At 45.5% G+C, this 141,086-nt stretch overlaps 6 protein-coding genes across 10 annotated transcripts; 4 read left to right on the forward strand and 2 right to left on the reverse strand.

Moving 5' to 3' along the window:
- The first annotated feature begins 11,913 nt into the window (after positions 1-11,913).
- On the forward strand, positions 11,914-48,924 carry SYS1 (SYS1 golgi trafficking protein). Of its 2 annotated transcripts, none has more exons than XM_077873337.1 (4): positions 11,914-12,131; positions 12,347-12,586; positions 14,417-14,484; positions 48,785-48,924. In XM_077873337.1, exons 2-4 carry the CDS (start codon positions 12,425-12,427, stop codon positions 48,789-48,791), a joined length of 237 nt encoding a protein of 78 aa, XP_077729463.1. In that variant the 5' UTR covers positions 11,914-12,131; positions 12,347-12,424; the 3' UTR covers positions 48,792-48,924. The 2 variants fall into 2 exon arrangements, with proteins under 2 accessions (XP_077729463.1, XP_077729462.1); XM_077873336.1 differs by lacking the exon at positions 48,785-48,924 and adding an exon at positions 15,655-16,885 and having other exon boundaries at positions 11,925-12,131.
- On the reverse strand, positions 22,813-26,427 carry TP53TG5 (TP53 target 5). Its single transcript, XM_077873334.1, has 5 exons — positions 26,206-26,427; positions 25,872-25,946; positions 25,575-25,705; positions 23,609-24,128; positions 22,813-22,942 (listed from the first exon to the last, which is right to left on the reverse strand). Exons 1-4 carry the CDS (start codon positions 26,251-26,253, stop codon positions 23,630-23,632), a joined length of 753 nt encoding a protein of 250 aa, XP_077729460.1. The 5' UTR covers positions 26,254-26,427; the 3' UTR covers positions 22,813-22,942; positions 23,609-23,629.
- Positions 46,416-51,250, forward strand: DBNDD2 (dysbindin domain containing 2). Its single transcript, XM_077873335.1, has 5 exons — positions 46,416-46,533; positions 48,540-48,674; positions 48,785-48,931; positions 49,130-49,267; positions 50,587-51,250. The coding sequence occupies exons 2-5, from the start codon at positions 48,608-48,610 to the stop codon at positions 50,787-50,789; spliced, it is 555 nt and encodes a 184-aa protein (XP_077729461.1). The 5' UTR covers positions 46,416-46,533; positions 48,540-48,607; the 3' UTR covers positions 50,790-51,250.
- Positions 51,251-57,367: 6,117 nt separating this feature from the next.
- On the forward strand, positions 57,368-66,096 carry PIGT (phosphatidylinositol glycan anchor biosynthesis class T). The gene is made up of 12 exons (XM_077873332.1): positions 57,368-57,593; positions 57,793-57,970; positions 60,216-60,343; positions 60,674-60,774; positions 60,940-61,026; positions 61,571-61,658; positions 61,768-61,865; positions 61,956-62,121; positions 62,439-62,639; positions 64,327-64,492; positions 64,609-64,692; positions 65,433-66,096. Exons 1-12 carry the CDS (start codon positions 57,404-57,406, stop codon positions 65,683-65,685), a joined length of 1,740 nt encoding a protein of 579 aa, XP_077729458.1. The 5' UTR covers positions 57,368-57,403; the 3' UTR covers positions 65,686-66,096.
- A 6,617-nt stretch (positions 66,097-72,713) lies between these two features.
- Positions 72,714-75,685, reverse strand: SPINT3 (serine peptidase inhibitor, Kunitz type 3). 2 transcript variants are annotated; one of them, XM_077873339.1, is made up of 3 exons: positions 75,237-75,680; positions 73,341-73,556; positions 72,714-72,849 (listed from the first exon to the last, which is right to left on the reverse strand). In XM_077873339.1, exons 1-3 carry the CDS (start codon positions 75,310-75,312, stop codon positions 72,839-72,841), a joined length of 303 nt encoding a protein of 100 aa, XP_077729465.1. In that variant the 5' UTR covers positions 75,313-75,680; the 3' UTR covers positions 72,714-72,838. The 2 variants fall into 2 exon arrangements, with proteins under 2 accessions (XP_077729465.1, XP_077729464.1); XM_077873338.1 differs by having other exon boundaries at positions 72,714-73,556; positions 75,237-75,685.
- Positions 75,686-110,211: 34,526 nt separating this feature from the next.
- WFDC2 (WAP four-disulfide core domain 2) lies at positions 110,212-115,779 on the forward strand. Of its 3 annotated transcripts, none has more exons than XM_077873343.1 (4): positions 110,212-110,371; positions 110,939-111,082; positions 113,099-113,251; positions 115,609-115,779. In XM_077873343.1, exons 1-3 carry the CDS (start codon positions 110,293-110,295, stop codon positions 113,248-113,250), a joined length of 375 nt encoding a protein of 124 aa, XP_077729469.1. In that variant the 5' UTR covers positions 110,212-110,292; the 3' UTR covers position 113,251; positions 115,609-115,779. The 3 variants fall into 3 exon arrangements, with proteins under 3 accessions (XP_077729469.1, XP_077729467.1, XP_077729466.1); XM_077873341.1 differs by lacking the exon at positions 115,609-115,779 and adding an exon at positions 113,392-113,531 and having other exon boundaries at positions 110,239-110,371; positions 110,882-111,082; XM_077873340.1 differs by having other exon boundaries at positions 110,246-110,371; positions 110,882-111,082.
- Positions 115,780-141,086: the final 25,307 nt, after the last annotated feature.

The raw sequence follows: 141,086 nt of genomic DNA on the forward strand, positions 1-141,086 counted from the left end.
TCTCTCAGAACTAGTCTGCGAGTCTATCCCAGATCTGCTCCCACCCTTTGTAAAAGAAAGTTGAGTTGGCCTTACCACTACACCCCCCCCCCCTCCCAAGCTGTAGGGAAGGGTTGGAGGTGGAAATCCTCTGGGGGTCTCCAGGTACAGATACTGTTAGAATTACTAGGAGGAAGCATCATATCAAAATTAATCAAAGTACCAAAGGTGACTAGACTGGTTTCTCACCCTGATTGATTTCTGTGTGTATCCTTCTAAGGCAGAGGTACGGCTTCATAACCAGGGTATTTTGGCCTCTGTCGGCAAACTGAATTCATATACTTTGCAGAGTAGAGAGTTGGGAGTGATTTCTCCTCTTCCCTCAATTATTAGCAAAAGGATGGAAAACCTCACGCTGGAGAGATCCTTGACTGTAAAGCAAGCTTCAAATGTGGATCCTATTTTTCCCCAGGGATTTAAAGGTAAGCAATTTTTTCCCCAATTTTTTTCGCCATACCCTTCCCTCGGATTGAGAAATATACTGAGAAAATGAGTGGATTTCACGTCAGTAAGATATTCTTTCGCAAGTCAGATGGTTTTTGCAATCTTTGCTTTCCACACAGTCCCAGGAGGGCCTAATATAGTTGTTAGTACATAGATCATTAAAATAATTTTTGATGATAGGTCACTATGCGTTTTTGGTTATCTGTCAACACATCGCTATAACAAAACTCCTTTTATTCCCACCAACTTCTTACAGCCAGTGGTGTGCTGATAAATGTTTAACAATAGGTTGGGGGAAGCAGGAAGTGCTAATTTGTACCATTTGTCAATTTCTGTGGTATAAATACTCCCACCTGATTTCAAATTCCCAGTGTGATGTCATTGAACACAGAGTTGGTTAGAGATGAGCAGTATTTCTACCACACATAGTGCAAAATAATAGGCGCAAATAATATCAAGACCATGGATAACAATAAGATCTAATGAAATAACTAGGAAGTCATGAGTCTTGAGTACAAAGTGTTTCCTTTGTTTCTAATATAGTTTATTTAATTATAAGTTTATATAATTTAATTTTTAGTAATGGCCATGTTCCCTAAAGTGCCTAGCCTCTGTGGGTGCCTAAATCACCCACAACAATTGAACCAGTACAATCTGACTCTGGCACCCACTGCTTGACAGCTATAAAAATTAAAAGTAGAAATAAAATTATTGCTAAAGTCTGTCTCCTTCTTGCACAAGCAATATCCCTCCAGAGCCATGTGGACGAATGGAGAAGGAAACATTACTCAGTTTTACTTTTTTTGTTTAATAATTATTTATCAAAATTTGTAGAACTGGTTTCACCAGTGTATACATATGTCAAATTGCACACTTTAAATATATGTAGTTCATTTTATTTCAGTTTTATCTCCAAAACACCATTAAAAATGCTTTTAGGACTTCAAAAAACTGTAATATATTTAAACTGCTTTGATCAATTGTGTTTTTATGGGGATACCTGGGTGGCTCAGTGGTTGGGCGTTTGCCTTCGCCTCAGGGCGTGATCCCTGCTTCCTGGGATCCAGTCCCACATTGGGCTCCTTGCATGGAGCCTGCTTCTCCTTCCTCAGCCTGTGTCTCTGCCTCTCTCTCTGTGTCTCTCATGAATAAATAAAATCTTTTTAAAAAGATTGTGTTTTCATGATAATTGTAATGATAGAGAATTTGAATACCTAGTCGTAAGGTCGTGGAAGGTAAAATAATGATTCAATTTATGTAATTTTTTTAGGCAGAAAAGTATGATAGTGCTATCAATAAGCTATTTAAGCATTTAAGAATAATATTATTGGTTAGGTGCCTGGCTGGCTCAGTCTGTAGAACATTCAACTTTTAATCTCAGGATCATGAGTTCAAGCTCCCTATGCTAGAGGGGTGAAAAAAAAATTATGGTAAAATGTTTATGTGCTGAAACATGGAGTGGAAATTTGAGTTTGAATAGAAAAAAGAATTATGTGAAATTTCCATTAGAGAAGAGACTATTCATGATTGATTGATTGATTGATTGATTTTAGTAATCTCTACACCCAAAATAGGGCTCAGACTCAGGACCCAGAGATCAAGGGTTGCATGCTCTACCCACCAAGCCAGCCAGGCACCCCCATTCATGTATTTTTTAAATGGATGGTTGTAGGTATCAAATTGTAGGTATTTAATTCAACTGTATATAATGAAAAGAATGCTATAAACATCTATTTTTGAGTGTATGAATTTATAATACATCAGAAATTGCAACCTTTGCAACTATTTAAACTCTTTATGAAAAAGGATTAGCAGTCAACTAAAAAAAGTGCCAGAAATACATAGTTGTTCAATGATCATTTGGAAAGCAGACTGACAAAAAGATTAAATACTACCAGGTTAGACACGAGAAGCTCTTCTATAAGAGAGCTTTCTATAAAAAAGCTATCTTATAGATAAAGCTATCCCAAGCTCCTGAAATGAAGGAATTAATTTCCCCTTCTCTGTGTTCTGAGAATCTCTCCGAAGGCATGAAATACGTTTGAATGTGGTTATTTGTAGATTTGTAGGGTTTTTCCCTGTTCTTCTTGAACTGGGGACAAGGGGAAACATGGATGATCATTACTTCCATATCCTATGTATCTCTATGCAAATTTCTGGGGCAAGAAACCTCAGATTCTCTCTTCCTGACCCCCAAGAGGTTAAAAACTATTTGAACAGACTCTGAGGCCTTTTAAAACGTCTTAATGGGTTCTTCTGTGACTCCTACAAAACAAAATGCTGTAATCAAAGGTGAACTGAATTGAAGTCCTCAATTCCCCTACATGAGACTGAAGTAAAATACAACAAAACAAAACAAAAACCAAGCAAGCAAACAAAACCCACCCAGGTATTGGGGCCAGAAGTTCTTGATTAAAATCCTGTTTTCTGGCACTCACCAGTGAGAGGAAAGTTTAAAGATCACTTTGCTCCTCAGTGTGGGGATAAAAGACCTACCTCTTGGGGTAATTAGGAAGATGAAATAAAGTGAAGTTCTGGGTACTGAGTCCATGCCCCCTACATTCTGGCCCTTCCTTGGTTTTGCCCCTGAGATAGAGGGAGTCTGGAAGATGGCATGGGCCACGCACAGATCCTCCTGCCAGCTTCCTTTCGAGCACAGAAAAGTGATTCAGAGAGTCAGCAGGCAGCTCAAAAAGGAGCTGAGATCTGGCTTATAACTGGGGTAAAGCTGCCCCGTCCCTTTTCTCAGGCCTCCGAGGCCAAAGGTAATCAAGTCTGGGTGTACACCTGGCGCATCCAGAGACACCTAACCCAAGAAACTACAACTAATCCTTTCTGTAATGGCCCAGATCAAATGCCTCCGCTCCTGGAAGGCTTCTCAAAACCCTCTCACCTTTTCTTTCTAGCTTTCCTCTCTCCTTCTCCTGAGATCGCTGTCACTCCATCAGTCCCTCTCCTTGGACAAACATCCCTTTCTCTCTTATGTTGGAGATTAAGGGCACAGGCTTCAGGGTCAGAGAGATCTGGGGGCTATAACCCTCGACCCGAGACATTTTACCTCTCTGCATCTCAGTTTCTCTTTAGTAGCTTGGGAGCCACGTGTGTTGAGAGTATGGTACTTTGCACAACACCCGCCACATAAATGATATCCATTTTTATGATCACAGAGTTCTCCCTCTAGGAGTCTTGAGTTGGGAAGCTTTCTTGCCAAAAGTTCCTCACACAAAGTAAATAACAGGTAATCATGTCACTATTTTCAGAACAGCTGAGAGAGTGGGCGTGGGGCTCTCTCTCCCAGAACAGTGCCAATGCTCTTTGGTCATCCTCATTCCATGCAAATCTCTCTCCAGTTCCAGATACTGACAGCCTGGAGTTTCCAGAGGCTGTGTAATGTCCAGCCACTGCCTTGCATAACCACAGAACCTGGGAACCCTGGACAAGGAAGGACCCTCCCAGACTGTTCATCCCAACAGCACCCCCATTGTAAGACAGGCAAACCAAGGCCCATACAGTGAGTCAGCACCCACTGGAGGGATGGCAAAGAATTCTAAAGATAGCCCCACCCCCTCCAATCACTTTCTCCTTGCTTTGCTTTATTTTGTTTTGTCATAACACTTTCCTCACCTGACATCATGTCTTTATCCTTTTCCTTATTTATCGTGTTTCCCAACCAGACGTAAACTCTGTGAGAGCAGGGACATGTTCTTGTGCATGGATGTATCCCTAGCATCTTGCCCAAGATCTGCCACAAGTCAGTGTCCAGTAAATGTGTGTTGTATAGGTAAATGAATGAATGCCATTTGGTTTTTTGTCCTTACAGGTTCAGACATAGGCATTCACTCATTTGCTCATCTATCCAGTAAACGTTTGATGAACATCTTCTATGTGAGAGGTTTATTGAAAATCCTGGTGAGTGAGACACTGTCCTTGCTTTCAAGCAGCTCCCTGGTTAGGGAACAGTAGCCACCAGTGGCTAAGGACCTATTATATGCCAAGCTCTGGGCTGGCAACTCTATATGCATCTTCTCTGTGTATGTACAGCTTCTGCAGTTGCAAAAAAACATGCCTCACTTTAGACTCCTTAAGAAAAGAGGGCTTAGGTCTTTTGGAAGGATACAAGACAGCTAAAGACTAAAACAGAAAGGAAGATGTAAGAACTGAGATGATTCCAGGGGCTGGCCACCTTACCTCCAGCTCTTAAAACCTGAGTGGTCTTTGAGGGTGTCTCTTCTTCCTGGATGTGTGCCCCTCTCTCTTTGACTGACTTACTCTCTTTCTAGTTTGAGTTTGGGAGGCAGTCTGATTGGTGTAGCCAATGGCCTGCATTGTCTCCCAGAGTGAGAATTTTTAGGTCAAACTGCTTCTTGGATTACTAGTGTGCCTAGAGGGTGAACATCACCTACCTTGTAACGTACCCTGAACAGAGGGTATCTTTAGTTCAAAGGGAGTGTTGAACATCATCCTCACTCCAACTCCATGAAGTTGGTAATGTTACTTCTATTCTACAGATGGGAAAACAGGCTTAGAGAGGAGACAACAAAGCTGTAACAAAGCTGCCCCAGCTGACCTGCAAATCCATGATTGAAAAATACATGCCAATTCGATGGGGGGGGGGGGGGGGGGAGGGTGTTATGCAGCAACAGCTGATGAATACAGGATTAAAATCAGCTTTCTCTGATTCAGTTTCCCTATGTTGTCAACTAAGTTAATACCTCTGAATCCTGGTGTCCCCACAAAAACATTTCAAAGTGTCCCATCCCCAAAGGAGCAGAGAGGAAGATGCTGGAAAAGAGATTGAGAGATTTGTCCCTGAGAACCTCCTGTGTACTAAGCTTGTGCTTCCCCTGTAGTTCCCTACTCTGATGGCTGGAGAAAAGCACAGATGATAATGATAACAATCCTAACCATTCACAGAGTGCTAGACTGTTCTTCAAAGATATTTTGTCTAGGGATCCCTGGGTGGCGCAGCGGTTTAGCGCCTGCCTTTGGCCCAGGGCGCGATCCTGGAGACCCTGGATCGAATCCCACGTTGGGCTCCAGGTGCATGGAGCCTGCTTCTCTCTCTGCCTCTCTCTCTCTCTCTGTGACTATCATTAATAATTAAAAAAAAAAAAGATATTTTGTCTAAATTATTGTATTTACATACCTCAAAGTGTCCTAGAGGGTAGCCAGGGCTGGTGTTATTATGACCAGTTTATTATTGAGGAAATAAAGCTCAGAGAGGCAAAGTGAGCTGTCCAGGTTACAAAGCTTCATCTAAATCCCAGTCCCTTGATTTCTAGCCCTGAGCTCCTTCCAAACACCCTGTTTCCTCTGTGTCTCTGACAGAGACCATCATCTGAGCGCTTACCCATGGGACGCATAGCACCATGGGATTCACATGCTACAGCCCAAGGACCGCAGTGTAGAGATCAGAGTGCGATGCTTTGAACCCCAGTTTACCAACATCCAGTGTTTTCCTGCTCCTCCCAGCTTTCCCTGCCCTTTTGAGGTCCTTTCCTCCAGCTTCCATCCAACATAGCCAGTCAAGGTGGAGATAGTGCATTTTCTAGATGCCACAGAAATCATAATCTGCTCTTTGCAAACAGCAAAAGCTGCTGGTGTAGCAGAAATGGGGCAGTGAGGCAAAGAACCTCAGCTGAAGCCTCGTCAACCATTTGACTTATGGCACGGGCAATCCACCCACGCCATGGGTCTGTTTCCTCCTCCAATTAATAAGAATCCTCCTGTGATGACAGGGCTGTGATAAACACTGTCTCCTTCCCCTGGCACATCTTTGCCCTGGGTAACTCCACTCATCTTTACGGTCTACTACTTTTACCACTTCCTCAGAGAGACTTTCCCCTAAGGCCAAATTGTCTTCCTGCCCAACTTCTTTCACTTAGCTTCCTTCATAGCATACGCTACAACTTGTATTCCTACAATCACTATTTTGTTTTCTGGCTTTGTTGTGTATTTCCCCTGCTAGATCAGAAGCTCCCCAAGGGGAGGGACTAAGTCTGTTTTCTCTACCCAGAGGCTAGCACAGTACCTGCTACATAGTGAGCACACAATAATATACATTTGTTGGATAAGTGAATGAATGAATCTGCTTTCCTCTTCTCATCTCTCCTGCCTAACTGCACCCGTGCACCCCACACAGGTCCTAGCAGGTGTTGTAAGGTGAATGATGAACTGTAAGCTGGAAATTCATGGGCTAGGGCAGATGGCCATGGCCTCCACTGCTCCCTGTTCCTGCCACGCTGGCCTTGCTATTCGGAGAATATGCCAATCTCATTCCTGCCTCAGGGCTTTGCATTTGAGTTCTTTCTCTCTGGAATGTTCTTTCCTGATACCAGTTGGCTTCATCCTTCACTTCTATCACATCTCTACTTAAGTGCCACCTCTTCAGAGAGGTCTTTGCTGACTGCCATTTCTGAAGTAATCACTCTCACCCTCCCTCTTCTGTTGTTCTCATCCCCTGGCCTCCATTTTTCTTCATAGCTCTTCTCGAGACTTGATGAGAAGTTTTACACTGTTGATTGACTTGCTTATTGTCTTTCCCCTCCATGAGAACATATACTCAAGGGTTTTTCATCTTTATTTACTTTATTCAGTTTCTGGCACATAGTAAATGCTCAGTGAATATTTATCAAATGATTGATTGAATGATGAAAAGGGAGGTGAAGAGAATAGCTTTTCTTCTTAAAATGAAGTCCTGAATTCTTCAAGTCAGAGCAAGGAATCATTTCTAGGGAGAGGCAGAGAGTATAGTATGTGGCAGAGTCAAAAAGCCCAGGGAGTAGAGCAACTGTTTTCAGAAAATCTCACTTCTTTTCCTCCTGGGGGGTGTCTTGGACCTGGTAACCATTCCCTGGATCAGAGTTCTTTATTCAAGAGAAACAGTACCCTCGGAGGCCCAGCCACCTGCTGGAATCCCTGGCAGCATCCACCCTCCATAGAGAGACGACTTGCAGAAAAGCACTGACCATTGAATTTCCTCCTCTGAGCCTTGGTTTCCTGGGACTATTAATTGTATCTACAATTTACAATCTTGTTTTAGAAAGTAAATAAGAATCAAGCGAGATCAAATATCTAGCACACAGTATGTAACTCAGCAAATGTTCCTCAGAGGCACACACAGCCCTTAAAATACTCCAGGTGGCTCAGTTAAGTGTCTGAGTTCTTTTTTTTTTTTTTTTTTAAGATTTTATTTATTCATGAGAGACACAGAGAGAAAGAGAGGCAGAGACACAGGCGAGGGAGAAGCAGACTCCCTGCAAGGAGCCCGATGTGGGACTGGATCCCGGGACCCCCAGGATCATGCCCTGAGCTGAAGGTAGACGCTCAACCGCTGAGCCACCCAGGCGTCCCAAGTGTCCAACTTCTGATACAGTCTCATGTCATGATCTCAGAGTAGTGAGATTGAGCCCCACATCAGGCTCCACACTGGGCATGAAGGCTGTTTAAGATTCTCTCTCTCCCTCTCCCTCTCCCCCTACCCCTCCACCCCTGCCCTCAACGCTCTAGCTCTCTCTCTCTCTCTCTCAAAAAATACGCTGGGTAACAAAGGGTTCTTAGTCTGAAGGAGAAAACAGAAACAGACAACGGTGAGTTCTTTCTCTCCAGTTTCTCTTCTGAGAGAGGAAATCACTGGCCAGAGCCCATGCAGAGGACAGGCAGCCAAATACAACCTCCCACATGGAGTTTCCGAAGAAAAGTGTGAGCGCAGAGTTGCATAACCTGTTCCGGAGACACGTGTCTCTCCTGAAGTGTTTTCATCAAACATTCCCTGAAAGGGATCACGTGAGTGGGCAGCCTAGGGAAGGAAGAAGGGAGAAAGGGAGGGAGTTGGAGAACCCTGCAGGTGGGACGGGATTAAGAAAAGAAGATACTGCATTTACTGAGCTCCTACTGTGTGCCAGGCACTGGGCTCACTCTCTTTGACATCCACCCAGATCTTTCCCATAAATCTGAGAGATCAGGTGTTAACACTCCCACATTCCAGGGGAAGAAATAACAGTAATTAATATTGCTAACATTTCCATGATGCTGCCTATCAGGTAGCGTGGTGAGCACATATTTGATCCTCAGGACAACCCATAACATGGGCACTATTCTCATCGCCATTTTTATAGAGAAGGAAACAGAGACTCAGAAATGAAGTAGCTTCTCCAAGGTCACCCAGCAAGATAGTAGTAGGGCTTGGTTTCAAATATAACAGGGCTCAAAGCCCACAGACCTGTATGAGGACATCCTCCAAGGGATTTATGGGGGGTAGATCTGGAAAATGATCTCCACAAGAGTTGACCTTACAAACCCACAGTGGGAGTTCAGTGTGGAAGTGGCATAAGTGACCAAGCAACCAGAGTCACTCCTCTTCTCTGCACCCGGAGGACAGTTTGTCCCAGTTTGTGGCTGTTTGTCATTCAGTCTCTGACCTAAAGTTTAAAATTTCATTCATAAGTTTGGAATCACAAACCCAGCAGTGTGGGAAGGGCCCTTGGAGATCAGCTATTCCAGTCCAACCCCCTCAGATTACAGATGGAAAAAAACCCTGAGGCCTAAAGAGAGCCACGGACATGGCAAGGTCACAGAGCAATTTTCTCTTAGAAGGAGGATTTGGTTTGAGGTCAATTACAGATCATCTTGTTCTGTAATTACCAAATGTTGGCCATACCTCTGAATCACTTGGGGAGCTCTTTAAATATCCAGATTTCTGCATTCTCCTTTGGAGATTCAGACTTTGGTTTGCAACAAGGCCTGGGAATCTGACAATATAATACGTTCCTCAGCTGATTCAGATGGCACAAGGCCAGGGACTGCATTTGCAAGTTGGAGTCCAATGTTCCTCCTTCATTTTATTCTTTGGCATACTAAAACCTAGCGTAGGACTTTCCCAAAGTCACATGGCAGGCCATTGGGGCCCTAGTTCAGACTCTGTGATCTGAACCCAAAACTCATTTTTCTCCAGGCTTCCTGTGGTCAGATTCTCAAAATGGGCCAAGGAGGTTGGCTAAGGGAGTTACTGTGGTTTTCCCCAGCTCTTGGTTTCCTTGCTGTACCCAAATTAAGACAGAGGATGATGCCCCATTTCCCAAGCTAGGAAAGGTGGGAATTCAAGAGCTGAACTCCTACAGCAAACAGGAAACTGCAACAGACTGTCCTGCAGGTCCACAGAAGTTTCCCAGAGGTGAGCTCCAGGCTCTAGGAATGACATCACACCCCAGCTATTCAGTGCCCTAACGTCTCAGGCTACCTGAGTTTTCCATTCTCCATTTCCGGAGAATGGACAGGGAGGGCTTTCTGTCTGTGGGAGGTGACAGGTGGGGAGAGCCCAATGGGCCCAGCTGTGACTCAAGTAAGGGCCTGACTCAGGAGGAACCAAACATTCCAGCACCTGGAAAGAAGACCAAACTGCTCACGGAAACTAAGTCAAACCCTCAAGCACTTTTCCTGAGCTTCTCCTCACTACTCCACCACTTATTTTGCCTTTGCCCCCCCCCCCTTCAGGAATGGTTATCTGCATTTTGGAATGAGGGGTCTTGGGGTTGAATCCCTGATCAGCTTATGAGCTCCCTTACCTACATAGAGTCACACTCCCTTTCTGAGTCTCCATTTCCTCACTTTAAAAAAGACAGGGGCAGCCCCTGGGTGGCTCAGCAGTTTAGTGCCTCCTTCGGCCCAGGGCCTGATCCTGGAGGCCTGGGATAGAATCCCACATCGGGCTCCCTGTGTGGAGCCTGCTTCTCCCTTTGCCTGTGTCTCTGCCTCTCTCTCTCTGTGTCTCTCATGAATAAATAAGTAAAATCTTAAAAAAAAAAAAGATAATATCCACGTTCTCAGATTGTGAAGATGAAAGATCACGTGCGTATTTGATAAACAGAAGATGTTTTCTCAGAAACAGCAGATCATATGAATCATCAGTGGACCAGAGGGATTCGAACATATTTTTCTTGATCTGAATTGAGCCACTTAAAAGAATGGTTGAGCTGGAAACACCTCAGAAATCTTTGGGCCTTAATAACTTCTAAACTGGAGTCCCTGGGAACTGTTTACAAGATTTCTAAATGATAAGGGAAACCTCCTATTTACTCTTAATAAAGTCTCATGTTTCTTTACTCTTGTCTGGAATCATATCAACTCAAGGTGATAATACGATTACCACATGCCGTTCAGAGGTTCTGATTGGCAGTTACATGTGCCTTTGATAAGTGTTTAAACGGGAAACTAATTAGTGGAGGGTAGATCGAATGTTGGCAAACATTAGTCTTGTCTAACTCCGTATTTCATAATCTGGGAAGCTGGGTTTAAAGAAGGAAGTGGCTTGCTGGTCACGCAGCTAGTAGAATTGGCTCTACCTTCTTTTCCTGGAATGGGTTACTTCCTTTCTTTCCATTCTGGAGAAGGGGGACTAGGCTCAATGAAGTGGTGGGGTTTGGGTCGGCTGGGCAGGAATAAAGTGACTCATCAATTTGCTGTTACTCTTTCTGTTTTGACTCATTAAGCAAATATTTACTGACTGTGTACATACACTATGTGGACTCAGAGAAGGGGGAGAGAAAACAGTCATGGTGACAGGCAGTCAGAATCTGCTTCCAGGTATGACTTCAGCACCTGTCCTTTTTTCTATTTTAAATGTATATGTATATACAAATATAAATGGATACCCATGTGATGCATTTGGGCTCCAAGTCCCAAAGATCCACTAGGAGGATGTTTGCCTCCTAGTAATCAGGTTATGTCAGAGGGCAGGGACGATCCCATTCGTATGGGTCCAAACCTTCCAGGCACCCGGTAGCACGAAGTCAGTGCTGCGATGTTGGCACGTGAATTCTACTCCTGACTTCCACTAACTCTGTGTCTTTGGAGCAGTATGTTGCTTTCCTTCTCCAACCCTTAATTATCTGTAAGACGAAAACAGTGGCAAAGTCATGCGTGGAAGAGCTGGCAGGTTCATTTAAAGTTATCCTGGACTTTGTTATTTTTTTTTTTAAGATTTTAAAAAATTTATTTATTCATGAGAGACACAGAGAGAGAGAGACAGGCAGAGACACAGGCCGAGGGAGAAGCAGGCTCCCTGCAGGGAGCCCGACGTGGGACTCGATCCTGGGTCTCCAGGAACAGGCCCTGGGCTGAAGGCTGCACCAAACCACTGAGCCACCCGGGCTGCCCCTTATCCTGGACTTTAACGAGGAGAAAGGAAATAGAATCAACATCTATCGACTTGTTCATTGCTAAGCATCTTTTCCTGCTCTGGCCCACGCACCCCTCTCCCTACTCTCCCGGTTGCCGCCTTCTTCAAGATTCCCCTGTAGAGGGCACGCAAGTTCCACGGCTCCCGTGCCTCACTTCCGTTCGCCTTCACTTTTCATCTTGCGCATGTGCGGACTCCGCTTCCCGGCGGCCCCCTCCCCGCGGGGTCTAAGGAGGCTCAGCCGAAGGTTGCGCCCACCACGCCTGCGCGCTCTCTGCCCCGCCCCCTCCACCGCCATCCCCGGAAACGCTTCCTTCCTACGCCGTCGCTGCTGGAGCCGTGGTCGCTGGATCTTTGCCTCTCTAGGCCGCTAGGGCTTCTCCTCCATGGTCCCGTCTGTCGGCGCTGTCTGGGGGGCTAGCAGGTGAGGCTGGGCCGCACTCGGACGCTTCGACCCTCGAGTCCGTCACCGGTGAGTGAACCCCAAAGGAGCCTGTGGACGGGCGGGGCCCGAACAGCCGGAAGGGCAGGACTTCCCCTCGCTCTGGGAATGGGTCCGTCCGACCCCGCCTTCGCCCCCCACTCCCGGAATGGGCTCGCTCCCTCCGTCCGGGTCCCTCCTCCCGGGCCGGGCGGCGTTGCCATGGCGACGGCCGGCTGGCTGAGGCCCGGCTTGTGTTCTCGCAGGTGCCGGGGCGGCCCCGGCTCCATGGCGCGGCGGCGCTGACCCAGGCCCCTGGTGGCGGCCGGGCCCTGCGGGCCGGCATGGCGGGCCAGTTCCGCAGCTACGTCTGGGACCCGTTGTTGATCCTGTCGCAGATCGTCCTCATGCAGACCGTCTACTACGGCTCGCTCGGCCTGTGGTTGGCGCTGGTGGATGGGCTGGTGCGCAGCAGCCCCTCGCTGGACCAGATGTTCGACGCCGAGGTAGGGTCCCGTGGCCGGCGCGGGCGGCGTCTGGGCCTCGTGGGGGGGGGGGGGTTGTGGTCCGACCCTCCTGGGGGCTAGCCGTGGCTGGACCACCATCTCATATTGTGGCCCTGGGAAAGGGATCTCATCCTTCTGAGCCTTAGGTGCCCCATCCATGAGAGGAAACCATTGACACCGAGGCAGATTGTTAGTACAAAGGAAAGGACCTGGATATCATAAGGAACAGGCCTACGTTCCTTATGAACAACCTGGTGCATCTCCTTTCTGACACTCTGAGAAGGTGACTTCACTTCCCTGGGCCTCACCTTCTCAGGTGCCATATTGGAGAGGGGGGTGGATAAAACAGCATTCATGGAGGTGTAATGGAAACAGCCTAGACTTTGGAATCGGGCCTCTGTTTTTTTTTTTATTTTTTAAAGATTTTATTTATTTATTCATGAGAGACACACAGAGAGAGAGAGGCAGAGACACAGGCAGAGGGAGAAGCAGGCTCCATGCAGGCAGCCCGACGTGGGACTCGATCCCAGGTCTCCAGGATCATGCCCTAGGCTGAAGGCGGAGCTAAACCGCTGAGCCACCGGGGCTACCCCCGGCCTCTGTTTAAATTCCGTTTACTAGCCCTATGATGTGGGGCAAGTGTTGTCCTCCCTGAACTCTAGTTTTCCCCTCTGCAAAATCATGAGAGCAGTAGCAGAGAGGTCGTGGACTGTAACACAAAGAGCCTGTACTTTGGATTCAGAAAGGTGTAGCGTCCAATCTGGGTCCAGATGTACTAGCCATGGGACTTTGGGCAAGTTGCTTCACTTTTCTGAGCCTGTTTTCTCTCCTGGAAACTGGGCGGAATAATTCTCAGCAAAATGTTATGAGGCCCAGAGACCCCAGAGGTGCCTAGGAAGATGAAAAGTGCTTTCTGAAGTAATGGGTTATGAGATGGTTGGTTGCATCTGAGAAGCAGCTGTGGTGAATGGTAATGAGCACACTTCTCAGCCAGGAGGTCTAGAATGCTCCTGCTGCTTACTCTCTGTGTAGCCCTTGGCCCTTGGGCAAGGTATTATCTGAAAAGAGGTAACAGTAATGATAAAAATAGCTTTGCATGGCTATTTGCATGGCGGTTGTGAGGATAACAGGAGTTGATTAGAGTCAGAGGCCTTCGTAAGCTGACAATGCTGGGCAGATGTTTGGTATTCAGTAGCATTGTATCAAGAGTGGTGGAAGTTGCACACACATCAGGTGCCCAGAAGTAGCCTCTTAGGAGCCTCTGTCCTCCTGGGAAGAGCCTGTGGAAATCCTGGGCTCTGTTGAAGAGTCATCTCATGCATACCACCTGGATTATAGACCGGGGGTTGGCAGACTTTTTCTTAAAGAGCAAGATAGTAAAGGTTTTAGGTCACAACTACTCAGTAACGCCACTGTGGTGCAAAAGCAGCCAGAGACAGTACTAAGCAAATAGGTGTGGTAGCGTTTCCATAAGACCTTACGTACAAAACTAGATGTCTGACTGGTAGGGGACCAGTTTGCTGAACCCTGTAATAGTCCTTACTCTTTCTTTAATTATGATATCACTTTTGGGCAAGTTACTTAATGTTCATCTCTGGACTTTGGCTTCTCCTTTGTAAGTCTCTTCCTGGCTGCTATTTGGAGTCATATAAGATACCATAGTGGAGGTCTGTGAAAGCACCTTGTTGGAAATAGGCTGCCACACTGATGGAGAGGCCTATTGTCTTCTGTGCTTTGGGATGAATGCTTTTTCCTTGGGAGGTCCTGGAGCCTGGAGCTCTACCAAGCCAAGTCACTTCCAGCATATTTCCATTTGTGATTCCCCCTCAGATCCTGGGCTTTTCCACCCCTCCAGGCCGGCTGTCCATGATGTCCTTCATCCTCAACGCCCTCACCTGGTGAGTATCACCAGTATTGCTCTCCAGCTTTTGGGGTCCAGCACTGGAAGTAACTTCCTAAATTTGGACATGGGACAGGCTGGCACTTGTTCCTGGGGAGTGGTAGACTAAAGTGGGTGGCAAAGGCCAGTTCTGGGACTGGCTCCATAATAAGGCTCCTTCTATCATGATTTCGACTTAGCTGAAAAGCTCTTACGTCACTCTGCATGCTGCCTGTGGGATAGCTTTCATCTCAGATCACTTCCCTGTTGTAGAATGAGATGAGGAAGGGATTGGACTGGGAGTCAGGAGAAGTCAGTTCTGTTGGTCCTTGTGCCATAGGCCAAATTAAGTCCCTTCTCTCTAGGCTTTGGGCTTCTTGTTGGTACACCTGAGGGGTTTGACTGGATAAAATTTAAGGCCACTCATGACCATTGCCTGCCCCTTGAGAGGTAGTTTAACATAGTGACTATGATCTCAGGCTCTAGATGGTTGACTCACTTGGCTTTGAATCTCAGCTTTCCCACTAGTCTAGTGACTTTGAACAAGTTTCCTCATCAGTAAAATGAGGCGAATAATATTACCTATCTCATAGTTGTAAGGATTAAATTAATTCATTCGTGGGAACTACTTAGACTAACACCTTGCACATTATTGTTCTCGACCTTACACTGGAGATTGAAAGTGGGTGGGCTGACCTGACCTGAATTTGTCTCCTAGATATGTTCTGTTTGGCATCCCACAAGTGGTGTTTGAAATTAAACATTTTTCCACTTAGTTGAAAGGATATTTTCTATTAAAAAAAAAAAATCCAGATTTCTGGCTTCTCTTGAAAACTGGGAAGATCAATTGATTCCAGGCCAACCTTCCAGCATGTGGATTTGTCCAGCTGCAAATAGCCTGTTGTCCTCACTTTCGATGGCCCATGTATGCTTCAGGGTCCCTAGGATTCCCCTGAGCGATGGTCACCATTTCTCATCAAGCTTATAGTTTTGTTTTTCTTCCACCCAACCTGATTCCCTCCCAGCATTACCTGCCAGCTTTCTTTAGGCATCTAATAATGTAACTCTTGCTTCACACTTCTCTTGCTTGCTTCTGATCACTATGCTGTTATCCTAATTGTCTCTACTCCCCAAATGATCCAAGGCCAGGACAACCCAGTGACAACTCACTGCTGTCCTCTCCCCACAGTGCCCTGGGCTTGCTGTACTTCATCCGGCGAGGGAAGCAGTGTCTGGATTTCACTGTCACTGTCCATTTCTTTCACCTCCTGGGCTGCTGGTTCTACAGCTCCCGTTTCCCCTCGGCGCTGACCTGGTGGCTGGTTCAAGCCGTGTGCATTGCACTCATGGCTGTCATCGGGGAGTACCTGTGCATGCGGACGGAGCTCAAGGAGATCCCCCTCAACTCAGCCCCTAAATCCAATGTCTAGAATCGGGTCCTTTGGACACCCGGCTGGGCACTTGGCCCCACACCCCCAACACCTTGGGCTGCTCAGACCTTCCAGATGAGGTCCAGCCCAGGTCTGAGAGGAACCCTGGAAATGTGAAGTCTCTGTTGGTGTGAGAGAGATAGTGAGGCCCTGTCAAGAAGGCAGGTAGCAGTCAGGACCACAGCTTCAAGAATGGCCTCTGTCTGCTGAAGCCTTGCTATTTGGGAGGTCATCAAGGGGACCTCTTTCAGGGTAATAACAGAATTGGAACCATGTCATTCTTGAGCCACCACACCTGTCACCAGCCTGTTATTTTTAAAAAGAACCAAATCAAGGATATCTGATTGGAGCAAACCACTCTTCTAGTCATCTGTCTTAACCTTCCTGGGACAGCTGTTACCTTTGCCATGTTGCTGAACCACAGCTATTCTGTTTGGAGAAACACTCGGTTTCTGGATCCATAGCCACAGAAAGAGACAGAGGTGCAAAGTATTAGGCTGCTGTCAGGGAGAGGAACGGCAGATGGAGGCATGAAGCACAAAGAAAATACACAACCTGTGTCCTGCTACACGCATGTGTGCGCACACCCATGAACCCATGACTAACTTTCTTCCAGTTCTACTGGGTCTACTGCTGCCAGCTTTCAACAGAGCAGGCCATAGGACCCAGAGAAGAGTCCCAGCATTGCTTCTGGTCCACCCTTCATGATAGAGTCACTGCCTCTTCTCTGGGAATGACTAGGCACCCCAGCTCCCACCGGACCTCACTTCTGGCAATAGTTCCTTTTTCCTGCCTTCCTGGGAATTCTACACTGGGAGGGGTGTGATGGGTGCCCAGAAACAGGAAGCCTAGCCTTCCAACTTGGGCTGCGCTGATAGTGCTGAGGGAGATAGGAATTTGCTGCTAAGATTTTTCTTTGGGGTGGCATGTCCTCTGTGGGGAGCTTGCAGCTGTCCCTCCTATGTACATAAATACAGTATTTTCCACGGTTCTGTGTGTGCTTACTTTGTACTGCCATGGTTGGGCCAGTGAGAGACCTGCACAGCCAGACAGGGAAGCTATACAGAATGATTAGGCCAACTTCCCCTCTTCCAGACCCCAGATTATTCGTCCATTTGGTTAAAATGCTAAGTGCAGGGAATTCCTGTGTCCTACCCTCTCCGTCTACGCCCTCCTCTGCTCTGCCTTGGATGAAGTGCCATGACTGAATTTTCTTTTTCTTGCCAGTGATTTATGAATGTGTCCAGTGGAATGCACTTGATCTAGACCCACTTCTAGAAACCATCCGTGTTCCTCTTTGGGTCCTCTGAGTCCAAGACCGTGGACAGCTTTCAGCTTGCAGTGTTAAGGCTTCACAGATGAGTTTTGCTCTCTGCCCAGGAAGCCTGTCTAGCTTCCTGGCTCCCAGCCCTGCAGAGTAGGGAGAGGAGGCTGACAGGATGAAGGTTGGAGAGTGAACATGCTTGGGGGATGACAGGGAAGGTGCCAGGGTGAGGCACTTCAGTAACTCCAGGCCCTGGCCAAGCTGGAAGAAAGCAGCTTGTTAGTGGGACTTGGATCCTGGCTGCAGGGTCCAGGAGATAAGACAAACTGAGGTGACTTCCCCTAAGTTGGTGGATTTCCCCCAGACACCACAAACCATAAAGGCATGTGGCTAACTTGTTACTTGGGGAAGGGAACCAGAGCATATATCATGTGGCTGCTGTCTCCCGTGGTCAGCTATGGGCTGGTTGCTCCATCTGTGTTGGCACACATCTCTGGGAGTTTCCATCAGAGACCTGTGCCTGTTCTGCATATCTTCTGTAATGACAAATTTTTGCCACAAGTCAGGGGAGCCAATATTTTTTTCTCACAACAATACAGTGACTGAGCTGGACGACAGTTGGGGTTGAGAAATGTATGACCTTAATGAAATTGTTAGGATTTCTGAAGTAACAATAAAAAGTGTCTAGAGACAAGTTCCAAAGAGAACTGGGCAGTGGCAGGGACATGTTTGTCATTTATTTTATTTTTTAATATGTATAGTTTTTAAAGACTTAAATATTTTTTTGGGGGGGAGACTTAAATATTTGGGGGGAGTCCCAATGTGGGGCTCAATCTCACAACCCTGAGATCACAACCCAAGCTGAAACCAAGAGTCTGACACCCAACCAGCTATGCCATCCAGGTGCCCCTGTTTATCATTTTAATAATAAATAGCTGTGCTTAATACATGTCCAGACGTAGGCTAAGTGCTTTACCTGTTATTAATCTTCACAACAACCCTCAGAAATAGGAAATATCATGAGGATGATGAGGAAACTAAGACATTTGCCCAAGGTTATGTGTTAGGAACCAGCAGACCCAGGATTTGGGCTCTGGTTCTGACAATAAACTCATTTTGAAGACATTAATAGTTAAAGGATGTGCATGTTCTTTAATTAGTTAAAACAATCTGTCACCTCTGCCTTCTATTGTTTTAAATACAAAGATGTGTAGTGCTTTGTAAACATGACAGCTTTCTAAGAATAACTGGTAGTATATTAAATATGGCCACAGATTCCCAAGTGAATGGATGAAAGGATAAGGGAAAGTTACCTCCGCCCCGCCACTGAGTTGGTGTGTCTCTTGGCTTTCTAAGGAGTCTGAAGCCTGGACCTCCTTCCATCCCACCCGCCCCCCCCACCCTCAACTATCTCAACTTCTATAGGGAGAGAAATGGAGACTACTGCTTAGCTGGTGCTCTCAGAATAGTTTATGACTTGGAAGATGGGAAAAGAAAAAGGGATGTCTAGCTCAGTGGGTTCCCCTAACTGCCAGTTCTAGGCAGCCCTGTCCAGATCAGAGCCAAATAGGAGCCAGGATGGCAGCCAGCAGATGCCAGGGGGTGGGGTGGGAAGCTCCAGGCCCATGAATCATGAGGTGCACAGCTCAAACAGGCTCCCCAGGAAACAGTTTCTTAGGCTGCTCAGTGACTTCCCAGATCAGAGTAGCTTCCTCTGGCAGTCCCAGGAGGGCAGTCAGTGCACAGACCTGGATCTCTTCCCTATATCTGTAGCCCAAGGAGCACAGAGTTTCAGGGGCAGGTGAGTGTGGGCAGATTCAGGGCACAAGAGAGGCCCTCTGTGGAAAGAGAAAGCCTTGCTTGAGGTTTTCTGTAGGAAAGTAGCAAGTGGTAGTGAAAATAGTGTTGAGACAGGGATGGGTATAGGTTGCTGAGAGTTTGGATCCCTATCTTGCCACTCCCTGGACAAGTCAGATTTGTAGGGGTCTGGGGCTCTGGGCAGCTCAGTTGGTTAAGCATCTGACTGGATCTCAGCTCAGGTCTTTTTTTTTTTTTTTAAGATTTCATTTATTTATTTATTCATGAGAGACAGAAGGAGAGGCAGAGACACAGGCAGAGGGAGAAGCAGTCTCCCTACAGGGAGCCTGATGCGGGACTCGATCCCAGGAGTCCGGGACCATGACCCGAGCCAAAGGCAGACTTTCAACCACTGAGCCACCCAGGTGCCCCTCAGCTCAGGTCTTTTTTTTTTTTTTTTATTGGAGTTCAATTTGCCAACATATAGCATAATACCCAGTGCTCATCCCATCAAGTGCCCCCCTCACCCAGTCACCCCCATCCCCGCCCTCCTCCCTTTCCACCACCCCTTGTTTGTTTCCCAGAGTTAGGAGTCTCTCATGTTCTGTCTCCCTCTCTGATACCTCCCACTCATTTTCTCTCCTTTCCCCTTTATTCCCTTTCACTATTTTTTATATTCCCCAAATGAATGAGACCATATAATGTTTGTCCTTCTCTGATTGACTGATTTCACTCAGCATAATACCCTCCAGTTCCATCCACGTCGAAGCAAATGGTGGGTATTTGTCATTTCTAATGGCTGAGTAATATTCTATTGTATACATAAACCACATCTTCTTTAGCCATTCATCTTTCGATGGACACCGAGGCTCCTTCCACAGTTTGGCTATTGTGGACATTACTGCCATAAACATCGGGGTGCAGGTGTCCCGGCGTGTCAGTGCATCTGTATCTTTGGGGTAAATCCCCAGCAGTGCAATTACTGGGTGGTAGGGCAGATCTATTTTTAACTCTTTGAGGAACCTCCACACAGTTTTCCAGAGTTCAGCTCAGGTCTTGATCTCAGGGTTATCAATTCAAGCCTTGTGTGGGCTCCATGCTGAGTGTGGAGCCTGCTTTAAAAAAAAAAAGAAAAGTGGGTCCCAAGGCTATTTGACTTGAGAGAGCTACGGTGGAGTGCAGGGTCAAGTCCTGGGACCCCTTACTAGTGGTGAGGCCTTGGTGATCTGCCCTTGTCTTGGTTTCCTTGTTTGTAAGATGAGGATAAGATAGCACTTTTCTGTGGTCTTGTGAGGATTCAACGAGGTATCTAGTGTAAAGCACTTATTAGCATGATGCCTGACCTATAGGAAGTGATCCAGAAATCTAAGCAGTTATAGTTACTGGGCCACTGCCCCATCTCTACTCCTTTTACAGAGGAGATCCTTTTCTTCCAAGCCTCAGTGTTTTCAACTGTTAGTTGGGGGACAGGCTTGCCCATGATTGGGGTACAGCTACCAACTACTGTGCTCCTATGTACCATCCATTGCAGAGTGACTTGTGTCTCTTCTCAATCCTGTGAGATAGGCACCATTATTTTCTCACTTTGCAGACAGAGAAACTGAAGGAGTAAACACCTTTCCCTAACATCACACAGGTGATAAGCTAGGCCTGTCTGCCTCAACAGCTTCATTCTCTGCACATTCCAATTATGTTTAGTGGTAGGTGATCCAGAGTTGGAGAGGGGCAGTCTCTGGAACCCAGATGTCATAGCAAAAGGCTGTGAATGTGAACAGAAGATTGGCTCTTTAACAAGCAGCTAATTCCCTTAAAGGTGAGCAGTTAGGGGCTTTATTGTGGCACAGGGCCAGGAAGGAGGCAGAAAAAAAGGATATTTGTTCAACACCCCACAAACTGGCTTCACCTGCATCAAGCCTGATTTTCTCCAGGCCCTGTGGAATGGATATTAGTATCCCAATTTTATAAACCGTTGAAATAGACTCAGAGAGGTCATGTGACTTCTTAAAAATCACTCTGCATCAAACACTTTAATTTTTGCCTGTTAACTGGTAGGGAGCCGTTTTCTGGAGTGGTCTCCTCTGATCCCTGAGATCTGTTGCCGCCTACTGCCCAAAGCAGGATCTAACTGAGCCCAGAAGAGGTGCCTCAGATTGAAGTAGTCAAGCATAGGGAAGATGGTAATGGGAGGACTCCAGCTGTGGGATTGTGGAAGGCAGGTTGCCTGAGGCCCAAGTGCCAGCTCAAGTCGGGGTAAGGCTGGAAAGAGTGCAGTGCTGGGAGTCATTCACACTGAGGCCTGCACCCTTGCACCCCTGCACCCCGGTGGTGCCCTGGACAGGAAGGATCCCATCCTTAGCACACAGGAACAGCCCATCCAACTGCTGTCCTTGGGCCCAACTCTGGCTCCCTTTGCAGCAAAGTGGAAGCTGCCAATCTTTCTCAGGCCCACACCTTTTGGGTTCTCATTTGGGACTTCTGGGCAGGCTCCCACGAAGGCTACTGCAGGAGGTCCCCAACGTGGTATGTTTTGGTTGAGAGCACGGCTGCCCTGATTACCTGCTGGTAGCACAGGGGGACAGACATTCGTTTGGGAGGTTGATGGAATGGAGAGTGCTGGGGGTGGGAGAGCCAGTGGGGTGATTTTCAAAGACGGATGGATGCTGTCCAGTAACGGAACGGAAATGGCGACTACCCAGGAGGTGGGCTGGAGTGCAAGCAAGGCAAGCAGGAAGACAGCTTGGGGTGGAGGTTGCAGGGTGGAGGCGGCGCGGGAAGTGGCGCGATGGGCGCGGGGCAGGCGGGAGTGGGGAGCGCGGCACCCAGGCAGGCGTAGGCTCGCAGGGGCCGAGCGGGGCAGCCCCAGAGCAGCCCCCGTGCCGGCGGGCTCAGGCTGGCAGCGCCGCCCAGGGCTAACGCGGTGCGGTGCGTATTGTGGTCGGGCAGGCCAGCCAGGCGCAGTCTCAGAGCAGAGCGGCGGGATGGAGGGGCGTGCAGGCGGGCAGATTCGGAGGAACCCCTCTCGTCTTCCTCTCTCCCGCTCCAGGCATCTCCGCTACCGCCTGGGTTCCTGCAGGAACTGCTCTGCGCCCCTTGAGCACTGCGCGCTCTCTTGAGGGCGCCAATCCGGGCAACCTGCCTCCCAGGGGAAGAACCCCAGAAAGCCCGGGTTCCCTGGGTTTTCCTCTCCCCAACTGCATGTTCAGGGCTGTGGCTCCTGCCGACAGAGGGCGACCCCGACTCGATGGGGTCACGCGGCTTGCAGGTAGGGGGGCTGGGCTTGTGTCCCGCCAGAGCTGTCTAGCCGGAGTACTGACCCTGGGCCCGACTGGCTGCTTTCCTTGACCCAGGTGGAACACATTTTGAGGCCCAGCTGACACCCATTTGTTGACACCCGATGCTGCAATATCCGGGGCGCAATGCCCATGAATGGCAGGCTGGATGCTTCCTTGTGCCTTTTTCCTTTCTTCAGAAAATGGAATGGGGAGCAGCCAGCAGTTCTAGATGAGAGTCTGCCCCTGCCACTTCCTAGTCCCTTGAGCCTGACCAAATCAACTTCTGTCTCAGAACCACGGCCTCTCATCCCCTTGTCTTGCAGGGCCATTTGAAGTACCTGGCACCCAGAAAGCATCTGACAACTGTCTCCCTTCCATGACTTCATAGAGTGCACTCTTCTGGAGGCCAACTCACTCGAGTGGGGAGGGGTGCAGTTTGCTGGTTTCTGTGTACCAGGTTCTAGACAGACTTTAGGGGCCTGGGAATGGGGTAGAAGAAATCTAAAATCAGATGTATACTACTCTCCCCACCTGGGTGGAGGGGCTCTTTCCGCCAGCCCCAAACAGGCAGAACCAGCGGTAGTATTCTTCAATTCACTATGGGAGATTTTATTTGTAGACTGGAGAATTTTCCCGCCCATCCCTCCCGCTCAGATGATGGCGCCATCTTCACCCTCACCTCACACTTCTGGCTCCCATCCCAGGTCACACCACCTGTGAGCAGAGACCTTGGTGTTAGGAGTGCAGATGGCCACCAGGGGGCTCTGCTGCCTGGGGAGAGGGACCAGGGTGCCCTGAAATCTAGCAGGTTGGGGTTCGGGGTTTTGTGCAGGGGAAGCCTCCCTTTCAGATGGACCCCCAAGGCTTTTACCCCTTCCTCTCTTGGGACCTCAGCTCTCTCATGGAAGGCTGGAGTATTTTGTTTTCTTTCTTTTTTTGCTAAGAAACTTTTTGTTCAGAGGAAATCTTCTTTGAAGCATGAATAAATGAAACAAATGAGGGGCAGTGATTTGGTCTAAGAAGGGATGGGATATGGCAAAGCTCTACTTGACCACTCCCCCTTCCCCTAACATTTGGAAATCCCTCAAGTCCCTTACTCAGACTCCTGACAGATTCTGAGCCATAGCTGCTGTTGTGGCTCCTGAGGCCTCCAGGCAGTGAGATAGATGACCCACCTCCGAACCCCCACTTCCAGTGCCCCTCCCCAGAACCCCTCTTTGGATCTTGAGAGGCCCCAGCCTGGCCACCACCCTGCTGTGTGGCCTCCATCAATGGTTTCCCCCTCTCTAGGCATGAGGGAGGGGTCCCCCAGCACTGCAAGCTAGCTACAGCCCCACTCTGGGGCCCAGCTCCAGGCCTGGCTTGGGGCCTGTGTCTCACCCTGGCCTGGCAGTGGTGCTGTCACACTTTGTATGGATGGCACATGGGTAGCTCAAGTGATGCAGAGCAGAAGCGAGTGCAGCAACGCTTGACCCAGCGCAGGGTGGATGATCTGCACATCACTCGAGGCCCTGGGAGGTGGATTCGTGTAGGCAACCCTTCAAACCAGATCCACTGGTCAGCTACAGTTTCCTGCTGTTTCTTGTCACCCATGGGAGTTCTGTGCTGGTAGGTCTTCAGGAAGATGATGCAGGGGTCCCTAGTGGATGATTGGCTCCCCTGGGCTCCGGGGGAAGTGGTCAGGTCATGGCCCTTCGATGTCCTTGGGAGCTCAGGCTCCATCTGTTTTTGGCTCTGGCGCACTGCTGCAGGTGACTGCTGCGCCTCATTCTTCTCCCGTAGTCCCACCTTGGGCTCCCCTGTGGACTCTAACTTCTTGGATTCCAGTATCTTCTTGGGGCACCCAGCCTCTTGGAACTCTTCATTATCTTGTTCCACTCTATCACAGACATTGCTGCTCCTGGCAGGGGGAGGGAAGGCAATCAGTAAGACTAAAGGTCCTGGTCCTCCAGCCTCACCCTGAGACCATTGCTATGCAGCCAGGTCAGGCGAGAAAGCTATGCAGAGGACCAGAAAAGAAACTTCGCAACCAGAGGCCTTGGGCCTGGAGGCAGAGGAGGTGATGAGGACCATTGAAGGGACAGGAGAGGTTGGGAATGTGAGAGGCAGTGACCAGGAGTTAGAACACCTAGGACTGTGAACTGTATGTTGTCTTCACGGGCTGCTGGCCATGGTTCTGCCTCTCTGAATTTCAGAGAGGTGGAGTGAACTAGTCCAGTGTTTTCAAATTATGCTCCAAGAAACCTTAAGTTTCTCAGGAGATATCTCAAATGCCTCTGCACCTAGGGGTGGGGCAGAGTGAGGGCAGGATACCTTTCTGCCTAACAGCACAGCTGGGGCTTGATGACAGATACTTGAAGAGAGGTTCTGCTTCTTCAAACAGGTTGGAAAACTATGGGATGAGAGAAGCCTGACCCCTCTAGCCCAGTGCTTCCTGATTGCTGGCGTCTAGGAGGCAAGCTCTGAGAGGAGCTCTGATAGGAGGCATTAGGTGGAGGTATTTGGTGCTAGAAGACCTGCCCCAAGAAGGTGTGTAATAGACTGAGTCCTCTGCACAGTGACAGCATTGTTCTAGCTGAATATGTGTGGAGTGGAGTGAGGACTGAGTCTCAACGTAATGCCAGTACCAATGCTAACTGCCACTACTGAGTGAGTGTCCACTGTGCATTGGGCCTGGGACCCTCACACCAGCCCCACAAAGGAGGAGGCAGTGGTGGAATGGCTTGGCCACCACAGGCTTTCAAGGCCAACAAATGGGGGTTCAAATTCGCTTGTGCCTCTTACCATCTGTGATTTGGGGCAAGAAATTTCACCTCTCAAAGCTTAGTTTCCTCAACTGTGAAACTGGGATAACTCTATCTAATAGGACTGCTGTGAAGAATTAACTCAATGGGAAATGTTTGTGAAGTACTTAGCAGATGCCTAATAAATGTCAACTTTCTTAATATTCTGACATGATTTATGAGGAAGCCAGGCCTTAGCCAGATGACTGGTGTGCAGGTGAATCTCTGAGTGGTATGGACTTGAGGGTGGGGAGGAGGAGGAGTGGTCCCTCTTGCTTGGGTAGTGCCCCAGTTGGTGGTTAGCCCCATAATTGGATGATTATGACACTAGCTAGGACCACAGCTCTGATATCACACAGGAATGGCTTCAAATCCTAGCTCTATCACTTACCAGTTTGAGTTAGTTGGGACAAGTCACTATCTTTTGAGCCTCGGTTCCCTATCCGTAAAATAGGGCTAATAAATACCTTTATCATAGAACCTTTGTGAAAATTAGGTTTTCTAAATTTGTCAGCATAGATAGTGCCCACTCCTAGTAAAGATAGCCAGGGGGCTGAGCTCACCCAGTGGAGATCCCAAGGATCTGTGGAACTCTGAGCAGTGAATTCCAACACCTTCTGGCCAAGTTATGCAGTTCTTGGATCCGGGGGTTCGAGCTCTTGAGCAGCTTCAAGAGCGACAAGTTTTTTAATACCTGCCAGGATCAACAAACCAGGAAAACAGAAGCCTCAGCTTTCCTGGGGTAGCCTCCCACATCCCACCTAGACTTTGGCTCAGCTCAACTCAGGGCTGCACCTGGTGACCCCTTCTGGGTCACAACAAGCCTGGCACCCAGGAGGGACCAATATGAGGGATCTCACCATCTTAAGTCGGTGCCGCCCAATTACTTTGTTGACAGATTGCGGTATCTTGTCCTTTGGTTCTTCATCTTGTATCTGACGGACAGAGGGAGAGAGTATGCTAACATAGGAAAAATACCCCTGAATGCCTCCATTATGCTGCTCCATTTGGCTGAACATGGTTTGACTAACCTTTGACCAGGGGTTTTGTCATCTTGGTTTGGGGACAGAAATGGGAAGACCACTCTAATTCTCCTGACCTCCCTTCACCCTCACCTCTCCCTTTCCCCCAAGGCTAGATGGCCCCTGTTCTGGGTGTGGTTGGATCCCCTCTGTGTCCACTCCCAAGTCCAACCTTAGAAACCATTCTATTTTTGGGCCTCTTCTTTGCTGATGGAGTCATACTGGGGCTGTGAGACCTCAAAGACAAATGGAGCAACACTGGTACCAGGCACCACCTGCGCCCTGCCCCTCTCAGTTCGGCCAGCACTCAGGCTGGCCGTCAGCATGGCTCTGCTGGAGCTTCCTGGGAGGGGAGCTGTGACATCACTGAAATTTGTGACAGCAGCAGGGCTGGGTCTCCACGGAGTATGTGTGTGGCAGGGGTGGAGGGTGAGGAGGAAACTCCCACCTGTGGAAAAACCTAGTAGGTGCCAGGCAGAGGCATATATTGTCAACACCTCCTTGTGAGGTAAGAGAATTATCTTCTCTTTTTAAATAAAGAAACCAGGGTTCAAAGAGGTTAAAGAATTTACTCAAGGCCACACAGTTGGATAATGGTGGAGCTGGAAATTGAAGGTCTGATAATCAACGCATGAAACCAGGTGTTCCCAGCAATGCTCCTGTTTATTCATGTCATATGTTGATGGTACACCTGCTACATTTGTTGTTCTAAGCACTGAAATAAAAGAAAATTCTTACCCTCAAGGAACATACATTCTAGTGGAGTTCAAAACAGTGTGTGTGCTTGTAAATGTTTAGCAATTGGCTCCCTGAAACAAAATGTATTTGTGTGTGTGAATTTATTATAAATTTTACTGATAGAAATCTAAAATAATAAAATTCTTCAATACTCTTTATTGTAAATTCCAAACAGCCAGTTCATCCTTAAAATAGGCTTTTCTTGGATTTTGCCTGACTCATATCTATAACCAGCCTATGGTCACAATGGATGAACAAGTGTAGCTCCAACATAAATGTTGACATTTTCACTTACACTAAAGGGAAAGAAGAAAGCAAAAAAGTGAAAGAATAAAAATGTTGGAATTTCACTCATTCATCAGTGACATATTGATTTATCTGCTGTATTGGATCAGAGTTTTCAAATACAGGAAGTATATTTTCTCAAAAAAACTTTTTTTGTGTGTTGTCTACAATGTATAGACAGGACATATGTGTTTACATTTAATTGCATTATTAATATCTCCATTAGTTTCTCTTTTTTAAAGATTTTATTTATTCGAGAGAGAAAGCACAAGCAGGGGGAGAGGGAGAGGGAAAGGGAGAAGCAAAGGCAGACTCCCCTGCTGAGGAGGGATCTCGACGCAGGGCTTGATCCCAGGGCCCTGGGATCATGACCTGAGCTGAAAGCAGATGCTTAACCAACTGAGCCACTCAGATGCCCCTCTTCCATTAGTTTCTTAAGGCTGGACCAGTGGTTGGCAAATTTCTTGTGTAAAGGGCAAGATAGTAAATATGTCAGGTTTTGTAGGCCACAGCATTACAGCTGCTCAGCTGTGCTATTGTAGTGTGAAAGCAGCCACAGATATTATGCAAATTAGTAAGCATGGCTATGTTGCAATAAAACTTTATTTACAAAAATAGGCTGGATTTGGCCCATGATAAACCTCTGGTCTAGACAATCAACAAAATAATAAATCAAAACCTTATTTATAACAAGTACCTATGTCTTTGGGGTAACAACTCCTACCAAGGCTGATTTCAAGGTACCAGTGTGATGTCACTGAATGCAGAGTTGAATAGAAATGCACAGTAGCATACCATTATATATTTCTACTGTATTTCTACAAATGTGAAGACTCTCGAGAGCATAGATAATAGCAAAAGGTAGCAAACAATTGGAAGTGATGAGTTTGAACATTTTTCACCTTGTTTTTAATATCATTAATTTAATTAAGTTTGTATAATTTTTAATGATGACTATGCTTAATGACCAGTCAGCAGAGTTCGTAGAAGCATAATAGACTTTTGCAAGCCCTTATGAGTCAGTTGCAGCCTATTATGCTTCTACAAACTCTGTTAAAAATAAAGGTGAAAAAGGGAGGAGGAGAGAGAATCTGAAGCAGACTCTGCACTGAGTGCAGAGACTGATGCAGGGCTTGATCTCTCAACTGCGAGATCATGACCTGAAACCAAGAGTCAGCGCTCAACTGACTGAGCCACCCAGGCAACCCAGATTGTGTTTTTTAAAAAGCCATTCTAGTAGGTATGTAGTGGTATCTCACAGTAGTGTTAATTGACATTTCCCTAATAACTAATAATATTGAGCATTTTTTCATGTGCTAATTTGCCATCTATTTATCTCCTCTGATGAAGTGTCTGTTCAGATCTTTTGCCCATTTTTAAAAATTGGGTTGTTTTTGAGGGACCTGGGTCATTGGGCGTCTGACTCTAAATCTTAGCTGGGGTGTTGATCTTGGAATCATGAGTTTGAATCTCATTTTGGGCTCCACACTGGGTGTTGATCCTACTTAAATAATAAAAATCGGATTGTTTTTCATACTGTTAAGCTTGAGAGCTCTTTGTAAATTCTGGATCCCTTTGTCAGTCATACGGTTTACAAGTATTTTCTGCTAGTCTCTGGTTTATGTTTTCATTTTCTTTTTTTTTTTGTTTTGTTTTGTTTTCATTTTCTTAACTGCCTTTTGAAGAGTAGATTCTTAATTTTGATGAAGTCCAATTTATGAGTTTTTAAAAAATGGATTATGCTTTTGGTGTCATATCTAAGAAATATTTGTCTAGCCCCAAATCACCAAGGCTTACTCCTCAACATTTTACAGTTTCAGGTTTTTAAATTTAGGTCAATGACTCATTTTGCATTAATTTTTATATATAGTATAAGGTATGGATCAGGATTTTTCTATATGCATATCCAGTTATTCCTACACAATTTTTTTTTTAAGATTTCATTTATTCATGAGAGACACAGAGAGAGAGAGAGGCAGAGACACAGGCAGAGGGAGAAGCAGACTCCCTGCAAGGGGCCTGATGTAGCACTCCATCCCAGATCCTGGGATCACGCCCTGAGCTGAAGGCAGATGCTCAACCGCTGAGCCACCCAGGTGTGCCCCTACACAGCATGACTCTTCTTTCCATTGAATTCCTTTGCACTTTTCTCAACAGTCAATTGACCATATAGGTATGGATTTATTTCTAGATTCTGTTCTGTTTCTTTGATCTATATGGTCTGTCCTTTTGCCAGTACCATACTGTCTTGATTCCTTTTAGTAAGCTTTATAATATGTTTTGATTACTATAGCACTTTATAGTAACACTTAAAATTAGTGAGTTTTCCAATTTTCCTTTTTTTTTTTTTTCAATTTTCCTTTTTTTAAAAGTTTAATCTCTATACCCAACCTGGGCCTCAAACTCATGACCCCGACTATAGCACTTTATAATAATACTTGAAATTAGTGAGTTTTCCAACTTTCTTGTTCTTTTTTTTTTTTTTTTTTTTTTTTTAAGTTTATTTATTTAGGTAATCTCTATGGGGCTCAGACTCATGACTCCAAGATCAAGAGTGGCATGCTCTTCAGACTGAGCCAGCCAGGCACTCCTTCTGTTCATTTCAAAAATTGTTTTGACTATCATCCTTCATTTGTCTTTCCTTGTGAATTTTAAAATCAGCTTGTTGATTTCTACACAAAATCCTACTAAAATTTTAACTCTGTTCCTTGGACTTTTTGTTCTGAGTTATTCTTTTTTATTTTATTTTTTTTTATTTAAAAAAAATTTTTTTTTTAATTTTTATTTATTCATGATAGGCACACAGTGAGAGAGAGAGAGGCAGAGACACAGGCAGAGGGAGAAGCAGGCTCCATGCACCGGGAGCCTGACGTGGGATTCGATCCGGGATCTCCAGGATCGCGCCCTGGGCCAAAGGCAGGCGCCAAACCGCTGCGCCACCCAGGGATCCCTGTTCTGAGTTATTCTTTCTTTTTTGTGCACATTTGCAGTTGTCATTTTCTTCACATGCTTCCTGCCAGTAAAATTTTGAGGTTCAAAGGCCTCTTTTAATTTTTCTCAAATATTTTTATAAATTTTGAAGTGGTTATAGATCATAGGGAGATGCAAAAGTAGTACAGTTTTCTCCAAGGGAGCACCTTACAATATGTACAATATGAAAACCAGGAAATTGATATTAGTACAATCTATAGACCAAATTCAGATTTTAGCAGTTTTACATGCATTCATTTGTGTGTGTATATTCCATCACCACTAAAATCTCTCTTGTGCTATCTGCCCCTCTCCCCACAATCCCATCCCTAATCTTAGAAATCACTAATTTGTTCTCCATCTCTATAATTTTGTCATTTCAAGGATGTTATGTGAATAGAATCACACATCGTGTGACCTTTCAAAATCGGCTTTTTTTTTTTCACTCAGCACAGTGCTCTTGAGATCCATTCAGTTTGTTGCTGTATCAGTAGTTCCTTCTATAAACTTAAAAAATCACTATAGATTCACAGAGAATTCCAAAAAAAATATATGCATGGAGGTCCTATCTACCTTTCACTCATTTTCCCCCACTGGTAACATCTTGTTTAACTACGTTATAATATCAAAACCACATGGTGACTCATGTAACCACCACCACAATCAAGACACAGTACTGTTATATCATCCCAAGGCTCCTTCATGCTCTTTATACCCACCCCACTTTCCTCCCATGCTATCCCCTCGCAACCCCTCTTCATTTCTATAATTTGTTGTAGAATATTCGAGAATGTTATATAAGGGGCACCCGGTGGCTCCATAGGTTAAGCATCTGCCTTCAGCTCAGGTCATGATCTCAGGGTCCTGAGATGGAGCCCTGTGTTGGGCTCCCTGTTTGGTGTGGAGTTTGCTTCTTCTTCTTCCTCTGCCCCTCCCTACCACTTGTGCTCTCTCTCTCTTTCCCTCTCCCTCTCCTTTTCAAATACATACATACATACATATATACATAAAGTTTTTTAAAAGAATGTTATATAAATGGAATCTTATAGTATGTAACATTACAAGTTTGGCTTTTTTTCACTCAGAATAATGCCCTCAATATCTATCCAATTGTTTGTATCAATCATTTGTTCCCTTTTTTGCTGAGTTTTATTTCACAGTATGGTATGTACCACAGTTTAACTATTCACTCATTGAAGAACATATGAATTGTTTTTAATTTAGAGCTATTACAAGTAAAGCTGCTATGAACATTCATATATAGGTTTTTGTATGGACATAGTTTTCATTTCTCCGTAATAAATGCTGAGGAGTGCAGTTGCTAGATCATATAAGTGTCTATTTAGTTTTCTAAGAAAACACAAACTATCTTCCAGAGTGACTATATTATTTTACATTCCCACCAGCAATGTATGAAAAACCTGTTTTCTCTGCATCTTTAAAACTATTCTAATAAGTGTGTAGTGATATCTCATCATGGTTTTAATTTGCATTTCCCTAATGGTATTGATGTTGAACATATTTTAATGTGTTATTTGCCACCACTTTATCCTCTCTGGTGAGATATCTGTCTTTTGCCTATTTTCTAATTGGATTATTTGTTTGCTGTTGAGTTTTGAGAGTTCCTTATGTATTGTATACATAAAATTCTTTGTAACATGTGATTTGAAGTATCTTCTCCCATCTGTATACCTTTAATTTCTTCTTCTCCTTCTACTCCTCCTTCTTCTCCTTCTTTTTCTTCTCCTTCTCCTCTCCCTCCTCCTCCTCCTCCTCCTTCATCTTCGTCTTCGTCTTATTTTGCCGGCTAGGACTTCTAACACCATGTTAAATAAAGGGGATGAGAGCAGACATCCTTGCCTTGTACTTGATATTATCTTTCACCAGTAAATATGATGTTAGCTGTAGGTTTTCTGTAGATGCTCTTTATCATTATCAAGTTCAAAGTTACCCCTTATTCCTAGTTTGCTGAGAGTTTTCATAAAAATGGACATTGGATTTTGTCTAATGATTTTTCTGCAGCAGTTGATATGATCATGTGATGTTTTTCTTTAGTTCATAACTGTGGTAGATTATATTGATTGATATTTGAATGTTGAACTATGTCTGAATAAATCCCACTTGGTAATCCTTTTTATATAATTTTGGATTGAATTTTTGCTAATATCTTGTTGAAGATTTTTGTGTCTATTTTTGTGAGGGCTATGGGTCTTTTATATGGTACCTGCACTATCCTAGAACTGGTATAGTGTTACTTGAGAGTAGATTTAAGACAGTTGTGAATATATATTACAGACTCTAGGGAAATGACCAAAAATTTTTTTTTAAAGATTTTATTTATTTATTCATGAGAGACAGAGAGACAGAGAGAGAGAGAGAGAGAGAGAGAGGCAGAGACACAGGCAGAGGAAGAAGCAGGCACCACACAGGGATCCTGATGCGAGACTCCATCTCGGGACTCCAGGCACCCAGGGATCCTCCCCAAATTTTTTAAAGTGATAATTGACAGACTGTAGGGAAATGACCAAAAAATTTTTTTTAAAGATTTTATTTATTTATTCATGAGAGACAGACAGAGAGAGAGAGAGAGAGAGGCAGAGACACAGGCAGAGGAAGAAGCAGGCACCACACAGGGATCCTGATGCGAGACTCCATCTCGGGACTCCAGCCACCCAGGGATCCTCCCCAAATTTTTTAAAGTGTAATTGATAGACTAAGAAAGGAGAGAAAAATAGAATCACCTAAAATGCTCAAAACAAAAGAAAGCAGAAAAGGAGAGTAAGAAAGAAAAAGAAATAAAGAACAAATGCAACAAATAGAAACTACTTATAAACATGACAGATATTATGCCAGTTATATCAATAATCACTTTAAATGTGAATGGCCTAAATATATTCCAGTTAAGAGACTGGAACTGTCAGTGGACAAAAACCAAGACCTAATTATATGTTGTCTAAAAGAACCTCAATTTAAATATAAAGGCAAAGGTAGTTTAAAAATGAAACGATAGTGGGGATCCCTGGGTGACTCAGCAGTTTAGCGCCTGCTTTCAGCCTAGGGCGTGATCCTGGTAGTCCTGGGATCGAGTCCCACATCTGGTTTCCTGCACGGAGCCTGCTTCTCCCTCTGCCTATGTCTCTGCCTCTCTCTCTCTCTGTGTCTCTCATGAATAAATAAATACAATCTTTAAAAAAAAAAAAAAGGGATAGAGAAAGACATATCATCCTAATGCTAATCAAAGGAAAGCTGAAGTAGCTATATTAATTTCAGATAAAGCAAACTTCAGAACAAGAGACATTATCGGGGATAAAGAGGATTGTTAAATAATAATAAAGGAGTCCATTATCCAGAAGACACAATATTTTTTAAGATTTATTCCCCCAACAATAGAATGTCAAAATATGTGAGGCAAAAACTGGTAGAACTCCAAGGAGAAACGGCAAATCCACAATTATAGTTGGAGACTTCAAAACCTCTCTTTCAATAATTATAAATCAAACACAGAGAAAATAAGTAAGGGTATAGTTGAATATCACCAGCAATGAACCTGATCTAATTGGCATTTATAGAATATTTCATCCACCAAACAGCAGAGTATGCATTCTTCTCTAGCTCTTATGGAACATCATGATAGACTGCACTGTGGGCCATAAAACACACCTGAACAGATTTAAAAGAATAGAAATCATACAAAGTATGTTCTCAAACCACAATGGAATTAAATTAGAGACCAGTAACACATAGCTGGGAAAGTCTAAGATATTTGGTAATGAAACAGTACACTACTAAAATAACACAAGGATTACAGAAAAAAATCTCAAGAGAAACTTAAAAATACTTTGAACTAGGGGCTCCTGGGTGGTTCAGTCGGTTAAGTGTCCAACTCTTGATCAGCTCAAGTCATGATCTCAGGGTCAGGAGATTGAGCCCCACATAGGGCTCTGGTGTCAGCAGGGAGTCTGCTTGAGATCTTTCTCTCCTGTCTCTGCCTCTCCACCTTCTAGGTGCCCCTAGAAGGAAATTATACCACTACTGTATATAGGAAAAGAAGAAAGATCAGAAAGCAATCCAAGCTTTCACTTTATAAAACTAGAGAAAGAAGGGCAATTTAGGGACACCTCGGTGGCTCAGTGGTTGAGCGCCTGCCTTAGGGTCAGGGCATGATCCTGGAGTTATGAGATCGAGTCCCGCATTGGGTTCCCTGTGAGGAGCCTGCTTCTCCCTCTGCCTGTGTCTCTGACTTCTTTCTGTGTCTCTCATGAATAAATAAATAAAATCTTTGAAAAAAAAAATGAAGGGCAATTTAAACCTAAAGTAAGCAAAGGAAAAGAAATTCCTAAACTAGAGCAGGAATTAATGAAATTGAAAACAGGAAAAACAATAGAGAAAATCAATGAACCCCACGAGTTGTTCTTTGAGAAAGTCAATAAAATCAACAGACCTGTAGCCAACTATCCAAGAAAAAAATGAAAGAAGACACAAATTACCAATATTAGAAATTTAAGAGAGGTCATCACTACTGATCCTAGGGGCATCAAAAGGATAATAAAGGAATATGTGTGTGTTTTGCATTGACTATGCATTCAATTTCTTTAATAGTGATGGAGCAAATTTATGATCTATTTCATGTTGGGTGAGTTTTGGCAGTTTGTACTTTTTTGGAGATTTAGTCCTTTTCATCTAAATTGCCAAATTTATGTGTGTAGAATTGTTTTTAGTAGTTCCTTATTATCTCTTTAATGTCTGGGAGTCCATAGGGGTATCCTGTGTTACACTCATGAAATTGATAGTTTAGGTCTTGTCTTTCTTTGTTTCCTTTGTCAATCTTGTTAGAGTTTTGTCCATTTTATAGATCTTTCCAAAAGAAAAAAAAAAAACACAGCTTTTTGTTTCTTTGATTTTCTCTATGTTTTTCTATTTTCATTTCTTTGGAGTTTTTGCTCTTCTGATTCTAGTTTAAGGCTGAAACTTAGATTGATAACTGGAGGTCTTTCTTCCTTTGAAAGTAGACATTTAGTGCTGTAAATTTCCCTTTCAGCATGGCCTTAGCTATGCCCTACATATTTTTTTTTATAAAGATTTTATTTGTTCATGAGAGACACACAGAGGCAGAGGAAGAAGCAGGCTCCATGCAGGGATCCCGATGCTGAACTCGATCCTGTGACTCCAGGATCATGCCCTGGGCCGAAGGCAGGTTCCAAACCACCAAGCCACTCAGGGATTCCCCTAAATATTTTAATACTTTGCTTCAGCTCAATTTTAAAAAATGTTGTTGAGATCTTCACTTTGAACCACAAATTATTTAGAAGTATGTTGTTTAATTTACACGTGTTTGGAGATTTTCTTGTCACCTTTCTGTTACTGATTTGGATCTGTTTGATTTCATTGTGGTCAAGGGAACATACACTGTATAATTTTGATTGTTTTAAGTCTCTTGAGGTTGTCTTTGGACTTAGGATATTGTCTGTTGGGGTGAATATTCCATGGGCACTTGAAAAGAATGTGTATCTTGCTATTGTTGGATAGAGTGTTCTTTAAATGTCTATTAGAGCCTTTTGGATATTTTGTTGAGTTCTTATGTATTCTAGGGGCACCAGAGTGGCTCAGTGGTAGAGTGGCTGCCTTCAGCTCAGGTCATGATCTTGGAGTCCGGGGATCTAGTCCTGCATCAGGCTCCCTGCAGGGAGCTTGCTTCTCCCTCTGCCTATATATCTGCCTCTCTCTGTGTCTCTCATGAATAAATAAATAAAATCTTAAAAAAAAAAAGTTCTTATGTATTCTGCTGCTTTTCTGCTTAGTATTTCTATCAGTATTTCAAGATGTGTTGAAGTCTCCAACTCTCCTTTTGGTTCTGAGTTTGGTGCCCATACATTTTAGGATTGCTTTGTTTTCCTCATGGTTTGATCCTGCTATCATTATGTAATGTACCCTTTCTTCCCTGGTGATTTTCTTTTATCTGATATTAAGATGGCAGATTCTGCTGTCTTTTGATTGTTTGTATGGCACATCTTTTTCCATCCTTTTACTTTCAACCTACCTATGTCATTATACTTGAAGTGAATTTCTTGTTGATGGCTTATAGTTGGGTTATTTATTCATATCCTGTTTTGCAGATCTCTCTCACTTTTATTTATTTTTTTAAAAGATTTAATTTATTTATTCATGAGAGACACAGGGAGAGAGAGAGAGAGAGAGAGAGAGAGGCCGAGTCATAGGCAGAAGGAGAAGTAGGCTCCATGCAGGGAGCCCAACGTGGGACTTGATCCCGGGACCCCAGGATCATGACCTGGGCCAAAGGCAGATGCTCAACCACTGAGCCACCCGGGTGCCCTGTCTCTCTCACTTTTAAATGATATATTTAGGCCATTTCCAGTTCATGTAATTATTTGTGTCTTAGTGCTTCTTCTATTTGTCATTTTATAGTTGTTTCCTCTGTTTTTCATTTGTCTGTTCCATTTTCCACCCTTCCTGTGTTACTTGAATATCTTTTAGGATTTAATTTTTTATTTAATCTATGATGTTTTCTTTTTTTTAAGATTTTTTTTTTTAAGATTTCATCCATTTATTCATGAGAGACACACACAGAGAGAGAGGCAGAGACTTAGAGAGAGAAGCGGGCTCCATGCAGGGAGCCGGATGTGGGACTCAATCCTGGGACTCCAGGATCATGCCCTGAGCCTAAGGCAGATGCTTAACCACTGAGCAACCCAGGCGTCTCTAAGATTTTTTATTTTGAAGTAATCTCTACATCCAATGTGAGGCTCAAACTCACAACCTCGAGATCAAGAGTTGTATGCTCCACCGATTGAGCCAGCCAGGTACCCTCTTTGGTCATTCTTTTAGGGTAGGTCTTCAGGCAACAAATTCTATTAGTATTTCTTTCATTTGAGAATGTCTTGATTTCTCATTCCTAAAAGATCTTCTTGCTGGGTACAGCATGTCAGAGATAAACAAATTATTTAAAGTAGAAAGAACAGATTTTTTAAAAAATATTTTATTTATTTATTCATGAGAATACACAGAGAAGAGAGAGAGGGAGAGAGGCAGAGATGCAGGCAGAGGGAGAAGCAGGCTCCACGCAGGGAGCCCAACGTGGGACTGGATCCCAGGACTCCAGGATCACGCCCTGGGCTGTAGGAGGCGCTAAACCACTGGGCTGCCCGAAAGAACAGATTTTGATCAGTAATATACTGTTGTAATAGGAAAAAGAATCCAGTGTGAACTGAGCTCAGCTTTTTTTTTTTAATAATAAATTTATTTTTTGTTGGTGTTCAATTTGCCAACATACAGAATAACACCCAGTGCTCATCCAGTCAAGTGCCCCACTCAGTGCCTGCCACCCAGTCACCCACACCCCCTACCCTCCTCCCCTTCCACCACCCCTAGTTCGTTTCCCAGAGTTAGGAGTCTCTCATGTTCTGTCTCCCTTTCTGATATTTCCCACCCATTTCTTCTCCTTTCCCCTCTATTCCCTTTCACTATTATTTATATTCCCCAAATGAATGAGACTCAGCTTTGATTTGTCCAGAGATGACTCAGCATCTTAAAGGAATTTGGGAATAGGGAGGTGCTGAGGGGGGCTGCTCTATAGATTTAAGGAAGTGAAAATTTACAGAAGACAGAAAGGGAGTATTGGTCCATGTGAAACTCATGTAGATTTGCTAACTGGCACTATTGATGTTAATCTCCTAGCCTCCCATAGAAGATGGGTATCTTGCTGTTGGGAGACAGGGGCCCTATCTTCAGAGGTTGGCTGGAACAAACAGTTAATTCATTTGGCAGCCTTGAGTTTTCTCAGGCAGGCACTTTAAGGGATCTGGGGTCATCCTAGGGATTCAGCCTTGAGCTATTAGAAACTATGTTAGTGTTTGTTCAAGTCTTTATAGATCAAGGTGAAGGCCTGTTCGAAAAGAGGGCTCAGAGGAGCCCAGGTAGAGTTTGATCAAGGGGAGAGTCTTTGTCAAGCACTCTCGATTAGAGAGAGGCAGAGACTTAGGCAGAGAGAGAAGCAGGCTCCATGCAGGGAGCCTGATGTGGGACTTGATCCTGGGACTCAGGATCATGCCCTGGGCCGAAGGCAGATGCTTAACCGCTGAGCCACCCAGGGATCCCTGTAATTGTTTGTTGAAGCACTTTTATAGTGACTGTCTTAAAATCATGGTTAGATAAATAGAGCAATGCTGTGATTTGTTGGCATCTGTTGTCTTTTCTTATCCAAATTGAGATTTTCCTGGTTCTAGGTATGATGAATTATTTTCAGTTATAACCTGGACATTATGGAAATTATGTTATGAGTCTCTGGATCTCATTTAAATTTTCTGTTTCAGTAGGCCTTGGATGACCTGGGCCAGTGAGATGGGGGGTGGGGCACCAACTCTACCACCAGATGAGAGTGACAATCCAGGCTACCTGCATGACCCCACTCAAAAGGGAAAGGTGAAGGTTGTCTCATTACTGCTGGGCAGAGTTGGACATCTAGGCTGTACACTTGGCCTCCTTTACATTGGAGGAAGGGAGTGGTGCCTCATTATTGCTTGATGGAGATGGCAGTGCAGCTCCCCATGTGGCCTCCTCTGACACCATGGAAATGGGGAGGGATTCTTGGGGAAGGGTATTGTTACTGCTGGTAGTGATGAAGCTCAGGCTCCCAGCCGGTTTCCTCTAACACCACCTGGAAGTGAAGCGACCTTTGTTACAAGGTGAACATTGAAGTCTGGCTTTCCCTCTGTCTTTGCTAGTAGAGGCTGGTAGTGGTTTTTTCTCTATTATTTTGCTGGAGGGGGACATTTAATGTCAAAAGATCTCTGTACTGCTAGGGTGCCTCTTTCTCAGTCAGAAAAAAGCCAGAAAACAGGCTTTTCATGGGGACAATTTTTATCTGTGCCTGTTTGGCATTTCCAGGTTACAGGCTTCTCCAGACCCTAGCAAAAAGAAAACCTACTGGAGTTCCTGGTTGGTCTGCCTTCTTATATTTGTTTGAGATATAAAACATTAAAAGCTATATTTAGTGGGAGGGATGGAGAGGAATGCATCTACTCCATTTTGTTCAGGACCAAAAATCCTCTTTTTATTTTATACTCTCTTTATCCCTATACATCCAAACTGGAGACTTTTCTGGATATATTGTCCTTTTAAGAACTTGTGGGTCACTCTGAATCTTACTCAGAGCACTCTATTAGACAAAGGCCATGCCTACAATTTCTTTGAGATAAGCCCTTCTTTGCATTAGGCTTATGCTGAAATGGCTAAGGGACAACATCCCTAAGCTTTCTAGAATACCTATTGTTTGATTCAGAGGATCTATGAGGCACACCTATGATTTCTTTGGAGATCTTTCATCTGAGTACTCTGAGGCATTGCCTTTAATCTTCCTGAGATATAAATTCAAGATTTTATAGTCATGTTCTCAGTTTCATTTTTTGAAAGATTTTATTTATTTATTTGAGAGAGAGAACACAAAGTAGGGGGGAGACAGAAGGAGAGGGAGAAGCAGACTCTCCTGCTGAGCAGGGAGCCCTGCTCAATCCCAGGACCCCAATCCCAGGACCTCAGGATCATATCTGAGGGGAAGGCAGATGCTTAACCCTCTGAGCCACCCAGACACCCCTCAGTTGCATTTTTGCACCATGTTGTTTTGGATGTTTTCAATGCCCTAGATTTAAGGTTTGCTAGGAAACTACTTCTTAATGTTACTATCATTTGCCATTTGGAGAGGCTGAGAAATTCTTACTGTGAAGTCCTGGTTTCTTCATACTTAACAGTGCTTCCTTTTAGCTCAGGGCTTCTCCATCTCGGCACTTACTGACACTCTGGGCTAGATAATTCTTTGTGTGCGTGTGTGTGGAGGGGGGGCAATGGTGAGAGGGATCTGTCTTGTGCACTAGGGGATATTTAGCAGTATCCCTGACCTCTATTAACTTGATGCCAATAGCAACCTCTCCAGTTTCAACAACCAAAAATATCTCCAGACATTGCCAAATGTCCCCCCAGGAGGCAGCCTCCCTGTCACTAGGGAACTGCTGCTTTAGCTCCTCTCTCCTCGCTTGCATTTTACTGTCAGCAGCTAGGAGAGACCAGGTGGCACCTTACCACCTTGCTTGCAAACGTCCTTAGCTAGATCACCCAATTAATTACTGGCATGCTCTCTCTGTTCCTCTTTTACTGGAGGCAAACAGGGCTGCTAACCTCTGTGTCATGACATAACGAGCTTCCTCTTACCCCAGTTTCCAATAGCATTTACCTACTTTCCCATTTGCCTTGGCTGGTGTCTTATCAAAGGACTGAGGCTTCTCTCAGCAGCTTTTCCAAGGCATTTCCACTACACTCCTCTGTTTGTTGCCAGTTCTAATGCCACTGCCATGCTTTAGAGCAGCACTCTATCCCAGTACCAAAACCTCTATACGAGGTTTGTATTGCTTTATTGCAATACAAACTTAGCAGTTTGATACAAGAAGTATTTAGTATCTCAAAGGTTTTGGGCATGAGGAATCCAGGAATGCTCTAGCTGAAATGGTTCTGCCTTGGTCTTTCACAAGGTTGCAGGCAAGCTGCTGGCCAGGACTGTAGTCCTCTCAAGGTGCTACCAGGGCCAGTGGATCTGTTTCTCTGCTCACTCATGTGGTTGCTGGCAGGCCCTCTGTTCTTCCTAGCTGTTGGCTGGAATCTTCTGTTGCTTGCCACGTGGGCCTCTCTGCATGGCTGTTGACAACATAGTAGATTGCTTCCACCAGAATGAGGACACACACCCAAGATCCCAAGATGGAAGCTGTGGTCTTTTGTTTTTTTAATCCTAATTTTGGACATGGTCCACCATCATTTCTTACTGGTCATATAGAGTAACCCTGATACAGGGTATAGCAGAGGACTACATAAAGGTATGAATAAAGGAAAGGCACGGAGCCCTGGGGGCGGAGCCCTGGGGCTATTTTGGTGGCTGGTGGCTGCATTTCAATATTATTCAATTTCTAATTTCCTTTTGGACTTTGTCTTTGACTCATGGGTTATTGTGAAGCGTTGTATTTTATTTCCAAGTATTGGGGGCATTTCCCAGGTATCTTTATTAGTTATATCTCAATTCTTGTATAGCCATATCAACATTTTATATGATTTAAATTCTTTTACATTTGTTGAGGTTTGTTTTGTGGCCCAGAGTACAATGTATCTTGGTGAATGTTTTATGTGCAGTTGAAAATGATGTTTACTCTGTTATTGTTGGTTAAAGTGTTAATAAAAGTGTCAGTTGGAACAAGTCAGTTGATAGTGTTCAGGATTTCTATATCCTTCCTTCTTTGTCCTACTTGTTTTATTGATTACTGGGGCAGCAGTATCAAATTCTCTAACTGAAATATAGATTTTTCTCTTTCTATTTTAGGTCTATTGGCTTTTACTTCATCTATTTTTTTAAACTCTGTTATTAGATGTATTCACATTTATAATAGTTGAGTCTTCCTAGTGAATTCAACCTTTGATTGTTATGAATATCACTGGCAACAGTCTTTTTAAAGTTTACATTTGTCGGGTATTAATTTTGCCACTCCAATTTGCTTTGACTGTATGGTGTATCACATACGTGCTTGCTTCTGCTCACTTCAGCAGTACATACATTATAATTGGTGTATCTCATTCCATTCACTTACTTTTTAATTTTTTTTTAAATTTTTATTTATTTATGATAGTCACAGAGAGAGAGAGAGAGAGGCAGAGACACAGGCAGAGGGAGAAGCAGGCTCCATGCACCGGCAGCCCGACGTGGGATTCGATCCCGGGTCTCCAGGATCGCGCCCTGGGCCAAAGGCAGGCGCCAAACCGCTGCGCCACCCAGGGATCCCTCATTCACTTACTTTTAACCCATATATTTTGTTATAGTTAAATTGGGTTTCTTGTAGACAGCACATTATTGCCTTTTGCTTTACTTCCTTTCCTGTTCTACTAGTCTTTTAATTGGTTGTCTTTTCATTGACAGTTGGATTAAAATCTTATATATTGCTATTTGTTTTATATTTTCCATCTTTTGAAAATCATTTTTTCCTTTTTCTTTCTTACTTTGGATTAAATTACATTTTTTTTTTCAGGGAAAAACATCAACCCATTGATCACCAAAAATAAGACAATAAGACTTTTTTTAAATTGGAGTTCAATTTGCCAACATATAGCATATCACCCAGTGCTCATCCCATCAAGTGCCCCCCTCAGTGCCCGTCACCCAGTCACCCCCACCCCCCGCCCACCTCCCTTTCCACCACCCCTTGTTCATTTCCCAAAGTTAGGAGTCTCTCATGTTCTGTCTCCCTCTCTGATATTTCCCACTCATTTTTTCTCCTTTCCCCTTTATTCCCTTTCACTATTTTTTATATTCCCTATTTGAATGAGACCATATAATGATTGTCCTCCAATTGACTTATTTCACTCAGCATAATACCCTCCAGTTCCATCCACCTCGAAGCAAATGGGTATTTGTCGTTTCTAATGGCTGAGTAATATCCCATTGTATACATAAACCACATCTTCTGTATCCATTCATCTTTCGATGGACACCGAGGCTCCTTCCACAGTTTGGCTATTGTGGACATTGCTACTAGAAACATCGGGGTGCAGGTGTCCCGGCTTTCACTGCATCTGTATCTTTGGGGTAAATCCCCAGCAGTGCAATTGCTGTGTGGTAGGGCAGATCTATTTTTAACTTTTTGAGGAACCTCCATACAGTTTTCCAGAGTGGCTGCACCAATTCACATTCTCACCAACAGTGCAAGAGGGTTCCCCTTTCTCCACATCCTCTCCAACATTTATTGTTTCCTGCGTTGTTAATTTTCCCCATTCTCACTGGTGTGAGGTGGTATCTCATTGTGGTTTTGATTTGTATTTCCCTGAAGGCAAGTGATGCGGAGCATTTTCTCATGTGCTTGTTGGCCAAGGACAATAAGACTTAATTGCATTTGATTGAAACAGTTTATTACTCATTGCACACCAAACAACATGAACATCAGCATTGATGTGTGTTTGTTGGTTCCTTTGGCCCCAAGTCCAACAACTGATATGGAGGTCCCAGATGCACAGCACATACAAAGTGGGTTTACACTTGGCTGGGGAACCAGTCCCAGAACTTTTACAGCAAGCAGTAAGCAAGCTTGACTTTGTGTGAGAAAGACACCATCTGATCTCTCAAGCTCTTTTAGCAATCAAAAATCCTGAGCAAGGGCCCAGGTAAAAGAGAAGTCAGATCCTTGCAATCTTGAGATAGTCAACAAGACACGTTGAACACAAAAGGCCCAGGGAGAATGTTTCCCAATATTTTTATTATCCCACTTTATCTCCACATTGGTTTGAATTATTTATACTTAAAATTTTTTTTTAACGGTTGCCCTTGCATTTACAATATATATCTTCAATTAATTGGGGGTGCCTGGGTGGTTCACTCAGTTAAATGTCTGCCTTCAGCTCTAGTGCTCTGGTCATGATCCTAGGGTCCTGGGATCCAGCCCCTGCTCCTCAAAGAGCCTGCTTCTGCCACTCCCTCTGCCTGCTTCTCCTTGTCCCTCTACCTGCCACTTCCTCTGCTTGTGCTCATGTGCTCTCTCTTTCTCTGTCAAAATAAATAAATAAAAATCTTTAAAAGTATATATAGGTATATATACCTATATATATATATCTTCAATTAATCAAAGTCAACCTTCAAATAATGTTATATCACTTCTTATACAGCAGAGGATCCTTCGACAGTATATTTCCAATTACTTATCCCATCATTTTGACTATTGTTATCATTACACATTTTACTTTTATATATGCTAGCTATCCACAACATATTGCTACTTTTAAAAGTCGAAGTGTAGTGACATACAATTTTATATTAGTTTCAGATATACAACATAGCCACCCGACAATTATGCACATTACTAAATGCTCAACACAGTAAGTGTACTTACCATCTGTCATCACATAAAGCTTTTTTTTTTTTTTTTTACATAAAGCTATTGACTATATATTCCTTGTGCTGCACTTTACATCCCCATGACTTCTAAAGCCAAAGAGTAGTGTATTGCAACTCTTTTGCTTTAGTCAGTTGTCTTTTAAGGTGATTAAAACCAAAAATATTATATCTACGTTTATTCTGTCCATTTCTAGGGATCTTTACTTCTCTGTGTAGATCTTTTTGAGGCAGAAAGAATATGATACCAGAAAGAAATGTAGATCTGCATAATAAAACGAACTGTTTTTACCTGTCTGCAGGGAGGCCTCATCACAAGTGTGCCATTGCCTGCGTCCCATTTCTTCTTGAGGGCTCCTGGCCTCCTTTGGAATTCAGGTTAATTGGTTGCTCTCCAACCTTAGCTCTCTGATAGGTTTGACAAAAGTTGTAATTTTATAGACTACCTGACAATTTTTCAATATTGTTCTTAAATTTAAAAAAAAGCTCTTCCTAGCTTTCTGTGTCCTGGATGGAAGCCAGAAGTCTCAGCCATCTACTTTTCCATGGCTCCTTTCACTTCTTTTTGCCATCTGCTCTTGGGGATGCTGCCTGGGTCTTTCCCTTGGCCAATACCCTTCCAGCTTTGCCCCCTGAATTATATCTAGCTTAGATGCTCTTCCCTTTCTACCCCTTCATGTGACAACTATCTGGCAAAGAGAAGGGACGGAGGTTCCAGATCTGTCACCATATTAGGAACAGGTCAAAACAATCCATAGAGTTCGAAGTTCCTAGGGATAAGCCTGGAAAAGGGAGAAGTAGCTTTGGGAGCTGAGCTCTCATCCAACATACTCCTGAGTTGGCCTCATTCTCCTGTGCGAGGAAATGGGACCAAGTATCTACTTCATCCATTAATGAGGAATAAGAATCAAACTGACCAGACATTTCTTAGAAGTTGAAAACTGCAGCAGGACGGAAGGGGAACAGCCTGGGAGCAGTGGTTATAAGCACAGTCTCTGAAAGCAGCCCATGTGGATGTGAATTCCATCGCTTACTTGCTGTATGGCCTCGGACAAGCCTCCTTACCTCTCCGTCTCTGAGTTTCTGTATCTGTAAAATGGAAATAATAATAGTACTTACCTCACAAGGTTGTTAAGAGGATTAAAAGAGTTAATATAGGCAAAACACTTATAATAGCAACAGATATATAATAAGCCCTGTGGAAGTATCAACTATTAAGGTATACTTCCTATAATTTCAGAAATTCATGGAAGAAAGCACTATCCTCCCTTTCTCAGAACCCATTACAATCAAAACACCTACTGTTTATTGAGCATCTCCAAAGCGCCCATTCCTGTACTAAGCATTTTATATGAATTATCTCATAAGTGGTAGGGATTAATTATTCCTACCTAATAAGCAGGGAAATCAAGGAACAGAGAAATTAAGTATTTACACAGCTGGCTAGATGCAGAGCTAGGTTTGCAACCCAGGAGGGTCTGACCACCACACCCATGCTCTTAACCACTTGCCTCCCACGAACTAGTTTCCTTGCTTATAAAATAGTGGGAAAGCTGCTTGTTGTATTTCTCTCCTAGGGTTGTTTTACGATCCCATTAACAAAAGAAGCAGCGCTTTGGGTATTTGTACAGTACTGGTCCCCTGACAGGGAAACCTGAATGTGTCATGACTCCATCCCTTTGTACATGCCCTTCCCCCCTCTTCTCTGCTTGTTGAACTCATTTTTTTCAAGATTAGGCTCAGATATCAGCATCTAGATTTTATTCTAACAATGGAAGGATTCAAGCAGGGGGTGGTGTTTGGAACACAAACCCGAGTTTTGAAATGGTGGCTGACTTCGGTGTGTTGGGGGAGAGGGGGAGGGCGAGCGGGGATGGAGTGTAGCGGGGCCAGAGTGAGTTCAGGAAAACCAGATAGAAGGCTACAACTGGAGGAGCCAAGGGAGAGATGGTGGTGGAAAAGGAGAGGAATGGTGGATTGAAGTTATTTAGGAAAGAGAATCGACAGGGAATGGAGGTGAATTTAGCGCAGCACAGGGAGGTGCCAAGGATGACTCCTAGTTCCTGGCTGTTTGTTGAGTGAATGAATGAATGACCCTATGGAGTAAGTATTCCCGACAGACACTCCCAACCCCGTCCTGTTCCCGCTGCTTCTGGAGCTGCGAGCTCGAAGGGATAGGTGGGAGGGAGGAGGAAAAGAGTGGGTACAGAATCTCAGTCCAGGAGCTGCCAGATTGGACACTTCTGGCGCTGGTCTGAGCAGGAGGCGCGGCGAGTGGGGCAAGAGTTTCCTCTGTCCGCCGGCAGTTTGAGCCTCGCCCCTCCACCCCAGCCAACCTGGACGCGCAGCGCCCCTGTTCGCGCCCTGGAGAACTTGGCTCCCCGCCGGCGTCTCGGGGCGCGGCGCAGAGGCCCACCCCTGCGGCCCCGACCCGCCCCGTCCCGGCGCCCACCCCGCCCAGTGCGCTGGAAGGCTGGGCGGTGGCTCAGTCCGGTCCCGGAGCCAGAAACCCGGGCTGCCGGGTGAGTCCCGGGGTCAGGGGGCCCTCGGCCGCGGCGCACCTGCCCTGATGCGCGGCAGCGGGTCAGTGCCCTCCTCGCCCTGGCCGGTTCCCTTCCCCGCCTGCGCCTGCTCGCCCAGGGTGCGGGTGCGGGTGCGGGTGCGGGTGCGTTGCGCCGGGGCTGCCCGGGAGTCGCGAGCAGCAAGTGCGCCTGGGTCCAGAGCCCGCGTGTGTCCCCCCAGCCGGGCTGCGGCGCCCAGGGCTGCGCAGCAAGTGGATGTGAGCGTGCGGAGCCGAGCGCCCCGGCGGCTGGCGGAGGGACGAGCGCGGCCAGCTGCGGAGCGAGGATGCGCGCCGGGAACTTTTCGCCCGGCCTGCAAGTGCGAGCGGCCGCGCCCGAGGGGGCTCCCCGAGGCGGCCGGGAGGGAGGCGGGCGCGGGTGCCCGTCGCCGCCCCTCCCCCACTTCCGCCGCCCGACGCTTCCTCGTTCCCGGCTCCCAGGGCCTGGCGGTCCCGCGGGAGCCCCGGCGGCGCAGCCCCACCCCGGCCGGCGCGGCTCGCTCCCACGCCCCCGGTGCTGTCTCGCCGGAGCCGAGCGATCGAGGCTGCGGGGGCGCAGGGCGCTGCAGGTAGGGGCTCGGCGCGGGGGCGCAGAGGCGGCGGGCGGGCCGGGGCCGGGGGCCGGGGGCCGGCCGCACGAGTCGGACGCCCGGGGCCCTCGACCGCCTCCTCCCCCCGCCGGCGGGCGCGCCCGGGCCCTTTTTAGGGAATTTTCTTGTTCCCGCGGACTCCAGGGCGGGTGGGGCGGAGACTGGCGGGGCGCGCTGCATTTCACGGCCACCCTCCTCCCCCCGGGCTCCCCCGACCTCGTCTCCCCTATCCTAGCACCTTTGGTCGCGTAAACAATTCCCTTCCTCTCCCCAGACCCGGCTCCGCTGCCCCCTGGGGACAGCCTCTCAGGTCTCGGGAGGTGGATGGGGTTAGGGAGAGGGGGCGTCCTGGCGTCCCCCGCCCGTGGGCGCCCCCACCCTCGATCTCTCCCTTCCCCGCTCCCCTCTCGGCGGCGGAGCAGACGGCCCCAGGGGCCCGGGGTATTTTTAGCGCTGTGACCTGGGCGGCAGCTCGGAGAGCCTTTCCCAGGAATCGGCGTCAGCGCCTCCCTGCCCCCGCTGCCAGCCGGCGGCCACCCAGTCTCCGCACACCGCCTTTGGCCCACTTGGGTTTGAGCCCCTCGAAGCCCGCAGCAGCGGCGGTGGAGCTGCCCGGGGTCTCCTGACACTTGAGTCCGGATGGAGCGCGGGAGGCAGGCTACGGAGGTTGACGAGCTGGTCCTCAAGCCAGATACTCCCTTGCCTCCGGTGATGGGCTCCTCCGCTGACAGGAAGGAGATGGAGTGAATGCGAGTGGATGTTTAGGGCCTGGGCCGGCCCAGAGCTCTGGTGTTCTGGAAAGCTCTCTGCACCGGGGACCCGCCTGGGGGTGGGGGGGGTGGGGGGGGGACTGGACCGAATTGGATCCAAGACCCACCGGCCCAGTTGCTACTCATTGACTATGGGGATATAAGGCTGAGATGTGTCAAAGAGGTGCTCAAAAAGAGCTGGGAAGTGCGGAGAAGAGATGGTGGGGGGGCCTCTAAATAGCACACTCTCCCAGCTTTACATTTTACAGAGCACCTGAACCAACAGCTGCTGGGTTGTGTTTGAGGCAGGTAGGACTATTCAGTCATTTTCAGATGGGAAGGTTGAGGCTGGAGAGATGATTTCCTTAGGGGCAGAGCCAAGTCTGGAAGTCAGGTCCGCAACTTCAGAGCAGGGTTTGGAGGGGATGGTGGTGATGGGGTGTGTGGGGGAGAGGGAGTGCTTTAGTCTTTGTCTGGGTTTTGAAGGCTGGGCATGAACCAGAGTTGCAGCACTGGAGCAAGATAATCTTCCACCCTGAGATCCCCATCCCACTGTCTTCCATAGCCTTCTGAGGGGAGCCTGGGTCCATTAAAAGTGCCTTGCTCATTTGGACTGGACCAATCCCTGGAACTCCTCTCACAAGGGCATGATACTGAGACTTGGCTATTGGCTCTGTTCTCTGAATACAGAGGAGCTGCTTTTGCGGTGCCTGGAACCAGCATCCCCTTTGTGGGGCCAGGGTCAGCCCTGCCTCTCAATGAGACGTGAAGTTTGTGGTAATGGATTCTGCGTCAAAGAAGAGAAGGAGGTAGCCCAGTCCAGAGGTGTCCAGGCTGTAACACCGGGATGCTGGCTACAGAGGGGTTCCCCAAGTTCAGGCCCCCATTGTAGTCCCTCTCAACTTCATAGCCATCCTTGCTCTTCTGTCTTCCAGGAGCTGACATGGACCCAAATCCTCGGGCAGCCCTGGAGCGCCAGCAGCTCCGCCTTCGGGAGCGGCAGAAATTCTTCGAGGAAATTTTACAGCCAGAAACGGAGTTTGTCTTCCCCCTGTCCCACCTGCATCTCGAGTCACAGAGACGTAAGCTCTGAGTCCTGGGGAGAGGGACTGGGGCAAGGGTGGAGGGTGGGTAAGTCATATAGGTCTTGAATCATGGGAGCCTCTTCCTCTTGTTTTTTGGGCCCTCGAAACGTCTATCTCTAGACCTGACACACGTCTCTAACCATCCTAGGGGCTCTGGCTTGTGTCCTCCTGACTTGCCCCCTTCTTGATCTGCAGCCCCCATAGGTAGTATCTCATCCATGGAAGTGAACGTGGATGCACTGGAACAGGTAGAACTTATTGACCTTGGAGACCAGGATGGAGCAGATGTGTTCTTGCCTTGTGAAGACCCTCCGCCAGCCTCCCAGACATCTGGTATGCCCCTTGGCTTTGGGGACTTGGGCACGAGTTAGCCAGACCTGGTGTCAGGCTCTGAAGTGAGGCTGCAAGGCAGGGCTGCAGAAGTATACATGTGGCGGCTGGAAGTGGGTGTTTCTACCAATGAAACAGCTGTCTGTTCTGATTTTAGGGAAGTTGACCCTAAGGGAAACTGGGTGACAGATCGCCAATCTAAAATTCTGGGAATGTCCCAACCCCTTAGACTTTATTAATTTTGCCTTTTGTGAAATTAATGTAATTAAGTCATATAATTGAAATAATATAAAATATGGTTTTTGTATTAGATAAGCCATTTTAGTCATCTTCATATGAATATTTACTCAACATGTTTTTTTTTTTTTAGGTTGCTAATACTGTGCTTAGTTACCTCAATCCCTAAAATGTCCTATTAGGGCAGGCAGTATTATCCTGGTTTTATAAAGGAGGAAATTAGACTCAGAAGTTGTTACATAGCCAGAAAGTAGAAGAGCTGGGTTCAAACCATGGCTTTCTTATTCCAAAGCCCATATACTTAGCTTATTAGATATTTTCTTATTTAAAGCTACTGCTATTTATTAATGGCCTACTGCATACCAGATTTTTTTTTTTTAAGATTTTATTTATTTATTCATGAGAGACACAGAGAGAGAGACAGAGACACAGGTGAGGGAGAAGCAGGCTCCATGCAGGGAGCCTGATGTGGGACTCGATCCCAGGACTCCGGTTCATGCCCCAAGCTGAAGGCTGATGCTCAACCACCACCCAGGCGCCCCATACCAGACATTTTATAAGCAGTCCTCGATTTCATCTTCAAAACCCCTTCTGGAATGTAGGTGCATATCCCATTTTTAGAGAAGATTCGGCCCTTGAGGGGGAAAATGACTTGCCCAAAGCAACTCAGTAGCAAGTAAGTGACATAGATAGATCTTGAACTCTTGAATTGATTGACCTGACTCCAGGGCCCGGACATGGTATTGGGAAGTGGAAAGAACTGGAAGTCAGGAGACCTGGCTTTTTTTTTTTTTTTTTAATTTATTCATGAGAGACATGGAGAGAGGCAGAGACATAGGCAGAGGAAGAAGTAGGCTCCCCGTGGGGATCCCAGTGCTGGACTGGATCCCAGGACTCCGGGATCACTCCCTGGGCAGAAGGCAGATGCGTAACCACTGAGTCAACCAGGCATCCTGAGACCTGGCTCTTTGTAAACTAGCTCAGTTACTGGTCACTCCCCTACCCTTCTCTGGGCTTCAGCCTCTCCTGGCCAGAGGGTCTCTGAGAGTCCCCTGAAGCCCTGACCAACTCTTCTTTCGGGGCAGGGCTGGATGACCATCCGGAGGAGCTGAGCCTGCCAGTGCCTACGCCAGACAGGACTGCCTCCCGTACCTCCTCCTCATCTTCCGATGACTCCACCAACCTGCACAGCCCAAATCCCAGCGATGGTGGAGCAGACACGCCCTTGGCACAATCTGATGAGGAGGACGGGGCTGATGGAGGGGCAGAGCCTGGAGCTTGCAGCTAGCGGTGGGCCTACATCTACAGACTGGCGAAGCTGGCTCTTCTCCACAGGAGACCCTAGGCCCACTTCAGAGAAGACCAGACTCTTTATTTGCAGTAGGCACCAGAGGGACGCAAGGACGGTGGGATGGCGTACCTCTCTGGGAATTAACCCTCCTGCTTTTCTGCTAACCTTTTCCTGCTACAACCCTCCCACCAGTTTTTGGCTTACTCCTGAGGTAGGGCTTACAGGCGAGGAGATGGAAGGTGAGGTAGGATAAGATGCTGCTGCTTTTCTTAGCACCCTTCCCTCCCCCAGACTCTGCTGTAGTCTTCCAATAGAGGCTTCTAAACCCGTGTTTCTAAGTGGATGTGAACTCCTTAGCACTCCCCGTGCAGTGGTAGGTACTTCAGCCATCCTGCTCGCCTATGTCCTGTTTGGGAACAGGACACAGTATAAATAATAAACAAATAATCATATACCAACCATTCCCCTTCATGTGTTATACTGCAGAGGTCTCAGACCCATTATATCTGACCAACACTGTACCCCAGCCCCATCTCTTGTGTGCTCCCTCTCTTTAGAAAATAGTTCTTGAACATGTATGCTAGGCATTTGGGATACAGTTCTGAGTAAGACAGGCCATGTCCCTGCCTTCAGGAGTTTACTGTCTCTGGAAGAGAAAATCAAGTAAATGCCACGGTTCATGGTGTAATAAGTAGCATGATGAGCAACGACTCTGGTGTCAGAAAATAGCTCATCTAGCCACCGAAGAACTGATTTTTAAGCTGAGATCAGAGGCTGAGTAGGAGTTTGCCAAGTGGGGGCTGTAATCCAAGCAGAAAGAGCAGCTTGGGAAGATTTTATATGGAGAGAAATAGCTCTGAGGAACTAAGAAACATTCAGCTGGGCACAAGTGTTGAATTGGAGAAGGAGAGGAAGGTGCAAGAAGGAAGAGTGACAGAGGTTAGTCATGAAAGACTTTGGAGCCTGTATCAAGTTTCAATTCCGCTGCTAGTAAAAGGGCAGAGACTTAAGATACAAATGTATTTCTTCATATAAAAGAAGTCCAGGGCAATGTGGCTGCTCCAAAGTTATTAGACACTGGAGTCCTTTTTGGCTCTTTTTTGCTCAGCCATCCCAGCTACGTGCCTTGAATTCTCAGTGATAGCTGGTGTCTGAGATGGCCCTTGGAGCCCAGCCATCATGTCCTTGAAACTGGCAGAAAGTGGGAAAAGAAACTGAGGACAGGCAAAGCACAGCCTGCTATTTCCACGTTGGGAAGCATTCTTGGAAGTTCTAACAAGTGACGTCCACTTTCATCTCATTGACCAGAGCTTGCTAACACAACAAATGTTTCACTTATAGATATTTCATAGACATGGGGACACAACATTATCTGGAAGAAAGAAAATTCTGCCCTTTGGAAAAACAATAACCTTTTCAAGTCACTGAATTACCAGTGCATCTGATTTCTGAACTACCTTTCAAACCTCTCAGAAGCACCGTGGCTACTGGAGAGGCCAGGATAGGCCTTTAGTAGGGCACACTGCTATCTTGATAAAATCAGGGTAATGTTTCTAAGGAACAAGAAGACATTAGTCTTTGGGTAGGTAACTAGCAGTTTTTGTGTTAGAGGCCACATTAATGAATCTGAACTTTATGGGGAGTAATGAAGGATTACAAGTGGTTGGACTTGCTTGTTAAAAAGGTAATTCTGGCCAGTGTAGAGAATATACTGGAGGAGGACAGGCTCAGGACAGACATTTAACAAAAAGATAATGGTAGTGATCAGCTTGACTGGGTTGAGGCAGGGTATAAAAAAATAAATGACATTCATTCAACAAATATTTATTAAATGTCAGTGTTTAATATGTGTAAGACACTGAAGATGGAATGTAGAGCAGAAAAAAAAAAAAAAAAGACACAGTGCTGCTTTTATGGAAGTCTAGTCTAGTGGGGGCCCAGATGTAAAACTGCAATAATGACCAGTTCTAGGAAGAGGTTAATAGCCTACTAAGAGCAGTCAGGGGAGTGGGGGGCATTTCTTTGAGGAAGTGGCATCTGAGCCGAGGCCTAAAGGATAATTAGGAGTCAACTAGAGGGGAGTGAAGGGAGCAGGGTGAGAACCTCCTCAGTGGAGTGCTGACTGGAAAGCACCAGAGTGGATGCCTGGGATCCAGGAGGTGATAGGTGATTGTTGATCACTGCCACATACTACATAGTGGGTAACAGGACTAGGGTGGAGGTGGATGGGATATAGAAAGGTGGAAGGAATGAAGAAATATTTAGGAGGCAGATTCCAAAAGATTTGAGCAGTAGGTGAGAGAGGATGAGAGAGGAAGAGGTCAAGGGTGCCACAATTGTTTCTCCCTTGCAATAGGATGATATAGAGGGTTATTCACCCAGATGGAGAGTGTAGGGAAGAACCAGGTTTGGAGAGAAGGTCATAAATTTGTTTTTGGCCACGGTGAGCTTGAGGTGCTTTTCAAGACCTGTGGGAGGATATGTTGGGTACGCAATCGGACCCATGAGTGTTGGATTTAGAGAGGATTAGGCTGGGAAGATAAATAGAGATACCACTGTGTAGGTGGTAAGTAAGTGAATGTGCTCAGGGAGAGAAGGGGAGTGGAAGGAGTAAGGAGGGTTCTAGGACCCAGCCATAAGGGGCATCAAGTCATTTCTCACATCAGAAGAAATAAGCCCCTCCACCTCCCTTCAGACAACAAAGCCACCCATGGGATCAGTGGCCTTCAGCCTAAATCCCAAAGCTCTTTGTACTATCCAGGCTGAGTGAGTGATGGGCCTGCAGTCTTCCCATAGTACCAGCCTGCTTTCACCCCTGCAGGAGACCATTGTAAGTGACAGCTCTTAAGTGCTTTTTTCCAGCGCTAGTGAGAAACTTGTGGGAGTTTTGTGTTCCTTTTGTCTAAAAGCCTCTGTGTCCAAGTTGAGATCATCTACTAAACTGGGCTGGGGCTAGTCTCATGTGAAATTTTCCAGTTTTTCTGGATTGCTTATGACTTTGCTGCACACAAAAGATATGGTCTCTGTCCTTTTGCGCTCTCCCTTCCTTTGGAGTAGCAAAGCTCAACCACCTGATTGGGCTGCAGCCTGTGAGCTCTATGGCTCTGCTATACAAGGCTTCTCAGCTCCCAGGATCACCCTGCTCCCTCCAGGGCAAATGATGGGAAGCTAGACTAACTTGGTTGCTGTCAGTATGTCAAGAAATCTCTTAGTACTCCAGGCACGTGATGCTAAGATTTGTGGGATTTGGGGCAGGGAGCCTGCCTGGGGACAGGGATCTCTAGTCTTCCAGAGAGGGAGAATTGTGTGTGAGCCTGCGGGGAGCCTCCAGTTCAGCTGCTATGAGCCCCAGCCCTGCCTGGAAAAGTCTAGGGTCAGCTGAGACCCAAGACCACTTCCTGCTTGGACAATGATCTTTTCTCCTGCCAAACCACAGGGGTTTGGCCAGCCTTCAGAGCCAGCATCTCCAACTGACTGTTTCTTGAGGCCACACAGTGCCCCAGAGAGGAGAGGATGATTTGGAGCCAGCTCCAAAGCATGCAGCCCAGCTTTGTCTCCAAGCCGCAGTGTGGCTTCTTCTGTCTGCTGCACAGACTTATCACAGACTCTGGGGAGGAGGGATAAAGACAGTCTCATCCTGTAGAATCCTATGGTGTGGAGGAAATAGGAAGGATCACAACTTGGGGAAAGATTCCCTGGAAGGTGCACCCTCTAGCAGTCCCTAAAGAATGCACAGAACTTGACACTGAATAGTGTGGCAGTGTGGGGACACTATGAACTGTGCTGTGACTTGTTTGTTCAGACATTGCTGAGCACCTACTGTATACTAGCCTCCTTGCTTAGGTAACAGGAATACTAAGGTGACCAAGAGCTCTTTCAGGAGCACATGGGGCCACAGATATTGGAAATAGAACACAGGCTATAGCAGAAGTGCACAGAAGACTATAACACTAGAGAAGAGAAGGTAAGTCTCCTGGAGGTGGCGGGTCTTGAATGATGGGGAGAGGCAATTTCAAAAGGAGAGAAAGCATAGAATATAAAATAATCATAATGATGGCAGCTCCTCTTTTGGTTTTTGTTTTGTTTGAGTTTGATGGTGTGAACTCTAGTTCTGGCTTCATGACTCACTATGATCTTAGGCAATATCTTGGTTTCTGTACCTGTTTTCTTATCTGTAAAACAAGAGGTCATAGACCCTACATCAAAGAATTGTTTGAGTAAATGACAGTCAATATTATTAAACACTCACTACATTCTACGTCCCACATATACATAATTTCTAGTCTTTAACACCAACCCTGAAAGTAGGCTTATCCATTTTACAGAAGAAAAGTGACACTAGGTTGTTCATGCTCCGGTGGATTAAAAGCTGGTGTGGGGATTTGTCCGACATCTAAACTCATAGCCTCTATTCCATGTGTAGTGGGAGAAGAACACTAGATGGAAGTAGGATGAGGGCATAATTACATAAAGATATCTTTTTGACATCCCCTTTCTGGTTGGTTGGGGTATATCTAGGCAGATCTGTCCACCATCAAATTTGGCTCTTTAGAAGCATGGTTGTGAGCAAGAGACTGAGCAAAATCCTTCATGAGTGTGTCCTCATAGGGCACCCAGAAAAACCAAAGCAGGAATTTAACTTTGGAACTCCTACAACTGAGTAGTAAAAAGGCAAACAAGCCAATACAAAAGATGGGGGGGGGGGTGCAAAAAGAATTTAACAAACTCTTCACAAGAGAAAACATATGTATGGCCACAAAGCATATGAAAAGATGCTCAACATCATTTGGGACCAGGGAAATGCAAAATAAAGCCACACACAATAAGATACCACTACATATACCATAAGGCTAAAACTAAAGTCCGCTCCCCCCCCCCCCCCCGCCAAATTAAAAAAACAAATGCTGAGCAGGATGTGGATTAACCAGAACTCTCATATATTGTTGGTGCAAGTATAAAGTGATACATTTTGGAAAAAGATCTTGCAGTTACTTTAAAAGTTAAGAATTGGGCAGCCCCAGTGGCTCAGCAGTTTAGCGCCACCTGCAGCCTAGGGTGTGATCCTGGAGACCCAGGATCGAGTCCCACATCAGGCTCCCTGCATGGAGCCTGCTTCTCCCTCTGCCTGTTTCTCTGCTTCTCTTTCTCCTCTCCGTGTGTTCTCATAAATAAATAAAATATTAAAAAAAAGTTAAGAATTACCTAGTCTTTGACCACTCCTAAATATTCACTCAAAGGAAATAAACATACATCTACAAAATAACTCCTATGGCCACCTACTTCATAACAGCTAAAGACTTGAAAGAGTTCAGGTGTTCATCCCCAGGAGAATGGATAAACTAAGGTATATTCATATAATATGAAACCACACAGCAATAAAAAGAAACTGCTGGTACACACAAGAACAGGGATAATTCTCAGAAACATTCTTCCTATGCAAGAAGTCTTACACGAGAAAATAACATACCATATGATGGTTTCACTGACCTGAACTTCTAGAACAGATTCATGTATTTTGTGGAGAAAAATCAGAATAGTGGTTGCCTCTGGAAGGTAGGAGGGACAGGGATTGGCTGGCAAGGGGCATTAACCAACTTTCTGGGGTTTTAAGAATGCTCTATAAATCGACAGAACTTTGGGTTACACAAACTTGTGCGTGGTGTATGCTTTTTTGTCAGACTCCGTGAATATGCACTTCAGAGTTGTGCATTTCATCGTCCGTGAATTTTACACCAAAACATAAACAAACATTAAGCTTTATTTAATGACATACATGCTGAAATATCTAGGGGAGAGGTGTACTTATGTCTGCAGTTTACCTGGAGACATCCGAGGAATTGAGGGACTTAACAGACCAGTCTGTGATAAAGCAAGTATAGTAAAATGTTAATGCAGGAAGTGATGGGGAAATAGGTGTTCATTGTAACAGGTGTTCATTCAACTTTGTTGTACGTGTGACATTTTTTTCCCCCTAATAAAGGGGCCACTTATTTGAGGGTTTTACAGGAAAGCTCTGCACCAGGCTTAGGACTGAGCAAACGGACACACCAGAAACTGTGGGAGTGAAACCCACCAGCCCTGCCATGTGACCTCGCAAAACACGTTTTCAGTCTTTTTCCTGTTTTCCTTTTTCCAGTCTTGTTTCAATTACCACATTGGCACGGCGGCAGTCGGTATTAAGCACTTTTTAAAAAAAGGTTTTATTTATTCATTCATGAGAGACGTAGAGAGAGGCAGAGACCCAGGCAGAGGGAGAAGCAGGCTCCCTGCAGGGAGCCCGACGCGGGACTCGAACCCGGGACTCGAACCCCGGACCCGGGCTCACGCCCTGAGCCGAAGGCAGACGCTCGACGGCTGAGCCACCCAGGCGTCCCTATTAAGCGCATTCTAATGCAAAGGAATACCCCCAAGTGGAGAGTCCTCGGTCCTGCCACGCGCCCCCCGCGCCCCCTCAGACCCACCGGCCCCGAAGGACCCAGGCTGGCCGCCGCTCGGGGAGCCTCGCCCCGGCTTCCCGGATGGCACCGGAAGTCATTTCTCGTGCGCTCTTCCTATTGGACGTCGGCTTTCGCGGGGGCGGGCACCACGGGCGGGCGGAGGCAGCCGCAGGCATGGCGGCGGCCTGCTTGCGGCTCCTGTGGCTCGCGCCGCTGCTCCTGGGGCTGGTGGACGGGGGCCGAGCAGAGCCCCCACGAGATGCGCTGCGGGAGGAGCTCGTTATCACCCCGCTGCCTTCCGGGGACGTAGCCGCCACATTCCAGTTCCGCACGCGCTGGGATTCGGACCTGCAGCGAGAAGAAGGTCGGAGGATGCGGCATCTCCTCGGTGGCTCCTGCTGGGAGGCGGGCTGGAGGCCAGCCGTGGGCGGTGGAGGCTGGTACCTGAGAGGGGCTCTGGCCCCGGGCTTGGAGCCCGACAAACTGGCTCTGCGGGGAAAGATGGGATAGTTATTGAGAACCCGTCCTCCAGGATCATCCCTCACCTGCTCCCCTTTTCCCAGTGTCTCATTATAGGCTATTTCCCAAGGCCCTGGGGCAGTTGATCTCCAAGTATTCTCTACGGGAGCTGCACTTGTCATTCACTCAAGGCTTCTGGAGGACTCGGTACTGGGGGCCACCCTTCCTGCAGGCCCCATCAGGTGCAGAGCTCTGGGTCTGGTTCCAAGACACCGTCACGGAGTGAGTGCCCGCCCTGGGGCCTGTTGCAGGTCACGGAGGGAATGTGGCAGTGGGCGTTGTCATCCTGCCACTGCTCCTTGGGGGGCGGGGGGGGGTGCAGCAGTTCCAGCAGACAGCGACTCCATGGGGGCATCGGAAGTGAGAAATGACATTACCACCCGGTGGCATTCCTTACAGTGATGTTTTTCGCTTCCCCTAATACTTTCAGACCTGAGGTAGCACGTGCATGTATCTACAGACAGATAAATAATTTGAAGCTCATTTGGGTGTAAGACAGTAGAAGTCTGTGGCAAATTGGGTAATCTTTTAAAAGACATTTCACTCAGGGGCGCCCGGGTGGATCAGTGGTTGAGCATCTGCCTTCGGCTCAGGGCATGACCCCGGGGTCCTGGGATCGAGTCCCGCATCAGGCTCCCCCCCACCCCACCCCCGCCCCCAGCCTGCTTCTCCCTCTGCCTGTGTCTCTGCCTCTCTCTCTGTCTCATGAATACGTAAATACAACCTTTTAAAAAATAAAATGTCATTCACTCATGTAATAATAATAATAATGATGATGATGATAATGATGGTACCATGAAGGCCAAACAAAACCTCTGTGGGCTACAATTGGCCCACAGGATCCCAGATCTCCACATTAGAGGAATAGCTCTTGTTTGGGAGAGGGACAGGTTTAGGTACTACTGTTGTACCACAATTTCCTATTAATCTCACTATGAGAAGTCAGTATCATAAGCATGATTTTAAAGAGGGAATGGGATAGGGAGTGGTGGAAATGGTAGCGGGCTAGAGAGCTTGAGAGGACAGCTGCCACTCACCCCTAGTGGATTGTTGCCATGTGGGAATAGAGGCTTAACTGTTGTCAGATACTCCCATTTTCAAGAGATGCCAGAAATCTGGATTTTAGTGTGGTAATTGGCAAATATGGATATCAGTAAGTAATTTCAAAATGTAAGAAATGCTATATGGGTCAGTGTTGTGCACACCAAATGAAAGGTGATTATGGCTTGTGTAGGCTTGCTTTATTTATTTATTTATTTATTTATTTATTTATTTATTTATTTATTTATTTATTTATTTATTTTTTAAGATTTATCTATTCATGAGAGACACAGAGAGAGAGGCAGAGACACAGGCAGAGGGAGAAGCAGGCTCCCTGCAGGGAGCCGGATGCAGGACTCCATCCCGGATCCTGGGATCAGGCCTTGAGCTGAAGGCAGACGTTCAACTGCTAAGCCACCCAGGTGTCCCTGGGTAGAGCTTTCAGGCTTAATGATTAGAGCAATTGAAAAGCTCTGAATAGCAGATTATCGAAAAATCCCAGGACAACACTAAGATATCAAATGAGGCACAAGCCCTGACTTCCAGATTTGCCTTTCTTTCTTGCCTGAACTTTGGCTCTTTTGCTTTTTTACCCCTGTCTGCCTTGTTGTCACTGTCTCCCCCAGCTCATAATTGCCTGTGATGTGGAGCCGGTGTTTAGAATTTTGGTTTTATGCTTTTTGTTATTGATATGGAGAGCAAATCTATTGTGACATTTCTCTTTCTAATTTAATTCGATGTTTTTGTAGGGTCCTAGAATGGTTGTTTTCCCTTGTTCAGTAAGCCTTTATGGATGTAGGACTTCCTACTCTGAGGGTGGAACCAGGACTTACTTGCATGCCCAGGGTGTTCGCAGGGAAGTACGTGGGTTTGCCTACCTGGGCACACCTCATGGTGGATCAGCGGGCTAATCTCAGCCTCTGAAAATGTGGGGCACTTTACATGGTGTTGTGGGATATACCTAGGAGACCCAGACTTGTTCCATCTCCCCGGGTTGGTCACAGCCTAGCTGAGAAAAGATGCTTAGAACAAGATGCTGCCACTACCTAGCCATGTCCCTGGAGGGACCTCGTGAGAGGCTCAGGTAGTCAGAACCATGGCAGCACAGGAGGGAACTGTGGTTGTAGAGGGCAGGAAAGACTTTCTGGAGGAGGTAACCTCTTTGAGGGTGGGCAGAGAGGGGTGAGTAGGGCATTCCCAGGCGAGAGGAAGAGTCACCTGAGTAGTAGAGACCTGTGGGGATGCTGGGATGTCCAGAAGAGAGTGAGAAAGAAAGGGTGGGTAGGGCAAGACTCAGGAGGCAGCTGAGCAGGGCAGTGGTACCATGGCAGCTCTAATAGCTGGTCAGTTTTTTGGTTCAGTAGCCAAGTGCAGGCTTGGAGGGAGGGAGCCCCATGATAGTAAGTGGGTTTTTGTCTCCATCCAGCGTGGATAAATCTTGGAAGGAGCTCAGTAATGTCCTCTCGGGGATCTTCTGTGCCTCCTTGAACTTCATCGACTCTACCAACACGGTCACTCCTACTGCCTCCTTCAAACCCCTGGGGCTGGCCAATGGTGAGATAGCCCTGTGGCCCTCTCCTTCTTCTTCTTGCCCCAACTTTTGCCTCCTTTTTCTTCAGCTTCCTCCTTCTTCAACTGGGCTGGATCCTAAATCCCCTGGGTATGCAGGCCCCAGAGGAAGGCTTCCTGAGACTGTGCTGTGCTCAGACTGCGTTGCCTTCTTCCAGGGAGAGGAGGGGTCCCACCCCAAGCTGGGACTGTTAGGGTGGTGGTACTGGAGAGTTGCATGGCCAGCAGGAGGAGGGGGTTACCCCATCTCTGGAGTGTGGGTCCTGAAGAGTTGGGCCACAGGGCCCACCCCAGACAGACTTGTGTCTTGCCCAGGCACTGATCATTATTTCCTACGCTACGCGGTGCTGCCACGAGAGGTGGTCTGCACTGAGAACCTCACCCCGTGGAAGAAGCTCTTGCCCTGTAGTTCCAAGGTGAGGCCAGAGTGCTCTGGATGTGTGGGAGCTCTGGACAGTGGGGTTGGTGCATGCTCCTTCACCACCTGACCACCAGGGTGTGTTTACCATTCACCTCTGCCCCCTGTGCAGGTGTCCCACAGTGTAGGGCACCAACCTTTCACTTCTTCCTGCTTCCTCCAGGCAGGCCTGTCTGTGCTGCTGAAGGCTGATCGCTTATTCCACACAAGCTACCACTCCCAGGCAGTGCATATTCGTCCTGTTTGCAGAGTAAGTCATGGGGAACAGGGGTGGGCGCTATCCGGGGGCTCCAAGGGAACATGCAGATAAAGCACGTAGCCTAGTGTGTCTTGCGGGCTGAGCTAGCAGCAAGTCTTAGCTGTGCTGATGATCATTTGGGGCATTGGCCACACACCAAGGAAACTGAGTGGTTGCCTGGCAAGCGTTCAGTAAATCTTTGTCATGGAGCATAGCGGTTAAGAACAATAGCTGTGCATGCAACTACCAGGTAAGTCACTCAGCCAGCTTGACCTTGAGCAAATCATTTCATTTCCCTGAGCTTGATTTCCTCCTCTGTCACATGAGAGTAATAGTAGTTATCAGTTCCTATGGGTGTTGGTGGTGGTTTATCTGACTGGTACGTGTAATGCCACTGGCATAGGGTCAAGTGCTCAGTAGTGAATGGTAGTAAATTGATGGGTGGGAAGATACATGATAGACAAGGGATGGGGTCCGGGCAGGAGTCCCTGAGGCTCTGGGGGCTCGGGGTAGGGAGTGATGTGTGCTGACTGCTGCTGTCTGGCCCTCGTGGTAGAATGCACGCTGTACCAGCATCTCCTGGGAGCTGAGGCAGACCCTGTCTGTCGTATATGACGCCTTTGTCACAGGACAGGGGAAGAAAGGTAGGCTGCCTTGGCAACCCACTGGCTACTTACCGTCACTGGTCCCGCCCTGTCTATGCAGACCAGGCCTAGTCCTCACCCCCACTCAACCCTCCTCTCTGTTCCTCAGACTGGTCCCTCTTCCGGATGTTCTCTCGAACCCTTACAGAGCCCTGTCCCCTGGCTTCGGAGAGCCGAGTCTATGTGGACGTCACCAGCTATAACCAGGTACCAAGGTCTCAGTCACAGTCGCCCTCCCTCCACCCAAAACCAGCCTGCGCCTCTGCTCACTTCTGAGCCCTGCCCTTGTGCCACCAGGACAATGAGACATTGGAGGTTCACCCAACCCCAACCACCACATACCAGGACGTCACCCTTGGTACCCAGAAGACCTACGCTGTTTATGACTTGCTTGACACAGCTGTGATCAACAACTCCCGTAACCTCAACCTCCAGTTCAAGTGGAAGAGCCCTCCAGAGAATGGTAGGTGCGGATGGGCCGCCAGGGCACTGGGCTAAAGAGCTTTCAGTGTTACCGAGGAAAAGTGCAGACAGTCACTGGTTTGGGTTGGGAGGTGCACAGAGCTCGGTGCATGTAAGTACTTAGTAAGTGATAGTAATTCCATCATGCCCTGGGCTGGAAAGACAGGGATGATTCCGGGATGCAAGCTTCTGAGTTCTGATGGCAAAGCTCTTCCCTGTCTCCTCCCTCGCTGTGGGACCCTGAAATGGCCGGGGATATGGGGGGTGAGCACTGACCCTTTCCTTTATTAGCTCTTAACCATGAACTTGTCTTTGCAGAGGCCCCTCCAGTACCCTTCCTGCATGCCCAGCGATATGTGAGTGGCTATGGGCTACAGAATGGGGAGCTGAACACGCTGCTATACAATACTCACCCATACCGCGCCTTCCCTGTGCTGGTGCTGGACACAGTGCCCTGGTACCTGCGGCTCTATGTGCACACCCTCACCATCACCTCCAAGGGCAAGGAGAACAAGCCAAGTGAGAGCTGACCCCAGGCCCCTGGCACCTCCCCGATCCCATCCTGCTCTCCCTTGACGTCCCCCAGACCTTTACTTCTCAGAGTGATTCCTCAAGTACCTCAGAAACACCATCCAGGCACAGAGACTTTGAAATGTGGAAAGGGTAGCCTCACCATGCCAGATCTGGAAGTAATTTTTTAGGCAAAAGTAATGAAACCATATAGAACTGGTGATTCTTAATAGAACTTCACAAGGGCAGCAGTTTCCTGATCTTTTTTACTGCCTTGTTCCATTTTCCCCGGGGCCCTGGGCATGTCCTTTTGTGTGGATTTGTAGGCCTGTAGTGGAGAATGGGTTAGCAGCAAGAAAACGGTATCAGAAGGAAAATAGAGAAAACTGGAGTAGATGTTTTTTGCCTCCTTGGGCAGGGTAAAGAGACATTGTTTTAAAACTTTATTTTTTTTTCTATTTCTTTTCTGAAGAGGAGCTAATATTTACTGCGTGCTTTCTGTCGGGTGGCAGACCTAGCACCAAAGCTCTTGTTGTTTGGAGTGGAGGGAGACTTAACACAGAAGAGTTCTCAGGAGGAGGTTCTTGCACGTCCCAAACACCCAGACTTACTGTCTGTGACCACCCCTGTCATCACCTGCATTTTCAGACCTGGGGCTGTTTTACTACTATTTGTATCCCCTCCAGAATCTCTTCAAACATGTTACCCCTGTATTTTGTAGGCTTTTCTGTTTTGTTTTTTAACCTTTTGCCCTGGAAAGTGTCAAGCACACACCCATGGGGAAGAGCATGACACACTCCCACGCCCCCAGCCTGCAGTGCCAGCAGCTCTGGCTCCTGGCTCGTGTTTCATGTCTGCCCTTGTTTCGTTTTTCGGTTTTGTTATTTTTCTGCTAGAGTATCTTAAAACTGATCCTAGATACCAGATCTGCCTTTAAATGCTTCAGTCTATGTTTCTAATACCACCTGTCCTTCTCATGCCCGTTGTCTCTAGTGGTGTTAAAAATAACACTTTAGTAGTTGGTTTATTTGAGTTAGAATCTAAACAGGGTCCTCACATAGCGTTTGCTTGATAAGCTCTCAAGTTTCTCTCTCTTCATTTTCTTAGAGCAATTTTAGGTTTAGAGAAAAACTGAGCAGAAAGCAGAGTTCCCATGTACTCTCAGAGTTCCCTCTCCTGCCACTCAGTTTCCTTACTATTAACATCTTGTATTGAGGTGTTTGCTCTTAAGTGTGGCTTAATCTATAACAGTTCTCACTCTTTTTTTTTTTTTTTTTTTTGTTTTATCTGTTGTGTGAAAGGTTCTGTATTCTGAATCTGTCCTTGGGCCTGTGTTTAACACGACCCCTCCCTCCTCTGCACTTCTTGTGTGTTGGCGTTTAGATATAGAAACTCGTTTAGATTCAGGTTCCACATTTTGGCCAGGAAACTTCCAGGTGATTCTGTGACCTTGTTGCATCACATGAGGTGCCTGCTGTCAGGCGCCCCAGTTTGAGTGATGTGAGGATTAATTAGGTTGGACATGCCCTGGGACAGTCACCCTGGACACATCATCTCCCTTTTCCAAGACCCTGCTCCCCTCCCTGAGCCTGTCTGGCTTCTGTGATCCAGAGTTGAAAGTCTCAAGAGGCAGGGACAAGAGTACAGATCGTTGGACCCCAGCAAGGCGGTGTGGGTGACACTTACCTTTCCCCAGGTTACGTCCACTACCAGCCCGCACAGGACCGGTTGCAGCCACACCTCCTGGAGATGCTGATTCAGCTGCCGGCCAACTCAGCCACTAAGGTCTCCATTCAGTTTGAGCGGGCGCTGCTCAAGTGGACTGAGTACACCCCGGACCCCAACCATGGCTTCTATGTGAGGTGAGCTCCCCTCACACACTGCCCCCAGCCTCCTGACCCACCCACTGGGCTGCTGGCCCTGGAGGTGAGGATAGGGAGGAGCCACACACTCGGAATGCATGTCTGCTTCTCCACAGCCCGTCTGTCCTCAGTGCCCTCGTGCCCAGCATGGTGGCAGCCAAGCCCGTGGACTGGGAGGAGAGTCCCCTCTTCAAGTCCCTGTAAGTGTGGCCTTAGCCGGTCTGCTTCGGGATGGGCATCTACACAGGTGACCAGATTCCTGCAAGCCAGGTTAGGGATGGATGTCGCCTCTTCTAAAACAATGTACAGAGTTAACTCAATCCCGGTAGAAATCCTAGTGGTCTGGAATATTTATTCTGACCCTATGAAATGATTGTGAAGTGCTTCTAGAAGAAGAAATAGGTGAGAAGAACTATACTTAGAACCTGCCTTTACTCATTATTTCTCTTAATGAATATTTAATTGAGTCACATCAAATCGAATCAAATGCCAGTTCCCTCAGAGAGCACCAGATGTATAACAGGACACAAAGCAGTCTCACCCCTGCCCTGCTCATGTTAAGAGGCTGGAGGGGAGATTCTGGTCCTAGAGTAATGGGATTGGGTGCTGGGGAGTAATCGAGTGGGTTATCCAGGAAGGCTTCTCTGAGGAGACAGCCTTGAGGCTGAGACCAGAGGCTAAGGAAGAAGCAGCCTAGCAAAGGCAGGGCCCTGTTCCCCACCCTCAGCACAAGGCAGTTCTCCTTTGATCAAGTTTATTTGTCATCTTCTGTGTTTTTGTGTCAACCTGAGATGTCTTCTGTCAAAAAGATGTCTTTTGGGGCTGAGAAGGCTTTGCAGACCTTTAGCTCTGTGTATCCAGCTCTGCCAGGAGTGGGGACAAGGTGAGATGGGGAGGAGCATCCGGTCCTGCCTCACTCACCTGTCCTTCCTGACCCCAGGTACCCGGTCTCCGATAGCTCTAGCTACTTCGTGCGCCTCTACACTGAGCCACTGCTGGTGAACCTGCCCACACCGGACTTCAGCATGCCCTACAACGTCATCTGCCTCACGTGCACAGTGGTGGCTGTATGCTATGGTTCCTTCTACAATCTCCTTACACGAACCTTCCACATCGAGGAGCCCAGCACGGGCGGCCTGGCCAAATGGCTGGCCAACCTTATCCGGCGTGCCCGTGGTGTCCCCCCGCTGTGAGGTTTGCCCCCTTGACAGCAGGGCTGCTGTTTCTCTCTGGGAGAGGGCTTGTGGTGATCCCAAGGGCTCTTTCTGCCACTTTCTCCAGAATTGGCTTTTGAACCAAACTGCTCCAGGACGAGTCCAGGGCCTAGAGTGCGCTGTCCAATTCAGTAGCCACAAGCCAAATGCGACATTTGAATTTAAATTAAGTTAAATTAAAAATTCATTTCCTCTGCTGTCCTAGCCACATTTCAAGTGCTCAGTAACCAAAAAGTGGTTAGTGGCTACTGTACTGGACATTGCGGGCAAACTTTTTCATCATTGCAGAAAGTTCTAGGACAGCACTGACCCAGCCATGCTGAAGAACTTGTATCACTTGTGCAGTAGTTGGAACTTACTGGCAGTGGAATAAAAGGTGGCTTCCTTGGTTCTTTGCCTCCTGTCCTTGAGGCCCAGGAAGAGGGGGCTAAGGATTGTTTCCTGGGTACCTACATAAGACTTCCTACACTGGGATCCCTGGGTGGCGCAGCGGTTTGGTGCCTGCCTTTGGCCCAGGGCGCGATCCTGGAGACCTGGGATCGAATCCCATGTCGGGCTCCTGGTGCATGGAGCCTGCTTCTCCCTCTGCCTGTGTCTCTGCCTCTCTCTCTCTCTGTGTGACTATCATAAATAAAAATTAAAAAAAAAAATTTAAAAAAAAGACTTCCTACACTGCCCCCCAAAATACCCACAAACAAAGCTCCTCTGCCTCCTGCTAAAACTTCCTTCTCTCTTGCTTTCCTCATCTGTGATTCCCAGAATTCCCTGGGTTTGTCTGGGAGGGTTTTTTTTTTTTTTTTTTTAAGATTTTATTCATTTATACATGAGAGAGAGACAGAGAGACAGAGAGAGGCAGGGACACAGGCAGAGGGAGAAGCAGGCTCCAGAAGGAGGCTCCACGTCAAGGAGCTTGACGTGGGACTCGATCCTGGGACTCCAGAATCACACCCTGGGCTGAAGGCAGGTGCCAAACCGCTGAGCCACCCAGGGATGCCCTAGGAGGGTTTATATAAGTGTATCCATGACCATGAACCATTCTCTGCCTTTCAGGCCCCGAGAACCCGGGGGTAGAGCTGGAGAGGCAGAAGAGCTCTGTGTGTTGATTTTCTAACTGTGTGGTACATTGGAACCACCTGAGATGCTTGTGAAAATAATACGAATTCCTGGGGTCCAGACCCTATGAATTCAATCCATCTGAGTTTAGCCCGCCTTGAGATTTCTATCAGGTTCTTCATGAGTTTGTGTTCTGTGTGGTCCTTAGACCTCCCACAGGCTTTGAGGCCAGGTCCAGTGGATCAAGGCCTGCCCCTGCCCACCTTCCCTTCTGGTAATATAATCCTGGATTCCTGTTCCAGGTCCTTAGGCAGATGCCCCACCCTCACCATCTTATGTCTCTGCCCTGGCACACTGGGATTAACTGTATATGTATTTGCAGTCTGTTTGTCCCTTCCCTAGCTCTCCCATCCTAATGGTTTGGCTTAGAATGCCCTCTTCCCCCAGCCACACGCTCTCCTCTACTCCCTGGTTCACTTACTTACTTACTTATTTATTTATTTATTTATTTATTTAAAGATTTATTTATTTATTTGAGAGAGAGAGAAAGTGAGAGCAGGGAAGAGGGAGAGAGAAACCCAAACAGACTCTGGGCTGAGTGCAGAGCCCAATATGGGCCTTGATCTCACAACCCTGAGATCACTACTCAAGCCAAAACCAAGAGTTGGCCGCCCAACCGACAGCCACCCAGTGCCCCTGCCTGGCTCACTTTTAAAAACAGTTGCGGGACGCCTGGGTGGCTCAGCCACTTAGGTGTCTGCCTTCAGCTCTGGTTGTGATCCCAGGGTCCTGGGATCGAGCCCTATATCAGGCTCCCTGGTCAGTGGGGAGACTGCTTCTCCCTCTCCCTCTATCTGCCACTCTCCATGCTTGTGCTCTCTCCTCTGTGAAATAAATAATTAAAATCTTTAAAACACACACACACACACACACACACACACACACACACAGTTGCTTCCTCCAGGAAGTCTTCCCTGATATACCAGGCTGCTGTAGGTGACCCTTCCCTCTGTTTGTAGAGCTCCCTGGATTTACCTTTACAGGTTCCTTTCACCCTAGCTGTACTTGTTCTTTAACTTTCAACAAACTAAGCTCCCTGGAGGCACAGGGGCCATCTTCCATCTGGACCTGATCCAGTTCAGGACATGGAAGTGCTCAGTCAGTATGAATGGGTATAGGCTATTCTGGCCTGGGATCTGGGGCTCATCGGTAGGGATGGGAAGGGCGAGGGGAACCTAGAAGCCCCACAAGTATGAGTGCAGCCTTAAGCACGATAGTACTGGTGATGTCTGTAAAGCCAACATGGATGGGCTTGTGTGGGTCGCCTCTGAGGGTTTTCCAAGAGCTCCCAGAATGTACAAGTGATGTGTGTGTAGGAAGGAGGTGATGGGCTAATCTAGACCAAGGCAAAAGCAACTTGGCCAGGCTGCTTTCATTTTGAGTTTTTCTTCAAGCAATAAATAAGCAGGGTGTAAATGAGATGAGAATGCGGGTAGGCGGATATCCGAAGCTAGTGGTCCTGGCAGCTGCATGGAATGGGATCCCTGCCATGTCAGAAGAGCATGGGGCTGTGGCCTAGCTGTGCTTTATACCCCCAGCCAGGTGAGCACCAGGAACAGCCTCTGCTACTGTGTCATATGTAACCTGTGCACAGACACCAGCATGTCTCTTGTGCTCCTCCCTGAATTCCAGATTCATTTACCCAACTGCCTACCTGCAATCTGCACTTGGGTGTCTAAAGGCATCTCAGATTTAATATCTCCAAAACCAAGCTTCCGAATACACTCCTCCACTACCCCCAACATGTGCATCTGTGGTCGGCTCATCTTCCTGGATGCCCAGGCCAAAAGACTTGGAGCCATCCTCGATGCTTCCCTCATGTATCATGCGTGCCCTATAAACAACTCTGCTCTACCTCCAAAGTAAATCCAAAAGCCAGCTCCTTTTTCACCACCCCCACCACTGTGCTATCTATAGATGAGGTCTTCCTGGCCATACCTATTTAAATTACTGCCCCAGCTATGAGCTCCCTACTTTGCTGTCGTGTTTTCCTCTGTGGCTTTCATCACCATCAATGTGCAACGTGCCTTACTTATCTTGTTTATTAATTATTAAGCTCCATAAGGACAAGGATTTTTGTCTTTTGTAGCTGGAGTGTCTGAAACAGAGCCTGGCATGGTTTGCATTCCAGTAATTGCTGAATGAATGAATGAATGAATGAATGAATGTACAAATATCATGCAGTAATTTTACTGCTAAGCAAGCCAGGTCACCCAAACATCTGGGTTATGAACCTTGAAATTCTTGCCGAGCCAGCACCAGGACAGTCTTCCCTTGTCTCTGCATTCAGGGCCTGGGCATTTCTAGTTCTGCTCATTTGGGGTTTTTCAACTCTAAGCCTGGCCATGGCCTTTTCCAGGAGGGTTGCTGTGAGGCAGTGGTGTGTTGGGGGGAGGACCAGTGGTGCTGAAGGCCAGGTCAGTCAGGCCCCCAGGGCATTGTGAGGCATGTTTTCCCCTCACAGGGCTGGGGCTGTCTGGTGGAGCTGCACTAGGGATGGCATTGTGGGAAGAGGGGAACTTCTGCCCTCTGAGGCCTCCTCTGGGAACAGCTCAGTGAGAGAGTGAGTAGATGAAGGCGATTTGCAGAAGCAGAGTTGCCCCAGAAGAACTAGTCTCCTTTTGGATCTTCCTTCAACACCAGGGACAGTTCCTTGTGACCAACTATTACTGTCCTTCACCATTAGTCACTGCACGCCTATTAGGATATTTTTGGGACACGGCAGGGTCCATCCTCTCTGAAGGCTGGGAGACAGAGCTGGCTTGGAGGTCTGGCAGGCTTGGCAACAGCTGCCCTGGGAAGCTTTATGGCCTGCCTTGTATTTTCCAGCTTCCCTGCCTCAGCTCCTGCTCTTCCCTTTTATGCCCCCCTGACTCTGTCCCTGACCCAGAGCTCCTTCCATGAAGCCTGTTCTGACCACTCCCACTTCCTGTATGCTCATTCATTCATTTACTTACCCAACCTCTGACTGTCCTTCAGGCACTTCTATTATCCACCTGTCTACTCATTCAGCAAGTATGTGTCAGGTATCTGTCCAGTGCCCAGTACTGTTCTAGGCACTGGTGAACAAGAAAAGAAATCCCTGCTTTGTGGTGCTTACGGTTCAGCCAAGGAGACAGACAAAAAAAACTTGGCTATATTAATAAATATATAGTGTAATCCCAGACAGTGCTATGTCCTTGAAGAAAATGAAACCAGCAGGAACATGAAAGGGATGGTCTAGACCTCTAAGAAGGTGATGAATCATCAGGGACCCAAAAAAAGGAAAAAATCACATGAAATCTGATGAAAGAACAAGTGTAAACATCCTGTAGCAGGAGCTTGCTTAGTGTGTTTGCAAAACAAGAAAGTCCTAATAGCTAGAGCTGGGGATGGGAGGTTGCAGGAGGGAGTTTGGACAGATTCATAGGGGCCAGGAGGAAGAGGGTCCTGTAGGCAGCGACTCCCAGCTTTATTCTACATGTGATGGGAAGCTGAGGAGTCGGGATTGGATTTGCATTGATTTATTTGCTTATGTACTTTTTTGGACTTCTGATGCACAGAATTAGGTTAAATTCTTGCTTCATAATAGTCTCATGATTGGTCCATGTGTAGCCCTTTTTGTGTATTACTTACATACATATGCATATATTTCAGTGCAGTAAGGACCTGTAAACCTACCATCCAGTAGAAAAAACTAGCACATTTTAGCAAAGGATTTGATGTTTAAAAGATCACTTTGGCTGCTGTGTAGAGAACAGACTGTAGGAGTTAATGGACACTGGGAGGCCAGCTAGGGGGTGATAGAGTATCAGGAAGAACAGACCGGGGTCATCGCAGCAGAGGTGGTGAAGTTGATTGACTTTGGGATAAATTCTGCAAGTAGAGCCCCAGGACTGACTATTGGATTGGGTTTATTGGGGTAGATTCCACTCACCCATACATTCAAGGATTAAGTTGCAAGTTATTGATCCATTTAGTGCTTGCTGGTAATTGCTTTGTATATGTTAAGTCCTTTACAAAAGATAGATTCCACACGGTCCCTGTCCTGCTCACAGCCTAGAGGCAAAGATAAATAAACACACTCAAAACACTTTGGAATAAGTGCTGTGATCCAGGAAACCCAGGGAAGGGTTCATTCATTTTTTTGGGAGAGAAAAGGATGGTTAATTATAACTTACTCAGTTACTGTTCCATCTCATGACTTGATCTGAACAACTGATTAAATTCTTTAGTTGTATTTATATTTTTACTTTAAATTATTTTTAATGATCATATTTTTAAGTGTATAAGTTTCAGAGCATAGACACTATTTCAAATACTAATTAAAGGCTATCCTCAATTAATCTTCCAGAGTTCAATCTCTCAGATAGTTAGGTACATGAAAGAGAATGGAGAAATTAAGGGGAAAACATGCCCTTTCATTTGAATATATATTATATTACTATAATTAATATATATTTATATATATGTTTATATATAATATATTTATATAAAAATATAAAATAGATACATAAAAATAATATATTTATATATAAATATAAAATAGATATATAAAATTTATATATAAAATATATAAATATATGTTATATATTTAATACATAAATTTTGAATATATATTATATAATTAATATATATATTTACGTATATATATACAATTTGGATAGGGCATACCCAGAACACAAATGACACCACCAAGGACAAAGGTCTAGTCTGGGAGTCCCAGGTTCTGGATTCTAGTATTGCTGATTGGTCCTGGGTAGCAGTTTCTCAAGGAAGGGCAAGTACCTGGACTGTGCATAGGATAGCAGGAGAGGATCATGGGGGAAGTGGCGGTGGTACTTCCAGATGCCATCCAGCATTCCAAAAATTATGTAACAACAATGGAATTTTATTTAGTCTTGAAAAGAAAGAAATCCTGACAGACTGCAACAGGGATGAACCTTGGAAATATGCTAAATGAAATAAGCCAGACACAAAAGGACAAATACTGTAGAATTCCTCTCATATAAGGTACCTAAAGCAGTTAATGCTTAGATGCAGAAGATAGAACTGCCGTGACCAGGGAAAGGGGAATGGGGAGTTGGTTCTAATGGACACAGAGTTTCAGTTTAGTAAGATGAAAGTGTTCTGGAGATGAATGGTCATGATGCTTACACCACAATGTGAGTATACTTATGGTCACTATACTACACTTAGAAATGGGTAAAATGGTGCATTTTATGCTGTATGTATTTACCACATAGCTGTATATATTTCAAAGAATATATAAAATCTTTATTTTTCCAAGACCTCTGGGCATGGAGGGAGATTCCCACCTGGCTGACCAAGATTCCCTGAATTTCTAGCTCTTTCCACACTCTAGGTCTTGGCTTCTGCTGGACAGGAAGAGCAGAAGTAGAGCTAGTAGAGCCCCAGGCAGCAAAGAGCAGGTGGCCAGTATCTGGGGACAGATGTGCAAGGTCCCCAAATTTGCATTCAGTCTGGCTTCCATGAGGAACCCCTCCTGGTTATAGGAAACTTGTGTCCTTTGTCCTCATTCTTCTTCTTCTTTTTTTTTTTTTTTAAGATTTTATTTATGTGTTTTAGTGAGAGAGAGAGAGAATGCCCATGAGCAGGGGAGGAGCAGAGGGAGAGAGGGAGGGAGTTAATCTCAGCAGACTCCACGCTGAGCCCAGAGCCCAATGAGGGGCTTGATCCCAGGACCCTGAGATCATGACCTAAGCCTAAACCAACAGACACTTAAGAGCCACCCAGGGACCCCCATCCTCATCCTCCTGAAGGCACAGGACAATGAGGGCCTGAGGGGTAGGGATGAAGTGAGGCAGGTTTGATCACCCTTGTGAGCTGAAGTGGCTGTGAGCAATTCATGAGGACAGGCCCAGGGCCCTTGTAAGAAGGCTACAGGCCACAGCGACTTTGAATGTTTTATTGACCTAGACCTGGAGGGTGACAGGATGGGGGCCTAAGTGCAGGACGGGAGGCCCAGCCAGCTTCCAATCCAGGCTAGGAGAGTGCAAGCATGGTCTTCAGCTGCTCTTTACCTTGTCTCTGTAATGGAGATGACAGTCAGTTTCCTTCTTGGTTGGCACATTGGTGGCCTAGGGCTGGAGCCGTCAGCTGGACTCCTTACCCACCCCCTTCAACAGCCAGCATCCCGGGGGCCTCCTCAGCTTTCTCACCTCCCACCCTGATCACTGCCACCAACACCTTCATCCCCTGTGAAGGTCACATTGCTATCTTCCCGTTGGCCAGAACCACTACTTGCATGAGAAGCTCTCACAACTCACCAATACTGCTTTCATCTTCACCATCCAAACCTCATCAACCACAGCCTTGCTACCTCCGCCCCAGCACCCCATTACCAGCACCAGCGCCTCTTCGTGACACATCCTGATTGTTTCCATCACCATCACCTCACCTCCCATAGTAACATCATCGCGGCGTCACCGCCACCATCCTCTCCCACGCTGTCTCCCTTCCCATGACCACCACCACCCAATCATGAACATCACTTCTTCTGTTTCTAAAAGAGGACTCACCAGGGGGCTTGCAGATCCTCAAACAGATCTCTGTGGTCTCAAAATTGTTGGCATTGCCCTGACAGCCACCATAGATGAAGTGCTCACACTCACTGGATGTAGAGTTGTAGAAGTACCGGTAGAAGCGGCCTCTGCAGGGGCCCTTCCCTGGGGGCAGCTGGCACAGGACAGGCAGAGTTTGGGACAGCTCCTGGAAAGCCTCTTGCCTGAGATGGGCTGCAGGGGTTAGGAAGGACAGGAATTGTCACTTAGGTGTCCTTTTAAAGAATTGATGTGTTTTTTGTTTTTTTTTTAGAAGAATGTCTTCTACACCAACACCCTGCTAGGTGCTTGCCACATTTTGCATGATTTCAATGACCTAATGGGGCAGATATTACTGTCCTTCCTCCACAAATGAACAGACAGGTTCAGAGAGGTTTGGTCATCTTCCAAAAATCATAAAACCTATCAATTGAGGCCTGGAGTTTTACCTGGTTTCAATTTCAAATCCCAGGCTCTGCATGCTACAACTTCTCATAACTTGACTCAAGATATTTGGGGTAGCCTTGTTTATAATTACAAAGAAACATAATTTGGAAAAAATATCAATGTTCACCAACAAGGATTTGACAGGTTAAATGCAGTCATTGATAAGCATAATGCTGATCTATATGCCTCAATATGGAGAGAGGTCCATAATTTTGTGGAACAAAATCAAATTTCAAAAGACAATATCTTAGAATGGTCCTGTTGATGCAAAATATACCTATAAACCCATGCAGTGATGACTAGAAAGTTGTTCACCACTATTACACGTAGTAATTTTCCAGGGTGGTGGAATTTCAAGTGATTTTTGTATTCTAATTATTCTAATTATTTTTGTATTCTAATTGGTGTAATTTAAATGGCAATGGACAAGTATTTTTTTGTAACTAGGAAAAAGGCATTTGCACTAATCTTCAGTATCCATAAGTAATGAAAAAATAAAGAAATGGACATATTTTACTGAATCACCTGTTATTTTAACTCCTTTCACATCTGGCTTTGGTTATCACATCAAGTGATTTATCCAACATGTGTGTGAACACACACACACACACACACACACACAAACACACACACCCTTACCCACTAATTGACCATGGATCCCAGTGTATCTTTTCATAGGATGCAGTATACCCTCCTTTGATATGTACATTCCCCAACAAGGATAGCATCCCTCAGACAATGAGTTCATGGGTCAGCTCTGCTCCATAGTACCACTTTGTGAGTCCTCAATTGATGTAATATGTTGCATATCCTAAGAAAAACCTAAACTAGAATTGGAAAGAAACCATTCTAGGAATGAAATTCAGGATCTTGCATTAGGGCAGCAATTCTCAATCTTAGTGGAACATTAGAATCTTCTTGGGGAACTTGAAAGAAATCCAACACCCAGGCTTTACTCAAGGCTAATTAAATCAGAATCTGGGAGTGTGGCACCCAGGTAGCCCCCAGATGACTCCAGAGTACAGTCCAAGTTTCAGAGTCTGATCTCCTTTTTAAAGCAGTATGAAAATTCATTTTCTCTCATAAAAATCCAGGAAGTAGGATTCTGGAAAGGATTATTAGGGCTCCGTAAAATAGGGGACCACTTTTTAACTTCGTATATTCACATATTGTTTGCCCTTTTAAGACCAAAACATATATTGCTTTGTAATAAAAATTAAATTTGGTGAGGCTTGAATTCAATCAAATAGACAGCTGTGAGGTCTGGCCCCAGATAGATGAGTCCTCTTCCTGTACCTAGGCCCTGGTTTCCTCCTGAGATGGAAGTGACCAGATGGCCCTGGAGCCAGCCCCCCACCCAATGCCTCCCCTTCCCCCAAACACAGGCTGTGGGTCTCAGGGATCCTCTTTTTTAACCTCTCAGCTCACCTGAGGCCTTTTCTAGGCTGGTGATGCCCACCAGGCCGAGGAGGAAGCAGAGGGCGAGGAACAGGCTGAACTTCATGGTGCCAATAGCTGAATGTTCTAGGCTGGAGCTGGGGGACTAAAGTTACCTGCAGCTGAAGCTGAAGAGCCCTATTCCTCTGAGTTGAGGGAAGCATCTGGCTTTTCATTACTTGGAAGAGGAAGCCCCTTGGGCAAGGAGTGTGGTCACAGAGGAATTGGATGTCCACCTGGAGGCAGTGCCACTTGCCTTGGAGGGCTTCTTGGAGGCTGTTGGGCAAGTGCCCTAAGTCTGTTTCTGCAGCATCTGGATTGCTAGTCCCAGACTCATCTACTGCAGACTTGAGTTGCTGTGACCTTGGACTGGTAAGTGACGGTGGGGCCTTAGTTTCCCTACCTGTAAAACAAGTGGGCTGGACAACATGGTCACTAACAAATCAGCTTAGCTGTTTTCCACTCTATTATTACTGGTTCCCAGCCAGATCCTCCCAGCTAGTTGTCTCAACATCCCATGAGAGAAAACATAGCTCTTTGTTCATTGCTTTATTTATTTCATTTAGGAACAATGAGTTTATTGTTTTATATAAATTATCATACTTATTTTTAAAAGATCAAGCTATACTGAATAGTACAAAGAAGCAAAGCTCTCCCCAAATTCTACTATAGTCCTGTGCAACAGAAATATAATGAAATATATTACAGTATAATTTTCTAGTGCCTGCATTTAAAAAAGTAAAAAGAAAGGTAAGACTAATTAAAAAAAAAATTTATTTATTTACTTTAGAGATGGAGTGAGAATGGGGGGAGAGTGGCAGAAGGAAAGAGAGAGAGAGAGAGAAAGAGAGAATCTCAAGCATACTCCCTGCTGAGCAGGGAACCTGACTTGAGGCTTCATCTCACAACCCTGAGATCATGACCTGAGCTGAAATCAAGAGTTGGACACTAAACCGACTAAACCACCCAAGTGCCCCAAGACTGGTTTTAATAGTTTAATTCAATATATCAAAAATATTACCATTTCAACATATGATCAACATGTAATAAAAATTTTTTAAAAGATTTTATTTATTTATTCATGAGAGACATAGAGAGAGAGAAAAAGGCAGAGACACAGGCAGAAGGAGAAGCAGGCTCCATGCAGGGAGCCCGATGTGGGACTCGATCCCGGGTCTCCAGGATCAGGCCCTGGGCTAGAGACAGGCACTAAACCGCTTAGCCACCTGGGCTGCCCTGTAATAAAATTTTTAATGCAGTATTTTCCTTTTTGGTACTAAGCCTTTGAAATCTGGTGTGTATTTCACATTTGTGGCACATCATGATTCATACCAGCCGTATGCTGCATGCTCAGGAGCCACATGTGGCTAGGACTACCATATTGAACAGTGGACTTCTACCACATGAAGTAACTATTAGAGTTTGCAGGTTATTACTTTCCCAGAATTTTTGTATATTGTCTTAATACTTGAAAGACAGTTTGATGAGGTAAAAAATCCTGGGTCACACTTTCTTTTCCCAGAACCTAGGACCTGGGCAGACCTGGCTCCACTGAATTCTGCCAAAGAAGTTGCTAAGAAGTGGCCTACAAGGTTTTTTTTCCCTTAGAGATTCCCTTTTTTGTACCTGAATGCCTAAAGACTTCTTTGTTTCTCTTTGAGATCCAATAACTAACAAGGTTGTTTTGGTATCATTCTGCACTTTTTTTAAATGGGACATAGAGTGCTAAAAATCTACAGATTAAAAAAAATTTTTTTTAATTAAATATTTTATTTATTTGACAAAGAGAGCACAACAGCACAAGTAGGGGGAGTGGGAGAGGAAGAAGCTGGCTCCTCACTGAGCAGGGAGCCTGATGTGGGGCTCAATCCCGGGACCCTGAGATGATGACCTGAGCTGAAGGCAGACACTTAACTGATTGAGCCACCCAGGCGCCCCTAAAAAAAGATTTTATTTATTTATTTGAGACAGGAAGAGGGAGGGCATGAGCAGGGGGAGGAACAGAGGGAGAGGGACAAGCTGACTTTGTGCTGAGTGTGGAGCCTGATGTGGGGCTCAATCTTACTATGACTCTGAGATCACAACCTGAGTCTAAATCAAGAGTAAGAGCAGCCCTGATGGCCTAGTGGTTTGGCACCGCCTTTAGCCCTGGCTATGATCCTGGAGACCCGGGATCGAGTCCCACGTCAGGCTCCCTGCATGGAGCCTGCTTCTCCCTCTGCCTGTGTCTCTGCCTCTCTCTCTCTCTCTCTGTGTGTGTGTCTGTCATGAATAAATAAAATCTTAAAAAAAAAATCAAGAGTAAGGCACTCAACTGACTGAGCCACCCAGGTGCCCCACAGATTTTTTTTCGTAAGGAAATTTTCTTATATTATGCTTTATGAATTTTATGTCCCAATTGTTGAGTTTTATAAAGAAATGCCAATTATCAGATTATTCTTCACTTGTCCTCTAGTATTTATTAAAAGCATGTTCACTGGAAATAGACAAATTAAAATGTAAGCTTTTCCACTTACAATCTGTGCTACCTCTGCCAATCTATTTAACCTCTCTGGACTATGGTTTCTATTTGGAGAGAACAGTGGAAACTCCCTGTGTTTGGAGTTCATAAGACTCTGGTTCAATTCACAAAAGGACTCATAGGACTCAGAAGTTGTTATACTTAACTTTACAGCAAATGGACACAGATTAAAATCAAAAGGGAAAAAGCACAGGATGTGAAGAATGGAGGAAACCATTCTTCCCTCCAAGGAAGGCACAAGGTTCACTCCCCCAATCCAGTCATAGAGGATATTTTCATTCCCTTAGCCCAACACATTTGAAGTGTTGTCCACCAGGGAAGTTCACTGAATAATGGGCGTCTTGGGTTTCTCTTGTGCTCAGTCACATGGGCATAAGACCAACTTAGCTTAGCACAGGAGTCTTGGACTTAGGGGCTAAGCACTCTGACAGCTCTAAGGTGCTTGACTCATGCCCACCAATTTTGCAGCTTTGGCTTTGGAGATTCCCATCTGCAATAAATCTCTTATTCCACGCACAAGAAGATTTCTTTAAAGTGGTAGATGCCCTAATGACTTTTTTTCCCCAAATGACTTATAATGACTTGTGGCTACTTAGAATTTGATGCACCATTAGTCAAAGCAGTCAGAATTTCTTTTTATTAACCTAAGTCCTCCAGAGTTTATGCTGTGAACTTCACCTCAAACCTTTGTCAGTTCTCTAATGGCTGCTACTCATTGTGGACTGTCAATATAACTGTACTGTAACCTTTTCAGAATCCTGGAAATTTTCTGGGAAAAATATCTACATGTACATATATCTGTGTTATTTGGACCAGAGAGTTGCATACAAGGGAGCAGAACTCAAATCTGAGAGTCACACACCCATGGTCCTCAGCAACCATGAAAGGAAAAATGAACCCAAAGTATTCAGTGGGTGCCTTACCTGGGTGTCTTGTTATACAACAGGCTGTTAGCAGTCAGCTTTGGATGACTTCCTCATACCAAAAACTGATTAAAAATGATTAAAGACAATTTGGTGACACAAAATAATTTTATTTAACACTTCATGAAACAGGCAGTCTTTATTCCCAAGGATCCAGAGAACTGCAAAGTGGGGCAGAAGGCAGGCAGCTTTTATAGGATAAAGAATGAGGAACAAGGAAACGAAAGAAAACAAGTAAAGAGCAAGGAAATGAGTATAGAGCCCATAGTTAGGTTGGCCTCTGGGGATTGCTGACTGGCTATACTGTATTTCTGGTCAAGCAGAGCATTTGCAGGAACATGAAAGTTTAAGTTTAGGTTTGCTGATATGGTGCCTTGGACAGGAGTGGCTCCATCTTGGGCCAAGAAATTTATTTCAATTCAGGCCTGAGCACAGATCCAAACTTTTCAACTGGGAGTTGGGTATGATAATGATGATCATAATAGGAACCTTAAATTATTGAGCATTTACTACCCAGGGGCACAGAGCTGAGCATCTACTTTCATTAGTCTCAAATACCCTCAGAACAATCCTTAGAAATGGGAGTTCATTTTATAAACAAACCCATTTTACAGATGAGGGCACCAGGGCCCAGAAATTCTAAGTAATTTGCCAAACTCAGGTCCTCCTGCCTGTGAAATATGTAATCAAAATGATTCAGGACAAGATTCCCCAACGTGTGCCACTTTGGCATGTGGACTATTTTAAGCTAAAGGCAGCTGAAACCCTGTGGGCTCAAGAGAAAATTTTGCACTTCCCTTAACTACCTAGAAGAATCGAAATTGAGGATCTTTCCCAAAATAAGAGTTATTGACAGAGCTAAATGTTATCTGACTGACTCATGTGTATAGCAGGGCAAACATCAAACATCTGCCCTTCTTCTTATTGCCCTGTGGCTTGCCCTCCTCTCCCTGACAGCCCCAGGCTCCTATCTCATTCCTTAGCCCAGAAGGGCCTACAGACCTCATTTTACCTTTGTCTTTGAACCTGTCATGTGTGTTGTGCTCCCATATGTGCAGAATTACACTTAATTCTCTTCAATTCAATTACACTTGATTTTCAGCTGTTAATCTACCTCATGTCTAATTCTTAGACCAGCCAGAAGAGTCTTGAGGTTAAATAAAACAGTTTCCTCTCCACCACCACCTTGCTGGTGCCCTGTACTCTCAGTTCAGTTTGCTTCCAACATGAGATAGGAAATAAGGTATTTCATCTCCCAAGGGTATTTGCCACTTGTTAGTGAGTCCTTACGATCCAATCACAACCAGACTAGAGGGTCTCTCTGTAGTATCTGGGTGGGGGCAACATTGTAACCTGGAGCCTCACTTACTTCATGCACATAGTGTTGTATGGTGCAAGTGAATTGAAATCTATTCAATTGCTTAATTCTCTGAGGGAGATGGGGTCAAGTGGACTCATTTGTTTTTGCAAAAGAAGTCAAATGACTTGTCCTGATCACATGGTGAACACTGTGACTGTTCCAAAGAAATAAGGTAGAGGTGGAGGTTGAGGCAGGGGGTTAGATTAATGGGGGAGAATTTGGGGTTCTCTGAGACATTTCTTCATGATCCTGTTTCCTCTGCCACTTTCCCAAGATGTGTGGGAAAGATAGTTTTTCTCTCAGCCTGCTCCCCTTCTCACTCTGATGAGGTCTCCTCCAGGCTTGCTACTCAACATGTGGTTCTGAGGACCATTTCAGAGTGGAGAAATTTGAGCTGGGGACACCCTGCAGCAGTGAGCCTGTAAGAAATGCAGCTTTTCCTTCTTGGCCTCACCCCAGACCTGCTGAAAGGAACCTGCATTTGAACAAGATCCCCGGGTGATTCACAGGTGTAATAAAGCTGGAGAAGGGCATTACTGAGTATTTTAACCCCTGCAGGCCTGGGAAGCCTGGGAAGGTGAGGAGGTTATGCAATGCATAGGACTGACCCCAGTTTCTCCCCTTCCCCACTCCCCTCCATCCCCATCTGCTAACCGCACCCCTCTGTGAGGATGTGAAAAACTCTGTTAGACCCTAGGTTTCCATAAGAGCCCTTTTGAAGGCCTTGAAGATGAGCCCCCTCTGCCTCTCTGCAGTCCTTCTCTTCCTCTTGAGCACCCTGGTGGCCAGCACCTTGGGGGATAAAACCAGTACCTCTTCCCCAAGTAAGTCCTGCTCACCTGTCCTCTGTAAGCTGGGGCCTGGAAAGGGGGGCAATTCTGTGAAAGAGGAACCAAACAACTGTATTTCTCCAGGGAAGTTAGGAAGTTTTAATTGCAAGGACTTTTCATGACTCTAAAAAAGTAAATTAGCATGTTTTTTGTTTTTGGCTTTTAAAATATTATCCTGCCTAATGCTCATCAGACAGTGCTATCAAAACCTGGGTCCCATCTCTGAGACTCCCTATTTCTGGTTTCTGCCTCTTCCCTGAACCTCACTGTAGTGTAATGAAAAGATAACTATTAGATCATTGCCCACTTCCAGCCAAGACTCGAGAAACCTTTGGGATGTGCTTCTTTTGGATACTAATGAATGGCCACAGGCAGGAGCCCCTGGATGGCTTCTGGAGGGGCTAGTGGCCAGAAGAACCACTCAGATTATTAAAGGATTAGAACTCTCAGCCCCTACCCCCACCCAACCTCTGAGGAGGAGGAGAAGGCTACTGAGAGAGTTAAATCACCAATGGTCAAAGATTTAATCAACTATGCCTATGAAACCTCAACAAATACTCCTACACATTAGGGTTCAGAGAGCTTCCGGGTTGGTGACACATGGAGGTGCTGTGAGGGTGACTCTGAGTCCTGCCACCCCCACCTTCCTGTACACATCTCCTCCATTTGACTGTTACTGAGTTTTATCCTTTACAATAAACTGATAATGGTAAGTAAAGTACTTTCCTGAGTTCTGTGAATCATTCTAGTGAATTATTGAACCTGAGGCAGGAGTGATCAAGGAAACCCCAAATTTATAGCTGGCTAGTCAGAAATATGGGTGGCCCCAGGGTCTTGCAACTGGCACCTGAATAGGGGGCAGTATTGTGGGGCTAAGCCCTTAATCTGTGGGGTCTGTACTAACTGAGAATTTTGTGTCAAAAGCGAATGGACTTCTAGGACAACCGGTTGGTGGAGAATTGGTTGATGTTGGTAGAGATAGAACATATTTGGTGCCAGGGAAAAGAAACCCAGGCTCACTAATCCATGTGCCTTGGTGGATGGGGTGAGGCTCAGGGTCAAGGGAGAAATGGGTGTGGGCAATGCCCCCAAAAGTCCTAATATCTGCATTACTACTAGTTATCTGCATTTTAACAATTTCCCACAGAAGTCAGATGTTTCATTATAGGGGGTGGGGTGGGATGGACTTATCCTAACCTTACCACTTAATAGCTGTGTGACTTTGGACAGTTTTTTCACCTGTATAGGGGGTGCCTGCCACACAGATTCTTTAAAAGGATTACCAACCCATGAATATAAAGATTTAATAATGCTTCATGGCCCATGATGTCCATTATCCACTGAGATGTCTTAGCCTGAAAGACTTTGTCCACCTATCTCCTTTCCCCAAGGAAAAAATTTCCAAGTGTCAAATAATGATTTTATTTCTCCGTGTTAAAATTAATAAGAAGGGCCTGGAACAGCTGAACAAAGCTTCTGCTGTGCCTGAGGCAAGAGTAGACAGAGAGTAAGAAATGCAGCACCTCTGTGAATTTGCCCACAGGGCTAAGGCTGTGCTTCTCCCAGCCTGTTAGAATATTAGTAATAACTCAAGGCCCCTTCCCCTTGCCCCCATGTCTGACTATTATTTTATTATCCTCTCAGGATACAGAATGTTAAAGCTAGCTTCCTAATTATACAGAGGTGCCCCATCATCAAATGGACATTTTATTAATGGAAATTTCATTATATTCATTCTATCCAGTGACTGTGTACCCATGTGAACATGAGATGGGAGATGAATTCATTTGATAAATATTTGTCAGGTACCTACAAGGCATTGTTCTTGGTGTGGGGACACAGCTGTAAACAAAATACAACAAAGACCCTGCCCTGCAGGAGGGAGACAAACAATAGAGAAAGAGGGTCATATGCCAGGTCATGACTAGTGTTTTGCTGATAGAGAGTGATGGGGATAAAGAAGGCCATGTTATTTCTATAGACTGGTCAAGGAAATCCTCTTTGAAAAGGTGTTTGAGCAGAGCTTGGAGAAAATGAGAGTGTGCCAGGTGGTCAGCTGGTGGAAGAGCAGTGCAGGAAGACTAGGCAGGAAGAACTTGCCTGGTGCATTTGAGCAGCAGTGAGGAGGCCAAGGTGGCTGAAGCTGAGTAGGTGGGGTGGGAGAGTAAAAGGTGATGAGGCCAGTGAGGCCCTGTGGGTAGGTAGTGCAGAGTCTCATAGGACGTTATAAGAACTCAGACTTTAGCTCTAAGAGAGAGACAGGGAGTGGCTAAGGCTTTGGATGTAGGAGCAATGCAGTAGCTTTCAAGTGATAACAGAATCCCTCTGACTGCAGTGGAGAGTGACCTGTAGGTGGCCAAGGGCAGAGACAGAGGGACGAGTGGTCAGGGTACTGCAATAGTCCAGGCGAACAATGATGGAATGTGGACATACCTGGCTCCCTCAGTCTATCCAGTCTCTTAAATAAAACAAATGTCTTGCTTTGTTAGGAATGATTCTGCTTCTCAAGTGAGTAATTAAATGTTTTTCTTTATCTGTTCTCTGATAATAAATATAGTAATGTATTCATTTCAGAAAACTTAGAAGATACAGAAAAGCATGAAAAAAAAAAAAAGATTTCCAAATCCTACAACCTAAAGATCACAGATAAACCATTCTACTTTGAACTCTTAATGTACATAAACGAATTGATTTGCTCATCAAAAGGTGAAGAGGGGACAGTAGCAGTGCCAGGCAGAGCCACCAAGCAGGTAAGGCTGTCCTCTAGAGCCACACCTTCCCTTTCATTTCTCCTCTATAGAGCAACCCCCCCCCAACCTCAGGGCCCTGGTGCCACCTTCCCTCTAGGTCCCTATCAAGTCCCTCTCAGAATATACAACTCATGAAATCCACTATGAGAGAGGACACTCTTCACCTCAGCAGCAGGGCCAGGCCAGAGATGAGGTGAAGGAGGCACCTCTCACACAGAATTTAAGGGAAGCCAAAAAGCTTAATAATCCAGATAAGTTATATTTGAATACAATAGTTTAAAAAATCAAAATTAATGTCAAAATCCAGTTATGGAGAAAATATTAACATTTTCAAAAAACACAGGATCTGTCCCTGCACTTGCCTGACCCTACCTCACTCCAGTCCTGGCTCTGCTCAGCTGAAACCCAAGAGCTTTACATTCAGACCTGAGTACTGAGTAGGAGTCATTCCTGATTTCAAGTTCAGATGTTTATCAGAATGTGATTTCTAGGTTCAAAATGAAAAATGTTTCTTTTATTTATTTTATATTTTTTAAAATTTTATTTATTCATCAGAGACACAGAGAGAGAGGTAGAGACATAGGCAGAGGGAGAAGCAGACTCCCTGCAGGGAGCCAGATGCAGGACCCCGGGATCACGACTTGAGCCAAAGGCAGATGCTCAACCATTGAGCCACCCAGGTGCCCCGAAAAATGTTTCTTTTAAATAGAGAATTGTGGTTCTCTATTTAAAGCAACTTGCAAGAAAGCAACTTGCAAATCGATTTACATGTTTTCTCATAAATGAGAGCCTCCCTTCTGCCCTCTGGACAACTGTGTGATGGTTTCGGCTGTGTTGCACAGGATTTTCCCCCCTATTTACTTGATCATTTATTGAAGGGATTAAGAAGTCTGTAGCTGAATAAACACATTAGATAATTCAGAGACTTAAGACTTAATATTCAAGGATGCCAGGGTGTCTCAGCGGTTTGGCGCCTGCTTCCGGCCCAGGGCGTGATCCTGGGGATCTGGGATCAAGTCCCACACTGGGCTCCCTGCATGGAGCCTGCTTCTCTCTCACTGCCTGTGTCTCTGCCTCTCTCTCTGTATCGATCTCTCATGTATAAATAAATACAATCTTAAGAAAAAGACTTAATATTCATCAAGATATTTTACATTTGACAACTTAGACCTAAAATATATAATATTTATTTTTCTAATTCTGGGATAGACATATATTTTATAACTGTAGCTGGCATAAAATATGTGTGAAGACATATATATATACATATTGCAATCTCTAAAAGGTAAAGTCATTTATTTAATCTGATGCTGAAAAAAAGAAGTATCCTACCATTGGTTTATCCTACCATTGAAAAATCTGGCAGTGTTGGTCTCCAGGGTGGAAGGTCACTGAGGATGGATGAGTCTATTGTACTTCAATGGGTTGGGGGGAGGTTCAAGGGCTTTTCATGGGCAATTTTGTCCCAGGTTATTTACAGCTTGAATACAACTACTACAACTACCACTTATTGAATATTAACTAATTGCCACTTACTTTACAGATATCATCCCCTATTCTCTCAACAAATCTATGAGGTTGGGACTTTGTTTATTATGCTCATTTCACTGCCTAAGCAGCTGTGTCTCAGAATTGTTAATTTTCTTACCTAAAATCACACAGTCACTGAGTGGCATCACTAAAAGTTTAAAGAACATGAAGTCCAATTTGCATAAGATGCTTGTGGAGCCTTGAAGGTACTGGGGTAGAAAAGGGTAGGAGAATGGATATGGATAGTGAAAGGGCTGATGATGGGACTCCAAGCCCCATACCCAGGCACTTACCAGATAGCTTTCTTTTGGTAAGATTTCATTTGAAAGAAGGGATCTCCTACTGAAAAGGATTGACATCCACATCCTCATAGCGCATATTCTATTCTTGACAATGCCAGGATGTCACTGGATGCAGTGCTTTCTTACTCCACAATATCCTGCAACCATTCCCTGATGTCAGTATTCTTCTATAATATTATTGACTTATTGCAAAAATTGTGGCATATTTATTTAAATATTTCTTTATTTTTAAATTACAAAAGGCATATATGTTTATTATAGCCAGTGGAAGGGCATAAAGATGTGTAAATAAAGTTTTAAGACTCCCTCTTCAGTATAGGGGAGGAAAAATTTTCCTCTGTCTTCCAAAGGTTCTTCTGGCTGGCCTACAAATTAAATTGACATGAGACAGTTGAATAGAAGAAAACTAAATTAATTTTATATATATAGGAACCCCACATCCATGAACAGTTCAAAGACAGGAAAGTAGGGACGTCTGGGTGACTCAGTGATTGAACATATGCCTTTGGCTCAGGGCATAATCTCAGGATCCGGGATCAAGTCCGGCATCAGGCTCCTTGAGGGCAGCATGCTTCTCCCTCTGCCTATGTCTCTGCCTCTCTCTCTGTGTCTCTCATGAATAAATAAATAAAATCTTAAAAAAAAAATCCATAAAGACAGGAAGGTAAAATGAGGTCTTTAGGCCTTCCAGGGCTAAGGAATGGGATAGGGGCCTAGGGCTTCAAGGGAGAGGAAGGCAAGTCACCCAGCAACGTGAAGAAGGCCAGATGTTTGGTAATTAGATGTTTGCCTTGCCATACAGATGAGTCAGTCAGATAACATTTTATCTCTGGTAACATTTAACTCTTACTCTGGAAAAGATCTCCAATTTAGATTCTTCTAGGTAGTTAAGGGAGGTGTAAAAATTTCTCTTGAGCCCACAGGGTCTCAGATGCCTTTAGCTTAAAATAGTCCACATTCTAAAGTGGCATATTTTTGGGAATACTTGTTCTAAATCCCTTCAGGAGTAGGTGTTCTGTTTTTTCCAACACCACCAAATAATTATCCATTTCTCAGTGGATAGTGACCGGGTGTCCTACCATTTAACTCAACTCTGACACTATCTGCCCGGAAATAGTGACAGATCCCACAAGCCTCAATCCTATAACACTGCACACCTCCCCACCTCACGTCAGATGCCAATTGCAAGTCCAGATTATTGTCTGTGCTTCTTACCAAGTGGTTAGAGTTGGAAGTTCCCACGATCCCTCTTTGGATTTGATTAATTTGCTAGAGGATCAGAGAAACATTTTACTTATTAGCTTACAGATTTATTATAAAAGGATATAACTTGGGAACAGCCAGGTGGAAGAGATGCATCAAGCAAGGTTGGGGGAAAGGGTGAAGAGCTTCCATGTTTTCTCTAAGGATGCCACTCTCCCAACCTTCAGGTGTTCACCAACCCTGAAGCTCTCAGAACCCCATCCTTTCTTTTTCTTTCTTTCTTTTTTTTAATAAAAGTCTCAGCACAATGGCATGATTGATGAAATTGTTTGCCATTGGTGATTAAACCAATATCTAGCCCCTTTCCCCTCCTCTAAGGCAGGGAGTGGGGCTAAAATTTCAACCCCTTAAATCACACTGTTGGTTCCCCTCACACTGTTGCCAGAGAAATCCCTCTCTCTTTGTTAGCCACGGGCTTTCTAAAAGTCACCTCACTAAGGTAGGGAAAGATACCTTTATGGATGCCATCATTTAGGGAATTCTAAGGGCTTTAGGAACTTTTAGCCTGGAAAGGGAGGAAGATCAAATATATATTTATTATTATAAATCACAACGTCACACCCCCTCAATATTCCATTATTCCCATCCCCCTGGGGCAGCCACAGTAAGCACACTGATATGCTTTCTTCCATGCTTTTCTTCATTACGGCATGTTTCTTTAAAACTTTTTCTTAATAGTGAAAGCTTTCAAGCATACATAAAAATACGAGAATAGAATAATAAGTCCCCACATACCTGTCATCCAGCTTCAGCAATTATCAACCTATGGAGAATATTGCTTATGGATATTCTTCTTTATTCTCCTGGAGTTTTTTGAAGCTAATCTCAAGCATCGTGCCAATTAATTTATGAATACTTCATTACGGATATGTATTTTACATGGTCACCATATCATCGTGATATCTAACAAATCAGTAACAATGCCTTAGAAAGTAGGCCACTGAATGGAGATTGTGCACCTCATCCTCCCCACCCCTTACCACTTTCCATCTCGAGGCATGTGGGCTATTTCAGTTGTGCACTGTGCAGATCAAGCTGTGCTGACACCTCATAACTGACCCAGAGCAGCAAGCCTGTGACCCGCATTCTTCCTGGAGCCTCCCTACCCAGGTCGCTGCAGAGCCCTGAAGATCCAGTGGTTCTTCAACACCACCTCTGGGCACCGCCAGACTTTTGTGTGCAGTGGCTGCAGAGGGAAGGTGAACAGCTTCCTGGATGAGCTGCCTACATCTGCACGTGTAGTTGTAGGAATGAGCCAGGAACAGATGGGGGAAGTGCAGCACAGGGCAAGGAGGGGAAGCGCTAGGGAAGAGGTGGGATTCAGGGGCCCCATGCCCTCATGCCTTCCTGAGGAGGAAGTAGCAGCAGCATCCTGTGAAACCACACACTGAGCACACCCTCCAAGGACTCGGCAGACTGTCCCTGATAGCAGTGCCCCGAGATAACCTGAATTGGCCCACTCGTGCCCCCTTTCCAGATGGGAACATTGAGGCAGCAGCCCTGCAGAACTCATGAGCAGCTACCACCTGGGCTTGGTAAACTCATTTCCTTCTTGACAGAAATCCCAATCATGGGGAGGTCGAGCTTGCTTATTTCTGAGATGTTCCAGGACCTGTCAGTGTGCAAGGTATGTGGGTCAGGGGCTCCAGTGATGACAGACAGCCTGTTTCTTTCTCCTTGCAGAGAGCCTGGCAACTGAGCTCCCCTGAGATGCTGAAGTCTGAGGATGCCCCTCACAGGGCTGGGCTGTGGCTACCTCCAGAAATAATTTAACCCTCACCCCTACCTCTCCTCAGCAGAACCCTGCTTCTTTCTTTCTTCCCGTGGGCCTACTTGGTTTAGCTCTGTCTCACCCTGTAGACTTGAAGCACCACAAAAGCAAGAACTATGCACTTTTTTTTTGGGCTTTGTATGTAAAGATTTATTTATTTATTTAAGAGAGAAAGAGGGGTTGGAAGAAGCAGGGGGATAGGGAAAGAGAGTGTTAAGCACAGTCCGAGCAGAGCGCAAGCCTGACTTGGGGCTCGATCTCACAACCCTGAGATCATGGCCTGAGCCAAAAACACGAGTCAGATGCTCAACTGACTGCGCCACCCAGGTGCTCCCACCACTGCTTTTCCCATCACTTTATCTCTAGCATGTGGCACGGTTCCCGGCACAAAGGAGACAGTCCATACATATTTGTGGAATGAATGGATGAATGCATGAGCACCTCTCCTGTCTAGCCGAGTGACCATAGAGTAAGGTTCAAAGCTAGGACTGTAACTCAACTTCATCCTCATATATCCTCACCTTCATCTCTCACTATCACTGGGCTTTGGGGGTTGACAGTGGTGGAATTTCTGGCACCCAGTTCCATGCGTTATGGTGGCAGGAATACTTTTGCTAAAGAAGCCCCATTTTCCCCCTCAGTGATATTGTACATTTTCCTGTCTATGGCTTCAAACTCTTTGGCCTTGTGTTTAAATAAATTCATTTTAGAACTAAACTAACCTGAATGGATTCTGTTGTTGGCAACTAAGAACCTTTGCTGCTACAGTCCATCAAAGTAGTTGTACTTTACATTCTTTTGCAGGGCAGTGGCATCTCCCCTTCTCCTGTCTTCAGACTGAGCTGAACCAGTAAGGGAAGCAAACCCATTACAGGGTCATCTACCTCTTTTTCATTTCTTTTCTTTTATTTTTTTTAAAAGATTTTATTTATTTATTTATGAGAAAGAGCATGTACATGAGCAGGGAGGTGAGGGCAGAGGGAGAGGGAGAAGCAGATTCTACATGGGGCTTGGTCCCAGGACCTTGGGATTGTGACTTGAGCCGAAAGCAGTTGCTTAACCCACTGAGCCACCCTGGAGCCCCCAGGGTCATCTACCTTTTAATGGCCACCCCAAGCTACACATAAACCTGAGTGAGGGATCCCTGGGTGGGGCAGCAGTTTGGCGCCTGCCTTTGGCCCAGGGCGCGATCCTGGAGACCCGGGATCGAATCCCACGTCGGGCTCCCGGTGCATGGAGCCTGCTTCTCCCTCTGCCTGTGTCTCTGCCTCTCTCTCTCTCTCTGTGACTATCATAAATAAATAAAAATTAAAAAAAAAAAAAGAATTCTAAAAAAAAAAAAAAAACCTGAGTGACTTTAATGTCATTCATCATTAAAATCTTTGTTCTTTACTTTTTTAAGGCCAGTCTCAAATAAATATGCAGGCAGGCTGTTCTGGACTTAGAGGGAGAATGGAAGGAGCATAGGGCTCAACTGTCCACTTATCCAAGAAACCCCTTCCTTGTCGTGTGTGTGGCGGGGAAGGCGCTTGCTATTTCATTTACAAGAGCAACCATCCATCAGATGAACACTTTCAATGTAGCGGCCCTGCTCAGCATGTTACACACATTATTTGATGTAAGCATCCTAAGATCTCTGTGAGGGAGGAAGTGGGTATTTGGGGACATCTCATGGCTGACAAATTCCTTTCCTGGGGCTGCTGTAGCAAAGTACTACAAACTGGGCAGCTTAAACAACAGCTATTTATTCAATCACGGTTCTGGAGGCCAGAAGCCTAAGATCAGGGCCATGATCTCTTTGAAGGCACGGGAAAAGGATATGTTCCAGGCCTCTCTCCTAGTTCTTGGAAGTTCCTTGGCTTGTGGCAGCATAAATCCAGTCTTCACACGGCATCCTATGTCCTGATTTCTCCTTTTTTTAAGGACACCAGTCATAATGGATCAGGGCTCCCCCTAATGACCTCATCTTTCCTTGTTGACCTCTGTAAAGACCCTATTTCCAAATAAGGCCTCATTCTGAGATATCCAGAGTTAGGACTTCAACATATCTTGTTTAGAGGGGACACAATTCCATCCATAATAGCAAAGAAATGTCAGAATGTGGACCTATCAGCCTGACCCAAAGCCGTTGCCCTTTGGAAGGAGGAAGGCTGTAGAAGAGCCCAGCCTCTCCAGCCAGGCTACAAGGGGCCAAATGCTTGGGTCTGTCTTAATTCAGGGCTCCAAAGAAGTAGAGGCCAAGCAGCTTATTAGGGAAGGTGGAGGGGCGCAAGAAAGAGAAGCAAAGGTGGTCAGTAAACATGGAGTTATCAGGGCCACTACCACAGCTTGGTTTGAGACTGGTGCTTAATCCCATGAGGATTTGAGGAGGTGGATAGAATGCTTTCCCTGTAGTGACCTCCCCCAAGAGGAAAGGGAAAGGTGTTTACACACCAACTCCCTGTTATTCATTGGTTGAGGACTTTTGGCTTGCTCTGTGCACAGGCTTTCTTTGTGTGGCTTCCAAGAAAGCCCTCGGGCAAAGAGGTGTACATACTGGCCTTTGGAAGCCAGCCAGCCAACAGAACAAGGCAGCTCCCAGAGGTAAGGGAAGGGCACCTACCTTCCTCCACACCGTGTATGTGGCTTTGAACAAATTCTTTAACCTCCCTGGACCTGCCTTCTCCCTACATGAGGTCGTTGTGAGGCTAAATGACTTAATACATGCTGAGCCCTTAGACCAGAGAGCCTAGCATGTAAATAGTGCAATTGAAACCTTTGCTAGCATTAGTATTGCCTAATTATACTGTCCTTTGCTGGCAAATGAGTGACTCAGACACTCATCTTTAGAACACTGTCTTTTACTCTTTGAACCCAAAAGGATCTCCCTCGTCCCTGCCTTGCTCTTCCATGTTAGTCCTGAATCTACTCCCAAGAAACCCACCGACCAAGTCTGCTGTCTTTGTCCTAGGACAATTTATACAGAAATTGGGAAGACGGCCATTAAGGAAGTACTCCCATCTCCCATAAAGTGTCTTTTAGGTTCTTGTGCAACATTTTGTTAAGTCCCCTCCATTAGCTTCCAGATTCTCAGGACTAAAAGTCTTTTTTCAGCTATCTACAATTTATGCAGAGGCTGCTAGGATGCCCCCTTACTCTGTTGGGGGAGAGAGGTTCATGTAAGAAAAGGAGGATGGACTGTAAGGTAAAAGCTCCTAAACCACCCTCCTGACTTGCTGCCCCCCCCCCCCCCCCCCCGCCTACTTTGGGCAAGAGAGTGGCAATCAGATAATGTGGAAATAAGAACAACTGGAAGAGGATTGCTGGTGGGAGGGGGTAAGAGGTAGGTGATGGGCAGGGGTCCAAGCTCCAGGAGATACTTCTCAGGATGCACCACTCTTTGGTTCATCATTAAATCTTCCCAGCTATAAGGCATTGTGGGAATGACTTGTTGAGAATCTATTGGGCCCCCAGCCAAAGGGATGTCCCCCACCCAGAGTTTTCAGCTCTCCCAAGCAGATGCCTTTGACAATGCTTTCACACTCTTGCATCTGGGAAGGTGTGAGCTGGAGGGACCTTTGGTGAGTGGTCTAACTGCCTCACTACAGATGAGGAAACTGAGGCACAGAGTACTCAAACAGCAGGGATCATTAAAAAGAGAACATAGACACAGCTGGTTTTGTCACACACTACCTTGTAGTCTTGGGGAAATTTCTCAACCTTTCGAGTTTCACTTTCTTTATTTATAAAATAAGGGTGATGAAAATACCGTTACTATCCCCAACCAAATACGCTAGAAGCACTCCTGTTTCTACTTGAACAAGTTGGGGTTATTACTCATTGCAGCAAGGGAGAGCGTACACCTTGGGGAAGCATATGCATCTTATTAAGAGGATGTTAGAAAGGACTTAGGGGATTTGGGCTTGTGTGGGGTGATTTGGGGACAGGTTTCAGGAAGCTGGCTTTGCTCTGGATCAGAGGCCGTCAGGAAGTGGGGCAATTCTCTGATTGGATATCTTAATCTAAACAATAAGAAGGGAACAGCAGGTAGTGGTGACAGCTGTAGCGGGTAAAGGAGCAGCAATCCCTCAGATGGGCCAGGATAGAGGATCCCTGCTCATTTTTGTGGCTTGTGCGATACGTTCTGTCTGTGTTCAAACAAGATTACAGAGGGTCATGATTTTGTCTCGATCCACCACAGGCACAGAATGGCCTTGTCTGATGTGAATGTTCTGTGAAATTGTTGCTGTTCAGCAGCACATCGAAGGCCAGCTGTGAGGGGCAGGTCAGAAGTCAGAAGGGCTGCTTTTCTCTGTCTCATATCTACTTCATCAAATCCTGGTGAGGATTAAAATAATACAACATTTGTAAAATGCTTTGTGCAAGTGGCTGACAGAGTGACCCTTCAGGGAATGAGAGCTCTGATAGCATTAATAGTAATTCTATTAATAAATACATTATTTCCATTATTAATTTAAACAGTATAATAAGAAACAGATTTGGTAGTAATTAGAAGTAGCCCTGGGGAGCCTGGGTAGTTCAGTGGTTAAGCATCGGCCTCAGTGGTTGAACTCAGGTTGTGATCCTGGGGTCCCAGGATAGAATCCCACATAAGGCTTCCCAAAGGGAGCCTGTGTCTCTGCCTCTCTCTCTCTGTGTCTCTCATGAATAAATAAATAAAATCTTAAAAAAAAAAAGTAGCTCTGGATGTTGCTATGTGATCTTAAGCAAGTCACTTTATCTCTCTGAGCCACAGTGTCTTTCTTTGTAAAATAAGGAGATGATATCTGCCTTAAGAAATTCATGAGTTTGGGTATTTTTGTGGACTACAATGATTATGGTGCTGAAGTGCTTTGACACCATAGACCAAAGCAACTTACCTAAAAGCACATAGATTTTTAGTTTCCTTGGCTCCTGATTGCTTTTTTAAATGTGCTATCAGTGGCATTACAGAAAGGAACAGGGATGCCTGGGGTGGTTGTGCTGGGCTCAGTGGTTGAGCGTCTGCCTCTGGCTCAGGTGGTGATCCTGGGGTCCTGGGATGGAGTCCCACCTCGGGCTCCCCTGCCTGCTTCTCCCTCTGCCTATGTCTCTGCCTCTCTCTGTGTCTCTCATGAATAAATAAAATCTTTAAAAAAAAAAAAAAAAAGGAACAAATAACTTTTTTTTTTTTTTTTTGGTGGTGTCACCTCCGGGAAGTCCATCCCAGGAAAGTCCGTCCCTCCATTGCCCGAGGAGTGCCACAATATCTCTTCCAAACGGGTCCCAGTCTTCCCTAGGGGCAACTAAACCCCTCTTGCTTTCATAATTGGCTTCACTCAGGTCCATTCCCACATCCAACACACCTTGTCTTTTATTTGACTTTCAGGTCTCTCAAAAATGTGCGCGGGAGGTGCGCGATACCGTTGGGGTTTTTTTATTTTTTATTTATTTTTATTTATTTATTATTTTTTTTGATACCGCTGGTTTTGAGATGCAGGCCACCTCTTCTTCAGCCGGTAGGAACCTCCCTTTAAAGAAAGCTCTGCCTGCCACCTGGTGGCAGGATGGGGGAAGTGCCACCTCCCCCGAAACAGCGCACATCCCACTCCTGTGACCGGGAAGATTTACCTCTTTTGGTATCTGCTTTTTTTTTTTTTTTTTTTTTTTTAAGATTTTATTTATTTATTCATGACAGAGAGAGAGAGAGAGAGAGAGAGGCAGAGACACAGGCAGAGGGAGAAGCAGGCTCCATACAGGGAGCCTGACACGGAACTTGATCCCGGGTCCCCAGGATCACGCCCTGGGCTGTAGGCAGGCGCCAAACCGCTGAGCCACTCAGGGATCCCAGGTATCTGCTTCTTTAAAAAGTTTTTGTTTTTTGTTTTGTATAGGAAGTAAATTTTTAAGTCATAAAGTAATAGAAATAATGAATATAAAATATTTAGTGTGCATCTGTACGCAGGACAGGCACAACCTCTGCTCTCACGGACTTCACCGGCTATCAGAAATCCCATGAGACATTGAACAAGTGCTTACAATGCATGTGGTGACTATTCGCAAAGGGGAAATGCAAGGTGTGATGGGAATGCTGGCAAGGGACCTGGCCACGGTGGAGGTGGTGGTGGTGGTAGATGGGAGGGAGGCCCTGGGGAGGTGAATTTGCAGCTGAGACCTAAGGGGTGAGCCAGAGTTACTCAAAAGAAGGGGGAAGGGCACCTGGGTGGCTCAGTGGTTGAGCATCTGCCTTTGGCTCAGGTGGTGATCCTGGGGTCCTAGGATGGAGTCCCACAGCAAGCTCCCCGCAGGAAGCCTACTTTTCCCTCTGCTTATGTCTCAGCCCCTCTTTGTGTGTCTTTAATGAATAAATAAATAAAATCCTTTTAAAAAGCAAAGAAAGGGGGAGAAGAGCAATTTGAGTAGATAGGAAAGCAAGAGACAGCTTAAGGAAGAGAAGACACTCAGAATGAGTGGGAGGATGGGACAAGATGGTAGTGGGTGTAAGAGTAGGGACCAGACCCAAGGAGCCTTGCTAGAGAGGCTAAGAGTTTGAGGCTTTATCTGAAGGCCAGAGGAAGGACCTGGGCATCTTAGAAGCTGGCAGCTGGATGGGGAAGAGGTGCAAGGCATGTGGCATGGCGGCCCAACAATTATCCAGATGGCAAGAGAGTGGCCGGCACTCAGCAAAGAATAATGGCCTGGGGAGGAGATAGTGAGGAGGTACAGTCAACAGGCTTTACTGATAGATTTCTCATGAAGGAGAGATGATTCTATCAAACCTTCCACACTAATTCCTGAAGTACTGGCTGTATATGCAGGCTGCCCCTCAGGACCTGTGCCAGGGTGCCTGAACCTGAGATGCCAATTCATCTTTAGTTTTTTCCTCTATGAAGTGGCAGTGAAAAAAATCTGTCCTGCCCACCTCCCAGGAATGCACAGAGGGGAAGGATGTTGAGGGGAGGAAGGAAGAATTTCCTTCTTCCTCTCTTTCTACTTCACATCATGGATGTTGCAAAGGCAAACGATTTTTGGGCATCATGACCTAGTGCAGAGTATATGCACAAGGCATCTTTGGTTCAGAACCTGAGGCTGTCTGAGCATGAAGGGAGGTGACATCATTGGAGTCCTCTGGGATGAAACAGAGCCAGGTGCCTAGAGCCATAGGGCATCTACGGGGCGCTTTGACAACAGCTACTGTTCGTGTGTTGACACTGTCTTGATTGCTTTGCAAAAACTATCTCTTAATCCATTTGACCTTATGAGGTTAGAAGTACTATCTTCACCTTATAAATGAAGGAACCAAGGCTCAGAGAGGTTAAGTAACTTGCCCAAGGTCACAGAGCTAGGAAGTGGTAGATTTGGGCTTCAAACCAGATCTTCTGAACTCCAAATGGAGTCTTAACTACTTTTGTGGGATGGAGATTAGAGAGCATTTGCAAATAATGAAACTATTGGTTAGGTGTTTCTTCTTCACTTCTGCTACAGAATGATTTCTGTGGGCAAACCTCAGTAATTGATAGAGAGCCTATTCTAATTATACATAGTTTATTCACAAGGCCAACAAGATTATAAAAACCTTTTTAAAAATAATATCTGCTCCAGTTAGCTATGGGCACAGTACACCAACCTAAAGTGTAAAATAGAAATCATTATACTATGCTCATGGATTCCATGGGTCAGGACTTGGGACAGGGCACAGTGGGAACGGTTTGTCTCTGTTCCATAAAGCCTCAGGCCTCAGCTGGGAAAACTCAAACAACTGGAGGTGACTCCATGACCGGGGCTGGAATAATCTAATGGCTTCTGCGCTCAAATGTCTGGGCTGGGAATGACTGAAAGGCTGGGTGAGCTGGGATTGTGGCCCACATTGCCTCCACGCAGCCTCTCCATGTGACTTGGGGTTCCTTACAACATGGCGGCCTCAGCTAGTTAGACTTCACCCAGGGCAGCTCAGAGCTCCAAGAGCTAGTGTGCCAGTAGAAACTTCCAGTGCAAAAGGTAGAAACTGCATGATGAATCAGTAACCATACAGTCCCCCTTTGTGACTTAATCTTCCTTAGTATGACAAGTCTAATAAATCAGCCCTGTCCTCTGGATGGGATGGACTGATCAGCAACAAGTGATTCATGATCCTTTGCCTAATATAAGGAACTGTTACCATTGATTCTTTGCTCAGTCAACTGCAAAAAAAAAAAAAAAAAAAAAAAAAAATTCTCACTGTATCTCCACTTTCCACAGCTTCCCTCTTACATATAATCCATTCTTTTGGAGCAGCTGGAGTGATTTCCACAATTACAAATCAGATAATTTCACATCCCTACCTCCCAGCTAAAACTAGCCTGTGACTTCCATTGCACTGAGAGGGCACACCCACAGTGGGCCCTGCGCCATCTCCTCCCTGCCCAGCTCTCTGATTTCACTTCTTACAGCTTCCACTCTGTTCCAGCTACGCTGGTTTTTTACTGTTCTTGGCATTCATCAGGCTTGTTCTCGCCTTAGGGACTTTGGACTTGCTTTAGTCTTTTTTTTTTTTTTTTAAAAGCAACGGCATTTTAATTTGTTGAAAAACTCAAGTTTACAATCCCTTAGTAAATGATGAACTAACACTTTATTTTCCTATTCCATAACTCTTTAAAAACTCGTTAGCAAATAAATATTTGTGAACAGATGAAGGGTAAGGCAGACTGGGGAAGGGCTCTGATGTTTATGTTCCTTGCATGTGACTCACTCCACAGTGTGAAAATAGCACTGTTGATAAGTGAGCTGATATGAGATGAGCATTGAATTTCATCCCTCATCATTCAAATCCGCCCCGTGGCAAATACTCAGTTTTTGCTCATCACAGGCAGCCAACTATACATATTTTATGGAAGGAATACTTTGATAGAGTTCTTATTTAAGTTACACTGTACATCACAACTAGAAAAATGGCCTGAATTGTTCGATTTAACTATCATCTATAAGCTACAACTATATGATATTCTGCATTTTATCTGGGCTGTGTTGAATGTCTGTCTAGACCAAAAGTATCCTAGCTGCCTAGTTTCACCACTTCTGAAAAGATCTAGATCTGTGAAAAAAGACTGTCTTCCACACAAAGATGACTATGTCAGGAGTTTAATCTCCTTTTTTCTTCCTTTTCCTTAATATTCAACCTCTAGATGATCATATAGATAGATCTTACACATCATTCAGGTATCACTTCATTTTAAAAAAATATTTTATTTATTTCTTTAAGAGAGAGAGAGAGAATGAGCAGGGAGGAGAGGCAGAGGGAGAAGGAGAAGCAGACTTTTTTTTTTTTTTTAAATTGGAGTTCAATTTGCCAACATATAGCATATCATCCAGTGCTCATCCCATCAAGTGCCCCCCTCAGTGCCCATCACCCAGTCACCCCCACCCCTTGCCCACCTGCCTTTCCACTACCCCTTGTTCATTTCCCAGAGTTAGGTGTCTCTCATGTTCTGTCATCCTCACTGATATTTTCACTCATTTTCTCTCTTTTCCCCTATAATCGCTTTCACTATTTTTTATATTCCCCAAATGAATGAGACCATGTAATGTTTGTCCTTCTCCAATTGACTTATTTCAGTCAGCATAATACCCTCCAGTTCCATCCATGTCAAAGCAAATGGTGGGTATTTGTCGTTTCTAATGGCTGAGTAATATTCCATTGTATACATAAACCACATCTTCTTTATCCAGTCATCTTTTGATGGACACCGAGGCTCCTTCCACAGTTTGGCTATTGCAGACACGAGAAGCAGACTTTTTGCTGAGCAGAGAGCCCCATGCAGTACTTCCCGCCCGAAGTAGAGGAGCAAGACGTCAGCACTCTGCCAGTGTCCTGTGCTTGGGAGAGTGGGATGAAACGTCCCCCCGCTGCCTGTGCTTCAGCTAGCATTAACATGTAGGTGCCACTCCTGTAGCTGTTAACTTCGAGTTTAGCTTGAATTGTGGGATTTGGGGGGACCGTTTAACTTAATTACTGCTAGTTTTGAGATGTCTGTAAGTAGGGTTGGCATGAATGCAACAGTATGGAAGACTAGGAGATGGGGTCACTTATCTGTGTTCCTATGGAAACTATTTGAATATTTGTTTTATATGGATTTTTATTCAATTTTCAAACATGCTACTAAGGAGTGCCCCTCAGCTGCTGAGCAAGCGTTTGTAGCTTGTACGTTGGCAGAATGGGCCAAAAGCTTAGTGTTGTGACCTGTTTTGAAAATAAAGTATCTTGAAATAAAAAAAAAAAAAGGACCAGGACCCCGTTACCATGACCTGAGCCAGAGGCAGACACTTAACCAACTGAGGCACCCAGGTGCCCTCTGGTATCACTTCAAATGTCACCTGCTCAGAGAGCCTATCTCTGGTTTCCCCCAACCCCAACCTATAATTACATGACTTTGCTTCATTTTCTTTATAGCATTTATCCACTTCGGCAATAATATTTTCCATTTACTAATTTATTTGCTTTTTTTTTTTTCCCTAGAGAGTAGGCTTCATGAGAGCGGATATCATATTCATCTTGCCGCTGTTCTGGTCATCTATTGGTGTGTAATGAACCATCCCAAAACTTAGCAGCTTAAAACAATTTATTATTAATTCTCATGGTCCTGTAGGTTGACTTGGATCAGCTGAATTGAATAGTTCTCGTTGGGTTCTTTCTGAGGTCAGATGGTGGCCAAGGCTGCAGTCGTTTGAAGGCTTGCCTGGGACAGATGTCCACAGTGGCTCCCTGGCATCTGAGGCTGGCTGTTGGCTGATAGCTTGGTTGGAGATGTCCACTGGAGCACCCATATGTAGTTGCACATGGAGAATGGTGGAATATATGAAAGGCGGGGCCAACATGCTCATGATTGGAGCAGGTGAGATTGGGAGAAATAGCAAGTGACCTCTTGTGGGCCAGGACACTAACACCTCTTGGTTACTGCTGGTACATTAAGGTGTACATTTGTTCGTCTTGTTTTGTGCAGATTAAGGCTATTGTTAAGGCGTATCTCAGAAGCCAAAGAACCACAAAGAAAGGAAAAAAGAAAGAGAGAGAAAAGGAAAAAGAACAGAAAGAAATTGGTGGGTACTGGTGGAGCATTTATTTTTTTTTTTTTTTTTATTTTTTTCTGGTGGAGCATTTAAAGCCTGGTAGAGTGCTCACCACCTCAAAAAGACTTGGTGGTAGAATAAGTTGGTCACAGAATGGGTTCAGTAGACACTAGGTTACCTCTCAACTTCAGGAAAATTTCTGGGCAATGAGGTATATTGTAAAACACACATAACCCCCAACCCCTCGGCACATCCCTTTTAGGTATTAGTTCAGCTCCTAGAAACCCAAAGGCTCAGCTAATGGGATCTTTATTTTTAATTTAATTTAATTCAATTTATTTGTTTTAAGGAGTTAAATCAAAAGTTTTTTTTTCCCATAGGCAGTATTTCTTTTTTTTTTTCATTTGTTTTCATTTAAGTTCGATTTGCCAACATAGAGTATAACACCCAGTGCTCATCCCATCTAGTGCCCTCCTCTGTGCCCGTCACCCACTTACCCCAACACCCCCCACACACCTCCCTTTCCACAACCCTTTGTCTCCCAGAGTTAGGAATCTCTCATGGTTTGTTTTCCTCTCTAATTTTTCCTACTCAGTTCCCCTCCTTTCTAATGGGATCTTTAAATTCTAGAGTCAAACATGCCACCTTCCAGCACACCTGCCTATTTTATTTTTAAGAACTATACTCCGGAAGTTAGAGATATCTAGCAAAAATGGCAAAATCTTACAAAGCTTGCTTTGTCCTGAGGAACTTGGCTTGGTAACTACCAGATCAGGCACCCCCCCCCCCAAAAAAAAGCCAGAAAGAAATGTGAGTTATACCTCATTTGCAGTTAGATATGGCTGGACAGAAATGTGGCTTTGCTCCATTTGGGGTCAGGGTCCTACCAAACTACTGCCTGCCCTCAGAGGAATTAACAACCTAGAAACACAATGGCCATTATGGAGAATGTCCCAATTAGGTAAGATCATTTAAGAAGTGCCCTCAAAAGCAAGGGTTCCCAAATTAAAATGGGATACCTTTTTTAATTGGCAAGCAGAAGCCTCCAAAACCTTTCAAAATTCCCAATAGTTTCACAAAGAGATGCATTGCAAAAGGCTAATAAAGAATTACAGGAGATGCCTGGGTTGCTCAGTGGTTGAGTGTCTGCCTTTGACTCAGGTTGTGATCCCAGAGTCCTGGAATCAAATTCTGCATCAGGCTTCCCGCAGGGAGCCTGCTTCTCCCTCTGCCTATGTCTCTGCCTCTCTCCCTGTGTCTCTCATGAATAAATAAATAAAATCTTAAAAAAAAAAGGAAATTACAGATGGAAGAGGTACCTAAGACAAATGCCTGTAAGATTGATGTAACTCCTTGTTCCCCTCTGCTGTCTTTTGAGCTAGCATTCATGCTACTAATCCTCTCTCTGAATGGGTTTTCCACTCTGAAAAGACTCACCCTTAAAAAATTCCACCAAGTTAATGGACTTACAAACTGCGCCCAACCCCATAACTACCTGTAGAGTTGTCAGAACTAAGGGATTCTCTAATAAATTGCTACATTATTCCCTTAAACAGCCAAAGGGAAACCCATAAACACCAGAGCTTGTGGAATGGAGCCTGGAAAAATTGGCAGGAGCCACAAAGGGTGCAAATCCTTACCAGAATAATTTCTTCTGAATCTCTGTAGTGCCAGGTGGAGAGAACAATAAAATTTCACGTTGTCTCTTCCTTTCCAAATCCCATTGGTTATTGATCCTTCTTCTCCCAGAGATAGCCACTGTCTTCTCACAACACATCCTTGTCACTGGGCTGGACTTTCTGCCTGCCTGGGACATGCGGGAGGTTGGTTCTTTCTCTTGGCTCTCACTGGGAGCAACTTTGGATTTTGAGAAGGTTAGTGTTTTTTGTACCCTCTACAAGCCGCAAGGAGGCTTATCCAACACTGCCAGAGATATTTAATATTACAACTACATATTCCAATGGAAAGAAGTAAGTTGAGGATAAAGGAATTGGAGAGGTGGATTAACCAGTGAGGACACTGAAGCGACAAAGCAATTCTTTGAGGAATTGAAAGCAATTTTCCACATTTTACAAATCTTTACAAAACAGGAAATGAAGCTCTGGAGACACGTTTATTTTTTTTTTTTTTTTAAATTTTTTTTTTAAATTTTTATTTATTTATGATAGTCACAGAGAGAGAGAGAGAGGCAGAGACACAGGCAGAGGGAGAAGCAGGCTCCATGCACCGGGAGCCCGACGTGGGAATCGATCCAGGGTCTCCCGGATCCGGCCCTGGGCCAAAGGCAGGCGCCAAACCGCTGCGCCACCCAGGGATCCCTGGAGACACGTTTAAAGTTCACCTCTTCCTTTACCAATCCCTAAACTTTCCCTAGTTATCCTAAACAGCTTGTAAATTACTAGCTTTAAAAAGCCAAAGTCTTTTTTTTTTTAAGACTTTATTTATTCATGAGAGACAGAGAGAGAGAGAGAGAGAGAGAGAAGCAGAAACATAGGCAGAGGGAGAAGCAGGCTTCCCACAGGGAGCCCAATGTGGGACTCCTCCTGAACTGGGATCACTCCCTGAGCCAAAGTCAGACACTCAACCACTGAGCCACCCAGGCATCCCAAAGCCAAAGTCTTTCTTAGAAAAATTTGCATTCTTTCTCTGTCTCTTAAAGTTGTACATCTTATCATATCTTTTAAATGTGAACACAACCCACAATCAGCTGAGAGGATAGGAAAAGAAAGGGGTGAAGGGGGTGGGGTGGGGATAGGGGTAGAGGCTTCTTTAAAATGCAAAGTCCTTTTAGGGCTCTGGTGCTCAAACTCTTCTATAGCCTCCTTAAGATTAATTCTAGGGACAAATACAAATTTCAAAAATCTTCTTCAAGAGTATTAGTGGCTATAAGTTCTTTACATCTGTGTGCTTATGTGTATGTTGTAAATGTGATGAGAAACTGTTCTACTTCTGGGCAGTCCTGCTAAGATTAATTTGTAAAAGAGCCCTATTTACTAGGTTTGAAAGTAAGCACTTGGGCATTCTAACACACTCAGAAAGATAGAAACTAACCCCCAATTTTTTTTCAAGTTCACCTATTCTGGGAAAACATTCAATTGTTTGTTTAATTGAAATAGACATGTTTTGGAGAGCCTGGCTGGCTTGGTCAGAGGACCATGTGACTCTTGATCTTGGGGTCTGAGTTTGAGCCTCACATTGGTTGTAGAGATTATTTAAAAAAATAAATAAACTTTAAAAATAGACATGTCTTCAGGTTATCAGTATTAAAATTAAAACTTTTATTCTGCCTGGATTTACTTCAGTTAAATAAGTTGATATGATCTCTGTTCTGCCATTAAAAAAAATTTTTTTTTAAAGTAGCTTGGAAGAATGACTGACTTTTATGTCATAAAGTTTTTTATGGGTAGTTTAAGCATAATTGTTAATAACAAGTAAATTAAATAGGTGTAAATAAAACAATTTTTAGGTAAACTTTAAATCATCGCCCAACTCTTTTTGGTAACTTAACACCTTAAAGTTTTGCTGAGTTAGGTTAAGTAATAAGTTAAATTCATTAAATATGTAGATCATTTCCAAATAAGATAAAAATACTGCAACATTAATAACTGAACATAGGTTTATTTACTTTTGACTTTCTTATTGCAGAGAAAGTAAAGATAAAGTTGGGTCTGTTAGTAAACATGTGTGTTTCTAAGAATTATGAAGTACATTTTTCAATTTGCCAACCTTGAGAATGCCGGTGTAACAAGTCACAATTGCTTACTTATTAGCTTTCAGTAGAAATCAAGGTTTTTAAGAGGTAAAAATTCTAATAAGGGAAATAACTATGCAAGAAAGTAAGATGTGTTTTTGGTAAAAAAAGAGAAACTATGAGGAACAGAAATACATTTTTGCTGAGGGAAAAGAAAGTAATCTTGTCCTAAAATGAGCGTGGTTCGTTATTTGTTTATTTATTTAGAAAAAGATAGGGAGGAAGAGAGGGAGGATCAGAGGGAGAGGGATTTGCCAACATATAGCATAACACCCAGTGCTCATCCCATCAAGTGCCCCCCTCAGTGCCCGTCACACAGTCACCCCCACCCCCTGCCCACCTCCCTTTCCACCACCCCTTGTTCGTTTCCCAGAGTTAGGAGTCAGAGAGGGAGAATCTTAAGCAGGTTCCACACCCAGTGCAGAGCTCACCCTCATGACTGTGAGATCATGACCTGAGCAGAAATCAAGAGTCAGACTTTCAAGGGACTGAGCCACCCAGGTGCCCCAGGGGTGGTTATTTAAAGAGGAAAAACTGAGGACAACATCTGAATGTGAAAAAGAAAAGTTGTAGAAGTTTCATGGAAAAAAACATCTTTGGGGAAGAATTTTTTTTTTTTTTAAGATTTATTTATTGAGAGAGAGAGAGAGTATGAGAGCACACAAGTAGGGGGAGGGGCAGAGAGAATCCTCAAGCAGACTCCCCACTGAGCACGAGCCCCAGGCAGGGCTCTATCCCAGGACCCTGAGATTATGACTTGAGCCAAAATCAAGAGTTGGCCACCTAACCAACTGAGCCACCTTGGCACCCCCTTTGGGAAGGAATTCTACGTGTGGTCAGGACTCCCTAAGATTGGAACAAATAAGGTGGGGTTTGGGAGGTTTGTTTGGTTGGCTTTATTTGTTTTACTTACTGGTGACTTATTTGTATCTTTCACACAATTTCTTCTAGAATGAGTGTTTCTATATAAAAAGTAAGCTGGTGCAACATTAGAATTTGGTTTTCTTTCTGTTAAAAGGACAATTTTTTATTTTAGACTTTTGGTATGCTTAAGTCTTTTCGACCTCGAACATTTCAAAACATTGGCTAAACTAATGAGGCTTATTTGCCATGTCCAATTGCATGGGGAACATTGTCAAATAAGAAGTCACACTAAGCTTTCTTTATGTTGTATTTGTAAGATTGTGGCACATGTGGGTAAAGTCCATTCTGCTTCTACAATAATGGCCCCTCATTGCCAGACCTTTGCTATCCTGATGTCCTAGTAACATGGCAACACTCAGCTCCTCAAGCAGAGAAATTGAGGTGTATAAAAATGGCTGTAAATTAAACAAACAGGGCTACAGGGAAACCAAGACAATGGCTTGGTTCTTCCCGGCTCTTTGACAAACCCCATTTGTTGGTGTTTGCATTCCTTTACCCACCAGAGGGCATGTAAGATGACTCAACTTATAAATGAACATTAGTGGAGAGAATTCTGTAATATAGCAAGAAAAAAAAAGTCTACCAACAATGTCTGACTTGTCGGGTCCATATCCTGGAAAAACTTTTTGTCTCAGATCTCCTTCCTCTGGACACTAGGAACACCTGCAACTGGATTTTTTTTAACTGCCATCAAGGATGGGTTTCCAATATGTTTTTGTTTTTGCTTATATGTTTTCTGGGGGGGTTGGAACTTTTCGCTGGTGCAAGGCTGATGCCCTCTCAGTGTGGAGATAAAACTGTTAAAAATGTGTTTCACATTTGGGATATACCTTCTATAATCTCCAGTGATTGAAACTCCCACTTTGCTGGACAAATCATACAATGCTTCATGAAAATCTTGCAGACTTCTTGGAATTCCATCAGTGTACACCCTTCTGCTAATGCCTGGTCTCATGCTAGTACACCCAGCTACTGTAAGCTCCTAAAGGCTTATGCTCAAGCCTGTCATCAAAGATTAAAGAAGCCTTCCCAGATATTAATTCAAAGGAACCTGTTGATCACATTCCAAATAAAGCCCGCTGACTGGGCCTTCTAGAAACGTCATCAGAGGGGTGTCTGGGTGGCTCAGCTAGTTAAGTGTCTGCCTTCAGCTCAGGTCATGATCCCAGGGTCCTGGGATGGAGCTCCATGTCGGGCTCCCTGCACAGCGGGGAGTTTGCTTCTCCCTCTGCCCCTCCCCTCCACTTGTGCTCTCTCTCTTTCAAATAAATTAAAAAATAAATCTTTAAAAAAATGTTAGAAATGTCATCAGAGGAAGACAGTCTTGGAGTCCTGTTGGAAAGGACCCTACCAAGTGTTGCTGATGACTAACACTGCTGCAAAACTAAAAGGTATTGAGCCTTGGGTACACACCACAGAGCTAAAGGAGGCTCCACCTGCTATCTGATCCTGTACAGATGCTGGACACCTCCATGTCAGGTTGACAAGGAAGAAAAGTAGCTGAGTTCTAGGTAGACTGCTTCCACCAAGATGACTGACCGACTTAATACTTTTTTTTTTTTTATTGGAGTTCAATTTGCCAACATATAGCATAACACCCAGTGCTCATCCCATCAGTGCCCCCCTCAGTACCCGTCACCCAGTCACCCCCTACCCCCTGCCCACCTGCCTTTCCACCACCCCTTGTTCGTTTCCCAGAGTTAGGAGTCTCTCATGTTCTGTCTCCCTTTCTGATATTTCCCACTCATTTTTCTCCTTTCCCCTTTATTCCCTTTCACTATTTTTTATATTCCCCAAATGAATGAGACCATATAATGTTTGTCCTTCTCCGATTGACTTATTTCACTCAGCATAATACCCTCCAGTTCCATCCACGTCAAAGCAAAGGGTGGGTATTTGTCGTTTCTAATGGCTGAGTAATATCCCATTGTATACATAGACCACATCTTCTTTATCCATTCGTCTTTTGATGGACACCGAGGCTCCTTCCACAGTTTGGCTATTGTGGACATTGCTGCTAGAAACATCAGGGTCCAGGTGTCCCGGTGTTTCACTGCATCTGTATCTTTGGGGTAAATCCCCAGCAGTGCAACTGCTGGGTCATAGGGCTGATCTATTTTTAACTCTTTGAGGAACCTGCACACAGTTTTCCAGAGTGGCTGCACCAGTTCACATTCCCACCAACATTGCAAGAGGGTTCCCCTTTCTCCACATCCTCTCCAACATTTGTTGTTTCCTGCCTTCTTAATTTTCCCCATTCTCACTGGTGTGAGGTGGTATCTCATTGTGGTTTTGATTTGTATTTCCCTGATGGCAAGTCCGACTTCATACTTTAACTAGACATGACACTCTCTCCCCTGACCTCCTCTCCCCTCCCCTCCCCTCCCCTCTCTCCCCTCCTATTCCTTTCCTTTCCCTTCCCTTCCCTCTGGCATTGGCCTGGAAAACAACACTCTCATCTGTATCTCCCAGGCCACTGCTAATGGGGTTTGCGTCTAGATTTTAAAACAACTTTTTATTTCAGGCCAGGAGAAAATCTAACTGTGACCCTAACTTTTCAGAGGCAAAATAAGACGTTACCTATATTTACATTGTGAGTTAAAAAGCACCTATCAGGAGGCTTTCACAATTCAGGACTCCTTTTGGCAGGTTCCTACGTCTCTGGTTGATGATAAATATAAATGAGGTAGTGATCAGGAATTTCTTAATTCTTGAAATTGTTGCAAAATCTGCTGTTAAAGCAATAGCTGCCCAAGAAAGATTCTTAGACTCTCTAGCCAAAGTTGTTCTCGATAATAAAATAGCCCTTGATTGTCTTTTAGCTGAACCAGAAGGTATCTGCTGTGGCCAACACCACCTGCTACACCTGAATTAACACTTCTACGGAAATCAAAATTGAGTTACATAAACTCATTGAGCAAGCCTCTTGGCTTAAAGGAGTGATTCCTTCAGTGGGAGGTCTTTCTTTGACTTATTTAACTTTGATTGGTTTGGATCATGGCTTCAAAGTACACTCCAAATATTGGGAATTATCCTGTTTATAATAATCATAATAACCTTCCTGCTGTGTTATAGTCTCTCAAAAGCTTTACATGCGTGTTCATAGACACTAACCGTCAAGCAAATGATCTCCCCAAGACTGAAACGTCAACAAAAGGAACGAAGAAAATGACCATTTGTGAAGCTGAAGTCATAACCTGTGAATATCATAGTGATAAAGCAAAACATCAGGACCTATGAATACCACAGGGGAGCAACAGGAGCTGCAAGCACTATAGGGCAGAGCTGAGAGTGATGCTAATGCCTTAAGTTTTGAGTAATCAAAATCAGCTGAGAGTCTGGTCAAGGGAGTAATTGTTAATAATAAAACCACAGTCCCCAAGTCATTTAGATTCAGACCCTAAGTCAGTAAACCAAGACTTAATACCTAACCTAACTGTAGTCTCAACCCCCTACAAGTATAACGTTTTTTCCAGTCAACATGGGGACTTCCTGGTCATTGCTAGGAAATTTACTGATAGACCCCTTCTGTTCCTCTGGGGAGAGTGACCTGGCCTAAAACAAAAGATTCTTTGTTAATAATTTCCCTTTTTTCTGCTCCTTCACTGCTTTTACAACTCTTTGCTTTTCTGTAGCCCTTTGGCACCCCCCCTCACCTGCTAGATGAGATGCTCCCTGATTCATGAATCCATTAATAAACCCAATTAGATCTTTAATGTGTGCTTGGTTTAACTTTTGTTACTTAACACCAGGAAGTGCCAACCTCTGATCTAGACCTGAGTGTGTTTGGTTCTAAAGCCTCTGCCCTTTTTACCTTCTATAAGGAGAAGGGAAAATATATGAATATTCCTGCACAGAGCCTAGCATCACAAAAGTGAAACGTCTTTTCATGCCTTCGGCCATTGACAGAGGAAACTTCTCCATCTTCTGCAGCACCCCACCCCCTCAGCCTCAAACTAATCCGTACTCCTGCCAGAAGAGAGGGCCAACCAGCTGGGAACCCAGGACTGTTGGGGAGGGGTGTGGCTGGGCAGTTTCCCTGCCTGGGAGCTGGGTAGGTCCCGGAAGCTGTGCCCAAGACGGAATGTCCAGTACCCAATTGGGTCCAAAGGCTAAAATCGGCGGCTCATCAAAATGTCCTCTGCATGCCCTAGACTGAAGGCAGATGCTCAATCACTGAGCCAACAGGTGCCCCGTGCATGCCCTAGACTGAGTGAGTGTGCCAACTGCTGTCCCCTACCTGGCTCCTGCCTTATTGTTGTTGACTGTTCTCTGAGCTTAGAATAAACAGCCCTTGCCCTTCCCAACTATGGCACCCCTCTCTTCCCCAGGAGGGGCATGGGAAGTTGAGGAAGGCATTCTTTTTTTTTTTTTCTTAAGATTTCATTTATTTATTTGAGGGAGAGAGATATACGGAGAGCATAAGAGAGGGAGAAGGACAGGGGGAGAAGCTGGCTCCCCACTGAGCAGGGCGCCCAATGCGGAGCTCATCTCAGGACCCTAGGATCATGACCTTGAGCAGAAAGCAGACACTTAACCCACTGAACCACTCAGGTGCCCCTGGGGGAGGTAAAAGAGATGACTCTTTTACCAAGAGTCATCTGCGGAGACAGTGGCCTGATACACTCATGTCACCAAAGCCCTGCTCACCAGTCGTTCCAATTGTCAGTGCCCCAGATGCCTCTAGCCTCCAGCAGCAAAGGGGCTTACAGAATCTCAGATTGTTGGAGCAGGAAGGGTCTTGTCTAATGCCCTGGGTAACTCTTTGGGTATTTTCCAGCCTGGATTCTAAGGCTTGGCTATATACTTATCAGATTCCTTGGTCTAGACACCCTTTATCAAGCACTCACAGCTGTTTATCTACTCCCTGCTAGGTGTCAGGGCTGGAGCTCCTATGCCAGTCATGTGGATCTAGCCATCAGTGAGTACTCAGCTACTCCACGGCAGGAACATTGCATTCATGTTCCCTCTGAATTCTTACTTTATCAACATCTTTGTACATGGCAGGATGGAAGCTCAGAATGGAGAAGTAATTCATTCAAGGTTCTGCAGCTGGGAAATAATGAAGATGGGAGTCACACCCAGACCCTACCACCCCACAGTCAGTGCCAGATGGCTCCTTTAATTGCTTTCTCTACACCAATTGTCTTGCCCCATAAGGTGTCATGTAGTAGGCACCTAGTGAATATTTATGATGGAATGGGGGAAAAACAAGAGCTTGGAGGGAAGAGGTGTGGGTTCAAAACCTTGTCTCTAGAGCTTGGCATGGGACCTTGGGGGAAGCCTCTAGACTTCTGAACATCCTATTCATCTGGCATTTACAGCTGATGGTAATAGGAACTCCTTATTCATAGGTTTGCTGGGAAAAGCCATGAGACGCCAGGAGGCCATGAGCACAGAGCCTGGCACAGGCAGCCCTGAGACAGTATTGGTAGGGGAAAGAGAGAGAGAGAGAGAGAGAGAGAAAGAAAAGAAGAGAAGAAAGAGGGAGGAGAAACACACATTCAAAATGTCTTGAGTCTGTTAATTAATAGTTGTTTCACCTTCATGGGACTCAATGTCTTCCGTGGAATGGGTTCATTTATTAATGATATTTCTGTAGCCCCTACTATATGCTCTGTATCACCTCACTAGATCTGCATCATGAATCCTTCAACAGAGATGGGCACAGTGATCTGGCTGCTGCAAATCCAACCACTTAATCCCCAGGTTCGATTTGCCTCCCTGAGGGCCCTGCCCTGCCCTCCCGTGGCATTACAGGGAGACCCAGGAGTCCTGGGCCCGACCGGGCCGCCAGCCACCGCCCCGACAGCCCTGCGCGAAGGCCCCAGCAGGGAGGAGGGAGAGGGGAGTGGACAAGGGTCTGACTGCAGCTGGTCGAGCTGCGCCAGGCCCTGGAAGCTGCTCAGGTTCCTGGTTCCCACCGGGGCCAAGAATGACACCTGATCCCGGGGAATTGTGAAATGGCGTGAGGTGGCAGCCCGCCCGCGGTGGCCGCTGCGCCCACCCCCCGCCGCGAGGGCGGCCCCACCCCTACCCCACGCCCCCGCCCTCGCGCGCGGTTAAATCCCCGCATCCGGCGGCGGCAGCGGCTCACACCGCACCCGGCCCGCACAGCACCATGCCTGCCTGCCGCCCCGGTCCTCTGGCCGGCGCCCTGCTCCTGGGCCTGCTGCTGCTCGGCCTCCCCCGGGTCCCAGGTGAGCGGGGCGGGGAGAGCCCTGGCGCCAGAGCGGCCTCTCCCGGAGCGCTAGGACCGGGCCTGGGCCGAGGCGCACGTAGCCTCTCCGGGAGCTGGAGAAATGGGGATTCCTGGGGCGGAAGTGGGGAGACCCATGAGAACTAAATTTTGATGATTCCCTGGTTCCTGAAGGTAGTGACCCCTGGAGCTTAGATGTGGGGTCCTATGTGCTGGAGGTGGGGGAGACCACTGAAGGCTGAAATTTGGGGCAGAGGCTGTGTGCTGAAGGTGGAGACTTAGTGGCCGGTGGGGCACCCTTGCCTAGGCATAGGAAGCTCCTAAGATGCTCAGCTGTCTGGGGGCCCCTTAAGGATTGAGGGCTCTAAGGATGAGAGTTAGGGGACCCCCGTACTTACACTTATTAGGGTCCCCAGGCCTGGAGGTGGGGCTCCCTGAAGACTGTGAGGGGGGCGCCTAGAGCCAGAGACCAAGAATCCTTGGAGCTTGCGTTCTGGGGCCCTGGGAGCAGGAGGTGGGCGTCTTCCCAGACTCGGGCTCCGCGCCCCCCTGACCGTGCACCTCCCAGGCGGAGAAGTGGAGAAGACCGGCGTGTGCCCCCAGCTACAGGCGGACCTGAACTGTACGCAGGAGTGCGTCTCGGACGCCCAGTGCGCAGACAACCTCAAGTGCTGCCAGGCCGGCTGCGCCACCATTTGTCACCTGCCCAACGGTAACCCTGGGGCGTCCGGCGCGGGGCGGGGAAGGGCGCGGTGGGCTGGAGGAGGCAGAGCGCCGAGATCGGGGGAGGGGGGAGAGGGGAGCCCCCCCCCCCCGGGGACCCCTGTAGAGTCGAGGCGGATGGAACCAGATCCGCCCTGTGCCTCCTCGCGGGGCCTCGGGGAGACAAAGGCGGCGCTAAAGCTCAGCCAGGAGGGGGAAGGGAGGTCCCCCCACCCCTGGCTGGATTCCATTCCCTGGTGCGTGACGGGCTTCCGGGCAAGCACCAGCTGGGACCGTGTTCCCGGAGGTCAAGGCACCCGGTTCTCAGTTTCCTCCCCGGCCGGTTGGAGCCGCAGCCAAGACCCGGGCTGGCCAGTGGGCTGGGTCGTGAGAACTGGGGCGCTCAGCCCTCTCGGAGTCCCTCCCCTGCGCCCCCCTCCCCCCTCCCCCAGCTCTGGGGGAAGGACTTGGAGCGTCTGGCCTAGCAAGACTCCCCGGATTCCTCTGTCCAGACAGAAAGAGACTTTACGCATTAAGGAGAGCGCCCAGCCCATCCTGAAGATGTGGTTGTGAGCGGCAGACTGGTCCAGGGTCGCTCCGCTGCTCCGTGGCTCGGCAGGAGTCCTAGCGAGGGGGTTCAACTTTTGCCACTTCTGGAAGGCTGGTTTGGAGGAAATCAGGATCACTTCCCTGAGCACCCCTACCCTCTTCCTCCTATTTAAAACAATCTCTTCCACTAAGGATGGAGAGAGAGAGAGAGAGCTATGCGAAAGCCCTGGTGATCCGCAAAGGTCCTTGCTAGAGCTCACTGTCTCCACTAGGCTGCAGGGACCTCATCAGAACAGGGAGTGGCCTTAGGCAACAAGAAATCCAAGCTTCTCATTTTTCAGAGGGAAAAACTGAGGACCAGAAGTAGGGATATGACCTGGGGCACCAAGCTGTTGTGATTACTGGTCTTTCTCCAAAATACAGCCGCCCTCGCCCAGCTGTGATTTTTTTCCCTTTCCGTTATTTCTAGTAGGGGCTGGGACAGTTTGTAATTAGAGACCTCAGACTTAGGAGACTGGAGCTGGGAGGGTAGAGGGAAGATTGGCCCGTCAGGGGCAGCTGCTGGGTCTGGAGGCCTCTAATCTGGAGCAGGGAGAGGATGACCAGAGGGAGAGGTGAGGGTTGAGAGAGAAATCGAGAGGCAGACAAACACAGATGAGTGGGGTGGAGGGGACAGAAGGCGTGCCTACTGTTAGGGGCAGACTTTGCTGTTCCTTTGTCTCAGATGGACGGACTGAAGCAGGAAGAGCAACGGGCCAGACGGCCTCCTGAGCTAGAATCTTAGTTCTGCCATCTGCCAGCTGTGTGGTCCTGAGCAAGTTGCTTTATGTCTCAGAACTTCTCCTTTCCTGTTGGCAAAATGGGAATGATAATCCCAAACTTTGTGGGACTGACATGGGGGCTAAATGAAATAACACATGGGAAATGTCTCTGTGGAGAGTAGACCCTCTATCCGCTGTGGCGTGTTTTGTCAGTAAACTGCTCCCGATTCCTTTTTTGTCCTAGGGAAGCCCAGTATCTAGACCTCCTGCCCTTTTCAGAGGAATGGATTTCTTTGTGCTAAGAAGTCAGCCACTCCTAGCCTCTGCAGCTGATCAGCCAGTTCTGTACCTGTGTTTGACCTTTGGCTGGGCTTGCTCTTGGGGCTTCCGGGAATTGAGCCCAGCTTCTTTCTCCTTGACCCAGGAAGTGGTGCTTAGGGTGTGTGTGTGTTTGTAAATGGTCACAGACTGGGCTCAGGTCTTGATTTTACTTCTTACCAGCAGCCTGGTGTTGGATGGTTCCAAAATCAAGGATGGAGGGAGCAGGAAGTGGAGGGGTTTGCGGGTGGTCTTCCTAAGTGCCCTGAGATCAATGCCAGAAGGCAGCTGTCTGGTTTGTGACACAGGGGGAGGGGGATGGGAGGTCATGTTGTGGACCAGTGTTCATCTCCCGGCATCCCCTCTGCCCACTTTCTCTTGTTCCTTTTTCTCCCCAGAAAAGCAGGGTTCCTGCCCCCAGGTGAACACTGACTTCCCCCAGCTCGGCCTCTGTCAGGACCAGTGCCAGGTGGACAGTCACTGTCCAGGCCTGTTAAAATGCTGCTACAATGGTTGCGGGAAGGTGTCCTGTGTCACTCCCATCTTCTGAGGTAAGTTGTGTGTGTGTGTGTGTGTCGGGGGGGGGGGGACAGCACACTGATGTCTAGATGTAAAGATGATTGAAAAGGAGAGCCTGGGCAAACATACTTCTCTTCACTATCTGTCCATTTCTTTGCTTTCTTGCACTCAGTGAGTATCAGTTGAGCATCTATCATGCGCCATGCACTGCTCTGGGTACGGAAGAGGATCCATGAGTGAGCAAATCAGACAAAAAATCCTCTCTGATGGAATTTATGTGCTAATGGATAATAAAGAAAAGTAAACAAGCAAGTGTTTTCTGTAGAATGTTTGAGAGAGAAAAGTGCCATGGAGAAAAAGGAAACAGAAGGGGAATGGGAGTGCCGGGGAGGGGGCAGTGGGGTGAGTGGGGGTGAGGTGGGGTGGGCAGGAAGCAGGGTTTCTGTGTTAATTTTTTTTTAGGGACACTCAGGGAGGGCCCTACCCAGAAAGGAGCATTTGAACAAAGACTTGCCAGAACTTGAGGGCGGGGGCCACGAAGATAGCTGTAACGGGGGGGGGGGGGGGGGGGGAGGGTGTTACAGGTGAAGGCGGCAGGTACAAAAGCAGGAGCATCCCTGGTGTTTCAGGAAAAGCCAGGAGGCTGAAAGGGAGCCAGGAGAGCACAGGAAAAGGAAGGTCAGGGGTAAGTTTAGCAGCTTCTTAGGGGCCTGGTAGGTCATTATAGGACTTTGGTCTCGACCCCGAGATGTCGCCCCTGTGGAAATGGACATGCTCTGGCTTAGATTTGAGAAGGATTGCTCTGGCTGCTGGGTGGAGAATAGACTATACAGGGGCAGTGGCAGAAGCAGGAAACCAGCTGGGAGATGACAGACCAGGGGAGGTAAGTGACTGTTTGGGGCATATATGTGGAGGTAGATGGGATGGTACTTGCTGATGAATTGGGCTGTGAGGGAAAGAGAAGATCCTCCCTGTTTCCATAGCATGCACTCAGAAAGCCAACAGTTGGAGGAGCAGCTGTGTCCTGAGAGAGGGGATAGTGGACAGTGCCTAGAGGGGGTAAGGGTGGGAGGGAAGCTCTTTGCATGTGGCCAGTGGGAGGCTGAAGACTGATCTTTAATTTCCCCAAAAACTTGGCTTTTCAGGATACACTTGGCAGGTGTCAAATATGTATTTGATGTGTGATGAGCTCTTGCTCAGTGGCGGGCTGGGGCTATGTTTGGCCACCTCTGGTAGTTCTGACCCTGCAAGGAAAGGATTGCAGAGCCTCTCTTCCCCTACCTACAACTAAAAATAAAGCAATACCAAGTCCTAGAGTAAGTGTGAGTAAGTAAGAAATACAAGATACAAAGCACATGTTTGATTGGCCCATTGGGAGATCCGGTTGTGCCGTGGTCTCTGTGTCAGGTGCTGGGACTGAAGGTGAACACTGCCCTTCCTCACAGAGCTTACAGCCCCCTGGCTAAGGTGGATGGACGGAGGGACACTCCCAGGGCCAGTCTTCAGTGCTGCAGTGAGGGAAGGACTGGGTGCTGTGGAAACAGAGGAGGAAAAACCTTATGGGGTAAGAGGGTGGGAGGGTGGAAAACCAGTGTGGGGAGAAAGCAGGCTTCACAGAGGCATTGATGACCCTGGGCCCATCCTCAAGGATGACTGGAAGGTCAGTAGAGGAGTGACGTACAGGAGGAGCAGGACCCCGGGAGTGTCCTCTGATTGAAATCTCATGGTTGATCGTGGGCTACCTTGATAAGCCCTCAGCCAGGGGCTGACAGGTCTCTGGCGGGACCCAGGATTGCACAGATGAGAAGAGGGGAGAATGTGCCCAAGATCCTGTGATTGCATTTCGAGGTGTCCTTTTGGTGCTTGAGCGGCAGCCACATTCTCCCGAGGGCCCGGAGCTCCCCAGTGATGCCAGCCACCCCTTGGCTCCCACGTGCCGGCAGCATTGCCGGACTTCGTGGCCAGGAAGACCCAGGTTCAGATTTCAGCTCTGACACTTAACTAGTCTTTACCTCCCGAAGCTGCAATTACCGTGCTTATAAAATGAGATCTCCTTGACCAGCAAATCCCAGCTTAACCTAAGGACTGGGGCGGGGCGGGGGTGGTGGTGGTGGAGCTTCCTGGTGGTAGAGGGACTTGTAGGGAGATAAATGACGATGGTCCCTCAGGAAGGCCCCAGCGGTCACTTGGACTGTGATTACCCAGGTATGACCCGGATGATCAGAAGCAGAAGAGGTGAGTCTAGGACCTGCAGAGCCCGGGGGCTCTGCTGTGTATGTGTTGGAAAGGGGAGAGTAGAGGAGCTCTGGTCCAGAATTTAAGCTCCAGGTCCTCTTGGCTGGTATTTTGGATATTGTCACTGATGTATTTTATGATTTTCTTCCTCCAGCTCCAGCCACCATAGCCCAAGGAGTGGGGGAGTGGAAGTTTCTGTCCAGCCCTGCCTGGCTCCAGCTCGGCTCCAGGCCCGCCGTCCTCTTGTCTTTCTGGCCTGTACACCCGCTCCAGAGCTAAGCGCAGCTTCTTCCTTTTCCAACCAATAAAGTGACCGCTTCCAGCACTGGGTGGGGGGCATGGCCTCCATTCTTAATCATTCTGTACTTGTCTCCTCTGACTCTGGGTTTAGGTGGGGGGTTGGTGACCAGGTCATCCGGGCATGAAGTCCAGGGAGGGATCAACTCAGAAACAGTGAACATACATTCAGGGTTCAGCTTGTGTAGTTGTGCTTTTCCTAGGGGGTTGGGAGTTATCCTTTCCTTGGGAGGGAGATGGAAGAGAGAACAGGCTCCAATACAGGATGGGATGCTTCCAAAGTCATTCGCATTCATTGCCAGGGGCTCGATAACTAACAGCACATCTGGGTGCCGTCTGGGTGCTGGACCCAGGCAAGGCTGAGAGATTTGGTGAGGCTGATGACAGTTGCGTGTTCTAGACCAGGCGTCTACCAGATGACCTGCTTGCAGCCATATGGAGAGAAGGTGGCAAAGCCGAGGTCCTTTGATTGGTTGTTGGTTTTATTTTTTTTTAATATTTTATTTATTTGAGAGAGCATGTGTGCGTGAGCAGGGGGAAAGGCAGAGGGAAGGGAGAAGCAGACTCCCCACTGAAGGCAGATACTTAACTGAGCTACCCAGGTGCCCCTGGTTGTTCTTTTTTTTTTTTTTTAAACATTTTATTTATTTATTCATAGACACAGAGAGAGAGGGGCAGAGACACAGACAGAGGGAGAAGCAGGCTCCACGCAGGGAGCCCGATGTGGGACTCGATCCCTGGTTTCCAGGATCACACCCCAGGCTGCAGGCAGCACCAAACTGCTGTGCCACCGGGGCTGCCCTGGTTGTTCATTTTTTTAAAAAGATTTTATGTATGTATGTATGTATATATGTATGTACGTATTTAGAGTGGGACAGGGGCAGAGGAGAGGGAGAGAGAGAGAATTCGAAGCAGACTCCCCAGTGAGTACAGAGCCCAACAGGCAGCTTGATCTCATGACCCCGAGATCATGACCTGAGCTGAAACCAAGAGTCAGGCGCCCCTGGTTGTTGATTTTTAAACCGTTATTTTGTATAAATAATACATTCACATGATTCAAAATTCAAAAGGTTAAAACAAAAAAACAATGGAAAGGGTCCTTCAAGCTTGATCCCCTCCCTCTCCCCCTCCCCAGCCCCAAACTGTTTTCTATGGAGGAAATCAAATCTACGAGTTTCTTGTGTGTTCTTTCAGAGACACACCTGAGTCCCAGTCCTCACATCCCTTCTTTTGCTCTCTCTCTCCGTCTCCTGTTTACCCTCTCTTGTCTCTCTTCCCCCTTGCTCTCTCTCTATCCCTCTGTCGCTCTATCTCTGTTCCTGCATGGCTTCTTTCTCTGTCCTTCCTCCATGCTCCTTTTGATCCACTTTTCTCAGCCTTCCTCTGCCCACCCCAGGACAGCTTCTAGCTCCTCTGCTCCACCCACCATGGGATGTGAGAAATTAGGGCAGCTTGAGGGCAGTGGTCTGGAGACAGAAAGCCTTGGTGGCTTGGTGCTTGGCTAGTCCTATCTTTCTCATCTCTTGTGGGTCCTTGCCACAGACCACGAGCCAGGCAACACCCCAGGGCTTCTCCCTACACCTCCACTAGGGATGCAAGGTGAATGAGTGAATGAGTCTCCTGGATGCAAGGGAGTGTGCTCAGTGCATAAGGCCACCCCTTGGCGATAGATGGCAGTGTAGCTCTCTTTGCTTTCTCTTTTCTGGTTTTTGTCTGCCCAAGCTTGGGTCCCCCAGCCCTTGCAGGCAGCAGCAAAGGCATGGGTAGAGCTGTTAGGAGCCAAGTGTATGACTGCCACCCCCTCTACTCTCTCCTCACCTTCCCTAGGTTTGAACTTGGAAAGAACCCTGGGCAGAGCCCTGTCTAACTCAGGACGGGTATGCCTTTTGTCTGCACACCATCATTTCTCCACCAGCTCCCACCCTGCAAACCTATAGCACTCATGCAATTCCTCCCCCTAACACTCCAGGCAGCTGCCAGCAGCCACCCACTGATCAGGGCTAGCCCATGAATTTGCGACTCCCAATTTAATAAAGAAACGCAGTGCCACCAGTGGAATAGCAGACCTCATGGTTGAGGTTTTACTGAGTGAGAAGCATGCCAGGACGACCCTGAGTAGGGCCAAGGGAGAGGGACCCTCAGGCCTCCTCCAGAGCCTTGATAGAAGGTGGGACTTTTATCAAGGGGGTCCTGGCCCAGGGACATCCTGGGGAAGATAAAGGGGAGAACCAGGAGTGGAGGTTACCATGGGTCTCAGTGATGAATAGGAAGAACCTGCTGGAAAAGGACAATTGAGGGGTGGAGTGGGTCAGGTGAGAAAATGGGTGGGTTTGGAGGAGCCCCTGGCTGAGGACATCTCTTTGATCAACCTTTGCCGCTGAGTGGCTGCTGCAGGTTGGGGACTCTCAGGGTCTTTGGTGGAGGAGGGGGATGAGGAGAGAAAGAAGGGGCTGCTCTGGACTGGTCCCTTCCTACCCGCTTCCAGGTCTTGATGGGCTACGTGTTGTGTAGACAGACCACAGCAATGTTTACTTTTGGCTAGAAGGATGGCTCCCAGGGCCAGGAATCCCGGTAAACTTCTGGCTTCAGATGGGACTTGTGGCACTTCCCAGAGCCCCTCAATTCGTCCACTCCTCCAGAGTTCAGGGCAGAGTTTCTTCCTGCACTTACTCCCTCCCATCTCCAACAACTGACGGCTTTGCTGATGCCAGTATGCCCATCTCCAGTCTAGAGGGCTGTGTATGATAACACCCATGTGGAAATAAGCCTCTGTTTTGCAGGAAAGTGCAGGTTTGGGGTTGGAGGGATAATAGGCATTTACATAAAAAGTGAGGTTCTAAAGACAGACCAGTAGAGGATAGTCTTGCCTGAGGAATAGCATAAACAGAGGCATCCACTCATTCAGTAGATATTTATTGAGTGCCTACTATGCTTTCTGTCATAAGTGGCAGGGATTTGGTATCAAGGTGGTATGTGTATGAGTGTGTATGTGTGTGTGCATGCATGTGTGTGCATGTGTGTGTTTGGTGGTGGTAGTGGGGGCAGTCAATAAATGAATGAACCCACATATGTATACCACGTCAGGTGTCATAAAGATGGGTAAGAGGACCAGTGAGTCCAGGGGATGTAGTAGAGGTGAGGGTGGTTACTTCACAGCAGGTATTCAATAGGCATCATTCAAGGACTGTGTTGAGTGAAGGAGGACATGAACCATGTGACAATCCATGGGAATTCCTGTCCAGGCCCAGGAAACTTCCAGGGCTAAGGACCTGAGGTCAGAATGTGCCCTGGGTATTTGAGGATCATCCAGGCGGCTAATGTGGTGGGAATAAATGAGCGATCAGGGGCATGAGGGGAGGTGACCTCAGACAGGTAATGCCGGCATGGGTTATGGAGGGCACTGTGGTCAGTGCAAAGACTTTGCCTTTTAATCTAGAGAATCTAGGAGCCATGGGAAGTATTTGAGCAGAGACATGCTGTGATCTGACTTGTGTTTCAAAGATGGGGTGAGCTCATTTCACACAAAGATGAGACCCTTAGAGCTGCTCTGTCCTCAGTGTTTGTGCCCCTCACTCCATAAATGCTCCTCTGGAAATTTTTCACGGGATAAACAACCCGAAGCAGATGGTTTCTTATGGGTTAGGGTTAGCTTTAGGATTATGGGCAGGATCTTGCCACTAGGGGGATAGGCAATGGAAGGTAGTTGCCATTGGTCTGAAAACAACAGCTCATGAATAGGAAGGAGGCTGGGCTCCTCATGGCCTGGGTGCCCACAGGACCCATTTTAGTCAAACTCCAGGTAGCAATCTACATAGACTCATGGGTAAGTGCCTGGGTTTGCTGAGTGATTTAAAGCATAGAAGTCTCTGTGTTGGTTTATTCATGATCTCTGAGGTAGAACTCAAAACTCCTTTGAGGTGGCTCTGTCAGTTAAGTGTCTGCCTTCGGCTCAGGTCATGACCCCGGGGTCATGGAATTGAGCCCCGTACTGGGCTCCTTGCTCAGTGGAGAGTCTGATTCTTCCTCTCCCTCTGCCCCCACTCCTGCTTATGCTGTCTTTCTCTTTCTCTCTGAAATAAATAAATAAAATCTTAAAAAAAACTGCTTTGAAATAGCATCAATCTCTCAATGTATTAATATGCCAGTGAGGTGAGTATGCACCATCACAGGACAGTTCTCCAGCTGTCTTGGGGAATTCCTGTTCCCTGTGGTTCAACGGCATAGTTGCCTTGTAGTTTCTGTGGCTTTGGCCTGTGGTTTCATGGAACACTATATCCCACTCTCCCGGTAGCTCTCATATGGTGGCGGGTTGTTTCTCCCTGACTTTTTTTTTTCTTTTTTTAATGCTTTATTTTATTCTTTACTTCCAACTTTTGCTTTTGACATAATTTCAGACCTACAGTTGCAAGAATAGTGCTGGGATTTCCTGCACACTCTCTGTATATTTATCACATGCTTACATTTTATTACATTGTCTCTCATTTCTTTCTCTCCCTCTACAGCCCCCACAACATTTTTTTTTTTTTTGCAGAATGTTTGGCCCATTTATTAAATTTAAGTAGAGTTCAATCAAACACTGATCAAATATCACATGGCTTCTCAGTGCAGTCAGAATGTGTGTGAATCCACTTTTCTTTGCCATAGTTTCATCAAAGTTTTTTTCATCTCACTGTTTCTCAAACTGTAGATCAGTAGATTCAGCAGAGGTGTAAGTGATGTGTAAGCCAATGATATGAGTTTCTTAGTTTCTGGGGAATAGCCAGATTTGGGTTGTAAATAGGTCATACTGGCTGTGTCATAGAAGAGTGTCACAGACACCCCACAACATATTATGTTTTTCTGTAACAAGTGAGAGCAAGTTATAGACATCTTAAATACTTCAGTCAATTTCCTAAAATAAAGGCATTCTCTTAGATAACCACAATACCATAATAATCAAATTAAGGAAATTAACATTGAGATGAGATTATTATCTCATCTACAGACAGGACTAGCTACGTAATTTGTGGAGTCTGGTGCTGAAAGAAGATGTGGGGGCCCCTCTTCTAAAAGCTGAAGAAAATTTGCCTTAAAGGTACCCATCCATAACACCTTTTCCTTTCTTGTAGGGTCTCTCTCAGACCTGTTATAATGCTTTTTATTTATCATTCAATGTCACATTCCCTTGGGCATGAGGGTACTGTGAAGGCAATAAAGACTCTCAGAAGTGCCCAGGGTCCCTGCCCTGATACTTGGCAGTGTATCCTTGAGCATTCCACCTGCAGCTGGATTATCCCTCCTCCCGCCAGCTGCCAGATGGAAGCTGTGCCCCACCGGTGGGTGGGGAAATCAGTTTCCTCTTTCTACAGTTCCCTTCATTCTAAACCATGGATGGGTGATCTCCATGGGATTGCAGTCTCTGTGCTGGATGTGCTTGGTACCTGGACTGGAGCGGGTGAGAGGTTAGCCCCTGACGAAAGACCTTCTGAATGCACTATGGTGCTGCCGTCTCTGAACAGGGACAGTGTCTGCCAAAGCCTTCCCTGGGACGCCAAGGGGTATGTATATTTGTACATGGATCCCTCTTGTATCCATGCCACGGCCCCCACTGAGAGGTGAAGGCAATGACAGATCATGGGCCTCCTCACTAATGTGACTCAATTGCCATCCCAGCCATAGGGTGACAGGGTCAAGGGGATGGAACATCACAGGCCAGTTATTTTACAGAATGTCCCTCAATTGAGCTTATCTGATATTTCCTCACAATTAGATTCATGCTATGCATTTTTGGCAGTAATACTGCCAAAGAGATAGAGTGTTCTTTGTGGTGCATCATATCAGGGGGCACAGGATGTTGATTTGTTCTGTTCAGAGTGATGATATTAACTTTGATTACTTGAGTTAGATGGTATCTGCCAGGATTCTCCACTATAAAGTTCCTATTCTCCCCCTTGTAATGAATAAGTATCTATAGGAAGATGCTTTGAAGCTCTGTAAATATCCTTTTGCTTCTCAAAAATTTTACTTGCTAGTTTTAATATCCACCGATGATTCTTGCCAGATTCAGGGATTATTGAATGGTTGCTAAACAATGATTTTTCTCATTTTATCCTTTACTGAGCTCCTTCTGGCTTCCCTTGTCTCCAGTGTGAGGGCTGAGTATTGTGTTCTAGCTACTGTCCTGAGCCCAGGACAGGCCCTGGGGGTGGGGAGTAAACTTTCTTGGAGTTTTTGGGATCTCTCCTCTGAGTTTCAGTGAAATGTTCTATGCCAGGGTTTATTCCTTGTAGTTAGCAGAGTATCCTGCTCCCAAGAGGGGTTATCTAGCTGTTGGGACAGAGCTTGGGATTCTTCTTTCTCTACATCATCCCATCCTGCTCAAGATCTCTCCACAGCAGCTATGTGCTCACCTGCGTATCAAAAGAGAAAAGCGCAGGTGCCTTTGTATGTTGGGCCTTCTAAGAATAGCTCAAGTAGGGAAGAAGAGATTTCTCGAAGGCTTCCACTAGAATCTCTTTCCTCCAACCTCCCAATCTTAGATATATTTAATACTTTGTCTCTAGTTTTAGCTTATTGCTTGGGGTGACATGCTCCCAGCTGTTGCATTTTGAGTCCTGCTCTGCCTTTCTCCCAGTTCACCAGGATAAGTGGGGATCCCTGGTGGTTTTTGCCATTTCTATTGGGGTCTTACAGGAACAAGTGCAGACTTTTACTCTTGAGAGATCTTTCATATTTTTTTCCTAGGCTGTGTACTCTTATCTCCTGGTTTTATTGTCTCCCATTTGGGAACTGTTTTTGAGAATTCCCAGGTATGAGTGGTCTCATCATTTTCAGCATTGTTCTCCACATTTTGTATCACAATTCACCAGACTCTTATTTTTACTTCCCAAAGCACAGTGTTTCCTCCCCTGTCAGTCTAGGTCCTCCCAAAAGCCTCCGTCAAGAGGGGATTAGATGTACAAGAGATTTACTGGGAAAGAACCATGAAGGATAAATTGGGGGCAGGAGGCCAGGGAAGATGATGGGGGTCTCACACTAGTGAAAGGAGGCAGGAGGGCAGGAGGTTTGGGCAGAAAGTCTCTGGTTATAGCTCAGTTCTAAGAAGGCTTGTCCAGGTCAGCGGGAAATCTTGGTTGCTTACCAGGGGAATCCTCTATCTCTCAGGGATGGGCCTCCCCTAGAACCCCAACCGATCTCAGTTGTTGACTGGAAGCAGCCTGAGGGAACACAGCCTGATGCAAACAAGATGGAGGACCCAGAGGTGTGGCAGGAGGGCTGTCAGTCAATTGTGCTTCCTGCAGCCAGTTATCTTGTAGAAGATCAGAGCTTCCCTCCCTCCTTCCTTCCCTTCCTTCCTTCTTTCCTCCTCTCCATAATCCAGAGATGATGAGAATCATAGCAGTGACTCATAGCTTAAAACCTTAACTCTGAAAAAGAAATCCCAGGTCTTTCCTTTCCTCTATGGCATAATTTCTATGAAACTAACCAACAAGTACTTGCTGAGTACCTACTCTGTGCATGTCACACTTTCTTTCTGTGTATGGCTTAGTGTAGGGAGAAATATGTAAGGCAAGGTACCTCTTTTCAATCCACAAAATGTGAAGATGAAAATGTAGAAGCCAGCAGACCCCAATATTCCTGTGGAGTACATTTGGAGAAGTCCAGAGGTTTTTATGGGATGGAGAGGTGAGGAGGGGCTGGGCTGGCCATGGCAGAGCTGTGTTTTAATGACAGCAAACTAATTAAGAACATGGGCCCTGGAATCAGACTTTTTCAAACACCAGCTTCATTCCTTGCCAGTTTGTTATTTGGGGCAAGTCATTTATCTTCCTGACCTTTAACTTTCTCATTTGTAAGATACAGATATTAATAGAATCCTCCTCTTCAGGTTGTTGAGAATATTAAATGAGATAATGTATGCAAAGCACTAAGCTTGCTTCCTGGCATACCCTAAGTGTTTCATAAGTGGTAGTTATTAAAATTTTAATGAAAGGTATTATGTATCAAATGCCTTTAAAATGCATGTCTTCATAATTGGATCGGAAAAAAAAAAAATGCATGTCTTCTTCCTAACTCTGGGAAACGAAGGTGGTGGAAGGGGAGGTGGGCGGAGGGTGGGGGTGACTGGGTGACGGGCACTTAGGTGGGCACTTGACACGATGAGCACTGGGTGTTATTCTATATGTTGGCAAATTGAACACCAATAAAAAATAAATTTATAAAAAAAATGCATGTCTTCTTTGACCCAGAAATTCCATTTCTTAGAACCTCTCCTAACTAAACAATCAGAAATGTCTGCAGTGATTTATTATCCTTGCAGCATTACTTATCAATTGAAAAACCATAAACAATCCTAACATTTAATCATAACAGTTTCCTTTAAAAAATATGATCTATCAACATAAAGAAGGCTTTGTGCCTTTTAGCAATTGTGTTGTAGAATAATATAAGAAAAATCTTCACTCAATATTGTTAACTGACAAAAGTATGTTATAAATCTGCATTAATATATGCTTCTAAATTATTATCATTCTTCCCAGAAAGTTTCTTTAAAGGCCTTGAGAAGCTTGCTACTGTCCTCAGGGGCATTTGGAAGATCTTCCTCCATCATATGTGAATTGAGAATTTTTTAAAAGGTTTATTTACTTAAGTAATCTCTACACCCAATGTGGGGATCAAACTCATGATCCTGAGATCAAGAGTTCCACGCTCTCCCAAGTGAGCCAGCCAAGTGCCCCTGAATTGATAAATTTAGTGAGACCCTCAATACAACGTCAAGAGGGCTATTCCCAGGGCCCACATTGCTTATTTGGCACCCAGTAGTCTAGTTTATTCTTTCTGGCAATTTTTATTTATCTTTCCATCTAAGCAACTTCTGTAACATGACATCTCTCAGAACCTAGACTTGATGATGTAGGAACATTTGGGCATTTATACTCACAGGGACCAGGCACTATGAACCTTGAATTTTCCATCTGTGAACAAATATCAGGGAAGAAGAATGGGGAAAGGGAAAGACTCAAGAATTGAGACTTCCAGTAGTCACTGCCATGTGATTTAGGTCAAGTTACTCCCTGTGGCAGATAGACTTCTAATGTGGCCCAAACAATCCCCATCTCTTGATATGAATGCCCCTGTATACTTCCCTACTGGAGTGTGGGCCGAACCCAGTGACTTGCTTCTCATGAGTAGTGATGTAATGGGAAGCAACGGGGTGGAGGAGAATAGTGGGATGTGTCTGTTTTCTTGGCAGCGAACTTGTTATTTTGAAGTGGTTTGAATAAAAGCTATGGCTGGAAATTAGCCCCATAGGGGAGTTTCTGAGATCCATGGAAAAAGTATAGTAGAGCAGTTAAGGTCATGGACTTTGGAAATGGACCAGCCTGGGGTCAATGTCCAGCTCTGTGATTTTCCAGCTAGGCCTTGGAAACCTTACCATGGAAACAGTAATGGAAATGAAATATATTATCTGCGTTTCCGCATCTACCACTGCTTCTTAACCCCAAAGATACAGATGCAGTGAAACCCCGGGACACCTGCACCCCGATGTTTATAGCAGCAATGTCCATAATAGCCAAACTGTGGAAGGAGCCTCGGAGTCCATCAAAAGATGAATGGATAAAGAAGATGTGGTCTATGTATACAATGGAATATTACTCAGCCATTAGAAATGACAAATACCCACCATTTGCTTCGACGTGGATGGACCTGGAGGGTATTATGCTGAGTGACATAAGTCAATCTGGGTGTTATTTATTTATTTTTATACATTTATTTTTTATTGGTGTTCAATTTTCTAACATATAGAATAACACCCAGTGCTCATCCCGTCAAGTGCCCACTTCAGTGCCCGTCACCCAGTCACCCCCACCCCCCGCCCACCTCCCCTTCCACAACCCCTAGTTAGTTTCCCGGAGTTAGGAGTCTTTCATTTTCTGTCTCCCTTTCTGATATTTCCCACTCATTTTTTTCTCCTTTCCCCTTTATTCCCTTTCACTATTTTTTATATTCCCCAAATGAATGAGACCATATAATTACAACCTAATTTTAAAAGTCACTCTGAGCTTTATATGTATTGTTTACAAAGAGCTTAGCACAGTGCCTGGCACAATGAATGGTAGTTCTTTTTCCTTGGGCAGTAGCAAGTAGCTGACTTGGATCTGAGAGGAGGACCTGAATCAAAATGAGAGATAGATGTGCCAAACAAATGATCCATCCTTAGTTCTTCCCTCCATTTCTGGGTGCAGAGGAAGTCAGGGAAAATTATTGGGCAGACATTGCAAAGTTTTTGGAAAGGAGGGCCTTTTTCTTATATCAGGAACACCTCTGTTTTATTTCCACCTTGTGATTTTAGAGAAGTCTCTGCTCCTCTTTAGCCACCCTTTTCCCCTCTGAGATTTGACCTAACTGAACCAGATGATCTCCATATTTTCTCCTTTTGCTCCAAATTGTAATAATTGGTATTGGAATAATTGGTGTTGGTAAGGCAAATGAAGGGATTCCAGGACCAGGACTCTTTATTCCTCTCCCTGTGTAGCCCATGGCAGTTAGATGTGGTGTAGACTTAGTAGCTAAGGGCTTTTATGAAAACTCACTAATCTTTAAACTAAAAATGGTCCTGGGGCACCTGGATGGCTCAGTCAGAAGAAGACACAACTCTTGATCTCAGGGTTGTGAGTCCAAACTCCATGTTGGATGTAGAGATTACCTAAATAAATAAAAACTTAAAAAAAATGGTCCTAAAATCTTCATACCCCACCCCCTATTCACTTTGCTTCTTTGTTTCTATTGTTCCTTTGTCTTGTTTCACAGGTCTCCAGGAATCTTCTTTTCCATTGTAGGCCCTTCTGATATCATGCCCCACGTTTTCAGATTACCGCTGTCTTTTAATACCTCTGTTTTCCAATAGGTTAAGCAATAACTCAAACAAAGTGTGAGTGGCTATTAACTCTTAATTTACCTAGCATATTTGTGTGTATGTATGTATTTTCAAGGGAAGGTCTTGAGATTTTAAACATGTTTTTAATATTGGTAAATTTCAGGCATGGTGATGAATGATTTCAGGAACACAGCAGGGAGAACTAGTTTGCAGGTGGAAGGTGCATGTCTTAAGATTTCACAAAAACACCTCATATTGCCCTAGAGCAAACCTAACTGAGGGTTGTGGTCTTACTAGGAAATTAGGTGTCCTTGCAGACTATCTCACATGATTCTTTTCTCAAAAAGTTCTTTGCCATTGCCATTACAACTTCTGGAGAAAAACTTCTCACATTTAAGTTTTCACGTTGTGAAACCATCGTGGCATTGAGGCCTGACAAAGATCCATTTCTACAAAGGAGATTGCATACACTTAAGGAGCCAAGGCTGGAAAGGCCTAAAGAGAGAAGAGAATTGAGAGAGGCCAAAGACATCACTTTCCCCTTCACAGCCTCACAGGCCAAGGGCTGGGATGGCCCTGGGCACAATTGTGGGTCTGTCCAACCATAGCCAAGCTTTGCATTCCTTCGCGCCCAGCCCACCTGGCCATGGTCTTACCATCTACATAGAAGTTGAGATATTCACTTCTGGGAGTAGCCTGATGCGGTGAAAATCCCAGACTTAAGAATTCAACTCAAGTGAAGTCAAATCTTAGCCCTGTTCCTTACTACTGTGTGATTATGCATCAACTCAACTCTTAATGTTAGCAAGAAAGTGCTGGGCCAAGAACCAAACCCAGGACAGGCATACCACAAAGCTTGCAGGTTCCCTCTGTGTGTGTGTGTGTGTGTGTGTGTATCTGCTTCTACAAAAAAAATATATATCTTAAAAGATTTTATTTATTTATTATTTTTTTAATAATAAATTTATTTTTTATTGGTGTTCAATTTACCAACATACAGAATAACACCCAGTGCTCATCCCGTCAAGTGCCCCCCTCAGTGAGATTTTATTTATTTATTCAGGAGAGATACAGAGAGAGGCAGAGACACAGGCAGACGGAGAAACAGGCTCCATGCAGGGAGCCGGTGCAGGACTCGATCCAGGATCTCCAGGATCACACCCTGAGCTGAAGGTGGCACCAAACCACTGAGCCACTTGGGATGCCCAAGTACATATATTTTTAATTGGAGTTCAATTTGCCAACATACAGCATAACACCCATTGCTCATCCCACTAAGTACCCCCCTCAGTGCCCATCACCCAGTCACCCCAACCCCCCTGCCCACTTCCCCTTCCATTACCCCTTGTTCATTTCCCAGAGTTAGGAGTCTCATGTTCTGTCACCTTCTCTGATATTTCCTACTCATTTTTACTCCTTTCCCCTTTATTCCCTTTCACTATTTTTTATATTCTCTAAATGAATGAGATCATATAATGTTTGTCCTGCTCCGATTGACTTATGTCACTCAGCATAATACCCTCCAGGTCCATCCACCTCGAAGCAAATGGTGGGTATTTGTCATTTCTAATGGCTGAGCAATATTCCATTGTATACATAGACCACATCTTCTTTATCCATTCATCTTTCAATGGACACCGAGGCTCCTTCCACAGTCTGGCTTTTGTGGACATTGCTGCTATAAACATTGGGGTGCAGGCGTCCTGGCATTTCAGTCCATCTATATCTTTGGGGTAAATCCCCAGCAGTGCAATTGCTGGGTTGTAGGGTAGCTCTATTTTTAACTCTTCGAGGAAACTCCACACAGTTTTCCAGAGTGGTTGTACCAGTTCACATTCCCACCAACAGTGTAAGAGGGTTCTCCTTTCTCCTCATCCTCTCCAACATTTGTTGCTTCCTGTCTTGTTAATTTTCCCCATTCTCACTGGTGTGAGGTGGTATCTCATTGTGGTTTTTTTTTTAATTTATTTTTTATTGGTGTTCAATTTACTAACATACAGAATAACCCCCAGTGCCCGTCACCCATTCTCTCATTGTGGTTTTGATTTGTATTTTCCTGATGGCAAGTGATGGGGAGCATTTTCTCATGTGCTTGTTGGCCATGCCATGTCTATATCTTCTTTGGTGAAATATCTGTTCATGTATTTTTTTGTTTTGTTTGTTTGTTTGTTTGTTTGTTCATGTCTTTTATCCATTTCATGATTGGATTGTTTGTTTCTTTGCTATTGAGTTTAATAAGTTCTTTATAGTTCTTGCATACTACCCTTTATCTGATATGTCATTTGCAAATATCTTCTCCCATTTAGCTTGCAGGTTCTCAATCCATATTTGTTGTTGGAGAATGAATGGATAGATGATCACTCCTATGGCAGACCTTCAGTCATCAAGCCAGACAGAGGGAATGTTCAAGCTCTGTCTTATCCTCCTACCTGTATGGCAGATGCTAAGGGTGAAGTCTCTTATAAGAAAGAGACAGAATAGCTAGTCCAGTCAAGATGAGAGGCAGAGTGGGGTATGTTGTGATGTTCCTGAATATCCTAGTCACAGCAGCTTCACCCTCTGGACCTTTACAAGTGACTCTTCAAGGAGTGTAGTCCTACTTGCTTTTTAATTTTCTTAGCCCAGCCTCTATGCTCCTCTGTGTCATTAAATAAAGGAAAATTATGGGGAACGTGGGTGGCAAAGTCAGTTAAGCATCTGACTCTTGGTTTCAGCTCAGGTCATGATCTCAGGGTCTTGAGATTGAGCCCCAAGTCTGGCTCCACACTCAGCTTGGAGACTGCTTAAGACTCTCTCTCCCTCTCCCTCTGTGCCCCCCACATGTTTTCTCTTTCTCTCTCTCAAATAAATAAATCAATAAGTAATCTTTGAAAAGGCACACAAAGGAAAATCACTTGACTGATTTCTTTTCTTTTGGAATGAGAACAATGATGCCTCTGTGCATGTGTGCATATGTGTATATATGTAATGTGTGTGTTGTATGTGAAAGAAGTTTGCTAAATGCTTTACAAAAATCTATTTTTAAACTTCCTCTCCCCCAACTAATAGTTTTATTTATTCTGTATTCGTCACGTTTTCTATTCTACTCTCTCTTGTTTTTGTCTATTTTTTTTTGTGTGTGAGTTTACTCTGTTGTTCTTTTCTAGTATCTCGAGTTCTTGCATGGTTAATTAACTTACAACTTTTCTTCTTGTAAAGAAGAAAACACTCACTTGAGTATAAACACTCAAGTGACAAATTTCCCTCTAAGAACCACTTTAGCTGCAGTCCACAAGTTTTTTATATGGTATGTTTATGACTGATTAGTTCTAAGACAAGAATCTATTAAGAGCTAAATTATGCTGAGAGCTCTGCATACATCACACCAGTTGATCAATAAAGTGGGTAAGGTCATTTGCTTTATTTTACAGAAGAAGAGACTGAAGCTCAGAGAGGCTAAATAATGTTCCCAAAACAAGTAGTGGAGTCATGACCTAGATCCAGGTGTCTGTAGGTATCCCATCCGGTTGACTACTACAACCTTCTTAGCAGAGGTTTTCTTTTCTTTTCTTTTCTTTTTTTTTTTTTTACAGGAAAAAAGCTTTTAATAAAATTCAATTCAACACCCATTCATGACAAAATCCTAGAAAACTACAAATAGAGATATCATTCCTTAATTGGATAAAGAGTGTATTTTGAAATAATCCAGGTCAGTACAGTTCTTGAAGGGATAAAATTGAAATCTTTCCAATAAAAAATAAATTTATTATTAAAAAAAATGCAATGCGGTTGCATTGCACTGAAATACAATCCAATAAAGTGAACATTAAGAAAATACAAAAAAAAATTGAAATCTTTCCTTCAGGGACCGAGACTGAGATAAAGCTGAGACCACTGCTCCTTAGCAGAGGTTTTTTCTCTCTTTCTCTCTCTCTCTCTCTCTCTCTCTCTCTCTCTCAGGTGTGCAAGCAAGGGGATGGGCAGAAGTAGAGGGAGAGGAGAATCTTAATCAGGCTCGGATATTGTAAGAAACAAACAAAAACACACATTGTGAGGGACACTCCCAGAGTTTCTGATCCAGTAAGACTGGGAATTAGTAAATTCTCAGGTGGTGATACTGCTTCTAGAAAAGGAGATAAACTTTGAAAGACATTGGTTTGTCAGGTTATTGAGAGGTTTAGTATCCCAGATATATATAAGAATCTGTGATCCACAGTTTTGTACTTATGCATACAAGCAGAAAGCTACATGTGCAAGTGGTAGTCTCTGGAAGGTAAGAGACAAAAATTTTGACAATTTTTAACTTTTTTCCTTACACTTCTGTATGTTTGAGTTTTTACAAAACATAGGTATAGCTTTTTATAATTGCATATTATAATATGCTTTTTTTTAAAGGAATCTTACAGGCTGCTGAAAAAATCTTGGAAACTACTGCTAACTCCCTCATTTCCAATAATCTTGGATATGCTGCATTTCATCTCCCCACTTCCACGTGCAGAATTTAAGTTTAGAAAAGAAAGTTGTCCAGAAAGTAGTTTTTTCCTACCAGTAGGTCTGATTTAGCCAAATCCATCATCTTTGTTTTTTTTTAATAAATTAATTTTTTATTGGTGTTCAATTTACCAACATATAGAATAACACCCAGTGCTCATCCCGTCAAGTGTCCCCCTCAGTGCCCGTCACCCACACACCCCCACCCCCCGCCCTCCTCCCCTTCCACCACCCCTAGTTCGTTTCCCAGAGTTAGGAGTCTCATGTTCTGACTCCCTTTCTGATATTTCCCACACATTTCTTCTCCCTTCCCTTATATTCCCTTTCACTATTATTTATATTCCCCAAATGAATGAGAACATATAATGTTTGTCCTTCTCCGATTGACTTACTTCACTCAGCATAATACCCTCCAGTTCCATCCATGTTGAAGCAAATGGTGGGTATTTGTCGTTTCTAATGGCTGAGTAATATTCCATTGTATGCATAGACCACATCTTCTTTATCCATTCATCTTTCGATGGACACCAAGGCTCCTTCCGCAGTTTGGCTATTGTGGACATTGCTGCTATAAACATTGGGGTGCAGGTGTCCTGGCATTTCAGTCCATCTGAATCTTTGGGGTAAATCCCCAACAGTGCAATTGCTGGGTCATAGGGCAGGTCTATTTTTAACTCTTTGAGGAACCTCCACACAGTTTTCCAGAGTGGCTGCACCAGTTCACATTCCCACCAACAGTGCAAGAGGGTTCCCTTTTCTCCGCATCCTCTCCAACATTTGTTGTTTCCTCCCTTGTTAATTTGCCCCATTCTCACTGGTGTGAGGTGGTATCTCATTGTGGTTTTGATTTGTATTTCCCTGATGGCAAGTGATGCAGAGCATTTTCTCATGTGCATGTTGGCCATGTCTATGTCTTCCTCTGTGAGATTTCTCTTCATGTCTTTTGCCCACTTCATGATTGGATTGTTTGTTTCTTTGGTGTTGAGTTTAAGAAGTTCTTTATAGATCTTGGAAACTAGTCCTTTATCTGATACGTCATTTGCAAATATCTTCTCCCATTCTGTAGGTTGTCTTTTAGTTTTGTTGACTGTATCCTTTGCTGTGCAAAAGCTTCTTATCTTGATGAAGTCCCAATAGTTCATTTTTGCTTTTGTTTCTTTTGCCTTCGTGGATGTATCTTGCAAGAAGTTACTGTGGCCAAGTTTAAAAAGGGTGTTGCCTGTGTTCTCCTCTAGGATTTTGATGGAATCTTGTCTCACATTTAGATCTTTCATCCATTTTGAATTTATCTTTGTGTATGGTGCAAGAGAGTGGTCTCGTTTCATTCTTCTGCATGTGGATGTCCAATTTTCCCAGCACCATTTATTGAAGAGACTGTCTTTCTTCCAATGGATAGTCTTTCCTCCTTTATCGAATATTAGTTAACCATAAAGTTCAGGGTCCACTTCTGGGTTCTCTATTCTGTTCCATTGATCTATGCGTCTGTTTTTGTGCCAGTACCACACTGTCTTGATGACCACAGCTTTGTAGTACAACCTGAAATCTGGCATTGTGATGCCCCCAGCTATGGTTTTCTTTTTTAAACTTCCCCTGGCTATTCGGGGTCTTTTATGATTCCACACAAATCTTAAAATAATTTGTTCTAACTCTCTGAAGAAAGTCCATGGTATTTTGATAGGGATTGCATTAAACGTGTAAATTGCCCTGGGTAACATTGACATTTTCACAATATTAATTCTGCCAATCCATGAGCATGGAATATTTTTCCATCTCTTTGTGTCTTCCTCAATTTCTTTCAGAAGTGTTCTGTAGTTTTTAGGGTATAGATCCTTTACCTCTTTGGTGAGGTTTATTCCTAGGTATCTTATGCTTTTGGGTGCAATTGTAAATGGGATTGACTCCTTAACTTCTCTTTCTTCAGCCTCATTGTTAGTGTATAGAAATGCCATTGATTTCTGGGCATTGATTTTGTATCCTGCCACGCTACCAAATTGCTGTATGAGCTCTAGCAATCTTGGGGTGGAGTCTTTTGGGTTTTCTATGTAGAGTATCATGTCATCAGCGAAGAGGGAGAGTTTGACTTCTTCTTTGCCAATTTGAATGCCTTTAATGTCTTTTTGTTGCCTGATTGCTGAGGCTAGGACTTCCAATACTATGTTGAATAGCAGTAGTGAGAGTGGACATCCCTGTCTTGTTCCTGATCTTAGGGGAAAGGCTCCCAGTGCTTCCCCATTGAGAATGATATTTGCTGTGGGCTTTTCGTAGATGGCTTTTAAGATGTCGAGGAAAGTTCCCTCTATCCCTACACTCTGAAGAGTTTTGATCAGGAATGGATGCTGTATTTTGTCAAATGCTTTCTCTGCATCTAATGAGAGGATCATATGGTTCTTGGTTTTTCTCTTGCTGATATGATGAATCACGTTGATTGCTTTACCAGTGTTGAACCAGCCTTGTGTCCCGGGGATAAATCCTACTTGGTCATGGTGAATAATTTTCTTAATGTGTTGTTGGATCCTATTGGCTAGTATCTTGTTGAGAAATTTTGCATCCATGTTCATCAGGGATATTGGTCTATAATTCTCCTTTTTGGTGGGGTCTTTGTCTGGTTTTATATTAGGGTGATACTGGCCTCATAGAACGAATTTGGAAGTACTCCATCTCTTTGTATCATTCCAAACAGCTTTAGTAGAATAGGTATGATTTCTTCTTTAAACGTTTGATAGAATTCCCGTGGGAAGCCATCTGGCCCTGGACTCTTGTGTCTTGGGAGGTTTTTGATGACTGCTTCAATTTCCTCCCTGGTTATTGGCCTGTTCAGGTTTTCTATTTCTTCCTGTTCCAGTTTTGGTAGTTTGTGGCTTTCCAGGAATGCGTCCATTTCTTCTAGATTGCCTAATTTATTGGCGTATAGCTGTTCATAATATGTTTTTAAAATCGTTTGTATTTCCTCGGTGTTGGTAGTGATCTCTCCTTTCTCATTCATGATTTTATTAATTTGAGTCTCCTCTCTCTTCTTTTTAATAAGGTTGGCTAATGGTTTATCTATCTTATTAATTCTTTCAAAGAACCAACTCCTGGTTCTGTTGATCTGTTCCACAGTTCTTCTGGTCTCGATTTGGTTGAGTTCTGCTCGAATTTTAATTAATTCTCTTCTTCTGCTGGGCGTGGGGTCAATCTGCTGTTTTTTCTCTAGCTCCTTTATGTGTAAGGTTAGCTTTTGTATTTGAGTTCTTTCCAGTTTTTGAATGGATGCTTGTATTGCGATGTATTTCCCCCTTAGGACCGCTTTTGCTGCATCCCAAAGATTTTGAACGGTTGTATCTTCATTCTCATTAGTTTCCATTAATCTTTTTAATTCTTCCTCAGTTTCCTGGTTGACCCTTTCATCTTTTAGCAGGATGGTCCTTAACCTCCACGTGTCTGAGGTCCTTCCAAACTTCTTGTTGTGATTTAGTTCTAATTTCAAGGCATTATGGTCTGAGAACATGCAGGGGATGATCTCAATCTTTTGGTATCAGTTCAGACCCGATTTGTGACCCAGTATGTGGTCTATTGTGGAGAAAGTTCCATGTGCACTTGAGAAGAATGTGTATTCAGTTGAGTTTGGATGTAAAGTTCTGTAGATATCTGTGAAATCCATCTGGTCCAGTGTATCATTTAAAGCTCTCGTTTCTTTGGAGATGTTGTGCTTAGAAGACCTATTGAGGGTAGAAAGAGCTAGATTGAAGTCATCAAGTATAAGTGTATTATTATCTAAGTATTTCTTCACTTTGGTTATTAATTGGTTTAAATATTTGGCAGCTCCCACATTCGGGGCATATACATTGAGGATTGTTAAGTCCTCTTGTTGGATAGATCCTTTAAGTATGAGATAGTGTCCCTCTTCATCTCTCACTACAGTCTTCGGGGTAAATTTTAGTTTATCTGATATAAGGATGGCTACCCCTGCTTTCTTTTGAGGACCATTTGAATGGTAAATGGTTCTCCAACCTTTTATTTTCAGGCTGTAGGTGTCCTTCTGTCTAAAATGAGTCTCTTGTAGAAGCAAATAGATGGGTCCTGCTTTTTTATCCAGTCTGAAACCCTGCACCTTTTGATGGGGTCATTAAGCCCATTCACGTTCAGAGTTACTATTGACAGATATGAGTTTAGTGTCATCATGATATCTATTCAGTCCTTGTTTTTGTGGATAGTTCCACTGAACTTCTTCTTAAAGGGGAATTTTAAGAGTCCCCCTTAAAATTTCTTGCAGAGCTGGTTTGGAGGTCACATATTCTTTCAGTTCCTGCCTGCCTTGGAAGCTCTTTATCTCTCCTTCCATTTTGAATGAGAGCCTTGCTGGATAAAGTATTCTTGGTTGCATGTTCTTCTCATTTAGGACCCTGAATATATCCTGCCAGCCCTTTCTGGCTGCCAGGTCTCTGTGGAGAAGTCTGCTGTTACCCTAATATTCCTCCCCATAAAAGTCAGGGATTTCTTGTCTCCTGCTGCTTTAAGGATCTTCTCTTTGTCTTTGGAATTTGCAAGCTTCACTATTAAATGTCGAGGTGTTGAACGGTTTTTATTGATTTTAGGGGAGATCTCTCTATTTCCTGGATCTGAATGCCTGTTTCCCTTCCGAGATTAGGAAAGTTTTCAGCTATGATTTGTTCAAATCCATATTCTGGTCCTCTGTCCCTTTTGGCACCCCCAGGAACCCCAATTAAATGTAGGTTTTTCTTCCTCAGGCTGTCGTTTATTTCCCTTAATCTGTCTTCATGGTCTTTTAATTGTTTGTCTCTTTTTTCCTCAGTTTCCCTCTTTGCCATCAACTTGTCTTCTATGTCACTCACTCGTTCTTCCACCTAGTTAACCCTCGTCGTTAGGACTTCTAGTTTGGATTGCATCTCATTCAATTGATTTTTAATTTCTGCCTGATTGGATCTAAATTCTGCAGTCATGAAGTCTCTTGAGTCCTTTATGCTTTTTTCTAGAGCCACCAGTAGCTTTATGATAGTTCTTCTGAATTGGCTTTCTGACATTGAATTGTAATCCAGATTTTGTAACTCTGTGGGAGAGAGGACTGTTTGTGATTCTTTCTTTTGAGGTGAGGTTTTCCTTCTAGTCATTTTGCTCAGTGCAGAGTGGCCAAAAACAAGTTGTATTGGGAAAAGGCGAAAAAGAGAGAGAGAGAAGGAAGGAAAAGAGAAAAACAAAAAAGAAAAAAGGAAGAAAAAAGGAAAAAAAGAGAAGAAAAAGAGAAAGAAAAAGAAAGAAAGGTGGAAAAAAAGGTTGGGGGAAGCAATCAGAAATCAAAAAGAAAAAAAAAAACACGGGGGAGTATCTTCTGTTTCTGTCTACTTTAAGTCCCTTGACTTCCCCTGGAACTTGTCCGTCTAGCTGGTCTTCTGGGGGAGGGGCCTGTTGTGTTGATTTTCAGGTGTTAGCACTTGGGGGAGCTGCTCTGCCCCTGCCTGGTGCAGGGCTCAGTGGGGGTTGTTTACCCCGTGAGGCCCCAGGAGGAACATCCCCAGTGGCTGCGGCAGCTCTGGAAACCTGGATTCAGCCCCCTCAGTAACTCCGGAGCTCTCCGTCTGCAGGGCCTGGAGGCTCCGGGGCGGGGCCGCTGCTCTGCTCAGCTCAGGGCAGGAGCATCCTTGCTGTCCTGGGCCCTCCTGGCCTCTGCCTGTCCCGGGGGGAGGCCGGATCCTGGGCTGTGTCCCGGTGCCCTGTGCTCCGGGGCCTGCGCTGTTGGATTCGCACTTCTGGAGCCGCACAGCACCCTCCGCGGTGCCGCCGCCCGAGCCCCCCGAGCTGCTCCCGCCCCGCAGCCCCCCCCGCAGAGCCGCCGCCTGAGCCCCTCCAAGCTGCTCCGGGTCCCGCAGTGCGCGCTGCAGCCCTTAGGGAGCTCGGCGCACTCTCCCCGGGGCGCAGGTGTCTGTTAGTGTCCCAGGAAGGCTGAGGGCATCCCCGCCTTCCTGGGGTCCTGCTCTAACTCCCTGCGGGCGCCTTTCCGCCCGGGGAAGGTTTGTGCAGCTCCTGCTTCTCCGGGACGGGGCTCTCCTGTCCTGGGGACACTCGCCCCGGCCTCAGCCCGGCTCCTCGTGGGGCCCCTCCCCCTTGGATGCCTTTTGTTTCTTTATTTCTTTTTCCCCGTCTTCCTACCTTGATAGAAGCACGAACCCTTCTCACTGTAGCGTTTCAGCTGTTCTCTCTTTAAATCTCAGGCCGAATTCGTAGATTTTCAGGATGATTTGAAGGTTATCTAGGTAATTTGGTGGGGACAGGTGATTTGGGGACCCTACTCTTCCGCCATCTTGCCCCTTCCTCAGTCCTTTATCTTTGAATTTTGAATCCTACTCACCCTTCTTCATCTCACCTTACATCTCACTAGCCCCACCCCAGACTTGAAACCCCCTTACTCTGCTCTACTTTTTCTTTCTCTATAGTCCATTTATCATGTATTATGTATATTATGTATTGTCTGGCTCTCTTCCATTGGGATATGAATTCCACAAAGGCAGGGTCTTTATTTTGCTCGTTGCTTTAGCTTCAGCACCTAGGACAGTGCCTGGCATGTTGTATGCATATGTTTGCTGAACATATATCTGATGAAGTGAATAGAATTGACTCCCTATCCTATAAGTAAAGAGTCAATGAACTATCTCTGTGTTGCCCTTTCCAGGCTGTTCTTGGAGCTCCAGTGTTCCATACCAACTTTGTCCTAAATCTGATCAAGGCTCTTGGCAGGAGTGAGAAGCAAGAGGAATGGGAGAGCGACCTGGAGTTGTATGTTGCCACCCAGCCTGGGACTGGCATTTTAGAGAGAAAGCAGAACAAAAGGGAGGAGTTTAGGCCCACCTTCAGCTGATTTACCCCTAACTTCTGCTCTTTACAAGGCTGGGCTACCCCTAGAACAGAGTATCCATTCAAAGCCCAGCTCTGCTTTTCTCCTCTGGCCTTATTTGGTCTAACTTTATCCAAGGTCATTTGACTACACTTCAGGATAGGAATCTCTTTAACAATAATAAGACAACATCTACCATTTGTTGAGTCCCTTACTTTTCTAGGCACCATATAAAATACCTCTGTTGAATCCACAAATTATTCCCACAAGGCTTAGATCCCATCTTATAGACAAGGAGAAGTTAAACTGCCTTGACCATTGTCACATGGATATCAAGTTTCACAGACAGGACTGGGACCCTGGCTTGTCCAGTTCCAATGCCCTTGTGTAATTCATTCAACAAACACTTATTGAGTTCCCATAATGTGTGAGGCATAGTCTTAGGTGCTGTCTCTCTCCCTTCTGGGGACTCCAGGGAATTGTTGGAATAACACATACATTTTTTCCTTTTTTAAAAATTTAAATTCAATTTGCCAACATACAGTATAACACCCAGTTCTCATCCCATCAAGTGCTCTCCTTAGTGCCCATCACCCAGTCACCCCATCACCTCACCTGCTTCCCTTCTGTAACCTTTTGTTTGTTTCCCAGAATTAGAAGTCTCTCATGATTTGTCTTCCTTTTTTATTATTATTAAAAAAAGATTTGTTTTCCTCTCTAATTTTTCCCCACTCAGTTTCCTTCCTTTCCCTGAGAGTCCCTTTCACTATTTCTTATATTCCACATATAAGTGAAACCACATGATGATTGTCCTTCTCTGAATGACTTATTTCACTCAGCATAATACCCTCCAGTTCCACCCACATAGACACAAATGGTAGGTGTCCATCCTTTCTGATGGCTCAGTAATATTCCATTGTGTATATATATATATATATATATCACATCTTCTTTATCCATTCATCTGTCAAAAGGCATCATGGCTTCTTCCACAGTTTGGCTATTGTGGACATTGCTGCTATGAACATTGGAGTGCAGGTGTCCTGGCCTTTCACTACATCAGTATCTTTGGGGTAAATACCCAGTAGTGTAATTGCTGGGTCATAGGATATCTCTATTTTTAACTTCTTGAGGAACCTCCACACTGTTTTCCAGAGTGGCTATATTAGCTTGCATTCCCACCAACAGTGCAAGAGGGTTCCCCTTTCTCCACATCCTCTCCAACATTTGTTGTTTCCTGTCTTGTTAATTTTAGTCATTCTCACTGGTGTGAGGTGGTATCTCGTTGGGGCTTTGATTTGTATTTTCCTGATGGCAAGTGATGTGGAGCATTTTTTCATGTGCTTGTTTGCCACATGAGGTTTTCTTTGGAGAAAAGTTTGTTCATGTCTTCTGCCCATTTCATGACTGGATTGTTTGTTTCTTGGGTGTTGAGTTTGATAAATTCTTTACAGATCTTGGTTACTAGCCTTTTACCTGTCATTTGCTAATATCTTCTCCCATTCTGTAGGTTGTCTTTCAGTTTTGTTGGTTGTTTCCTTCACTGTGCAGAAGCTTTTTATCTTGATGAAATCCCAATAGTTCATTTTTGCTTTTGTTTCCCTGGCCTTTATAGATGTGTCTTGCAAGAAGTTGCTGTGGCCAAGTTCAAAAAGTTGTTGCCTGTGTTCTCCTCTAGTATTTTGATGGATTCTTGTCTCACATTTAGATCTTTTAACCATTTTGAGTTTATCTTTGTGTGTGGTGCGAGAGAATGGTCCAGTTTCATTCTTCTGCATGTGGCTGTCCAGTTTTCCCAACACCACTTATTGAAGAGACTGTCATTTTTCCAGTGGATATTCTTTCCTGCTTTGTTGAAGATAAGTTGACCATAGAGCCGAGGGTCCATTTCTGGGTTCTCTATTCTGGAACAACATATACATTGTCCAGAGGTCATAATAATTCATCTACTTGGAGAAGATATAGACTCAGTATATTCAAATGGAAATGTCAAAAGCCTAGTGTAGAAGGAGAGCCCAACTTTGTTTGGTTTAGAGAATCATCTGTCTAAACACATGCCCCAGTCACCAGGGTACAGCACATTCTTTACCCAACTCCTTTCCTAGATCCTCCAGATATTGACTTTTCAGACTATGAAGCCACATGCTTTAGTGGGATTTAATGAGCTTTGGATTTGATGTCTGAGGTTGTGCTATTGAGTCCAGGGGTTCTTGATTTTGAGCGAATTATTTAACCTTTCCGAGCCTCAGTTTTCTCACATATAAATTGAGATGAATTGGGGCACCTGGGTGGAGCAGTAGGTTAAGTATCCAACTCTTTCTTTTTTTTTTGACATTTTGCCACTTTTATTTCATCTTTGCCTCACTAATCCCCACCCTCATCTGCCTTTTTTTCTGGTGTACTTTATTTTATTTTATTTTTTTATTGGATTTCAATTTGCCAACATATAGCATAACACCCAGTGCTCATCCCGCCAAGTGCCCCCCTTAGTGCCCATTACCCAGTCACCCCAACCCCCTGCCCACTTCCCCTTCCACTACCCCTGATTTTTTCCCCAAAGTTAGGTTTCTTTCATGTTTTGTCACCCTCGCTGATATTTTCACCCATTTTCTCTCCTTTCCCTTTATTCCCTTTCACTAATTTTTATATTCCCCAAATGAATGAGACCATATAATGTTTGCCCTTTTCCAGTTGACTTATTTCACTCAGCATAATACCCTCCAGGTCCATCCACATCGAAGCAAATGGTGGGTATTTGTTGTTTCTTTCTCTTTTTTTAAAATAAATTTATTTTTTATTGGTGTTCAATTTGCCAACATATAGAATAACACCCAGTGCTCATCCCATCAAGTGCCCCCCTCAGTGCCTGTCACCCAGTCACCCCCCCCACTCCCCCCCACCACCCCTCCACCACCCCTAGTTCGTTTCCCAGTTAGGAGTCTTTCATGTTCTGTCTCCCTTTCTGATATTTCCCACTCATTTTTCTCCTTTCCCCTTTATTCCCTTTCACTAGTTTTTATATTCCCCAAATGAATGAGACCATATAATGTTTGTCCTTCTCTGATTGACTTATTTCACTCAGCATAATACCCTCCAGTTCCATCCACATCGAAGCAAATGGTGGGTATTTGTCATTTCTAATGGCTGAGTAATATTCCATTGTATACATAGACCACATCTT

Source organism: Canis aureus, chromosome 26 (assembly GCF_053574225.1).
Source record: "Canis aureus isolate CA01 chromosome 26, VMU_Caureus_v.1.0, whole genome shotgun sequence".
Lineage (NCBI taxonomy): Eukaryota > Metazoa > Chordata > Mammalia > Carnivora > Canidae > Canis > Canis aureus.

Bases quoted from the DNA above. Each gene is read 5' to 3' on its own strand.
- SYS1 (XM_077873336.1), top strand. From the start codon at position 12,425: ATGGCGGGCCAGTTCCGCAGCTACGTCTGGGACCCGTTGTTGATCCTG. The intron at 12,587-14,416 runs GTAGGGTCCCGT...ATTCCCCCTCAG, and splicing joins ACCAGATGTTCGACGCCGAG to ATCCTGGGCTTTTCCACCCC. The intron at 14,485-15,654 runs GTGAGTATCACC...CTCTCCCCACAG, and splicing joins ATCCTCAACGCCCTCACCTG to TGCCCTGGGCTTGCTGTACT.
- TP53TG5 (XM_077873334.1), bottom strand. From the start codon at position 26,253: ATGACTCCATCAGCAAAGAAGAGGCCCAAAAATAGAATGGTTTCTAAG. The intron at 25,706-25,871 runs GTGAGATCCCTC...TGATCCTGGCAG, and splicing joins GGCGGCACCGACTTAAGATG to GTATTAAAAAACTTGTCGCT. The intron at 24,129-25,574 runs GTGAGCTCAGCC...TCCCCCTGCCAG, and splicing joins ATCCTTGGGATCTCCACTGG to GAGCAGCAATGTCTGTGATA.
- DBNDD2 (XM_077873335.1), top strand. From the start codon at position 48,608: ATGAGACGTGAAGTTTGTGGTAATGGATTCTGCGTCAAAGAAGAGAAG. The intron at 48,932-49,129 runs GTAAGCTCTGAG...CTTGATCTGCAG, and splicing joins GCATCTCGAGTCACAGAGAC to CCCCCATAGGTAGTATCTCA. The intron at 49,268-50,586 runs GTATGCCCCTTG...CTTTCGGGGCAG, and splicing joins GCCAGCCTCCCAGACATCTG to GGCTGGATGACCATCCGGAG.
- PIGT (XM_077873332.1), top strand. From the start codon at position 57,404: ATGGCGGCGGCCTGCTTGCGGCTCCTGTGGCTCGCGCCGCTGCTCCTG. The intron at 61,027-61,570 runs GTAAGTCATGGG...CCCTCGTGGTAG, and splicing joins ATATTCGTCCTGTTTGCAGA to AATGCACGCTGTACCAGCAT. The intron at 61,866-61,955 runs GTACCAAGGTCT...TTGTGCCACCAG, and splicing joins ACGTCACCAGCTATAACCAG to GACAATGAGACATTGGAGGT.
- SPINT3 (XM_077873338.1), bottom strand. From the start codon at position 75,312: ATGAAGTTCAGCCTGTTCCTCGCCCTCTGCTTCCTCCTCGGCCTGGTG. The intron at 73,557-75,236 runs GTGAGCTGAGAG...TAACCCCTGCAG, and splicing joins CAGCCTAGAAAAGGCCTCAG to CCCATCTCAGGCAAGAGGCT.
- WFDC2 (XM_077873341.1), top strand. From the start codon at position 110,293: ATGCCTGCCTGCCGCCCCGGTCCTCTGGCCGGCGCCCTGCTCCTGGGC. The intron at 110,372-110,881 runs GTGAGCGGGGCG...CCCTGGGAGCAG, and splicing joins CGGCCTCCCCCGGGTCCCAG to GAGGTGGGCGTCTTCCCAGA. The intron at 111,083-113,098 runs GTAACCCTGGGG...TTTTCTCCCCAG, and splicing joins CATTTGTCACCTGCCCAACG to AAAAGCAGGGTTCCTGCCCC.